General features: G+C 41.3%; 4 protein-coding genes across 4 annotated transcripts in view; 1 reads left to right on the top strand and 3 right to left on the bottom strand.

Annotated features, from left to right (window-relative positions):
* Positions 1-8223: 8223 nt before the first annotated feature.
* On the bottom strand, positions 8224-57043 carry pcloa (piccolo presynaptic cytomatrix protein a). The gene is given in 27 exon segments (XM_063218129.1): positions 8224-8789; positions 9392-9537; positions 12037-12171; positions 13061-13122; positions 14265-14406; positions 17710-17871; positions 19349-19549; positions 24213-24429; positions 24802-24873; positions 25913-26006; positions 26626-26652; positions 26938-27068; positions 27658-27708; positions 29205-29413; positions 29887-29954; positions 30044-30152; positions 31557-31682; positions 32090-32165; positions 33157-33245; positions 33508-35632; positions 36130-37668; positions 37971-42062; positions 42252-44915; positions 51420-52299; positions 52348-52562; positions 53399-54347; positions 56794-57043. Coding segments are annotated over 27 exon segments (14910 nt in total). The 5' UTR covers positions 56979-57043; the 3' UTR covers positions 8224-8645.
* An 8667-nt stretch (positions 57044-65710) lies between these two features.
* On the bottom strand, positions 65711-84988 carry cracr2ab (calcium release activated channel regulator 2Ab). The gene is made up of 16 exons (XM_063218128.1): positions 84777-84988; positions 79221-79332; positions 77976-78156; positions 76632-76778; positions 76216-76306; positions 71805-71900; positions 71079-71266; positions 70883-70954; positions 69880-69925; positions 69681-69769; positions 68708-69215; positions 68252-68384; positions 67481-67562; positions 66359-66575; positions 66007-66083; positions 65711-65802 (listed from the first exon to the last, which is right to left on the bottom strand). Exons 1-16 carry the CDS (start codon positions 84909-84911, stop codon positions 65715-65717), a joined length of 2262 nt encoding a protein of 753 aa, XP_063074198.1. The 5' UTR covers positions 84912-84988; the 3' UTR covers positions 65711-65714.
* Positions 84989-91763: 6775 nt separating this feature from the next.
* On the bottom strand, positions 91764-106941 carry ccdc59 (coiled-coil domain containing 59). Its single transcript, XM_063216790.1, has 4 exons — positions 106496-106941; positions 97662-98022; positions 94654-94738; positions 91764-92344 (listed from the first exon to the last, which is right to left on the bottom strand). Exons 1-4 carry the CDS (start codon positions 106638-106640, stop codon positions 92180-92182), a joined length of 756 nt encoding a protein of 251 aa, XP_063072860.1. The 5' UTR covers positions 106641-106941; the 3' UTR covers positions 91764-92179.
* A 40-nt stretch (positions 106942-106981) lies between these two features.
* mettl25 (methyltransferase like 25) overlaps positions 106982-121896 on the top strand; it is a 19086-nt gene continuing 4171 nt past the window's right edge. Inside the window, exons 1-8 of the mRNA XM_063216789.1 lie at positions 106982-107351; positions 109030-109203; positions 116837-116937; positions 118285-118872; positions 119233-119422; positions 119943-120037; positions 120386-120415; positions 121476-121549. Coding sequence (XP_063072859.1) covers positions 107147-107351; positions 109030-109203; positions 116837-116937; positions 118285-118872; positions 119233-119422; positions 119943-120037; positions 120386-120415; positions 121476-121549 — 1457 coding nt within the window. The 5' untranslated portion in view covers positions 106982-107146. The remainder of the gene's footprint in view (positions 107352-109029; positions 109204-116836; positions 116938-118284; positions 118873-119232; positions 119423-119942; positions 120038-120385; positions 120416-121475; positions 121550-121896) is intronic.

Below are 121896 nucleotides of genomic sequence, written 5' to 3'. Positions count from 1 at the left end.
TGGAGGACAGATGTTGAGGTTGTAAGTGGAGCCTGTTAGCCTACTAAAAAACACTGCCCAACAAAAATTGCATTCAAGCTTTATTTTTCTCTTTAACCTGACTAAAGCATATAACAACTATAAAGTCAATTTCTAGATTTGCATGTAATGATTCCAACATCTACAGCAGGGCTATTCAATTGGAGGCCGAGGGCCACATGCGGCCCAGATGCAGTCCACATGCGGCCCAGGCATGGCCCCCAAATGAAGCAGTATACATTTCAGTTTACTGTTACTGCAACACATTATTTGCTTGTGAATCTTCTGCTTGTCTTATACATTCACATTCAATGTGGTTAAGTTTTAGGTTAGAGGAACATGGACTACTGATTTTAAGTGTCATTTCAGTGGTCGTGTTGTCTGAAAATGTGTGGCCCGACTGCAGTTCTGGGTTTCGAAATGTGGCCCAGATGAAATTCTAATTGAATAGCCCTGATGTACATTATGATTACTGCAACATGAGCTCACGGAATTCTGTGGAATGGTCACAGATCTTGGGACATGAAATCTGTGTCAGTTTCACAGATTTTGCCCAAATTCTGTGCTAGAGTCACAGAAGTGTTTTCCATGATGGACTTCTGTGATGTTTTCTCTATATTCTCACAGCTGTTCCCATATCTTGTGTTCTCTCAGGATTTTTCTCATTTCAAAGATTAAGGTTAGTGATTGGCTTGGTCAGGGCACAACTTAAATTGCTATGGGATTCTTTTGTTTAGTATTAGAATTTGGTGTCAATTTTATAATGATAGGCGAGGCCTACACTTAACAGGCAAGCACTTCCGTGATTCCATCACTGAAAACACTTCCGTGACCAGCACAGAATTTTGGCAAAATCTGTGAAATTGACACAGATTTCATGTCCCACACAGGTCCATGTCAATTCCATGAAATTCTGCGAGATTAGACCGATGATTCATTACATGGAAGTAATGGGCCTTTGATGAGCTCAATGCACTGGCTGAAAAGTGGAATTTTCTTCTTCCCTCCTTGAATACTGAAAGGAGCCTATGCTGCCCAACACCACAAATACTTACGCACACTCAACATTTTCATGTAGGCTAATTTAAGACACTGATTGAACAATTGTCGTCATACTCTGCAACTTGTGAATGACATTAAAGGGACAGTTTGGTCAATTTCAACATGCAGTTGTAATGCTCACACTACCCTGGACTTGTCAGTGCCTGAGATTTTTTTTCCTTCTTCTTCAGCCGTTTCCGAGATCCTGGTCATTGTAATGGGGGCAGCTCTTTGTTTACATTTCAAAAAAACATTTTTATTTACTCCCAAAAACATCCAAAAGGTTATAAAACATCAGCAGACAACTAGCAAACAGCAGTACCTTTTGGGAAAATATTTGGAGTTGGCCTACTGTATGTTTCATTTTTAAAAAATGTAAACAAACGCTGCCCCCATTAGAATTGCTCATATCTCGGAAAGGGCTTAGCCGAAAAATGTGGCATCACCAGGTACTGACCATTCAAGGGTAGCGTGAGCAATACAACTGCATTCAACACAGCATGACCCAATCCAGTTCACAAACACACCCAGCTCTACTATGGGTCCTGCTGATAATTGCAGCTCTCCCTCTCCTGCTGTATCACTTGGGGATCAAACTACACAGGCAATAAGTAGCCCCTCTCATCACCTACAGATGGCCCTTCTTAATGTCAGATCACTTCGTTCTGCTGCTGCTTGCTCACCCTCCCATTCAAATACCTCCTCTGGCCAGCAGATGGCTCCTCGGAAATGTCAAAGCCTGCCCATCTGCAATGATATCTCCCTGCCAGAGAGACTGTCCTTCCTATTTCTTCTTCTCCTGATATCCCTCTCAATAATGGACTAAGCCCTGAAGTCATGAATGCTACATGTCCATTGGAGTCTACCCCTGACGTTGTTCGCTTGGACAATCCATGTGTTTTTAAGGACAGAAAAGGCATTGGGTTAATCCACCTCAATATCAGAAGTATATTGCAACGAGATAAAAATGGACCACCTAAATATTTTAATTGCTCAAACTAACACTTGATATCTTGGTTTTATCAGAAACTTGGCTGAAGAGTGAAATTGATGACTCTGAAGTCAACCTTTCAGGCTACAATTTATTTAGAATTGACAGGGTTGGGAGGGGTGGGGGTGTGGCTATTTTACGTGAAGTCACATTTTTCTGTCACATTTCTGTATTCCTTAAGTGAACCTAAATCCTTTGAATTTATTGCACTCAAGGTTCATTATGGCACCAATAACAACTCCTTCATAATAGTTGGGATCTATAGACCCCCGTCAGCTGATTCTAAATCCATAGATCAACTGGCAGAATTGATATCCAGATTCACTAACTCAGAAGTTCTTGTTCTAGGAGATTTTAATATTGACTGGCAAACTAATGCCTCCAACCATCTTAGAGAAGTTTTTTCTGGCCTATTTCTGGATCAACTTATTCATGAACCTATAAGGCCAAACTCTAAGAACCTTAGCAAATCATCTCTTATTGATCTACTTTTTACAAATAAGATGAACAAAATTAGCGCAAGTGGTGTTTTTGATTTAGGGGTCAGCGACCACTGTCCCATTGCCTGTATTAGGCACAGCACTCTAACCAAAGCACTGCCTCACATTTTGGTTAAAAGAACTATGAAACATTTTAATGAGCAAGCTTTTTTTAAATGATCTCTATGAAAGTGACATTCATCTAACAACTGAAATTCCTGATGCTGACTTGGCTCTACAGTTTTTTCTCAAACTCATTTATTTGCATTGTTGACAAACATGCACCTTTTAAAAAGATAAGAGTAAAAAGTAGAACAAACCCATGGTTCACCCCTGAACTCTCCTCTCTTTTTCAGTCAAGAAATAAGGCTTGGTCATTAGCAAGGAGGAGCAAGGATGCCTCCGACTGGACAAGTTTCAGGAAAATCAGGAACAGATGTACATTATCTGTAAGAAAGGCTAAATCTGACTATTACTTTAACCTTGTCTCTAGTTCGTACTCAGATCCTGCAAAATTCTGGAAGGCTGTAAATTACAAAAACAATAAATCTGTTACACCTATGCCTTCTTCAATTAAGTTTGATGATTGTCTACTACAAGACAAATCAGACATTTGCAGTGCTCTTAACAAACATTTTTCTTTAGCCAGTCAAAGTTTTGACAATAGCAATAATCATTCCTTTATACCTAGGGCTGGACATGATATGCGTATCAGAGACAATGTCAGAGACGATGATCTGGAATTCAGGCTTCATCCTGTGTCTAAGCATACAGTGCTATCTGCTTTTATTAGCAATTGATAGTCGCAATCCACTGGAGAAGACCAGCTAGATCCCCTTTTTCTTCGCACTGCGGCATATATAATAGCAGAGCCATTATTGCACATTTTCAATTTTTCTATTTCCACTGGAGTTGTCCCTACACTATGGAAATTTGCACACATTACCCCGTTGCACAAGGGGGGTGATAAGACTGACCCTAACAACTATCGACCAATATCCAAGCTACCGTGTCTCTCAAAAATACTAGAGAAGTTGGTAAATGATCAGCTCAAAGAATTTCTAAATACCAATAATATTTTGAGCCCTCTCCAATCAGGCTTTAGGCCTAAACATAGTACAGTTACTGCTGCTACTAAAGTAATGGATGATATTATCACTTCTCTTGACAAGAAAAAACATTGTGCTGCCATCTTTGTGGACTTATCCAAAGCATTTGACACCGTGGACCATTCTCTGCTTCTACAAATTCTGCCTGGTATTGGTTTTAATGCAAGTGCCTGTAAATGGTTCCAGAGCTACCTTTCAAACAGACACCATACTGTAAAATTGGGTAGGCTAATACTCAATCTGACCCCCTGCTAATAACCAAGGGGGTCCCACAAGGTTCAGTATTAGGTCCGGTACTCTTCACCATGTACATAAATAGCATACTTTCTCTCCTTTCCAACTGCTCTATTCATCTATATGCAGATGATACAATTTTGTATTGTGTTGCAGATTCTGTACAGCTAGCCTTGGAGAAATTGCAGCAGTCTTTTAATATCCTACAAAATGCCTTCATTAGTCTTAAGCTTCTACTTAATGTAAGCAAGACTAAATGTATGGTCTTTACTCGATCTAAGCATGGCATGAAAAATGATTTTAATATATCTACTTTAGATGGGTCTGTTATTGAGAGAGTATCACATTTTATTATATGGTTGTGACGTCATCTGTCGAATGCTCCATTCATTTCAACGGGGCTCCCCAACGTTCGGACGTCTGTTATTTTTCGATAACGGACGGGTTGGTCTATAACAGACCGCTGTCAATGGCAACAAGACTTTTCACTGCTAAAGCGACTTTTCAACAAGACTCTAATCAGCTGCTGTGATAGACAGCACCCCTTGTCCTGGCTACCGCTGTCAATGGCAACAAGACGTTCACTGCTAAAGCCACTGGCTTGTATACAAGTCAGTGGCTAAAGCGAATGTTTCATATCACTCCGCAGGGGGTCCGGTCTTTTGTCACTCTAGTTCTAATCAGCTGCTGCGATAGACAACACCTGTTGTCCTGGCTAGCCTACCTAGCTGTTGCCTAGCGGTGTTCCACAACGACACTGTTTTGTTTTGCGCAGCAACAATCTTAACATTAAATAGGTCTAAAGAAATGTCCCCGCATGTGTGAATCATTTAAGTATATCCATATAATAAGCGGGTTAACTTTCGGCGAGTCGGTCGCTTTGTGGAATAGCAGCACTTCAGAGAGAACAAGACCCCTCCGCTCCGCGTCGGGGTCTAAAGATTCTCTCTGTCGTGCTGCTATTCCACGGTAGCGACCTTCTCGCCGAACGTTAACCCTTACATAAGTACCTGGGAATCTGGCTAGATGACAAGTTCACATTCAAGAAACATACTGACTGTCTTGTCACTACGCTCAGACAAAAGCTATCTTTCCTGCACAGCAATAAATATCACTTTCCTGTTTTCTGCAGAAAAAAGTTAATTGAAGCTACTTTTCTGTCTTCCCTTGACTATGGTGATATTATTTACAGACATGCACCACTCTCTAATCTGAAGGCACTTGACACTGTCTATCATTCAGCTCTTCGTTTTATTACTGGGGATCCATATAGTACACATCATTGCCTGTTATATGATAAAGTTGGGTGGGCTCCACTTTCTCACAGAAGGGACATGCATTATTTTATTTTTTATTTATAAGGCCCTCACTGGTAAACTCCCATTTTATATTTCATCTCTTTTAGTTTGGCACTCCAACCCATACCAAACCCGCAGCAGCAATTTTTTACTGGAGGTCCCTTATGCCCGCACTGAACTGGGTAAAACAGCTTTTAGTGTCTGTGGACCTTCAGTTTGGAATAACTTACAACAAAGGATGGGTCTTCAAGCCTTTGTGCCATTAGAACATTTTAAAGTTACACTGGGAAGTTTTTTATCACATACTTGCACTTGTTTTTTAAACTCATAGTTTTAATTCATAGTTTGTCTTAATTCTTACCTCTTATATGATTTATGGTGTATTGTGTATGTTCGTTGTTTATATATGATTTTATATGTGCAATTGTTTGTTTTACTCGACATCATTGTAAATGAGGGCTGGGCCCTCAATGATTCTTCGAGTTTAAATAAATGAAATGCATGTTGAAATTGACCAAACTGTCCCTTTAAGTTGGATTGTGTTTTTTAGACCAAATTACAACATTCTAGGCATTACATGTACTGTGTAGCCTACTACGTTTGCAAGTTAAGAAACATTCCCAAAGATGCCATTTTAAATATATTTAATTCTGACAGCCTTTTTACAGCACAACTGCTAAATTTATCAACAACAACTTTTGTGTACAATCCCAAATCCATTACATTATCCTTTTATTCTGTTTACATATGTGGAAAACCAGACAAATTATACAAGCATATTTGTACAGTTAGCATACATCACATTTCTAAATAATGTCCTTTATTATACCTCTACTCGTTGTCTTTTAAAGTAGTACCTGGACACAAAATTAGTGTGAACAATCCACCCCACAAGACATGCAACATCCAGAGTGAGCACATTGAAATTGTCCCAAAGTTATTAGGTTTCATACAACTTCCTGTTATAGCCTACAACGTGGTTAGCACGTGGTTGTACTCACATTTCAAAATATTTGTTCAGTCTTCACAATCCCTTCTTAAACATGGGATGACACACAACGTGTCAAAATAACCTCTTTCCATAACATGCTATTTGTTGACAGGTTTACAGAAAAAAAAAATTATATACATGATAAGAAATAACTCACCATCACAACAGAGAAGTAAAAAAAAAACAGAGGAATGTCTTGACTGATGCCATGAATTTACACATGTTTGTTTCTTGATTTTTTTTTCTGTTACTGTGATAGTGTCATGTTTTTATTTGTTTGTTAGTTTCTAATTACAAACATAAGTGACATTTTCCAAATGCTGTTAAGACAACAATTGTAGAATGTTGAATAAGGAATAAGGGGGGGGGGGGGGGCTGTTAAGTTTGATTTTAAAAAATATATTGTTGACACAAAACTCATGCAGTGCATCTGGCACCAAACTCTATAATATGTACATGTGCACTGCTAATACTCTCCTACTGTAGGCTAAATGTTTATTTAGACTTCTGATAACAGGAAAATATATTTTTCAGAACTACAATGCCGAAAAAGTGAAACAAAGAGAACGTTCAAATTAATTTATTTTACTGTAGTCCATATTATATCTGATTGGTTCATTAGGTGAAAGAAATAAAAAAATCTCATAAAATGATGACAAAATGTCATGCAATGCCAGTTACAGTGTGTCAATGAGATTCTTTATATGCAATCCTAAAAGGGTTTCTGGTTGTCAATAAACACTTCAACATAAGCCCATGAATTTGGTTAGTGCTTGGTACATGTTGAAGTTCATCATCACGCCAGCCCTTGATTCTTGCCCCACTTCTGAGCTTGAAGCATATTTTGATCAGTTAGGTACTGTGCAGATGTGCCTGTATAATTCTTTCTATTAAATAAATACAAACCAAGACCAACTGTCCAGTCTGATGAGACCACACATAGTTTGAAGCACTCGATGTAAACACGTGTGAAGTTACAGGGTATGAGTAGCAGTATGGTATTCATGGAGCGCATGGGACAACAACTACTTTTCAAGATGGCATCTTTTAAAAGTTAGCAGATATCTCTTGTTTGTTAGTATATGAAGTAAAAGGATTTTCAAATGTTGCCTATAAGCTATAAAACATCCATGGAAGTGACATTTTCCTCAAGAGACTTCACATACAATAGTAATGACGGGGACCGCAAAACATAGGGATTGCAAAATGTGTATTTTTTACCAATAAATAATACCACAACCAATGATTGTCTGTGATATGCATAAAGTCAACAACACAATACCTACTTGGTACATTTAATATGGATATCTGTGTGCTAATCTAGAATCATACCATTGCATCTACTTTTCATGACATTCCCATTTCAAGTATACTGTTCTTTATATTTATCAGATTATGTTATTATTCTAGTCATAAATCTTGTAAGTGCACCCAGAAAATGAAGGAAATAGATTTAGTGATTACATTTCTATTCACAAACGTGTTTAAACCATCAGAGTTCAATTCGTGGTGAATAATAAATAAATTTTCATATATGTAAGAAAATGTATTTAAATATATTGGCATTTTCATATTATTCCTTCAAAAACAATACTGTATCTGAGGAAAATAAAATAAATAATATTTATGATAGTAACTGATTTTACCAAAAATAAAATCATATCTATTATACCTTTTACTTGCGCTACTATAACAAACATTTAATGTTTTGATCATCCATTAAACATGCCATGAATGGCATAAACTCTTCTATAAGTGATTTAAAATGGTGCAAATTAATTATATTTAATGACCCTGGTCATCACAACCCCAGTGTAACAGAGTCATAAAATATCTGTGCAAATATGACATTGTGAGTGAACCATAGTGAGAGTGAATATGGTAATGTTCACAGCTTACAGTATCTAGCCTATAATGCAATATGTTCTTTTTATCATGCATGGTTCTGGTAGTCTTGTGTTTACTTACTTTGCTCTACAGTATCCTTACAACCTTCCCAGCACCTACACGGCATACCATCTAATTAAATTGTTGGTAGTAAAATTGGTAATCATGTCTTTTTTACACAACTTAATGGATTTATCAGAAAATCAGAAAACCATTGGCCAGATCTCCAGGGGAAAAAAGTATTACAAATTCTCAGCAGGTTCAGAAAACGTGAACAATTTTACAAATACACCCGATATTTTACCAGCAGTTTCTCATACCTGAAAGAAAGTTTAAGACATGAATGGATACACAGCATTATTGGCCCCCAACTCCAACCAACATCAGCATGTACTGTATTCTTACAGATGTAATAACAACACTAGTACTGTGATATTACATAGTTGAAACCATGTCATATGATACTTTTGCCATGAATTACATCTTTAAGATTTCTACTTCCACTTCATACAACTCTGACTGTAATGGCCTCTTCTTTTTGTTTCGGTGTCTCCTCCGTTGTTTCTAAGCGCGTATCCAGTCCAGTGTGGCTGTTACTTAGGGGTGAATTTGAGCAGAGCTGGCCAGCAACTTGTGCCAACTCACCACACGTTTCCGCAGGTCCACCTTGTCCAGCCACACATATGCTTCACCTATCAGAGTCTTCTTTACAAACTTCCCTCCGTTTGACACAAGGAAAAGCTGTTGAAATAACATACATTTTAATATTTGAGTGTGTGTGTGTGTGTGTGTGTGTGTGTGTGTGTGTGTGTGTGTGTGTGTGTGTGTGTGTGTGTGTGTGTCTACTGTACAGAGTAGGGCGCATCAAGCACCCCTTGAAAAATAAAACTTTGCAAAATCCTGCTCTTCTCTTGCAGTATTTTTCCTTTGTTTTTTAGCTGATTCAATTGGCTTGGAATTTCGAATCACAGAACGGGTTTTTTTTAAAGCAAAATCAGTGGCTCTAAATTAACTTTTTTTCATCAGCAGCCAGCAGTAGCCAAGCACACACTCAGTGATGGGTCTGAGTTGCTAGTAAGTTCTCTTTTCTACTAGCCAAATTGAATTCTGACCAGCATTTGCCCGATTGGCAGGTGTTCACTTGGAGCCCTGTTCCCACATATAATAATAAAGTTACTTTTTTACTTTTGCTTGCCCAAGTCACAGGATCATTTTCTTTCAGTACAATAGCTTCCATTGAGTTACCTTTGTGCCAACATGGACCATGATTGAGACAAAAAAAAACACCATTAATAAGGGCAATGTAAAATGGATTCATAAATGATCTGACCAAAGACACTTACCTGAAGCGAGTGGCCAGTGGGGTTCATGCAGAAACGGAAAGTCTCATTGAAAGATGGTTCACGATCATGCCGACACACCCTTGTCTTCTTCTTTATGATCCTCTTTTGAGTTGCTACATTCACCACATACAGCTTCACATATAGATCTGTCATACATGGGGGGGGGGGGGGGGGGGTAGGGGGGGGGGGGGGAGAGAGACAATCAGTGATGCAAGCCATCATTAGTTGAAACATTTCCAAACAAACCCATTCGAGAGATGGAGAAACACTGAGGGTGACTAATTCAAGTGATGAGATATTGTTAAAAGCAATACCAGAGCAAAATCAAAATACCCAGCAAACATGGAAAGCAAATGTTGTGGATGACAGAAGCATTGTGTATGTGGTGAACAAAAACCTATTTCCCAAAATTTGGCCAGATGTAGAGCAGTGTCCAGGGAGGTGGATGCATGTCCAAGTCAACAATCAAGAACAAGATCAAGAACAATCAAAAACACTTCACCATAGTAAATACATAAGGTTCACTACAAGATGTAAACGATTGTTGAATATCAAAAATGGCAAAACCAGATTAGACTTTACCAAACAATGTCTAACAAGGCCGACAGGCGGACAACAGATGTGTCCCTCTATGCCAGTTCCAACTATGCCATTTTTTTCCCCAAACGCCCCCCTGGCCTCCTCCTAACCTGTCAACGCCCCCTTGAGGATGTACTTTTTGTTTATTGGTCATATTGCCCATGGAAACTCCAAGTAATGTGGCAGGCAGCGAAATGGCGAGACATGGCTTTATTTTTTGCAGTCTAGGCTATAATAAGCTTATCATTATTGGATTTGGAAAAGAACCATATGATTTCAAATTTCACATAATTTAAGTAGGCTACATTACAAATTAGGCTACCAAACATTTATTAGTATCAACCTTTAGTATCACGACATTTCAGCATCATGTGCATGTGGGAAAGAATCTAAACATAGACAAATAATAAATTAATAAAACCGTTTGGGTGAATCATGCTCTCATGGGTTCACCCTTTAGGTGAATTATGCGCTTATTTTTCAATACCAGCTTCATCATCAAGGCACAAAGCAGTGAGCTTCCGTGCCAGAGTTAACCAAATTCACACGACTGCAAAGCAATTACGAAAAACGCGTTCTCTCCCATTGCTCTCTCTGAGCGCAACGGAAGCACCTGGTACGAGCCCGCCAACGAAAGAACCTCCCTATGTACGACACACCGTGTGTCAAATGGCCCAGCTGTGTACTTATAGCAAAGAGGCTTGAGACAAGAGGGCTTACTCACGTCATAACAGCTTAGTACGAAATGATGGCGAGGGGAGTACCGAATTTTTATTCTTCTACGGTCATTAATGGAAGCATCAGGGAAGCATGCAATGACACTTCCTCGAGGGTCGGAGTGTGGAACAGGTCATAGGACAGCGTGAATGTTTGTCAGCAATTAATGCTGACCAACAGCTGCCGTTAATTTGGCCACAAATTATCCATCATGGTGTCGCCCCCACTGACCATGCGCAAGGGAGTACAGAAATTGTATCCATCGCACCCACTGACCAATGACCATGAGCAAGGGAGTTAATTTTCCATCCACTCGTGTCCTCAGGCAACGCCCCCGTACTACACCGTGGCCAATGCATTTCCCCCCGAGAGATTGTTCTTCTGTTGAGTTTCTTTGCTTATAGTTCGAGCACGATGTTTCAGTGCGCAGCGCACACTGACTATTCACTGAAAAGGCAGAAGTAAACTCGCTGGGAATATTAAAAGGGAGGCTCGAAGGCTACACACAGACGTCTGAACACGAGTTTGTGGACTGGAGAAAAGCGGAGGAAAATGTGAATGTTATGAAAGAAAAAAAAGCTAACCAAATGTTACAGGTGCGAGAAGCGGCTGTGGGTCGCGATCCCTCAGGGTTTTTATGTCAGTTTCGTCCACTTCTAATGCTATTAGCTATTCCCATAATATGGCTGGTTTAGACAGTGGCAGTCGGTGAAAACTGTCGGGGTTCCAGCTTTTCATTTTACGGCCGCAGCCGGTATAAGAACCGCGGACCATGTTTAGCCTACCTAGCCACCTGATGAAGTAGCCTGCATCCGGGTCAGACTAGTGAGTTGCAACAGTGAAACACCTCTGAAAACACTGGCCAGTGAAAGACTGTGTGGTCCGATGATCTTCTCTGTGCCTCGGTTTGATTGATGAGACCTTTGTGATGAAGTGTGTAGCGTTTTTGAGGTTGTTTATAGCGGGGAAACATTAGAAAATAATATTTACAATTGGCCCCGCCGTGATGCATTGGCTGTGTTATTCGCCAAAAAGTTTAAAATAAGCTAACTCCATAACGGCGCTGCATTTCCCGGAATGGCTCATCATTAGATACATTTTGGGGCATGGGAAATCGATGGTGAAACTTATATAGGGAACAATAATAGACGACAAATTAACATGGACATGTAACACTGATGTTCTCTACAAAAAGGGGATGCAGAGGCTATACTTCAAGCAAAAAGAGGACAGACACACCATAAAAGCCTAACAGGACCAGAAAGATCGGCTGGTTCAATACGAACAAAAACAGAAAATATTTACACAGTGCCTCTTGAGGTAAAGCTTTAAGACTTCATGTGTCATACCTGGTAGATGATCAGGAGACTTAAATCTATACGTGATGTTCCTGCACTGAAGTATCTCCAGCACCAGATATTCACCCTCACTCCTCATCTCCTTCTTCATGGCGATTTTGATCTCTCCCATAACATGGGTCTTGCCTGTGTACACAATGCCATACATTCAATTTACTATTGGTCAAAATGGGAGCTTTCTCTTTATTGTATTGCAAACACTGTGGGTATTATATTGAAGTATAGACCATGTAATAAGCAACACCTTCTGATTGTCTATGTTTCAACAAAGATTTGACATTTTCCATGTAGGCCTAAGTTACTGTGTTGTGAGTTGATAAATGTGTACACTTTTCTTTCAATTGTATATAAAAGTACAGAGTTTCTAAGGGGACACAGATTAGGGGGGAAATCAAGGTTTTCAATAAGAGCTGGCTTAGCGCAGAGTGCCCTTGATTTATTATAATGTAAAGAGAGCGTGTGGGCGTGAGTTATTGGAACTCTGAACGCACTGCTACTTAGTCATACCCATGCTTCGTATCTCATGAACACAACATTATGACATGGCTACAATTTCTGAAACGTGCTAACATTATTAAGCAACAAAATTGTCCTCACAAGGTATATAACAAAGCCATGACTAAATAGTGGTGAGCTCACGGTTTTAGTAAGTTAAGTCCACAAAATGTAGTTGCGCACACTTTAGGTGATCGTGCGGTTTTAAAAATTGAAGGCACGCTTTGCAAAGTAAGAGAGAGTTTTCTTGACACCCTCTGAAAAAGATGTCAGATCCCCGGCTCTGTGTAAAACTTTTCACGTAAATCGTCTTGTTTAGGTGGAGTTTATCTAGCCATTCTCTAATATTATGCTTATTTCAAGATTTTTTGTACAAAGAAAAAATCTTACTCCATTGGCAGAGGGTTTTTTTTGCTCGAAATACACTGTGACATTTTGAGGACTGAAAGTTTTGAGAGGGGTATTTTTTGAGTGTGGACAGGCAGGTTGATTGCATTCATCCCCAAGGACACACATTTACCTTCAGTCTCTCCATGTTCCTGTAACGATGTCATGGTATCTGTCCCATTGGTGATCTTTCCACTGTTGATTCAAACATTATACCAACATTATACAATATTTCAGGATTCATTTCCAATTGGCAATTCCAAGCCAAATGAACAAATGTCCATACTCACAAACAAAATATTCTGAAAATATTACTGGGTGTTCCTTAGATATCCAAGAGAAAGTATCGAAATCTTCTATTAAGTGAAGTGGTATACTTTCCCAGTTACATGCTGTTTTATAGGAGGAGGTGTTTTGCGGCAAAGTTCTTATACATGCTGGTACATGAATAGGTGTAGTCGAAAAAAAAATATTGTTTGCACAAGATGATCCCTCAAAGTTGATCAACATTTTATTACAGTATTTTGCTGTGCTCTGTTTAGGCCTTCAGAGGACACATTTGTACTCAACATAGGCTATTTTTGATTTTGTTCTTACTGACAATAGTAGAAACACTTTCATCTTAGTCAATCATCAGAGGTTCCATTATGGTCTGAACAGTAGATAACATGATAGATAACACACACACATGCACACACAACACATAGTTCAAACACACATTTTCTTTTTTTAACAAGGTTTTTATACTATAGGAAGCACATTTTAAAATAACATGTAATTGTATATTCTTGTATGTGATTTATATGATGCTTTATTAGAATAGGAAGCCTGACAGGGGTTGCAAATTCGCCATCTGACTATAAACCTTTCATGTATTCACATCTGCAAGTTTTGCCATGGCCTACACAGTGCACCTTTAATAAGGCCAAAACAGAGCACAGCAAAATAGTGCCATAAAATTTTGAGGGACTTCTGTGAAGATGTGGGATCATCTGGAGCAATATATATGTGCCAATATTCAAAATGCATGTATAGTAAGCCTTCTAGAGAATTATGCAGAAAAACAATGGCTGAACAAAATCCACCCCCATCCATCCCCCCATAAAATGGTCTGCAACTAGGAAAGGATACCATTCCCTTCACAGGAGATCATCTTTTGGATGTCTAAGGAACACCCAGTTATTTTTTCTGAATAGTTTGTGACTCAAGTGCATGGAAGTTTGTTCAATTGGTGTAGGACTGACCCCTATGTTGTTTTGAGAGGCAATCTGTATAAATACACAATAGGATATGACTTAAAATATGTATATGAGATACACAATAGGATAATGACTTACAATCTTGGAATCTGAAATATGGCACTATCAACAGCATTGGTCTCACTCTCCTCCTCCAATAGACTGTAGGCACTTCCACTGAGACCACTATCCAAGGAGGCAGCTGAAAGTGGCGCATCAGACCCTCTATGGCCATGTAGTACTGTTAAGACAAAAATGTACATTGTTGTTGGAAAAAGAAATATTTCCAGAAAACTTCATACTTTGAAAACTGTTGTCTGTTTCTTCGGAAAACAAACAAGGCAGTGAAAGCAGATGGTTAATTTTTCTCCTATGACGGCACTCAAAAATGATAAATAACAGTGAGTGAGAATAATCAGTGGTGGACATGGCCATACAACTATAGATGTATTACTGATTTAAATTTTTAAAATCAAAAGGATGACATTGGTACATCATTCCATGTTGTGTTTTTAATATCACACATTTGGATCCAATGCCCCAAATGTTTAAATCTTCAACAAATAGTGGATGGGAATAAATAACCTGGCTCTTGCCAGACCTGAGTAGTTCCGTTTGATTCGTTTTCAGAAGGCATGTTGTCATGTGATTTGCGATCTGCCTGCAAACCTACAAAGGGGTTAGTTAGTTCATAGATCAACACTTAAAGACCTATTTTCACCAGATAGTCTGTGATGAAATACAATAGTTAAAGATGCACTGTGTGTGATGGTGGCCAGAGTAGGTATTGCAACTATGCGGCTCATTGAAACTGTCCTGCCAATTGCCAAATTTGAGCTTTTCATGATATTTATTACTAAGTAATACACCAATATTTAGTAGTATAACCAAAATATTGCAAGTTTTGCTGATAACATTGTCTATTTCTGAAAAATTCAAAATGTTCAAAAGTTCTCTCTTAAGGAAGAAGAAATCCGCACTCACAAACTGCGTCTCATTATTTATTTATATTACCACCATGTCCAAAAAGCAAACGCGTTTCGGCTAACAAGCCTTCATCAGTGCGTGACCACGCACTGATGAAGGCTTGTTAGCCGAAACGCGTTTGCTTTTTGGACATGGTGGTAATATAAATAAATAATGAGACGCAGTTTGTGAGTGCGGATTTCTTCTTCCTTAAGTTGACGCTTTTTATCTCGCACCCAAAAGCTTTTCGGTTTTCCAAGAAGTTGAGCGCGTCCTCTGCCAATACCAAAAGTTCTCTCTTTCCATGTATGAAAAGTGCAATTTTCACACTAATAATGATACTTGGAATTTGATGGTGTGTTAAAAAGGTAACTTTACTGCATGGGCAGCATAAATTCTGGAAATAAATTATAAAAAATATCACACCTTGCACCTTTAGAATTGAAATTTGGAATGATTACTGTGGTAGTACAGCTTGCGTCCAAATTTCAAATCTAAACTTACATCATCACAAACTATCTGAAAACAGGACTAAGTGTAAAATTGTGAACTTACCATTTAAAAAGGACATTCGGTATAGGGTCAGCAGAAACAGAGGAATACCTCCCCAGAAACAGCAACCACAGCTACAAACCACGGTTATTCATTACAAACCAGGGCAACATACAATGGGCACACTCTCCCTATAGCCAATATTTTCCTTTTTGTAATGGCCGACATCGTAAGATCAAAGTACTGAATGATTGACAGGTAATAGTGTAAGTGTATCATAGCAACTGTCGGTCTCTCATTCTGAAATCGAATTTTCACATAGACGTGCATCGTTACGACCGGGCGTAGTTAAGAAGACCAGTCGTAAGTTCTACTGCTGCAATAGGCTTACGCTGGTCCTAAATTTTGGACCACTTCAGCTGTTACGTCCAGGCTTAGCAAAAGCGATTGGTGCAACCGGCTCCAGGTCTAATGGGACTGTACCCAGGTTAAGAGTAACTGCTATTTCTTAGCTACAAACCCTTTTTGTTTTGTCCTGGACAGACAGATGCTACAGATCCCTTTTCACCAAAACCACCAGACAGAGAAAGAGCTTTTTCCACATAAGGTTGGATCCCGGGCCTTTTTCGTACCACATAAGAGAGTGTTGTGTTAAGTGTCCCTGACCTGGGAAACTTTATAAAAGCACATTCTTCTTTGGTGTACCATCCCTACTCAATTTACTTCTTCGCACAACAGAAGAAGTGAAGAAGAAAACGAAGTAATTTCAAGTGTCCCTGATCTGGAAGACTCATAACCAAGGCACATCCTCTCTTGTTCAGGACAGGAAGACACCAAGAGTGCGCTGACACAAAATAGTAATAATGACATCATGTGCCTGTCACCAATGTGTGCCACAATATGACATGATGTGGTGATAATATGATGAGATGAAACCGAAGTTTCAGCATGACATTGTGTGGACATGTCGGTGAAGATTATCATTGATATACTGTACTGTAGTCATCTTAGTCAAAAGAGTTTATATGTAAACAATCAGACTTCTTTTTGGAATTTGAAAGATTGTTATTGCTAATATTATATGCAGTATAGTAATGTACTGAATATAGACACATATGCACCATATTCAGTAATTATCATCAACATCAAACATTGATAAAAAAAAACATATATTCAAACGTAACATAAACAAGCATTTTGATAGAATATTAGTAATCTGTTTGTGGGATTGAAATTGGGGATTGAGCACTGTCTTTCCCGCTATGAAATCATTAAACAACTTCATTGCCATTTAAATGATTTTGTTTTCATTCACACTTTAACAAGTGTCCCAACTCCATCGGAGTTTGTACTAACTATCCTTGAAACAATGCCACTCTGAACTGAGAATGAAATCAATAAAGGATTTGGGACATATAAACCTGGATACTGAATTAGATTATTTTATGTGACATGGGCAAAAATGCTGGACACATTTTAAATTTTAGATTTGGAATCTAAAAATGATAGTTAAAAAGTACACTGCTGGCAAAACTGACATGTAGGAGTTGGTATTGGTTAATTGTTCTGGACACAACCATGGAAGCAAATTAAAGACAAACTAAAAATAATATTACATTTGAAAGACAGCCAAACCTTAACCTTTTAAACTATAGATGTACTGAAAGTATAGGGGCCCTTTAAAAAAAATGCATTTAAAATGTAATACTGAAATGGTCATTGGGTTATTCAACTGTATCATTTTTAGATCCCAAGATATAGACTTAAATGGTCTGCCATATTATAGGGCCAGTATTTTACAGGCCACTTGGGGATTAATTCTGGCCATGAATGAATGTGGCAACTATCTATTGCTCTCCATGTGTGCGTTAGTAACTCTCTCACACACACACACACACACACACACACACACACACATACACACACACACACACACACATACACACACACACACACACACACACACACACACACACACACACACACACACACACACACACACACACACACACACACACACACACACACAGGCAGGCAGGCACACACGCACACACACACAATCTTTCTGCTGTCGTACAACTCTCACCTCTGTCCATCTGGCCCCTCTCTTCTGACATGGCTTTCCTGAGGGTCAGGTGTCTGCCATCCCTGTTCTCACTGGTTGGGAAGTCGGACAGGGGTCTCTGAATGGTGAGCACGCCCACTACGCTGTGCCTGTGGTATCTCAAGGAGAGGCGGCCGTTTTGGGCTGCGGGCATGGTCAGTGGCACATTATCAGGGCCATGGCAGGGGTGGGAAAACTGGGTAGGGCAGGGGGCGGGGGGGTGTTGGGTGGGGGACGGGGACATGGATACTCACAATGTGTGTATTCTTCACACACCAGCTTTTCCTGGTTTGTGTCACATGCAACCACAGTGCACATCCCCGGACCTCTTCTCAGAGGCCTGTGCTCAGAACATCAACTGTGGTACATTGTGGGACAGGAACTGGTGAGGGTAAGGGAGGCAGGGAGTGGCATGCACAGCCATCTCGGAGTTTGGGTTAGATACAGAAAAGCCGGCCAGATGAGGCAAAAAATGTAGGCTAACCAAAACCAACACATGTACTGGGAGTTTCAAGAAGGGGTTGTAAGCCTACAGCCATTTTATCCACTCTATGTTACATGGGCTCATAATGATTATTTTAAACAAAATAAAAACCTTGACTACCACCAAATGGTATTAGCAAGCCACCTAAGGTTTCTAGACACCTGACTCGCCATGTTTTTCATTACCTTTGGTAGTAAACTCTGCCCTTTTCAACAGAGCATCGCCCACTAGAAACGTTTGCTGTGCACCTGCCAAATAGAGTACGTTTTTTTAACTACTCACCATGCAATCAAAATCATGTTTATCCATCAAATTCATATGCGTCACTAACCATTTTGAGCTAAAAATGAACAGTTAAGCATACAAAATTAACTAAAACAATACAGATGATATAGCTTATATTTGACAGATAAACATGATAAATTGCTGACATAATGGAGACAAAGTCTTCAAGTATAAAAATACCATTAAAGGCATGCCTTTCTGCCATTTCTATACAGGTCCTCGACACAGCACATACTTATGACGTTATGGTAAGCATTAGCTGCATTAGCATTAACTCTACTAGCATTAGCTACTCTCCATAACATGCATTTGGTGCTGCGTGCATACTGCAGATGCATCTAGTGGGCGCATGCCTTAATGCAAACAGCCTTTATGTGGCTCTGCATTGAAAACTTCTACTTTATTTTGTTGAATGGTCATAATTATTATGCATGGGGAATAAAGAGTGTATTTTATGACATCTCAATTAGGATTTAATATCAAAAGCAATGTGTATGTCATTAGATTAGTATTAGAATATTTTGATTGTCTTGTCCAATGAATGCATATTTCTAGAGGCACATTTATAGATGCACTCCTTATACTGTATAAGAAACTTCTCAGAATGTTGCAAAAGCATGTGTCAAAATAATTTGAGGCATATTGCAGTGTCATTTCTACACAGGGTGAGAACACACAGGACAAGTGACATGGGTTTAGGTTAGATGGTGAAATGGACCATGGGGGGACGCAGAATAAAAATGAGAGTGGGAGAAATGGACCAAACCATAAAGGGCAAACGAAAAACAAAAATAGTGAAAAATATGGCATCAAGGCAGCCATGCGGTGGAGGCTTTTATTTGCGTCGTTTACTTGGTTGGAGGTGGTGCGGTCGCTGTTGAGGAGTTACATCACTTGCAGCTACAGAGTCCTGTTGTTGTGTTCGTGCAACGCCACTTTTGCTTGAGCTGTGAGAAGAGGATCCACGGGAGCGGCCTTGGCCCTCTGGCGAGGGGGACGGCTTGGACGTGCCCGGGCTACTGTGAGATTTCTCAATAGTAGGCATCTGTGTGTCTAGAACAACCAAAACCACAGAATTCAGCCTTGGGATAACCTAACGTTCTACAGTACCTTGGCCCCTTAGTACTCTCATAACCAGGGACCAACTTGCGATTTCTGGGATTACTAAACTGTGGGTGCAGAAATCGAAGCTCCTCAGTAAAACGATGTTCATTGTCACTTTGCTCATATAAACTGCTGACATGCAAACATTCTGGCTGTTGCCAACCTCAATACCTCTTTAAAGAAGATATGAAATGAATATTCATCTATTATTCAAATTAAATATTTAGCCTATTTCTAAAGCATCAATCCAACTTTAAATCAATTTTCTGGGCAACTTAAAACTGTGCCTTTGGTGCGATAATTTCCACAGGGCCGTGACGTCATACGGTGGACTCCCTCGTTTGCAAGTATGGCTGGCTGCGGAACATACATTTGAAAAGTAAAATGAACAAAAATTGCCAGTTGATCACGTCATCCAATGCAAAGTGAATGGGAATTATCTGTCCAAGCTTCACCCTTTCATTTATCTTATGTTTGGTGTTTTATGTTTACTTTATCATACATCTTGATTTTTGTTTCTTTGGTGTATTCTTTTAACTAGATATGCCTTCTTGGCCATGTAATATTGTGGCCTATATTTGCACATTGGGCACCTTTCAATTGTATTATCAAATTCTTGTATTATTCATTTTCATCCTTTTTGTTTTAGCTTACCACCAATTCCTGTCCAGGGACTACAGATGAAAATTAGCCGTGTGGCTATAATCTGGCTCAATTGTATATTGTGCACTCTCCCTGCTAAATAAACAATAAATGAAATGAAATGAAATACATGGGGTCCACTGCAGTGGAGGGAGGTACACTTCAACTCGATTTATAAACACATGATTTAAGTAAGCTTTATAACGCGCTCAACTCAACAAAAGTAAAAAGCAACTGGGTGCTCATTCCCTAAGAAATATTCAAACAGGACAGCAGTTCTAGCTGCTTGTACTTTTATTGCCTGTCAGACGTTTGGGTCTTGGGTATCAACTTTTTGGTCTTAACCCTCTTCAGCAGTGTTGCCAGATGTGTCTGACCAAATCCCGCCCAAAAGGTTCTCAAAAACCGCCAAAATGCGCTAAATTCCGCCCAAATTCAACAAATTACATTGACTTCTATGGGCCCAAAACGGCTTAAAAAAACGCCAAATGGCCAATTTTTCCCGTTTTTGCCCGCCGACGCTCATCCCAAGTAGCCCAATTGGGCGGGCACCCGCCCAATCTGGCAACACTGCTTTTCAGTGTCGGGCCTGTCAAGGAAGAAGGTTAAGAGCGATACATCTGATGGGCAATAAAGCCCAAGTATTTAGGAGAGCTGTCCTGACTGTCGTCTTTCTTTAAACAAATGATTTGCCATATACCCTTCAATTACCACAGCCTTAGATATTGGACCATAAATACAAGATGACAAACAACAGTAGATATACATCTGGAATATTGGCAATTTTCTTCTATTACACAAACGATCTAAACAATCTAAAATATATTTTCAGATTAAGGTCATATTTAAGGAATGTGTTTCCTTTTTTAACATAACGGTTGCTTTTAATGAGGTATGCATATGCATAATCTAACCATGACTAAAACAATTTTGAGAATTATAGGCCTACATGTAACGGAGGCTAACTAGCAGAGTTGGCGTGGAACGTTAGTAAATCTCCCTCCCGCCTCATACAGTGTTGATGTCATTGGGCTGGAGGACTGGTCCTTCACACAGCAAAACATTGCAGCCAGTTAAACATAAAAAGTAAGTTGCCCTGCTGCCTTAAGTTAGTGAGTAAACTCAACTTGAGAAACTCTCAAGTTGAGTTAAGCCTTGAGTTGAGTCAACTTACAAACTTCAGGCAGCAAGGTGCCTTCCCTTTTGACGTTTAACTGGATTACAATGATTTACAGTGTACTAGCCATGAATTTGATTTTGTTTTTTCTTCATCATGACACATCTAACCTCAGAAGAGGAAGTGCTAAAGCAAGAAGATGAATGCATAGTTTTCTACATGAAAATAAATGGAAAATATATAAACTGGGTAACTGAGCTTTTCTCAAGCTTATTACATTATTGATACATTGTTAATACATTATTGTAGTTGCAGCTGCATTTCCCCATTCACTTTGCATTGGGAGACGTCACTGCACAGGCAATATTTGGCTTGGTTATTTTTTCACATCTAAGAGCACCTTTCAAGGATGGCAACAGAATTATACTGATTAACAGCCTATCTTGGGTAAAAAAAAATTAAGCTACCACTCATTGCTCTCCTTGAACTTATAAGATTTCGGCCCCATGACATGTAGGCCTAATAGAAGGTTAAGTCTATCATTTGGTGCTAATAGAGTAGGACTATCATCTCACAACTTAGCTTGTCGCTGTTGATTGTTGTTGGAAAGATAGTGACATGTATTTGGAAAAGACCAAAATGCAAGGCCACAATGAATGACCCACAACAATGTACATGAAGTGAAATGGTGCATTGCTTAAAAAAGAAGAAATTATTGGGGGAAAAAACAGCTGTGGGCAGCAATGCATTGCTAATCACGGAAGCTGTGTAGAGTTGCCATGACAACAAGATGTAGCATAGTCATGATGTTCCTTCTTGATGTTGAGAGATGTTCCTTAGCACCCACAAAAAGTTTCAAGTAAAAGACCAGGTTGTGTATGACATCTTTACCAGGAATATGATCAGCTCTGAGGGCTGACAATAGCAGACTTTAAAAAATCTTGAATGAAAGCATTTTTTGAAAACCACCTCTGTTTTACGCTAATAAACCACAATACAGTAGTAGCCAGTAGAAAATGTGTTTGGCAACTTAATTGTTATACTGACCTCAAAAATTAGTAATGACAACGATGGGGCATCCCACACTGTGAGCCATTGGACTAAACACATCACCTTATGAGCAAACATGAATATTATTATACACCCTGTAGGGGCCAATGTGTGCAACTTTGGTGTGACGCCTTGGAGAGGGGTCAGTCATGCGACTTACTTGCCACTCGATTGGCTTTGACCAGAGACATTCTACATGAGACGAAACACTAAAGAAAACATCCATAGAAATGAACAGGGGAGATTCTTAACGCCAGTATGGTGTGTGCTTGCACATCTCCCACCTTTCTGGCAAGATGAGCCAATTGCCAACTGAGCTGCACTGTCATTGATCCAATCATCTCGTGAGCAAATGTTGCTCATGCACAGTTGAAAAATAAAAAGAAATAGCTGCCCTGAGGTATCACCAAGATGTCTGCCAAGTGGAGGCACTTATACAGACGGACTTTGCTTTGACTCCAAGATGTTTTCACCAGGGGCTTCCTTAAATTGGACGAAATTTGTGACCTATGACATTTTTAATATTTTCTGACCATGGTGGGGCAATTTCTGAAGCATAAATAACATCACGTGCTTCACTGAATTTAGCTTTCTATTCTAGGAATTCTATTGACAGCAAGGTTTGGAAAAGTGGATGTACGGATCAACGGTTATAAGCATGAGCACGCATCCAAATTTCACCTGACATATGAACTGTTTGTATGGGCTGCCATAAGGGTAGAATCAAGTGAATACAAGAAAGGCCCCAATAGTATTAGTATTAGTAATAATAATAATAATAATAATAATAATAAGAAGAAGAAGAAGAAGAAGAAGAAGAAGAAGAAGAAGAAGAAGAAGAAGAAGAAGAAGAAGAAGAAGAAGAAGAAGAAGAAGAAGCCAATCTGGGGTGCATTTCTTGAAAAATAATTTCTAGGTTAGCATTTAACCCTGTTTTGTAAAGGAAGTTTAGTACATCCATTTCTTGTAGCTTTCAAAATGCAGCTGAACTAGCATGGTTGTTACTTTCATAGTGACCAGTCATTAATCTTAGTAGGCCTACGTATTTACACTACTGTACAAAGTGTGAGACCTGAACTAGTAGCTCAAGTGAAATAAAATTGAGGGGAGACATTGAGGATTGAATTTCACTGTGTTTGAATCACAGTATTAGTAAAGGCCTGTTCACTTCTTGTTCTCGTGAAATTGTGGTTTACAGTATCATCCTAAAAGCAGAAAAGCTAAGCTTCAGACCAATGTCAATGGATTTGTTGTTGGAAAAAATGCAAGATTGATGGCAGAGTATTGAAGACATTTCACATTGACAGATGACCTGCAGAGACACCTAAAATATGATTTAGGTAAGAAAATATTTAAAATTAATTGCTAGCCTAGAAATCCAGATGTAATTCACTTTTCTGGGAACGCACCCCAAATCACTGTCATGTCATAGTTATATTGTGCAAGTTGATTGTGCAACTTTTAAAAAAAAAAAACATACAGCTGTGCTAACTTGTCGAGTGAGTTTTAAACCTGGACTGATCATGGACTTGATACAGGATTAATCCTAAATCTTAGTGACGAAGTGGTGTAACACACCCAGGGACCAAAAACTGAACTTAGATCAACAAGTCCTTAATAAGGCCTGAACCAAAATGGATTAACCAAGATTGATTTAATAATTCCTTTCTGCTGCTCACCCTTAGCCTTACGCATGCTTCGGTGTTCTTTAAAGGGAAGCATATTAGCGCAAAACGGATGCAACAGAATAAACAAAAACGGACAATATGAAGATTAAGATTTGGTGGAGGAAGATTGCCCTACCCTTGGCTGGATCTGGGAAGATACCATGGCTGCGGCTCTTGGTGACAGATGATTTTGGGGAGTCCTGTTTCTTCGGCGAGTGCTGGCTGGAATGCCCAGATGTTTTAGGGGAGTGTTGCCGACCTCGGCGGTGGTGCTCTCCGTCACTCTGTTCCTTCAGCGTAAGCCAACGTGGCACATTGTCCAGTTGTGAGGCATTTGACAAGTCGATGAGGACCTTCAAGACGAGCACACATACATGCATGTTAGATGTGCTTGTGTTTTGATTTTTATACAAATGCAAAAAACATGACTTAACTGATGGTTATTGGTTAGGCATTGTTTTGGTTTGGGCATAGTTTTAACTATTAAGTTAAACTAAAAGTAAATATTCACGAAATTATAGTGCTAAAACAATTGTTCGCTGACAGGTTAGGGTTAGGGATTGTTTTGTTCTAGGCACATTTTCACATGGACAGCACAGCGTAAATATCCACATGAAAACACACAAATGTGTTAAGTGCAACGTCAAAAGTGGTCCTTCACTCCCATTGTATTTGACGCAATTGCAGTACAGTAATTGAGTACAGACTGGTTAAAATGATCTTACCTCTCCAAGGAAATCATTGGATGAACACTTGTCATAGTCCCACACGCTCACTTCCAGGGTCTTCTTTCTGAGCTACAGTATCAAGGAAACACAAATCACTTGCTTGACATTTGTCATCATTATTGGTAGCAACAGCGGTTTATTTTAATGCAAAATGGGTTTGTCATTAAAAGTGCACTGTGTAATATTTTAGCAGTTTCTTTCCAGAAATTATTCTGCCCATTCAGAAATGTTACCTTTTTCACGAATACTTACTACCACCATCAAATTCGAAGTAGTCATTATGACTGGGAAAATTACTGCACTTTTCATGCATGAAAAAGTGGATCTTCTCCATGTCCACCATTTTGAATGTCCAGACATTTTCACCCTGTAGCTAAAAAACTTAAGGTACTATGGCCATACTAGTAAATACTAGTAAATATCCATGAAAAGATCAAACTTGGCAAAAGGCAGCACAGTTTCAATGAGCAGCATAGTTGCAATTCCTACTCTGGCCACCATCCTAAACAGTACGCCCTTAAGCCATACCGTCCCATTTCTGGAAATAAGATAATTATTGTGTTTTACCTTTCTTCGGTTCTTTCAGTCGTTCTCTTAGTCTTGTGATGTAGCTGACTGGATTCAATGATACTAGCTTGGAGGTGAAAATTGCACTGCCTGACTCAGAGAACGACTGGAAGTATAGTAGAAACGTAAAACGTTTAAATCAAGTCGAGGTGTAAAATGAGCTTATTTCCAGGAATGGTACAGTATCCCTTTAAGTGATGGATTAATGACTCAAAGAGAAAAACATCAAACCATAGCCTACCAGTTTTTTTGTGTATGATCTACAAAGCGTTATTGAACTTTTATTTCTTTTACAACAAAGGAGGTAGATTGTCTTAAAAATCAAGGCTACACATTGACCGAAAATGAATGAATGAAAATGAATGAATTTGACGGACTTTGGCTCAAATATCCCGAATTTAACATGGTGTTCCTCCACACTGCTAGATTTTGAAAACCCACAACTGACTCCTACAATTTGACCACACACAGAGAACAGAAAAACCTAAAATGTATGCATAATATACAATATACGCTATAAAATATATAACATATAATATACCTGCTCCAGCTGAATGTTCTTGTAGATGACGGTCTGGTTCCACTCTGGATTTTGGCTCCTCTGAGCATGCTTTGACCTTCTCCTGCTCTCCGCACTTCAACCAAACAGAAGGTCAACAAAATACATTTTAGTCGAATTACCTGTATACCTCTATACAAGATATTTACAGATGCACTTAAAGGCCCTATACATATGGTGTCATTTTGAAGCTGCCACTTCTCACCAATGGGGGTTACAAGTAATAAAAGGTTGATCTGAGAGGAAAGTTGTCGCTGTCCACCATCAGATTACATTTACATAGAATCAGACAAAGAATGGTTTAGCTAATGTTACTCTCATCGCAGTGTCAGATATGACAGAGTGCAGCGAGACTAGATGGATGCTATGCACATACTTTGTTGAAGACATGTTGGCTAAACAGTCTTTGTATATACACGACAAAATCACATTGCAAGAGGAACCCCCCCCCCCTAAATGAAGTGGGTTTTGTTGCTAATTTTGTCCGAGTGCTACCATGAATTTTCCATAAATTCATCAATGTTATACACATAGGCTACTTCAAATTAACTTTTTTCTGATAATAGGGGGTCCCTCTCACCTAACAAAGCCTATGTAGAAAAACAGTTTAAGTATTGACAAAAAAATAAACATGTATTATTTATTAAAACAAATTCAATGACTTGTGGCATTGACCCACAAAATCAGGCACATACCTGGCATTCTGCACAACCATGACTTGACTGAAAGTGTACAAAACAAAATAGTCAGTTTTGAGTCAGTGTGAAACAAAACAAAATAGCCAGTTTTGAGTGAGGCACTGTGTCAGTATGCGTTCTTCCTTTTTTTGTTCGTGCAAACAAACATGTAACTATTTCTTTCTAGAAACAATTATGTTTCTGTTGACTTAGATATTGGAAGCAAGATCCAATAATATACTGTAATGATATAACTCACTGATAAAAACATGTATAAAATATACTGTATATGTTATATGCACTGCATGACCTGGATTATTCATTACTAACCCACGTCCAGGGAGAAGGTAGACCTTGACAAAAGGATCAGAGTAGCCATTGACGTCACGTGGGGAGAGATTCCGCGCTTGTAGAACATGAACAATTAGGTTCCCCGGCTGTTTGTCATAGTTTATTTGAAGCTGTAATTTAAAAGGGAGACAGTTTTGAGAAATTACAAGATGGCACCACAGACAAGCAGCTTTGGGATGAACAGGTGATTAAGGCCCACTGCAGTAATAAACTGTACCATATTATGGGCATGCTTGCTCATGGGGACCCCGGTTCAAAGCCACCCTGGGTCATTTTCTTATCGGTATGCCTTATAATTTATATAAAACCTAGTATGAGCAAGCCTGTCAATTCAGTTGAAAGGTGGTGAGCGAAAAGGACAGAGGGATCCTTGGTCTGAAAAGGTCTGAGAAACACTGATTGGACCAAGTACTGTAATGCCTGGAACCTCTTTTTGGGAACAAAAATATTGAAAAGTTTCTATAACATTTTAAAAGGAAAAAAGTGAATGTGAACAAGTTCAGTAAATGGACTTTCATAGAATTTGGTGTGATACCTGCAGAATATGCTGTCAAAAATAGTCAAGTAATGTATCCTCAACCATTTAAATTATAAATGTCAATATCAAGTTAAAGTCATACCTGGTGACAATGCAAAATATTGTTTTCTCAGTAATCATACCAAGCGTTCTTAATATTTCAAATGTGCAAATATTTTCACCTGAATCTCTCCTGTCACAGGATGGGTCTGAAGTCTTGCTGTGTCTGAAGTCTGAAAAACAAGTGGGTTGTATTATTATGAATATACTGTAACTGAATTCACACACATGGTTGTACATGGATTTGTTGTACTGAATTACATGTAAACACCTGTTCCTGATTTCAGTATCTCAGATAACCCCTTATTTGGCATTTTGAGAAATCGGGATATGCTAGGTAGTGTATTCCGAAAGAAAGGATAGGATATTGATGCATGGAAACACCTTATAAGCTTCCCATAGAATGCTGTTGTTGGTATCCAGGCTACACACATTTGAAGACAATTCTATAACATCCAAGATTGCAGACCGGGATATACGCTCTGTACCCGCCTGTAAACGCCTGTAAACGCCTTATCCCGAATTTGATACTGAACTGCATATAAACACACTCATTGTCGAATGGAAACAACACCACACAAGAGGCACCAGCCCACACCCTATGTTTGAATCTTTTGCGTGTGCTTTGACAGCAGAATGGCAAAAGAATGGCTATGACTAAGGCAAAGCGGCCGTTTGATTAGTCATAGCGTCCGTCAAGGCAGTGCAGAGGCAAATAGATAGCAAAACAAAGCAAAATCATATGGTTTTGCACTACTAGTACTTGGGCCCTAAATAACAGAGTAAAAACAGTAGAGCTTTTTTCACTTCCACTGCAGGCCTCATCCTGCATCTCTGGAACTGAGGCAATAACAATCATAATATCATCATCATCATCATCATCATCATCATCATCATCATCATCATCATCACTGATACAAAGGCAACAGGGTGATAAATAGTAGGCCTATCTTAGTGAAAAGTATACAGGCATGCGTTTCCAAAAAGGAATTAAGTAATTAGCTATAAATTACTACTTTTAAACAAATAGCCAAAAGAAGCTGTGGATTTGTGTTTGATTTATAATGGCTAAGGGGGTTGGAGCATGACGCAAAGCGAAGCTCACCTTTTTTAGGATATTCAATTTGTAATATTTTTAATATTATTTCAAACTCGGATTACTGCGGTCTTCCATGCTGTTTATGTAATTTATACAGCCAGATAAGCGCTTTCAAACAACATCAAAAACATCTCTGTGTGGCTTAAATTGACATGATCAAGGATGAATATATAGTGTCCTACCCTCTTGTTTAAGATTTTCTTAGTCTCTCTCTTAGTTTCTCCCTTAAAATTGGTGCCAGATTCATGAGAATGCAGTAATGCGGTTCTACATTGCCATTAAAATGACCCACTAAGTTTAATTAAAATCTGTGTTGGTCGGGCCCCAAAGTGTCTGATTTCACTTTAAATTACCCCATTGTGTCTATACTGCCATCATTCACAGTGCTTTCATGTCACCAAAACCAAATATTATATTTGTGCAGTGTGTGTGTGTGTGTGTGTGTGTGTGTGTGTGTGTGTGTGTGTGTGTGTGTGTGTGTGTGTGTGTGTGTGTGTGTGTGTGTGTGTGTGTGTGTGTGTGTGTGTGTGTGTGTGTGTGTGTGTGTTGAACTGTGCTTCACAGACTGACCTTGCTGTGGCGCTTTTTACCAACAGATGGCGAGCTTGGCTGAGCTGGGCTGGAGCTGGTGCCTGTGACGGTGGAGGCTGTGGTAGAGGTGGTCAGGTGTCCTTTATCACCGGTGGAGACGGAGGACATCGGAGTCTGCTGCTGAGAAACCTTCTGAAGTTCCGCTGCAAGCTTCTCTGGATCCACACCAGGAGACCTCTGGTGGTCACCTGCGTATTAGTTGGGGGAAACAATGATTGTGCCTTGGGAAATGGAGGCCACTTGCGTTAACCTTCTTAGTGCTCCCAGTCCTGGGGTGAATTTCTCAAAACCAAAGTTGCTTACTACATTAGCTACTTTGTTGTTTTCAATGCATTTTCCCATTGGCAACTACCGAAGTTGCTAACAGGCTAACAACTTCTCTTTTGAGAAACTCACCCCTGGACGGAAGAGAATGGAATGCAAAGTGGTCCACTTCAGAAAGACTAGGTCAGGGACGACTGAAGTACTCAGATACTTTTTAGTCATTTTATTGTGGTGCAAGCATAATGACTGACGTTTGGATGCACTGCACGCTGTGTCGAATGATCAGTCATGTCATTGAGCAGTTGGACAGGTGTGCCTAATAAAGCATGTACTGCAGGGTCTTTTAATGGCATAAGAAGTGTGTAAATCATCAATATATGGGAGTAGAAATAAAAACCTTTAATTGGATCCCGCAGTTCCAAGCGCTGAGAACAGCTCTCTGATACTGATAGCATATTGAGGTCCCTGTTTGAACACAAAAAATATTAACTGAATAAACTTTTCACATTTGACTAACTTAAATGAGTGACAAAGAAAGTATGAAAGATACTCACAGCCGGACACATATTTCAGCCTCTTCACACGGTTGTCCTACGAGACCCTGCACCTCCTCATAGGTTTTCCCAGTGAGGACGATTCCATTCCACTCCAGCACCTGCATTCCTAAATATTTCAACACACACACACAAGCACAAACAAAGTGAGAGCTGTACTGCATGTGTAATTTCTATTTGGTCTCAGACATGGTCACTAATCCAACACAGTAAGAACAGTCCAGCACTATTTTTCCAGAGCAAAAGAAATAGAGTGGCATGCAAGGATTCAGCATGGAAAAGTTGTTTTTCAATTTTTCTTCCAGGGCATTTCACACAGCAAGCAATAAGACGTCACACTGCAAAACCAGGTCTCTGTGGGCACACAAACACTCCATAACTCACAGAGGTGGAAGCGAGCCTTCAGGTAGGCCAGGTAGGCCTTCTTTTTGTGTCGCAGAGTTCGTGCTGGTTGAAGAACACAAATATTCATCTATCTTATCCGAGAGCATCCATAATGTCAATGAGAAATCAGTGTATCGTTTTTCTTGTTAAGATAGTCAAACATAAAAGCTGAGAATGTCTCTTAACAATATATTGTATTAGAGAGTTGACTTTTGCCTCTCCTGAAATAACACACTCTGGCTTAGCATCTTCATCACAGCCCCTCCTCACATCGCAAATGTTTGTAAATGGAAAACCTATAATGTTTCTGTGCAGTGTGTTTGGCTCACCCTTAAGTGGAATAACGAGAGGAGGGGAGAGGAAAGTAAGGACAAATAGCGAGTTCGAATCTTGCTTGCTTGACTAGACTTTTTTTAGGCTAGACTTTTTTTTTTCGTCTCAAAAATTGACTTTGGGTTAAATAGTATTTTGTTCTGTTTCCATCTATTTTTTGTTGTTGAAACGGTCATGGAATGCTATTATAAAAGGGAGTATTAATGTCAAATTGCCTGTCAAAAGCATGGTGCACTGGGGCTATGGAACTACACAAGCTGTAACAACAGAACTCCAAAGGACAACCGTGTCAGTGGTGAATGAAAGAGCACCGGGCATGCCAATGCAGAGATGATCAGGGGTGCGATTCTGGAACGTTAGCATCTTTCTACAGATGTACTTTAAACGTATCTACTTACTTCAAGGCGAAATACATGCATTTCTCGAAACCTTACCATTCCCACAGTAAGCCCAAAGTAGTGTGGCTACTTTCCTGTGTCCACACCGCTACTTACTTTCTTGTCATAGCAGTGCAATTAGTCGGCTAACCCTCTACAACAGAGTGATATGGTTACTGAGTGCAGTTTGTTAGTCGTCTAACCCTCTACAACAGAGTGATATGGTTACTGAGTGCAGTTTGTTAGTCGTCTAACCCTCTACAACAGAGTGATATGGTTACTGAGTGCAGTTTGCTTATTAGTCGTCTAACCCTCTACCACAGAGTGATATGGTTACTGAGTACAGTTTGTTAGTCGCCTTACCCTCTACAATAGAGTGATATGGTTACTGAGTGCAGTTTGTTTGTTAGTCGTCTTACCCTCTACAATCTTTCCGGTCTGTTCTGCTGCTCCTCCAGGTAGAACTTTGGCAACATAAGCTCCAATATCGCCATGACTTCCAGGAACCTCCTTGCCACCAACCACACGTATACCTAACCCATTCCCTGAGGAGAAGCTTCCCGTTAACTGGATTGATCATAGTCTGACATGTCATATTAATAACGTTGTCACAGAAAAATGAATGTAATTGTAAAGAATCTGGTAATGGAGTGCCCGATCAAAAATGGGTAACACTTTATAATAATGGATGCATAGAAAACATTAGTAAATAATTTAAGTACATAGACTTAGTAAATAATTAAATAATGATGAACAAAACATTAACACATATTCGTAAATGAGTGGAAAATGTTATGTTCATATTTTTATTTATCAAAAATTTTCATTTTTAATGAATAGAAAATAGTCTGTTAAAAAGTTTGTAAAATCTTGCACATATTTTTTGTAGATACTTTATCAAGCACTAATATGGTTAGTAGATCATTTAAAAAAAATATTAATGTTTGATTACCTGACACACTATGGTCCTTTGGGTCTCTCTGGAGCTTGACACGAACGTGGGGAAATGCAAAGTGCATCGACTTCATCTAAAGATATATGACGAAACAGTATAAATATTGAAAGTGAAACAAAACAAAATTAACAACAGCATATTAACAAAATAGTATTTCTTTTAAGGTGTCTGTCAATCTAAAAGCCCAAAGGCTAAATGTGACTTTTTCTATGAAGGCTTTAAGAAAAAAGAACATTTTTAAAGCTTTTTCTTTGTGCAATGACAAATGCAAAATGTAAATATTTGATTATATTATTGGAAAAAATGTATTGCCTCAGAAATGGCATTACATTATTGTTGAGTTATTACTTTACTTAATTGCAGCTAGGTATCCAAATTATCTCTTTATTTGTAGTTATTACATTTCGGCAGAGGTGCCAAAGTAAAAGTAGTAAAAGTAAAAGCAAGCTGATTGTCAGCTGATTGTAAGACAAGTACACAGGTCTACTGGTTACTCAGTCAAGTTACAAGTGTTGGAAGGAGACTGTTTCTTTTTTTATTTTATTTTTTACTTTTTCTATTTTGACACCTCTGCATTTTGGGTTGTTACAGAGTGTGTGTGAGTGTTTGGCTGACTGTGAGCAAGAGATCATGAGCAGAGATGAGAGTATAGATCCAGTCGGCACCTCTGGGCCCACCCATGAAACTGCTTGTTTTCCCCTCCGTATGCTCCACCTGTTGTATGTAGTGGCTAATCAAACGATTCTCCTATGTCTAATGACTGGCAGTGATTGGCACTGTACGACCAACGGGTGTAACATATGGAGGGGAAAAGAAGCCGTTTCATGGGCGGGCCCAGAGGTGTCGACTGGGTCTATAGCAGCTATGGCGAGAGACTCAACTCGCCACTTTTCCGGGTGGTACTACACTCTAGGGGGATAACGGAGGAGTGCAGATTCCATTCAGAATGAATGAGCTGCTCTCTCTCGACAGCGCCCCTTGGTGAACTGCATGCATGGGTCGAATAGCGAGTGGGGAGAGTGTATGTAAACCGGCTGTGGTCTATAGTGATTGAGAAGGGTCACCTGTTTCCTGTCTGAGCTGCGCCCATTTTCATGCTGATAATCTTCAGGCTTCATAAACCAGTCTGTGTCATCCCGTTGGTGGTGGTATGCTTCAAGATGGTCAGAAAAAGAAAATAAAAAGAAAATGCAATGCTCACTGTTATGTGAATGGAAGCTGTCATGAATAATTTAGTCAACCAGTTTAAAAGTTTGATTTGTTTTAAGTGGAACGTAAATGTTTTTAAATTGTACCATTGTATCAACTTGTATGTAGTATGTATTATCAAAAGGATGTCAACCTGAATTAACCTTATTAGGTTAGTAGTTAGGCCTACCTGTAACACAATTAATTATTCTGTATGACAGGTTTACCCCGCTTTCAGTGCTCATCTTTATTTCTATCATAGTTTAAGTGTGTGTGCAAAAGAGACTTACTGTAAGTACCTTCACTTTCTGGCATATTGCATTGTAGGTCATCCATGAGTCCATAACCAGACATTCTTGCTTGCTCATCCCTCAGGTGTTGCTGCTGAGGGTCTTGCAAAGACAGACAAGATCCAAACTGGTCCCTGGAGTCAGCTGATATAGGTGGGAGAGGTCCAGCAGATGCTCTTGCCATGCCCATCGGCTGTCCCACGGGACTCAAAGGGCTTTCCTCTTCAGAGTTCTGAGCTACAATGGGAATACGTCCTCTTCCGCTGGGACCAATTGCCAGACTTGTGGGCTTCGCTCTTCCAGAAGGTGTTTGATAGGCAGAGATGTCAGTGGAGGTCTCACCTTCTGCTTTTAGTCTCAGAGAGGAACTGGAAATATCACTCTTCATCGATAGATCCAGACCATAGACTGAAGTTGGTCTAGAAGATGGGCGTGATCTACTGCCACTCGGGTAGGACGAATCCTCGCCCAAGCAGTTCCGTGAGCCCGAGAGGAGATTAAGGCTCTGACCAATGTTCAAGCCCCCATGAAGATTATTGCCCAGGAACTTCTGCTGCTCCGCTATGTTCTTGCGAAGACCAAAAGTAATCTCATCCTGCTGTAACTTGCATGGCCTGGGTGAGGCAGAGCTCGATCCAAGGTAGCTTGTGTAGTCGGTTTCCAGGGCTCTGGGGTCTTGATACGTGGAAGAGTACTTTCCCACCTTTGAGTCCATAAGAGGAGCTTTCTGTTTCTGGTAGGCGATGGAAGATGGAAGCTGTTTTGCAGCTTGCTTTTCAAGTGTAAGTCTGCTAATGCTGTACCTATCCAATTTGGACAAGGGTCTGTAAGCACTGCCAGAGACACCGGCACTAGAGGTTTGATAGTGTGACAGACCAGCTAGCTGCTCAAGGCTTTCTGTTCCTGTGTGGCTTCTCCTAAATTCCTGTTTCAGTTGTTGTTTGAGCAACTTAAGCTCATAAGGTTCCTCCATGGAATCTTCATCTTCTTGGTAATCTGTTCCCACGTCTGCAGCCGTCCTCCTCAGGAGACGCTCAGCTTTGGCCAACTCCTTCTCTGCAAGAGCATAAGACGTCTCGGGCAGCCCTGATGACCCCTTTGAAAGGTCTGCAGCATCTTCCAGAAGTAAATAGCTCCGAGGAGAGCTGTGGTGATGTTCCACATCTGCGTAAAATGAGTCGTTTGACACATTAGACATTGGAGTCCCAGCAATGCTACTGCCACGTTCTTCTAGGGAGCAAAGATCCAAATGACTGCCATACTTTCCACCCAGATAGGAGGAGGCGTCTGGTTGGCTACGAATGACATCATAGCTGGTAGCCATCTTGGTGGTATCTAGTTCTGACAGGAGAGCAGCCTGCTGCCTGGCCTTTTGTTGCAGTAAGAGCATTTGGTGGTAACTCTGTTGTTGGGAGGCTGTGAGGGAGGGGATAGAGGAGTACATAGATTGGGAGTGGTATGGCTGTGGTGACTGGTAGAGTGAATGGTACAGAGACTGTTGTGGCAACTGGTACTGATTATATTTGCTATACTGTGCCTCATGTTTGGTGTGTGGCGGGACATATTGCTGTAACTCAGACTGGGGGGCCGTGCGAGGTCTTTCTTGTCCAAGTACTGCTTCCTCTGCACTTCCCCCAAGTCTAGTTTCACGGATGTTGCTGACCTCACTGTCTGACATGTAGTCCCTGTCTTCAGCCATACTCTGCAAATATGCTCTCTCACGTTTCTCACGCTCTTTCAGAAGAGCATCCTTTCTACGATAGATTCCCATCTCCAAGTAACGAAGTTTGGCATCAATTTCTTTTTCCTCCTCATCCAATTCTGCCTGTTTTTTCCGAAGTTTTGAGGATTCACGCTCCACTAAATCCAATTCTTTATCAATGTCCTGGAGAATTTTGGCACGGGCCATATTAGTGCTCCTACAGAGGCGGCGACGGGCAGATGCAGTACTATAGGCTACAGGACCAGTGCTGGCTGTTTCCTCTTCTGAGGGTGGATTAGGAAGGGTTCTCTTTACTTTTTTGTGTGTTCCAGATTGAGCACCAGCGGGTGATGCCTTACCCTGTGAAGTAAGAAAAAAAAATGATCATTTAAAAAAAATATGCAGAGAAAATTGTTTGAAGTGAATATTTTTCACTAACATAATTGAGACGTCAACATACACTGCCTGGCCAAAAAAAAGTCCCCACCAAAGAAGGTTGCACTCTCTTATATGTTGTTGGAACACCTTTTTCCTTTGATTTGGGTGCCTACATATCATACATACTGAAGACAACATTTTAGTAACAACTGAAAGTGAGCACTACAGGTGGCTCCAAAATGTGGCTCCAAAATAAGTTGTAAAGGTAGTGTAGATGATTGTAAAATTAGTCTCTTGATTCCCATATAATTAATAATAAAAGGCTTCTGTCACAGCACTATATACAGTATATACGCTACACTTTTCACATTTTTCATTCACACACACACACACACACACACACACACACACACACACACACACACACACACACACACACACACACACACACACACACACACACACACACACACACTCACCTTTTCACCATCTGTCTGCTGGTATACATGTGTTGCTCTCTCCTCGCCAGTTGGACTCATGGGTTTGGGATCCGACAATGACCTCTGCATTACTCTTGGCGCTCTGGTGTTGGCCGACTGTGTTTTTGACAAGTCTTCAGCTGCGTGGATTGTCTGTGAATTTGCATCTCCCAAAGACACAAAGTCAAGGGATTTGCTAGGAGAGACACATGGGGATATGGGAGAATAAAGGACTTTGGGTGATTTGGGCTGGGCCACCTGAAGACAAGTGGGGTCCACTGTGAGATTCGAGGGTTGTCCTATCTCTAGGGGAGTCGGGCGCTTTTTGCTGTCTCTCTGTGGAGAGCTACTTCTCTCTGAGTCTGAGTACTGAACTCTTGCATCGAGCTGTAGTGAATGTCCCTTGACGGAACCCATTGAATCGGTTTGAACAGAAATCTCTGTGTGCGCTTGAACCGACAGCTGCCCTCCACTTTCTGCTGCGCTGTTCTTAACCCCGCGACTCCTGCTCCGTCTGGCTCGAGCTGGGGCATCCCACTCATCCTGGTCTTCGTCATCTGTTTGCACACTGCTGTCTACACTCTTTTTTACACTCCTCTTTTTTTGTCTTCCTGATGAATAAGCTTGTTCAGTATTGTCTTCCTCATCTGTTTGCACACCACTGTCCATAATCTTCCTGCTTTCTGTGACGCCCAATATGGAATCTGATGCCTCTCCAGGATACATCTGCCTGAACTTTTGTTCCTCGAGCTGCTGCCTGAGCTGTTCTTGTAAACGCTGGATCTGCTCCAGTTGCTGTTGCTGCTGTGCATAGGTCTCCTTTTGCATCATGAGATGGGCCTGCCTTTCTTCCTCTTGTTGGCAAAGGATTTGTTGCTTCATCACCTGAAGTTCCTCCAACTCTTTCTGTACGAGAAATTGTTCCTGCTCGCGGAATCGTTGTATCTCCTGACGCTCCCACTCCAACTCTTCAGCCAGCCGCTGCTGCTTCATCTTCTCCCGTTCCAATAACTCTCTCTGCTTGTGGTACTGTTCATCACCACCAGGCACCATGGGAGATGATAAAGCCTCTATGGAAGCAGCGATCGCTTCCAAAGACGAATCTGTATAGGAATCTATGTTGCCTGTTGTGGTCAAGGTGTGCGTTACATCAGAAAGTGCGGATGGCATGGTGTTCCGAGCTGCGACAATCTCTAGGTTAAGTGGCTGTGGCTCTGGCTCATCTGATGTGGGGGTAACCAATGTTGATACAAAACTCTGAGACCTGGTGATGGGTTGATACTGAAGAGATGATAATGACGGCATAGTGTCACTTGTATGCATGCCTGACAAGCTATTGTATGTTGTGCTGAAGATTGAGCCAGGCTGTGTGGTGATTGCATAGGTGGTTGGGTTTGGGGCTGCCACAGAGGAATAAACGATCCCATTGGAGGATCTCATGACACTTGTGACTACAAAGGGTGCTCCAGTGGCAGCTGTAATTCTGTTGTGGGAAAATTGTGGAATAGACATGCCAGAATATGCTCCTGTGACTCTTGTCTCACCTGTTCAAAAAATCAGAATGACATTGTTCAGTTCATAAAATACATGACTGGTCAACATTAGATTCATGCCGTCTACACACTAAAGCACAAAATAAAGGAAAATAAGAGTCTTGCCAGATTAATGATGTTGGGAAGTCAAAAGAAGAGGGTACAGCATGCAGGGACATGCATCTGTGTGTAAAAAGAAAATACTGAGCTGAAAAAAGACAATGCATGCATGAACACAAAAATGCAACACACCAAAAAAAGTTAACCGTCACATTAGAATAGATGGGATAATTCAAAAGTAGAAGCGACAAAGAGATCTGCAAAATGAGTATACTGGCCTGCTTCAGACATCTTTCCAGAGGTAAGATCAACTGCCCCATCTATGGCACTGTTGTAGTCAAAGCTGTGTTTGCTCTTGTAAGCAAAAAGTCCAGCATCAGCTAAATTTGTCTCGGACATGGAAGGCTTCATGCCAACAAAAGCTTTCATTCCGTATGGAGAGCGATCATATTGGTAATGGTCATCTCGATAGCCAAAGCGGTCTTCTGGCAGCGGGGATGGCTGCTGAGAGGTACTACAGCTTCCTCCAAATGGCAACTTGTAAACAACGTCACAGCACACAGCTCTTCTGCTGGCTGTCAGATCCACAGGTTTTCCATCCTCCTCGCTGACCACAGATGTCATGACCTCTGCTGTGGATTTGACAACAGACACCATGGTCTGAGCAGGCTTTGCTGTACTGAGATCCACTGCTCCAGATACACACATCTCTAACCGAGGGGGCACGCTTGCACCAAAACTGGATGGTGCCGTGGTCCCAGTTGGGGTTTGGGCTTTCCCTACAGTGGTAGAGAGATTAATGGGTTTCTCTGGCTGAGCATCAACTGGGCGATAGACTATCTGAGAAACGGGTTCAAATGATTTTGCTGTTGTGAGCTGAAGTGGCAATGAGGTGGCCGATGCATCGCTGGCATATGAAACAGTGGATGCGCATGTGACAATAACAGGCATGGGGGCAGGCATGGGGGCAGGCGATTCTGTGCTAAGATTTACAACAGATGGCTGAACAGCACTTGTCTGCCTTGGGGAGCAGTCGGTAGCTACAGACTGTCGTCGTAAATCAGCTGACGATAGGTCGACACCTTTCAGGGGGATTTCCGCATCCGTTTTTGGTGTGCGAAGATCAACCACCTCACCAGCATGATAAATGTGGCTATTCTGAGGTTGGGTCTTTAAGTTCTCTGGAGTGGATGATACTCCAGATGATCTCGGCATAGCCATGCCCGGTGCCCTTTCATGCACCACTGACACGGTTGTCCTTTGAAGTTCTGTTGTTACAACTTGTGTGACTCCATTGGCCAGCGGGGGCTGAGCGGATGCAGAGATGGCCTCGTACACGTGACTCATGCTTGAAACCACCTTTTCCGGCCCACATATCTCTTGACTTTCTATTGATTCGGTGATGCGTGTAAATGCAAGTGGCACTTTTGTTGTGTTGTATTGGGGTTGCGGTTGCGGTTGTGGTGGTGGTTCTTGTTGAGCATGAGCACGGCTCTGCTGCTGCTCTGTTGGGGGAAAAGATGGCTGTGGCTGGGCCGTTGGAGATGCAAAGCCAGAGCCCATTGGGGCTTGAGATTGGATGCCCTCCACTGGTGAGCTTGGTTGCGATGGCAGTGTTATAACTACGTAGGTTTCATGCACCGTTTTCGTGTGTCTGGGGGATGAGGGGGATTTGGGTGAGGTGGTCCCAGGTCTACTGTCTACAGACGGGCTCAAATTCAGAGCAATGCCTACAGGCTCAGTGATCAGGACTGTTGGTCTAGCTTGTGAGTGAATTGGTGAGGGTGGCTGAATATGAGGCTTTGGAGCTAATGGAGGCTTGACACTTTCTCCGGATCTGTTACAGAAAGTAAAACCAGCAGGTAGGGTGGATGGTTTTGGTGGAACGGGTGGTGGCATATGTGGTTTATGTGCTGGACTTCCAGGCATTGTCTGCCTGTCAAGAGGAATGGGGCCACTGGATGTACACGAGAGGACCTGAGGCGGTATGTTTCTGGGATGTACAATCGGTTTCGGTAGTACTGGAGGGGGAAAGGAAGGAGGGGTATGAATGTCTGATTTGTCCTGAGACAAACCCCTGCGTAATGCTGTTGGTTTTGGAGGGACAGGGGGTGCTGTGGATACCACGCTAGGTGCAGCAGGAATGTATTGAGGCACAGTGGGTAAAGGTGATACACTTACTACAACAGGATGTGCATGTTTTGTGCCTACACTGGGTAGAGAGGGGGAGGACGAGTTTGTTTGACTAGACAAAGACGATTTTGATAAGTCGACCACATCAACCTGGTCTGTCTTGCTGGTATGGGAATCTACGTACAAGGAGGGGGTGTCAGAATTTTCAGAAGATATTGCATTATCATTAGATGATACTTTTTCAGACAATGGGACTGAATTCATATCAATTTCTGCAACTGATACAACTGGGGCAGTTTGTTTATCTGTTGAGATAACTGGGCTTTCTTCACTTTGTGACTCAGTATTTGACTTGATTTCTGTACTGCTCTCCTCATCAGGTTCTTCCTCTCCTGAGGAGCACTGAATCACCCTGAGGTCTGGTATGGGATAAAGACGTTTAAGTGAACCTGTGTCCTGTGCACTTATGTTGTCCTGTGTTGTAAAATTTAACGCTGATGTCTCCGCTTCAGAGCATGCCTTTGTTGGACTGGTTCCTGGTGTCAATACAGCTGTCTGATGGTCAGTTTCAGCATTCAGAAGTGGCTTCCCATCATTTGAATTTATATCAGAATTGGATTCGGGTAATATAATGTCTGGTTGTTTTATGTCCTTTGGTGGCTCTGACTGTTCTTTCAGCAGCAACATCTTTTTCTGCATCATGTCTTCATAGACTTCATCAGGGGATCGCAATTGTTTTTGTATTGCTGTAACTGGCTTTTCATCTCTGTCTTGTTTTTCACATTTATCCTCAATGACAGATTCATCAGCATACGCTTCAATCAACATACTGCCATGAACAAGTTCTTTACAAGGTTGTAACTCTACTTTATCCGTCGTAGGTGATTTAGCTCTTAACATGATTTCTTCATAAGCCTCATCTGCACTTTTCAAGATTTTTCCCTCCTTAAGACCGTCAGTAATATTTTCATCTGTAGGAGAGTATAGGGATACCGATGTTGGCAGTTGATAGACCTTCTGTACTTCAACAATCTTCTCTGGGCTGACAACAAATCCTTCAGGTTCAGATTCAATACTAGGTGAGAAATCTGAACATGATGATCTTCGTATCTCCTCCATCTCTGCTTCTTGACGCAACTCTTCAGTAGGAGAGGCGTCTTCAATTGGAGAGAGATTGCTTGGCGGCGTTTTTGGATGGTCTCTTCTCCTTTGTCCTCGCATGTCTTCTTTATCTTTCCTCGACTTCTTCCCAGAACTCTTTTGCTTTTCTTGTTCTCTGAGCAGTTCTTCTTCCTCGCGAAGTTCCTCTTCCTCAGAGGAGTCCTCGATAGTTGGCAACATCTGGCCAGGCTGCCTGTGCTTTGCCTTTCTGTGCTGTTTTCCCTCCCCACTTGATCTTGTATGACTTGGACTGCTGCTATCACTGTCCTCATCTAGGGATGACAGAGACGTCGGTGAAGTCCCAGGAGTAAAGCTAGATGCGTGTAGACTAGAGGAGCCCTCACCTCTCGAGCGGTCTTCTGGAGAGTCAGTGAGACTTTCAGGCTCTCCATCGTCAGACGGTTGCCGAATAGGAGTGGTGCTGTTCAGCTCAATTGTTTTAAAGTCACGAGGAACTGTTGCAGAATTCTCAGAAGGCTGTTCCCTTAACCCTGCTACTTCCTTAACAGAGTCAAGTGGTTTAGCTGGGGAGCTGAGGTTGCTTAAATCACTATCATCCTCTGGAGTAATGCTGCTTCTCTTGAGGAGACGCCTTCCTCTACCAGACTCGCTTTTCTCCATACCCTCTTGCTCTGTTTTCTCTTCCTGATCTTTAATCTCAGTAATAGCCACTGCATCTTCATTGGCACTCATCTTAGCATTTTTGTCTTGAATCAGCTGCTCATCTGCAGCTATGAAACTGTCAGTAGCCTTTTTTTCTCCACCATCCTCAGAATTGTTCTGATTTGCATTGGAACCAACCGTCACAGTGCTAGGGACCTTCTCTTGCTTTCCTCCTTCGCCATGTTCCTCTGAGCTTGATTTTGGTAATGTTGGTGATGCTTGTAGGCAACTCCTGTTTTCTGCCAAATCATTTCCTACTGATGTATTTGTCTGGGACTCAAGAATAGGTAGAACTGTGCTTTCCAATGTAGTTATTTCTGATGGAGTTGCTTGGCTGCTGTCTGGTTTTGCCACAGGTTCAATTCCACATGTGTGTTTGTTTTCCTGCAAAAAGGTCAATAGAATTTTTACATTAGTGTTTCAGAAAACTTAGAGGTCTAATACTTTAAATACAATTTTTTGAAAAATATCAGACATTATTATTATAAATATCACACATTAACTGTTGCAACTGATTCTACAGTGTTGTAACTATAAACGACTACCAATGTAACTAGCTACTTTCTCACTTACAGTGATGGCGCCTGACATTGCCATGGACTTATTTGATTCAGGGATCACATTTTCTTCTGGTAAGTCTTTGTCCCTGATCTGAGAAGTGATTACAGGAGCAAAGGAGTCTACCTCTACATTGGGGTCATTGGGTGGAGAGACTGTACTACTTTCGGTACCAGCATTTATGACAACACGTTCTTTGTCAACATTTGATGATTGGCTAATGTCTTTTGTACTGTCAACACATGTAGAAAAATCTGAGGACTCAATCTGATGGGCATCCACAACAATTTCAGATTCTTTAGAACATGCACTGTCATCTGACAATTTAACATCCTTGTTAGTTTCATTTAAGTTTATTACATTTGCTTCCTGCTTCATAGCTGTTGGAGTTGGGCATTCCTGTTCTAAATTTTCCTGTGGCTGTTTATCTATTTTGATTTCATACAGTGCATTCTTATCTTGGGACATCTCACAGTTCTCTTGCTCTGGTTGCTTCTCTTCCTGAACTATACATTTTTCAGGTTTTTCGCTGTTCTCTGTGTCATTCCTTTCATTTTCTGCAATCTTCCTTATCTCTTCCCTAGTAATCAATGGGGATGTGTCCTCCAACACTGCTTGAGGAAGAGGGGGTGGCTCCACTGTGTCGTTTTCTGCTAAACCAGAGGATCCTGTTATATTCTCTGTGTTTTTAGTACCAACAGCTTCTGCCAACTGAGACGTGGATGAATTCGTCATTTCATCTACGGTTAACCTGATTTCATCTGAAGCACTGGCTTCAGGAGACAATTTAGCTGCTTCCTTAGTTGGATCTACACATGTTTTTTCAGCTTCTGCTTTGGTATGCTCATTTTCTATCGAGGAAATGTTAGAATTAGCCACTTCCTGTTGAGAACTACTGTCATTAGATTCTTTTGATGTTGTTTTTCCACCCTCTGGTATTGTTACTGGATTTTCTTCATTGAGACTTTCTATGTTTTGTTGAGAGTTTTTGTGAAGCGACTCAGATTGTGATTCCTGAACGTCTGTAGATGGTTTATTAGCATGCTTGTCAATTTCATCTGGAGTCTGGAGATGTACAGTTAATGTTGTGTCTGCCTCTGTTTCTGTTTCATTTTCCCTAACGATCTCCAGCTCAACAACAGGTTTTTGGTTTAACACTTCTGTTTTGGAGGCAGCACCTTGATCCTCAGCACAAGGCAGAGTGTTGGGCACTGTCCCTGTCCCAATATCTGATGTACTCTCAGGAGTGGTACAGTCTTTGTCTACAAATGCAGGCACAACAGCATCAGCATCTTCCACTTGTCTTTTATGATCAGCTGTATCGATATTGATTTCATGAGGTATAACAGCTTCAGTCAGAGTATGCTCCTGTTGAGGTCTTGCTGAGTTTAACTCGTCAACTGCAGTTTGGGCTGTACAATTTAGATCAGCAGTATCATCAGTGGTCTTTGCCAAAACTGAATTTTCAGACTGTGCCATTGATCTATCCTGTTGGATGTCATTGGTAACTGTTGAGTCTGTTTCATTAACTGGAAGGGTTGATGCTTCCTCATTGGTTGGCAAGTCTGAAATGTTTTCACTGACATTTCCAACCTGTTCATCTGTAATGGGAGTTTCAACATGTCTGTCTTGCCCACTCTCCGATACTAACTGCTCTGCACTAGGTTTGGATTCTGCTTCTGTTGCAAAACTACCACTGCCACCGGTGTCAGACACCTGCTCTGATCCAGATGCTAAGCCAACGGGTTCTAAATTCAAATCTTTTTCGTCAACAGACGTATGTTCGTTACAAGATGGACCAGAATTATTCTCATTTTTTTCTAAAAGCGTTTCAGTTTCAAGAGCTGCCCCCTGTTCCCTGCCATCACTGGTATTTTCGGGCTTATGTTCAGGAGTAGAGTTATCAACGTCTAAATTTACCTTGGTGTTTACTTGTGGCTGTGTGGATTCTTTGCTCTGTTTCACCAGTGATTCACTCTCCTCCGCTGCTCTCTGTTTTTCATCTATTTTTGTTACTTCAGGAATATGTTCATCAGAATGAGATGACTCTTCCTTTATGGTTTCTGGTTGTAAGGCTGTGCTCTCCTCCACCGGAAGTGGTGAAGCACTCTCTACAGCTGCTGTTGTTTCATTCTCACCAGAGCTTATTAAGTTTGGCTTCTGTTCAGCAGGAGGATTATCGTCTACATTTTTCTCATTTTTTGCTCCAACAGTCTCAGCCTCAGTTACACTCTCAGTAGAGCAGGCTGGTGTATCTGCTGTGTCAGAGTGTGGTGTTTGTGTAACTGCAGCGGAAGCCATCTCTGGAGTGGTGTCTGGTGCCTTATTTAGGTCAGGCTCTTCTGTTTTAACATCTGACATGGGCTCGTCTGTCACGACTGCTTCTGCCAGTGCAGATGTATTATCATCCACCGGTTTATCTGAGTTTAACTGAAGTTCTTCAGCCTGATTTTGGGAAATGCTGGGATCGTTTTCAGAGGACACTTTGGATGTAGGATCAGTGGGGGCACTGGCTACAGGGGAAGTAGGGGAAGAGAGTGGGCTAGGCGGGGGAGATGTTTCTTTAGGGGAGTGCTTCATTGGTTGCTTGTCTGGAGAGGGTTTGGGCGAGGATGGAATATCACTGAGTTGTCCTGAAAGGGCTCTTTGAGTCTGGCAATTCAAACAGACCCATTCCGTCTGCAGAGAAAGGGGCAAAGAATGAGGTGATAATGGGGCAAATAATAATGAAAATAGAACAGTGTAAATATGGACATTAGGCCCTTGATACGCTTGCTGCAGGATACACGTTGCTGTGTGTATATCATGTCAATTTTGCTCGCTTTAGATACTTCACGTAGACGTGCGCGTTCAGTGCAATCACATCAAAATTGCTGGGGGCAATCATAAGAAAAACTTAGTTCCATGTGAGTGCTTCCAGTAAAAACGGCGATGGCGGCAACTTTTCAAGAGCGTCTCATTGAGCTTGTCCAAAATTACAAACATTTGTGCGATCATACTTCCACGTTGCACTTTCATAAAGGAGCGTGCAAATGTAGGAGCAGTAACAATATCGTCTGGTTGGTCTACTGCTTCTAAAGAAAGTACATGTATGTGCAGTTGGTGTCGCGCGGTGGCGTGCATAATTTAAGGCTCACGGCAAGCGTATCAAGGGCCTAAGACAAAATATAACATGGCAAAAACAATATTTAAAAAAGTATGGTAGGCCTATTCAAACTTTTTAAAGTTTTCAAAGTGTCAAAGAACAAAAACAAATGCAAATGAAATAACAGTAATAGTAATGACAAATATTTAAATAAATGAATAAATGAATAATAGTAATAGAGTGAATTAGTGGAAGGCATCAAAAAAAGTTTGGTTTTAAAGGTGCACTGTGTAGGATTGTGGCCAGAGTAGGTATTGTAACTATGCTGCTCATTTAAACTGTGCTACCCAATTGCCAAGATATTTTCATGAAGATTTACTGATTAATAAACTAATATTTACTAGTGTGACCAAAGTACAGTTAGTTTTGCAACTAAAAATGTCTATTTCTAGAAATCCAAAATGGCAGACATGGAGAAGAGCCACCTTTTCGTGTATGAAAAATGCACTTTTTTTCCAGTCATAGACAAATTGACAGTGGTGGTCAGTATTTGTGAAAAATGTAACATTTGTGAATGAGCAGCATGAATTCTGGAAAACACTACTAAAAATATTACACAATGCAACTTGCATTTAAAAATGGATGAAGTGGGTGCAGTGGGTTTTATGTGTATGGGAAGGAGGTCCCCAAGGCTGACAGCATAACACCTAAATACTGCCTCTCCTCTTAAGTTTTAACAGTAGGTTGAACCAGTTTATATAATTCTTCAGCTCTACGGGATCTGGTTGGAAAGTAATTTTGGAGCATGTCTGTGAGGTAGGTGGGTAATTGGCCATTAAGTGTTTTAAAGACAAGCAATAAGGCTTTAAAATCAAGTCTGTGACACGCTGGTAGTGTAGGAACTGGTGCAATGTGATCTATTTTCTTTCTGCATTTTGAATCATTTGGAGAGATGTAGCCCCTTAATGTGCGTCCTACCTCCAGTGGCACGCTGTAATAGTTATTGAAAAGTTAACTACCATAGTGCTACAATACTATGACATAACACAAGGCCTTTAGCAATGCACTACGACTTGGTCATTGCCGTTCTGGTAACAGTACATTTATAACGCTGTGTCTTAATGGGTTAATTGTTTTTTGGTTAGGCGTAGGCCAGTAAAGAGGCCATTACAGTAACCCACACTACTGGTGATGGAAGCATGATTCAGGTTTTCTATATCTCCAGGTTTTTTTAAATCTAGCAATACTTTTGAGATGGTAGAATGCAGATTTTGTGAAAGATATTATATGACAGTTAACCCCTTAATGGCACGCTGTAATAGTCATTGAAATGTAACTACCATAGCACTATAATACTATGACACAACACAGGCCCTTTAGTAATGCACCACGACTTGGTCATTACCATACTGGTAACAACAAATGTATAAAGCCGCATCTTAAGGGGTTAAAGCTTAAGTCACTATTAAGGATGACTCCTACTTCCTTAAATCCATTTGTGTCAATGGAAGCAAATAGGCAAGTTTGGAATTATGGAAGCCTCTAAACAAAGTAATTTGTATGTCGGAGGAGGTCAGTAAAAGAAAATGGGACTGTGATAGACCAAAAATGTCGAGCTGGAGTAAATATTCGATTAGCAGGCTATATGATCCGAACATTGGCAACTACCGAAGTTGCTAACAGGCTAAAACCTTCTCTTTTGAGAAATACACCCCAGCTTTGCCCACTAATTCCAGTGATAATAATGTTGAAATTCAGTCACAAAGCACTGTCACCTCTCATGCAATTTTATCTGAAATCTGGATGTAAACCTACCAAAATGCCAGTCCAAATGGGTGTGTAGGTTCCCAAATAATTATCCACAGCAGCAAGGAGTGGAACTCGAACACCGATAGCCAATGCAATCATAACATATTACTGTATACAAGTGCTAAAAGTGGACCGAAAAAGTTTTGCACTTGTGGGTATTACTTTTAGCACTTGTATCACAGTATAGAAGAATACAATAAACACTGATCTAAGATCTGAGTTGACATCCCTGACCTCGAAGATTGTTTCAAAGCATAACAGCACAGAAGGCAAGACTGCTTCACCAAAGGTAAGGCCTCAATGTTACTAATATTTCTCCTGTGATCTTAGAGACCTTATTGATACATACTGTTGTTGGGTATTCCATTTCATTTCCTGAGGTCATCACCTACAACATCCCACCAGAACATCCACCTCTGACTACAGCAGGAGGCACTGTGCTGAAAGAAGTCAACGACTTCAAACACTTGGGCTCATGGGTCAACTCAACTGAGCAAGCTCTAAAAGTGAGGAAGGCACTTGCATGAGAGGCCCTGAATGGTATGAAACTCTGTAGCGAAGGGGAGTAGACTTGCCCAGCTGGGACTTGAACCCAGATCTTCTGGGGTAGTAAACTGGGGCTCTGACCGTGACACCAAAGAGCCAGGCTCGTTGGCGTGACAGTCAGAATACACCCACAACCCTAGTGATGGTCACTCCATCACAAACTCCAATCTCCCCTGTCAAATCAAACTCAGCTTCTTCTACGCGACAGTAGAGTCCGTTCTCCTCTACGGCAGTGAATGCTGGGCCCTGAGACTAACCCTAGAGAAGTCCCTTGATGGGTGCAGTTCTTAACATCAGTAAGAGTGCACATGTAACCCAACAAAATCCTATATGAGGGAATACCAAGGGTGAGTGAGAAAATTGCTGTAAGGAGAATGAGACTTGCAGGACATTGCCAAAGACACCCAGAACTGCCAGCCAGCAAACTGGTGCAATGGAAACCATCACGAGGGAGCCGGTTAAGAGGACGTCCCACACTAACATATGTGGACATACTCAAGAAGGACGCAGGAGCCCAGAGTACCAGCGAACTGAAAAGACATATGGAGAATCGGTATGACTGAAAGGAACGATGGAAGGCTCGTCTGAGGACGACCTAGAGATTTCCCATCCCATTCCTTAAACAAAGCCATTATTTGATTAATGTTTAACTCAGTGGCAGTCTGGGAGATCCCTTTGCTGACCTCCTTTCATTCTCCCCCTCAACCTGTTTTGTGTGCTTGGGTTTCCTCTCTTTAGCCTCCCTCAGTACAGCCTAAAAGGTAACTTTACACTGAGTAGCTGAGTTTAAACGTGTGTCACCCGTGCCAGAGCCAGAGGAAGTAGGTCTACAAGCTGTACAAAGACAAAGTGGCTGTCCAGGCCAGGGCCTCGCTGACAAGACCACAAAGGCAAACTGCAGTAACTACGCCAATATTGAAACTAAGAAATAAGCCTTCAAAGCCTTGGTATAATTCGATATTGTAGCTACCACAAGTTTGACATAACAATAGCTCTAAAACGGGACACATTTGGAGCATGAGGCTTTGTAACAAGATAGAGGTATAATGAAGACCACTTTCAGTGCAAACTCAATTCTTTCAGTGAGCAGTAGTTACAGCACTTTGCCTTTGTAGGGCATTACAGACAGTAATAACTTTAAAATTCAGCAATCAGTAACTAAAGGAATTGCCCGGATTGCACTAAATAGTCATTTAAAATTTGCCAAGAAAGTTAACACTTTAGGTCAAGAATACAGCAATTTGATCAAATCTCATTCCCACATATGCATTACACAATAAGCATTTCGTGGCATGCAGTAACGTCCGTTTTGCAGTGTCTACAAATAAATCCCTTCATATGCATTGCTTTTAAATTCAAATGTATTGTGTTAGCTGCTTAAATTTGGGAATTCATAACTGTTTCCCCCCCAAAAAAATATGTCACTGTCACAAGTGATCCTTCTTCCAATATCCCACACAACATAACACTTTTGCTACTTTTTCACAGTCACAGTCATACACTTGCACTTGTTCGCAGCCATACACTCACACTCCTACTGTAGTGCCATCCTGGCTATTAGTGTGTACAGGAATTATAAATATGCATATATAAACATTTTGAAAAAGAATATAGAGTTTTTTCCTAATTACACCAACCCAAAGGCTATATTTCCTGCGGACTCTAAAGAAGGCCCAGCTACTACAAGATCTGCTCACTAACTTCTACAGGTGTACAATTGAATCAGTGATTACATACAGCATTACATCTTGGTACACCAGCTGCACACACGACAACAAGAAGATGTTACAGCGCATTATTAAAAAGCAGAGAGAATCATTGGTTGCCAACTACCCACACTTGAGGAGATCCACCATACACGCTGCACCAACAGAGCATTAAACATCCTTAAAGACCACACACATCCTGGTCACAGGCTCTTCACCATGCTACCATCTGGCAGGCGCTTTAGGACTCTGCGTGCCCGCACTACAAGAATGAAGGACAGTTTCTATCCTACTGCCATTAGACTTCTGAACTCAATACGCCACCTGCCCCCCCTCAATACTTCAGGGCTCTCTATACTGAGATGCATATGGACTTTTATATTTTATTTTATTTATTATACTATTAATATATCTTTTTATTTTGTGGGCACTTGTGGGTTGCTTCCAAACAGAATCTCACTGTATTTATATAGTGACAATAAAAGCACTCTACTCTACTCTGACAACCTTTACATGTAGGATCAGCACACACAATACAGTTTCATGAACAATATATGCCAAATGAGCACGCTGTAATTTTTGAATCCTTGGATTTGCTACAATACCAAAGACTACAGATGACTGACTACAGCGACTGATGTTTGAAAAGTAGATTGTAGACATATGTGTTTAATCCCAACAAGGCATGCTACATATCCACTCTTGTCAGCCATAATCTGAAAATAAGGCAGATAACCAAATGGAATCCCCTTAAAGGATAATCCTTTAATCTTCAGAACTATGGAAATAAAAGGCATTAAAAAGGGGGCACTTCCCTGTGTTATACTCCATGTTTATTGCCTCTATGGCCAGTACCTCTCCACTGGTGTGAAGGTATGCTACGTAAGGCTTTGCCGGACGTGATCTGTGTAATCCCTTCATTTAACCCAAAATAGACCTCAGGGATTAGGCTGCTTGTGCTTAAGCGTAAAGGTGGCCCCAGATGAGTTAGCCTGCTCTGTTACTTAAGAAAACCTGCTCGAATTGGAAAAAAACGGGGCAGCCATGGCCTAACAGTTAAGGAGAAGGGCTTTAGATCAGAGGGTTGCATGTTCAAATTCCATCATTCCACTCCCTACAGCGCTCCATGGCTGGGGTGTCCTTAGGCAAGGCACCTAACCACATACTGCTTCAGGGACTGTAACCGATATCCTGTAAGTAACTGCTAATCGCTTCAGATTAAAGTGTCAAATAAGTGTAACGTAATGTAAAAAAACCCCACTCCACTCCAAAAGTCCTCGCATGCAATAATGATTAGATCTTTATGCCACATTAAGAACTAGTTGGCAAAAAAATATTGAATGCAAGAAGAAATTCTGCATTGTGTGTGGTGTGAGCAATTTCAGCATTTAAAAATATGTACTATCATTTTAAAAAGTGTAAACAATCACCAAGTTGCAGTGTGATTCCATTGCTAAAAAATCATCGGTAACACTTTATAATAATGTTCCTTAGTAAAGACTCAGTAAATAATGAACTAATGATGAATAAAACATTAACTAATGTTTTTATTATTAACTAAGCTTTATTAATGCTTTATAAAATATCTACAAATGATATATTCAAGATTTTACACACCTTATAACAGATTATTTTATTCATTTACAAGCAACTTGTAAATGTTTGATAAATATGAAATATTAACATAACATTTCCTAGTCATTTACAAGCATTTGTTTACATTTCCTAATCATTTACAAACGTTTGTTAATGTTTTGTTCATCAATAGTTAATTATTTATTAAGTCTTTATAATGCTTTTTTGCATCCATTATTCTAAAGTGTTACCAAATCATCTGCTCAGGACATCTACTAAAATGAATTGCAATGGTTGGCTGGACAGTTTATAGACACACGTGTAAACCGAGATGTGCTTTTGCAACGAACTGTAGTTGAGTGGGAAAAACCGAATGTAAAAAAGGGTTTTAAGATTTTATGCTTACAGTAGTTTGCCGATGCAAGAGTGTATTGTTTGAAGTGTAAAAGGAAAACAACTCACCTCTCCCAGATGGGGTGCTGGGTTGAAACCACATGCACTGCAGACAGTCTTCTGGCATTCAGTACACGTGCTGTAATTGGGTGTATTCATATTCAACTCTGTTTTGCATAGAGGGCAGCTGGACGGTGCCTCTGGTGTAGGAGTGGATGACACTGATGGAGCGTCCTTCACTGTCGGAGTCCCACCACCAGGTGATTCAGGGATCTTTTCACTCAAATCTGCTCCCTTGGATGTTGCAGGTGGGGTGTCAGGGGGTGACTCCGAACCCGGGGAGTCCGGGGGAGACCCGGGCGGAGAATCTGCTCCGGAGTCTGGAGGAGACCCAGGTGGAGACTCTGCACCCGAGTCTATGGGGGAATCTGGCGGCGAACCTGGTGGCGAGTCTGCATCTTCGCTCTCTTGGTTGGAGGAAATCAGATTGGTGGCTGAGCTCAAGAAGGAAGAGCCAAAGCCAAACATTTTACCGGACACAGCTTCGGCTGCAGCTGCTGGGGGCTTGTTTCCCTCTCCTCCTGCAAGGCCGCCTAAACCACCAAAGAATTTCCCTGTTACTGACTCGGTGGCCTGAGAGGGAGAGGCCGGGGTCTTGGTGGTGGTGGTGGTGCCACCCCCAAAGCCACTGAACAGCTTTCCTGTGACCGATTCTGCAGCCTGGCTGGTTGCAGCAGGGGGCTTTGCCATATCAGTTAACCCTCCGAATCCAAAACCTCCAAAAAAGCCTGTGTCTTGTTTAGGTTGGGAAGCGGCCGATTTGCCAGGAGACCCTGGTGGCGGTAGGGGGCGGCCAGTTTTTGGGTCTATGTTTGGTGATCCGGCTTTAGGCCCTGGGGATCCTGGCTGGGAGCCCGGCTGTGATCCTGGCCCTAATGAACCTTTAGGGCTAAGGGGAACGTTTGGACTAAGTGGACCGGGAGATTTTAGATTGGGCGTAATCGGTGGCGTTCCCATTTTCCCTGAATCGATTATGCTCTTCTGTTTTTGCAGCATTGGAGGTCTTTTGGAGTCACCCTTAGTCATAGGTGGTCCCCCTCGCTGTGGAGAGGGTGGAGCAGAGCCCTGGGGTGTCCTCATGGGGGGGCCAGGGGGCTCGGCACCCCCAAGGGCTCGCTGCATCTGACAGTTGAGACAGAGCCACTCCTTACCCTGAAAACACAAGACCAAAAACACACACATTTCATTTTTAACACAATACAAACTTAATATAGAGTACAGCCCCTTTTATACATTTGCATACAGTAGTAAGCATACAAAGCTAGGAAAGGGAACCAAAAGGGACATTTTTTAGATAAATGTACTGTATGTAGGCTATGTAACATGTTTTATTTCGTTTCTCATCACTTTCTAGCCATTCACAGAATATGTATTTGGCATCATCACAAACTCAACAAATCTACACAAGCACACGCAAAAACATACAAAAGTAAACCGCCATGGAAAGCACTAAGCCACATCTACTGTGTGTGCTGTCATCGCATCCACGTCGCCATGGTAACACCCCAGACCACAAACTGAACTGTTTGATCTGTTGCTATCCAGTATACAGATACACATAAACCAGGACAACCAGACTATAAAGTGTTACTTTTTACCCAACAGCTTCATGAAATTATGTTCCTAAATTAGAGTTTCACACCTATGAATGTGTGCAGTTGGAGTCTGGGCCACTGACTGGGCCCGGAACAAAATAATCTGAGAGACCCTTTAAAAGGGTTAACTTCATGTCTTTCATTGCAAGAGAAACTTTCAGAGCTGATTTCTCTGTTTTCGTGAACACATTCAAAAGGGCATACATTCATCAGCTATTACCAGACTTACTTGAATCACGTTGTCTTGTGCCTAGTCACATTTTTAACTTGAAAGACGACAGACTGCGTGTGTGTGCGTGTGTGTGTGTGTGTGTGTGTGGGGGGAGGGGGGTATGCCATAATGTATTAGCCTACGTGCTCAGTGTACATTTGTGGCAGCAAACTCTTCCTTACCTCAGAATCTGGGGGGCTAAAACCACACAAACTGCACACCTGCTGTTTGCATTGTGTGCAGGTGTTGTAGTTGGGAGGCTGGTCTTTGGCCTGGACATTTAGCTCCGTTGCCTTGCAGAGAGGACACATGGGACTGGCAGCCTTCTGTTGTTGGGGCCCGGGCCCAGGGGCTTGCTTCGCAGGTCCAGGGCCAGTGGGTTGGCCAGGGCCCTGTGGCTGGTTTCCCTGTCGTGGCTGAGGGGCTCCCTGGCCTTTGGGTGGCCCCTGTGGAGGACCCCCCTGGCCTTTGGATGGTCCCTGTGGAGGACCCCCCTGGCCTTTGGGTGGTCCTTGCTGAGGAGGGGCCCCCTGGCCTTTGGGTGGTCCTTGCTGAGGAGGGCCCTGGCCTTTGGGTGGGCCCTGTGGAGGCCCCCCCTGGCCTTTAGGTGGTCCTTGCTGAGGAGGGCCCTGGCCTTTGGGTGGGCCCCCCTGTGGAGGCCCCCCCTGGCCTTTAGGTGGTCCTTGCTGAGGTGGTCCCTGGCCTTTGGGTGGGCCCTGTGGAGGGGCTCCCTGACTTTTAGGAGGCCCTTGTCCTTGAGGTTGCTGTGGGCCTTTTCTTTGTCCAGCAGGGCCTGCTGGACCTTTACCCTGTGGTTTGGCATCTTGCTCCTTTTCATCGTCTCCAAACAGATTAAAATTTGAGATGTTAGTAGCTGATGAGGACACTGCTGACGACACAGCACTTAAAGGGTTGGCTCCGCTGAGAAAACCAGAGCCGAACATGCTGGACTTGGGCTCCAACGATGGGGCTTTTCCCTCCTGCCTGCTGAATCGGGACTCAAAGAGACTGAGAGATGACGGACTGCGTCCAGGTTTTGGCTTTAAAGGTGGGCCTTCAGAGAAAGCATCAATTGTACGGCTCTTGCTGAGACCAGTGGGGGCTTTACCAGTCCCAGCAACTGCAGAGGCCCTGCAAAAAAGCATAAAAACACACAACTTTAGGGACAAAATTGAGAAAAAAAATCCCCAAGTGACAAACAGGGCTACAAGTGTAACTGAGGTGTTCCTGCACAGTCCGCCACTCGGGCCTTGAACCCGCCAGCTCCTAGTCAACACACCAGTTCGGGCATGGAAGACCAGTTCGAACCCCCCCTCCCATCCCCCACCCCTACTCGGATCTCCCAACTACGTTGCATACCCACTGTGACTGGAAGGCCATTTCATCCCCCTCACTAAACTAAGCCTTTGAAATAAAATAGTAAAGGTTTGCCTGTTGAAGTAAGGAAATTAAAAATGGTTGTTGCTGTTGTCAGCCTTGAAACCAATGAATAAAATATGTCTAAATTCAAACATGTGAAGTGTGCTCGTGTATTTGGGGGACATTGGAGTAGGGAGCCAAATGAAGTCCACTTTCGGGGGAAAAAGATCCCCCCCTACCACAATGCTGGCTACGGGCCTGGAGACACAGCTAGTTCGCTTTCCTTACACAAGCATAGGTGTAATTTTAGGTGTGGATGGTGGGAACATACCACTTTTGAGATTAACCTAGCTTGTCCCCACCACTTTTTCACAAATACAATACATGTTGAACCGGATCCCACCGCACTCTTGATTAAAAGGTGCCAAACATAAACAAAAACTGTGTAAAATTGAAAGAAAAATGTCTGCACACTTAAATCCCCTTTGAAGTTTGTTTGTATGTTCCATTTGTAACTGAGCCCTGAGGAAGGTCAGTAGACCAAAAGCTTGGCCTATCATTAAAAAGAACACAAAGGGGATTTAAGTGTGCAGACATTTTTCTTTCAATTTTTCACAAATAACTAACCCAGACAATTTGCCATTGTAATGTCGCTACCACTTTCCAAGCCAAACCTAGACCTTTGGATACAATAAACATTGCTATGAATATGGCCTGGTTAAATTGGGATATCTGTTTAATTGACTGAGAAAATGTAGTTGTGTATGTAGACAATGTAGACAAATGTAGACAACCATGTCTTGTAATGAATTCACGAATTGAACACTGGATTAAGTTCAATCCCCAGTAGAAGTAGAAGGCTACAGATTACAGCACTAGTAGTATGAAGTTACATAGTTGACAGCATATAATATCATACCACTTGTGTCGTGATTAGCCTTCATTTGTAATAGTTCTTCCACTTCTACTTTATACAAGTCTGGTAATAACTGTAGGTTATCTATCGTATGACCAGCTGGAATACGGTTCAGCAGTAAACCTACATCAAAACAGAGTGTCATTAGCATACGGAGAAAGTATACACAGATGTGAAGCCTTTAGTATATTGAGAACATCTTTTGACATTAATCCGTGAACCTCCGGACTTAATTTCACAAGACGCAGAGGCTTCATCGTGTTCAGCACCTTGGACAGCGACTGAAACTAAACGCTTCATACAGTGCCAAGATAGCCACTTTAGCAACGAAAAAAAACTGTCCGTTAGCAGCAACAATCATAACCACATCACCAGCTCCTATAAATAGTCATCATGAAATGTCTCTCCCCCCACCCCTCCCCCTGTGCTTGTTGTGACTACATAAGAGTCGTGATACAGGCGAGACACGGTCTACTTAGACTATCAATTATATCCAAAATTGGGGGGCGATGTAAGAAATCAAGATAAGGTAGGCTACCTTGAAAGCCTCCAGTGCAAACGACTTCCTGGGCTAGGCTACTCGTAATTCCAAAACACACTCCCCAGGAAAAATGGCGATGAGAAAAGCCCGAAGAGGGAATCTTGCTTCTTGAGCCATCGACATTCTATTATCATCATTATCTGGCCATATTATTATTAGCATGCTTTATTGTGGTAAGATAGGACAGCGGGAAAAATATTCGTAGGCCCATTAGTAGGGAAATGAGTGTGTAGTATGTCTATACTTGTGTCTAATAGGCTACATCGGTTGCTCCATTTTCAACATAACGCTACTTCTGACAGCCTTATGTTATAGGCCTATGACTGGCAATATGATATAGCCTATAGGCTAACCTACTGTAAACAATAAAAACCTAACACTTTGTCAATGGAATTCTTCGTTTTAAATGACATTTGTCCACCTGGTAGCCCTGGACTTATTCTATGATTGAACGGTGGGCGATGTTGTGAAAATTACGCAGTCTATAATCGTGTTACATTATCACTTAATGAATCAGTAACAATAAACTTCATAACCTACAACAGTAGGCCTACTGATATAAAGATATAGGCCTATATTTTAAACATGGCATGTTCTGCTTTTTGCGTTTTCCTATGCGCAGCATAGCCCACTGCACACACACACACACACACTATAAAATAACATCAACAGATCCCTTCCCCTCCAGTGCACGCAAGTGAGCATTATAACGCAGCGAAAGCGCCTGCCTGAGAGTCGCAGCATCCCTTGAAGATCCAGGCGGAATGCCTGTTCCTTTTGACACAGATGCCGTGAGTTTAATCCTCTCTTCTTCGCTGAGATGTGACAGGTCCACTTTCTCCCCGGTGGATATTTGGACGAAGCCTCCTTTCCCGTCAGATGACAGGCCCTCCGCTAATTCCGAGAGCGACCCTTCACCACCCTCAAGGCTCGCCTCGTTCCCCATGATGGAATTACTCCTCACCAGCAGAAAAACACTAGCCTATAATGCCTGTTTAATGTCCAGAAAACGTGGAAAGACTTTGGTCGTTGTATATCGCATATTACACGCCCAAATTTCACATGTTTGTTTTCGTTTAGTTTCAGTGTTGATGAGCCAGATCTCAGTGGTCGCATTTCGCCATGTCTTTTCCTCGTTCACTCCCTCTACCCTGCTGCTTCGAGTGCGCATGTCCTTTTTCTGACAGGTATCACACGATATCAGTGGTTGAAAAACCGAAGATAGAGGGAACTTATTTATGGTTTTAATTGTGGACTCTTATCTTCTGCATTTTTTTTTCTATCAACATTGCCTGGTAAATTGGAAAATGTAGCCTAATCGCCTACTCTTTGAGCTTTCTCCAAGTTATGTGGCATTATCCTAGTCATAGGTAGCCTATTCCCAAATGTAGGTTTCTTTTCTTTTTTATGTCAATGTGTCTTTATTGAATTCTCTAACTGCACCCAAAGTAATCAACATCAAGGACCACATAAAAAAACAATCAAGGAAAAATAAAAGAAAAGCCCAAAAGAGTAGCCACCCGCATGTAGCTTAAAAGCAAGTGCATCAGGATAGAGCTGGGGTGTCAAACTCAAATTGACCAAAGGCCAAACTCAAAATACGGAATATATGTAGGGGCCAAACTCAATATAAAAAAACAGACTAAAAGTGTGCATAAACACACTTAATACTTAACAAACAGATTCCCATCTGTAACTGAAGTGTTTCTGCACAGTTCGTCACTTGGGGCACAAACCCGCCACCTCTTAGTCAACGCCCCAGTTCGGTTATGGGTGGCACAGCACGATACCGCTGAGCCAAAGGACCAGTCCGATAGTTCAGTGCTACCGATAATGTATGAGGCTTCGGGATGGAGGTTTACTAAGGTTCCACGCCACACTCTGCTAGTTGGCCTCCCATCCGGGTCACGGCACCAGTGTAACTGAGGTGTTCCTGCACAGCCTGTCACTCAGGACTCGAACCCGCCACCTCCTAGTCAGTTTGGGTATGGGAGGCACAGCAAGATAATGCTGAGCTAATGGGCCTGAGTTTGACATCCGTGGTATAAAGCTAGTGCATTATCAAAAAGTAACACTTGTCCTTTGATCAATTCAATGTATATCTAACCTTTTCTACCTTGAGGGAAAAAAACATCACAGATTCATCAACCAAGGAGTCAGTGAGATTTGTAGTCTCCAATTCAAAAGAATGAGTCGACGAGCTAAAAGTGAAGAGTAAGCAATGCAACTTAACTGGGGCATTTGTAGGGGAATATTTTGTGAGGGTACACGAAAAAGTCTATAAATCACCTGCATAGTCACCTGCAATTGCTGAATATGCTTCAAATATACCTATTGAGGCCCAGAATGATGTGAGACTGGAGCAGGCAGGGAAGCCGGGAAGGCGGGGGGGATCAGAGGGGTCAGCTGTATGGGGCTCAGGTGGAGGAGAGGCCCAAATTGGCTGTTAGCGGCCCTGAGAGCAGGACCTAAATGTATGGAGAAGAGAAGCTGGGGCTTGCTTACATCTCTCACATGGACAGTCATGGGTAAGCAGTTAGGGCGTCAGACTTGTAGCCCAAAGGTTGACAGTGGGTGGGGGGAGTAATCAACCAGTGCTCTCCCTCATCCTCTTCCATGACTGACGTATGCTGAGCATGGTATCGTCCCGCCACACTGCTCCATAGGGGCGTCATTGAGGGCTGCACCCTTGCACAGGTGAGGCATAAATGCAATTTCGTTGTGTGCAGTGTTCACTGGAGTGCCACAAGTGTCACAATGACAATGGGAGTTGGAGTTTCCCAATGGGCTTTCACACTTCACAAATAAGGTTTACCTCTCAAAAGAAGTTGGACAACTTAGCTTTCATTGCGCTACATTTAGTGCAACTGAGGTGTTCCTGCGCAGTCCGCCACTCAGGGCTCGAACTCGCCTTCTTCCAGTCAACACTGTAGTTTGTGCATGGGAGGCACAGCACAATACCGCTGAGCTAATGGCCCAGTCCGATTTCTCAGCATTATTGATACTGTATGAGTCTTCAGGAGGGAGGTTTACTAACATTCCAAAACACACTCTGCTAGTGGCCGTTACAGTAGCAAAAATACAAGTGGAGTGGATTCTGTAAAGTATATTAGCCCATTGCTCATCTGTAATGTGCACAGGCATATCCTTCTCCCAGTATATTTTGCATATCACCTAGACATTCCCTCTTTCTATCCCTCTTCTCAAGTACTGCTCAGCTGGATAGCTCAACTTTTGACCTCCTTTGTCTTCGTTATGTCTTCTATCTCAATTTAGCTTGCTCAGGTACCTTTAGGGGAAGTAATTAAGAAACAATTGATCACAGAACAGTATGAATACGAGAAGCTCAGAGACCAGATTGAACGAAGAATGAAGCAGAACTGGGTTCTGACATGTCTGGGGCATTATAGCTAAATAAAAAAGTAAAAAATTGCAACCTTGAGTGCCTCAGCATTTGTCTACCTGGACCAAGTTTGAGAGCCCCTACACTGATGAGCACCAAGGGAAAAAGGTGAAGACCCAGAAGCACTCAAAATACCAACTTGTGTCTGAGAGAGAGTTGTAAAAAGTAGAAGTAGCCTACTCTTATAGATATAATTATAGCACTCGTATTATGACGTTACAAAGTTGAAACCATGTTATATCATACCACTAGTGTCGTAATTACATTTATAAGAGTAGGCCATACTTCTTCTACACTATACAACTCTGGTCTTATCTGAAGGACAAACTAAGGCCTTCTGTTTCTGGAAGAGAAATACGATCCTCCAATACAAATATACTGTTCTGTGTCATTTTTCCTCAGCGGTGAAATAATCTCCCAGAGGCAGCGAGACAAGACCTTCAAGAGGCAAGTAAAGACCCTTCTCTTTCGGCATTATCCACTACTCTAATGCTTGAGCTGCCACAGTCCCAGGCCAGACTCTATGGCATGATGTGTATGCGTGTGTGTACTCTACTTAACTCTGCACAAATGTAAAATGTAATGTAATGTAAAAATGTTTTTTTTTTAAAAACTAATCCTACTTAGCATCTGCTCTTGTTCTGTATATTTCTGTATAGTGCATCTTGTATCTGCTAGTGATGTTGGCTATGATTACGTCCTCAATTGTAAGTGGCTTTTGTTAAAAAGCAACTGCCAAATGCAATCAATATGAAGGAATTGATGAGCATAAAAGAGCTGAGAGTGGGACCAGGCTGCAAGAGCTAGATTCAATGTATATCCAGTCTGGACCATCAATATGGGAGGAGTCCCATGACCAATACAAAAGACCTGCTAGAGAGAGAGAGAGAGAGAGAGAGAGAGAGAGAGAGAGAGAGAGAGAGAGAGAGAGAGAGAGTGCACACAGTTGCAAGTCTTCTTTTCACTAGATGTTGGCAGGGTAACAGCGGTAAACGATAAATAGAATGTCTTTTGTCTTAAACTGGTCTCTAGGGCCTACAGTACAACCTGTTTTGGTACTACATCCTTGACTCAGTCTACTGTAGTAGAGTATGTTGAGGACCAATGGGCCACTGCCTCGAAACCGTGGGTCAGTCCCAAACATACCTGTCAACCATCCCTAACGTTCCTAATTTCGACTCATTTCCCGATTTCTTCCCGATTTGAAAATGTTCCCGGATTTTTCACATTATCAAAAAACACTGACGGTCCAGTAGGCTAATTATACCCACGGCGCTGTCCGATGAGCCACACCCCCTCTTGAAGAGAGATACAGAGGGTCTTGCTTATCAAGCTACCTGCCAGAAGATTGTATGCCAGATATGACACCAAGAATTGAAGTTCCTTGAAAATACGAGCTGGCGCCCTTGAGCTCCGTAGCGCTTGTGCGCCCACTCTTTTCCTCAGAAACCGTCAGTTCATGCAACGCATAGGCCTATAACAGCCTCGGAACAGCGAATCATGCGATTAACCTAATCACAACCTGTACCAGCACAAAGTTTTGCACGAACAGACAACTTGTGCGACAGAACAAGCTGTAAAAATTGTGTAAAACGTGTGCTGAGGGATTTTAGACAGTCTTTGCACGCACGCTGTTGTGAAAAGCAGAGTAGAACGCACCGTCCGATCTGTCTCTGTCATCCCGTTCACTGTCAGAATTTGGCCTTTAGAACATTTCCCGGATTTTGGCTTAAAATATGGGAATTTTCCCGGATTTTGGGAGCTCAAAGTTGACAGCTGTGGTCCCTAAGAAGAAAACAACAGCATTGGTCCCTGGGGTCTCTAGCCCCACCGGGAAGATGCCCTGTATGTCAGATTACCAGTCCAGCCCTGCTGTCAAAAGCAATTGACAGTACTGGGAAAGCTTTTCATCTTTTGCTGTTTGGTTTTTAAGAATATGCTTTTAGGTCAAGTGACTTGCAAGGCAAAAAAAAAGTGTTAGAGTAAATGTTATGTGTTTTTCGTATCCAGTATCGTGCATGGTAGCCTCGTAGCTGCCCTAAAATGACTTGTACCATGCGAGTGGTATAAGTACAGTATCTGTCACCGTATATGTGCATCGGAATTTGACCTGTGCCCCTCCTCCTTGTTGTTACAGTAAGGACACTTTTGAGAACTGATGATGGTAGCCCATAATGTATGTGTACTGTGTACAGTTCCACAAGTACAACACTGTAATATTCACTGAAAAAACACTAATCATTTTACCACATGATTGTATAGTTCAACAAAGACACTTTTGCACACCTCTGTAGTCTATAGTCTTTACCTGAAGAAGGTTGGATGACCGAAACGTTGTATTAAAGTTTGTTGGTGGAATGAACAGTGTGCGGGATTTCTTTGCACTTGACCACACGATTTTATGCCATTCTGGTAATAGCAGATGTACTGTATAATAGGGGCTAGGTCTTAACACATTAAAGACAAAGAAAAAATAGACTAGAGATAATTAAAGGCACAGAGTATGGCGGTAAAACAATTGTTTCTAAAATTCAACATATATCCTGATGAAAAAGGACAGTCCTGTACCCTACTTGAGGTTATCTGTGCATGCAGGTAACATGTGATGTCACTAACTGGCTTATCTACCCAAGGGCTGAAGATGAGCTGGTTTACATTCTAAACAAAAAATGTGGGGTTGGTCTTTGAGAACTTTGCTCTCAAGGTGCATGAATATTTGAACGTTTACAGAACTCATAGCTTGAGCCAATTCCTGTATGAGGATTGATCAGTGAATCATTTTGCAATGGGGAGTGGCATTCCAAGACGGAAGTATACATTCTAGCTGGAACATTCTTATAGCTATTAAAACCCTGTGGAAGTATTAAAAAAAATGTTTGCTTGCACATGTCCTTAATTTTAGTACCACTGTCAAATTGCACTAATATCAATACTCTTTGTTTAGTGGAACAGTTGCGTGTTCCCAACAAACAATTGCATTGAGCTTGCATGTACTTTGTGTTGTTTTTGCTTCCAATCTGTCTGCTGCATGTGTGTGTGTGTGTGTGTGTGTGTGTGTGTGTGTGTGTGTGTGTGTGTGTGTGTGTGTGTGTGTGTGTGTGTGTGTGTGTGTGTGTGTGTGTGTGTGTGTGTGTGTGTGTGTGTGTGTGTGTGTGTGTGTGTGTGTGTGTGTGTGTGTGTGTGTGTAGCTGCTGAACATGACCTGCGTGTAACTGAGCCGTGTAACCTGATGACACAAACCAAGCAGCTTTCATTAAAATTAAATATGCAGCTGAATGAGGCAAGGCACAATAAAATGGTGAATGGGGAAAATGGTATACTATAAGGAAGCTTCAACAAGACAGAATGAAAATGAAATGAGCATTTAAAAAAACTTCATCTTTAACCAATACTTTATAAATAAAGTATATATATATTTTTTATATATTCCCCAAAGTTCTTGTAAGAAAGGGCAGGAACACTCAAGAATGAAATAAGTTATAATGTACCCAGCACACGCTCACTGCATGAAAAGCTTAGAAAGGTCCCCCCAGCACATTAACAAAGCCATGACTTACCATCAGATAGAGGCTATCACGCAGGATCTGTTTTCCATGAGATAGGAGGTTAGCTAAAGGTAAGGGTGTCCATGAGTGTTCAACAGATTCTCTCCTATTTGTCTGACCAGTTATATCTTGTGTGGAATAATGTCCATCTAATGTCTTCCATCAATGTATCCAAGCCCAGCATTTTCAATCTTCAGTTTTCGTGCCTTTCCAATGCCTTGAAAAAATCTTAAACGATTGCCGTCTTTGATGGACCTCTCATCTACTTTCTCACACTTCATGGTAGAATTATCAAAGACACGCCTCCCTTGACACAAACACATCGCTAAGCTCCTTTATGAAGGCAATCCTCTCAGGGGAAACAAAGCGGAGAGTCAAATATGCTCGCATCAATGAATATTTGATCAAAACACTACACGTGGAGGGACAAACAGAGCCATCGAAATGGTGCAACTGAAAATCTACTTTGTTGTGGAAAATAAGGCAAACTTCTGCTGCTATGGCTGGGTCCATTGATTTGAATTTTAAGTAGGCCTACTATTTTACTTCATGACTGGATAAAGTTGTCAGCATATATTTAAGTGATTGTTTTCCATATTCATTATAAAAGTATATATAGTTTTTTTTCTCAGGCATGTAAAACTCATTTGTTGTAGTGATGACCTTACCCTTGCCATAGTTTAATATTGAGTCTGAGTGGACGGTGGTAGTAATGGTGAAGGACACAGAGCTTTGGCAGTTTCCTGTCTCTAATTGGATCTACAGGTCACTGTTGTGTCTGAGCTCCTGAAGCCCCGCCCACCTGTCAATCATGCAGCTTCAGGAATCTGATTGGATCTCCAGGTTCCTGTTGAGTCTGAGCTCCAGAAGAAGTCCCACCCCCTCTCCTCAGAGGCTTAATGAGATTAGAGCAACGGTCCACCTGCCAATCATGCAATGCCATAAAACTAAAAACACACACGCATACAGAAAGAGAAAGGGGAGGCTTGGTGTTGCGGACTTTATTTTTTGTTGCATCAATGCCGTAAGTTGAGAATAGTTTTTAAACTGAAGCCTATTCACAGACTTCTGCAGCAAGACAAAAACATTTTCTGGATCATTCTGTCCTTTCATCGCATAATCATTTCCTATTCATTAGCATCATGTAGTTACGGGACGTAACTGAGGGGACACTATCAAATTATATCAAACGTTTTTTGGGGGTAAACTTTAAATATGGCATTACTACACATGGTGAACTCAATGCTGGCTGGCAGGTTTGACAGTCTGTTTGAAATTACGGTCCACAACAGAAAGCAGACATTTACCTTTGTGTTTCCGACTGAAAAATCAATAGTTTAATGATAATGATGATAGCCATCCTACAAACATGCATTGGAAAAAAGGATTCGGGCTCATACACCGTTCAGTCGGCTGTGACTTCACTCAAAGATATGTGTCATTTTGAAGTGTAATGCCTGTAGTTTGGACCTTTGGACATCAGACCTCATTTCCAATTTAGAAGTTGGTGTTAATTGCCCTGCTATTAAAAAACAATCTAACCCACTTCATGGAAAACCAATCGCAGTGTACGCACCATCACATGTTTTATCAGAAGTAGCAACATTTCACCTTTAATTTAGTCAGTTGTGAAGTAACCCATGATGTTTAACTCCCATGATGCGTCATAGACAAGAGACATGAATTTTTCTTCAAATCTCTTTTTTGTTCACCTGCCTTTTTTCCCCTAAGGAAGGCTTTTTTTCTAGCCTTTTCCTAGGTTTTTTTCCAAAAACTTTTGAAAAAAAATCACTTAATTTCATTCATGAATATATGACCATAAAACTTTTTACATTTCTAAAAATAATGATCTATCCACACAGACATTTACATCGATTAGTCTGACATTAGCCTATAATCGACTGGCCTGGGTTGCACTGTGGAGTTGGTAAGACTGATAAAATGGTTGGCAAATTAGAAACTCTGACCTAGCCTGGCATCACCAGCAAACACTGCAACTACTGTAGAAGGAACAAGATTTGTTAAAAAAAAAAAAAAAAAAAAAAAAAAGTCTCAGCTGGTCTCTGGCTAACTCAGAAATGAGGTCATATGTTCAAATTTATGAACAATCCCTTAAAAAGGTACACATTGATGGCTAAATTTTAGTATAAAATCACACCAAGAAAAATGATTGTAATTGTGTCGTCAAATCAATTTAAAAATTGCGATTGAAAGTTGAGTCAAAGTATTATATTTTTTGTGTAGGAAAATCACGTCAGTTCTAAAAAAGCACTAACACATCATCCTCCTCCTTCCAGGTGTTCATTATAAAAAAAAAAACAGTGACCCATTCACCAACTTATCTCTCATGACATTTCAAGGACTATTAGCTTCATATTTCATATTTGTATAAATAAAAGGTGGTTCAAATGTTTGTATCCTTATTCTCACTTAAATACTAAACCTAATAAGGTAACCATACATGTTATGAATTTCTTGTTATTTCTTGTTTTCATTCGCTATGACATCAGCTCACAGCAGCTATGTTGTCACTTCTGGGACCTGCCAAGTTTGATGAAGGAAAGTTAAAAAATCTTGCACCTTCAACTGAAACTGTTGGTGGAACTCAAAAGCACCCGTTTTGTCTTGTGTTTTGTTTATGTTAAAACTGTGTTATCGTTTTATATAATCTATGCTTATTAGCCAGACCTCGTTTTCTTGCCCAAGAAGAGTGTTATACCACACTTGATAGTAGTTACTTGCAGCATGATCTCTTCTTTACTGGCTGGACTGTCAACTGAACGGTCATGTCTTTCTCACGGTCCTCTGTCTCTCTCAGCACTCTGAAATACAAGTACAATGTATCAGATTGGACTCGTAGTGGCCATGTTTGATGAGTGAGACGTGTTCATATGCATTCATATATGTACCATTTAAAGGGCTGTAAAGCTGATCAGTGATCTTACTTCAATGATCAAAATGAGCTACATACAGCCCGTTATTTTTTGCCAATGTCTCTTTCTAGTGGGCAAGCCAGTATCACTCACCTGGCCAGATGAATCAGCGCATTCATGATGTTATATCCAGAAAAGGCACTGACTTCATAAAACATCATGCAGCCTTCCTGTCAGACGAAAAAAACAAACAATCAGATTTGCGCTGATCTACAGTATAATGGGTTGTGTATACACATGCTTACCAGAGGCGCATCTTGTCACCAGGCTAGGCAGGAAGCCGCTTGGGGCCCCCAAGCCACAACATGGTGAAAAACAGCTAAACTTTAAACTGCAATAGCGCCGATTTGTTTCTAATGTTCATTCTTTTGGGTTTTTGCTTGGGGCCCCCACTGACACTAAAATCGCCTCTGACGCTTACGGTATGCATTGTTTGGAGTCAAACCTGTGCCAATCTCTTGCCCTGCTTTAGTGAAACGGCTCTGTCATTCTCCAAGTCCATTTTGTTCCCGAGGACCATTATGGGGATATCGTTTCCCACTGCTTCATGTATATTGGCAATCCATGGCCCCACGGCTTCGAATGACTCCTCCACTGTGATGTCGTAAATGATTACAACGCCATCAACTCTTCGGAAAAACTGCTTTGTGATGCTGCGGTATCTGTGGTACAAAAGAACATCACCACTCTTTGGATTTGCAGTCAATGTATTAGAAATATACATTTCTGTACATGTAGGCCCTACACCGAAATGCTTCCATGCATTGCTTAAATACCTATTTTGAACAGTCAATTTCACAAAATGTACTGTATACTGTATACCTTTTGTCAGTTTTCAAACCAATTCTATTTACAATATTACCATAAACATGGCCAAATAAGAAGAACCCATCAGTTTATAAGACAAACTGCCAGACAAGTGGAATAAAAAATGATCCAAACAATGATCAACGGGTGGAACTTGACAACAGTGTCTACTCTTGCCTCCTCGGCCATGGGCCTCCAAAACTTAATCAAACAAAAGATCATTTCATTGAGCTTTGAGGCAGTAAAGAAAAAAATAAATTAAGTAAATAAAGAAAGGATGAAATAATTAAAACAAAGAATGTTTAACTATTAATTACGGTAGCCTAGTAAACTTGACAAACTTGTTTTGTAGCCAAAAATATTTCTGCCTGGCAAAAGTATTTTCGTCTGGTCCGGGTCCATCAATCACAACACAAGAATGGCTACAGCTATCGAAAAGCGGTCGCTTGATTGGTCAGCGGTTTGGTCCGACCCACAGTTCAAGGTTATCTAAATGGAACAATTCTAGACTAATATTTCATGTTGTCTGGCTCTGCAGACTATATTATTGGGGTATTTTCCCTACAGTTTTGTCTACAGTTTTGTCAGTGAAATGCAAGCACAATCACATCCAGTTCAGGTGACTGACTTGGCCAAAGCGTAACATTTCACTTTTTTTTGTCTAAAACGTTTTTGGTGTCTTAGAAAAAAAGATGATCTTTGGTGGCTTTTAGTAAATACATGACATTTGACCAAAAGGTCAGAAGGCTTTTCTCTTTACCTTTCTTGTCCTGCTGAATCCCACAGCTGTAAAGCCACGTTTATGTCTCCAAGATTAAGAGTCCGGACACTGTAGTCAACCCCTTTCAGACAGAAGACAGTCAAAAGTGAAGAAGTGTGTGTATGAAATCTAACTTCACAGAGTCCATCAAGGCACACACAGTTTACACTCGACTGAAAATAGGGATCTGGCAAAGGAATAGTTACTGTGAAGGAATCGTTTGTGTAATATGAAAATTGACATGTTTAAAAGGCATTTCAAGTTTGTGTGTTTATGGAGTTTGTTGAGCACATTTCATGACTAAAGTATTCTTTTATCAAGCTTAATATCATGCCCATGGCAATGGCTCTCGACCACCATGGCAGTGCTTTTGATCTACCATGTCCAAAAAATAAGTTTAGGATGGCTCGCTCCTCACTAAACATAGACTCATACATACATACTGCCAATTGTCATTTTACACCAAATTATTTCTTGACAAATCGAATGCCTATCTGAGCTTACATCTACTGTTCTTTAAGCCTGTAGTTACTGTGTGTACTGTAAGGGTTGCCAGATGTGTCTGATAATAATGCCAAAATAATGCCCAAAATTGTCCAAAAACCTTCTGGAGCAACTTGATCCCGCCCAATTTGAACCAAATTGTATCGTCGTCTATATGGCAATAAATCTTCATTGCTCGTTTTTTTCCTGCAGATGGCCATCCTAAGCAGCCCAATTGGGCGGGAAATTGTCCAATCTGGCAATGCTATGCACTATAACTATACTCACCCACAGTGGCAGGGGTGTTCCGGTGGAAACGGTCTTCACAAAAGCGGCGAAGTAAGGCAGTCTTGCCAACACAAGAATTACCCACCAGGATGACTTTAAACAGACGGTCAGGGACTACTACAGTTCCCTCCACCTGAGGAATATAAGAAAAGTTCCGTCCACAAAGTGTTTTTTTTTAAACAAAAGACAACTCGGTGCCTATATGGCAGCCCATTTTACATGATCAATAAAATCTGACTCAATAAAAATCAGTGGTGTCTGGGTGCTATATGTTCATTGTCTGATTTCATTTCATCTGCTTTCAATTTTTTTCCCAAATTGTAACCCTACTTACCTGAATTTCCCTCATTGGTTTTTAACCCAGTACACTTAAAAAGCTTGAAGTCACATCATACATTTTTTTCCAGAGAGCCATGTTACAACAAAAAACACCCAAATATTGGAAAATGATAAAACCTGTTGGTGTGTCTCCTTCCCAACTGGCTGGCCACGGAGACTTGAGGGTGTGCCTGGCCTTCTTGCTGCTTTCCTGCTGCCCTTCCGTGGTGACACATTGGCCACGACAGGCTGTGACTGGGACTCTTGGACCGCGAGAGTCGAATCAACGCTGCTCAACTCAAAGACCGTGTTTCCCTCCTCTTCGCTGCTCTTCATCGGCTGCACTTCATCCTCCTCCTCTTCCTCGCTGAGCTGGTGCAGCAGAGGTGGTGGCTCACCCTGCAGCAGGTGAGGAAGGTGGTCCTCCTCGATGGAGATCACTCTGCGCAAAGGCCATCCCGCCTGCGGAGTGTTCAGGTTCTCTGCTGCTGTGGTATCAGGGCGCACAGTTGATTGCGTTTCGGAATAAGGCGTCCCACCACTATGTGCCTCCTTTTCACTTGTATCCATTTTGAGAACTCGCGTGGTGGCCGTGTAACTCAGGGAATGGACGTGCTGTACCGCCTCTTGGTCTGTCGCACCCTCACTGCAACATCAATAAAACTCAAAAGATTAGAACATGAAAAGAGTGCTGTTATGAGAAACTCTGTCAGAAATGAGCAATCCATCGGTTTTATGTTAGGATTATGTACCTAAATCCTGGTATTCGATCACAGACTTGCAAGTTGCTGCAGCAATACTGGCGTTTATGTAGAGTTGAAAGCATAACTGGGAAAGCTGTAATTTAACCTAGTATAGCCAGTGTCAGTATATAGCAGAGTGCACCCTGATTATATTGCTTTAATACATGCGTTTGGGATTTTTGAAAGGATACATCTCTGGGAAAGACTGTGGAAGATATTTGCCGTATCCCTTGATTCCAATATCCCCTAAAGCCAAGAAATAAGCTATACTGTGTTTTCCAGAAATACCTCCCTCTCAAAAAGACTGCCCATGTACTCTTAAAGGTGCAATGTGTAGGATTATAAGTGTATAACTATGAAAAAAATACCTCTTAACAGAATTATTTCTGTCTTTTCGCTTGAGTGAAGGGATTCTGGTTGGTCTTCTAGATGACCTCTGAGGAGTTGATTTTGGTTTCTATGGAAAATAATTAAAGTGACTTCTGAATTGTTATAGTATGTACAGTACATATACAGTGAATAAAGATTCATTCATCTGCGAAATAATCTGAAATGGATGCTACTTACCAAGAAAGTGATATCTCTCTCATCTCTTAAATGTTTATTCATCTCTCTAATTGGGGAATGAATAAAAACCATCAAATGATATAATGCTTTACCAGCAAAACCCTAAAACTGAGAGAGAGAGACTGTTCAATAAAGCTTTCATATAATGCAATGGATTTTTAATGCCATTGTCTTAAATTCTATTAAATTAAATTACACAGCAAAATATAATATAATAATAATCATTATAATTGGTATGGCATGACAGTGCCATAGCAGTGTCGTAACGCATTATGGATGTGTCATAAACATTATGTCCATGTCATAAACATTTTATGACTGCTATTATGTGACAATTGGTTTTGGTAAAAACAGCCCAAACAATGTCCATTTTTCATGACCATAATGCATTTATGACATTGTCATAATGTTTAGGACTCATCCATGTCTGTGCCATGTCACTGTTTTGACAGTTATGACACTGTCATGGTAGGCGTATGATGTCGGCATGAAGTTAAGTGTAACTGAAAATTATATGAGGTGTTCGAGACTTTACTGGGAGCCAGTGAACCTGCATTAGTGTGGATGTAATGTGTTGCCACAAGATAAAGGAGATGTTATGAAGACCATTTTCAGTCTAAACTCAATTTGGACAAAAAGTAACTTTGCACTTTGTCTTTGTAGGGCAGATTACAGTACTCTTTGCAGTAGTCCAGAAAGGAGGTGATGAATGCATCACTGAGGGTTTCAGTCACAGTCACAGACTGAAGGACCGGTGTCTGGAGATGATTTTGAAGTGGAAGAAAGCAGATTTGATCATGTATTTTGATGTGAGATTTGAGTCCATAATGATACATAGGTGGCGTTCTTCTTATGATGGCCTGATGGTACAGCAATTAACATGCAGTAGGAGACCGCCAACCTACTACAGCCACGATGAACTCTGTTTTGTTGTTGTTTATGTACTGTAGTTTGAGTAGGCTGGCGGTGTCAGTGTACAAGAGTAAATCAGTAATAGCGTTACCTCAAAAGATCTAGCTGTTTCATCAGACTTTGCTTTTCTCTCTGCAGTCCTTCCGTGACACGATACATCTCCCTGTGACAGATTATTTACAGATTTACAGATTATTTACTTTACATGAAACTGCACTTGATAAGCCAGCATGACAAACCGGACAAGATGACCATGTACTGTATGTCACAATGAAAGAATGCCTTACATCTCTCTCTCTTGCTGTAGTCTGGAGGCCTCCTCCTGTAGGATTGCCAACTGTTCCTGGGCCCTGGTGAGCTCGTGCGACGTGTGACTCAGCTCGCGTAAAAGCTCCTCATTTGTAATCTTGAGTTTCACACTCTCCACGCGGCTCATCTGCCGCTCACTGAACAGCTCTTGACACTGGCGCTCCAACTGACACAGTTACACAAGTTTGTTATTTTAAATCATCAGTCGAACATCAGAATGTCTCGGTAACTGTTTAAAATAATGTGTACACATACAGTATAGAGCAGCCTGACATTACGAATGATCCTCTCACTGACAAAATGCATTAGTCAATTGCGTGAAATGACAAAGTCTGTTTCAACTTCCACTCATGATAATAATCTTTTTGGATTACCCCCAAGTGCAAACTGGCGCTTGTGAGGGTACATTGCAGCTTCTTACATGCCTACTGTAAATGTATTTTGTATGCACAGCATGTACTTTACTTTTGGTGTCAATTCAATATGCACTTTATTATCCAATTTAATATGGCATTTTTTGATTGAGCATTAATGTCTCTTGTCCAATGACGTATGGGTACCCTCTACTGTTTACTGTCTGTCCATATTCATGGGCTCTGCTGTTGTGTGTTTCTGTCCATTATATGTATTTGATGTTATGAAAGTGCCAAAACAAACGCCGGTCAACTGTGTTGACAAAACATATTGAATATTGGCTCACTAACCCTTCTCTGTTTCTGGAAAAGCTGATCCAGCTCCTGCTCTTTGCTGCTTAGCTGTTCTTGTAGGTCCTTGCTCTTCAAAAGAAGGCGCTCCGAGTCCTAAAAGACATGGGCTGCATATTCTTTCAACAGCAAACTCACACTTTATTAAAGGTAGAAAGTAATTTTCTAGTTTCTACTTCATTTCCAGAATGTAAGCTGCCCACTTACAAATGTAATATTTTTCATGAATATTTACTACCACCACTTAAGTTTTCATTATGGTGTGGACATTTACACCTTTCATACCTGAATAAATAATAAACCAATCTTTAGTAGTATGACCAAAGGACAGTAAGTTTTGCAGCTTACCTTTCAGGAAATTCAAAATGGCGGACATGGAGAAGATCCACCTTTTCATGTATTAAAAATGCAATTTGAAGTGCAAACAATGTGAAGTGCTAAATGAATAAAAAGGGGTCATTTCACGTGAAATCAGACACTTTGGGACCCGACCGACCCGAATTTCAATCATACTTGGTGTGCCTTTTTAGTAGCAAGGTAGCACCCCAGAACTGCATTGGTTTGAATCTGACACTAATATTAAGGGAGAAACAGACTAGGAAAGGTTCACATGTGAGGGTAGGACACTATACATTCAGCCTTGAATATATCAGTCAGTGTTGGTCACAAAAAGATGCCTGTGGTGTTGTTTGAAAGCTCTTTTCTGGCTCTACATATTACACAATCAGCTTGGAATGCAACAACTCTCAGAATGAATCATGATAAATTGAAAAATTAAAAATTGAATATCTAAAAAAGCTATATTTTAAAATGGCCAGCTCCTTGTCCAAACGTAGCCGGCAATGTCATGAGTAACACCTCAAATGCTGGTGTTTGGTTCGTTATTCATTTCAGAGAGAATTTGACTCACAAATATGGCATCATACAGACCACTTACTAATAATATGGTAATACCATAGTTGCATCACATGACAAAACAAAAACAAAACAAAAATGGTCAGTGTCCATGGTCCCAGGTTTCAGAAACTAAGGCAGATGTCCATGTATACACACCAAATGATGATATGTGAATGTTTGAACATTCCTTCTCTGTGTACCTGTGCCATCTTCCCTTTACCGTACTTTAAAGAGATAATCAATGGCTACACTCTCATTTTGTACTCTACCAGTGCATTTGAAGCAGCAGCTGTGTCTTTTGTAGATAATGTATAAGTACGTCCCGTTGCAGTTACAGGTTCCACTACCAGAAGCACATCCTGATGATCCATGACAAGTCTATCTGGTCTGAAGGGAAAAGCGAAGGATGGAGATGGTCCTTGAGGATGCAGGAAGTTCAGTTTCACCTCTCCAGTGCTCGGCATACATTCCTCAACACATGCTAGCCACCAGTTGCCATCATATACAGCTACAACATACCCTTTGATGCTTGAAAATGTAACACATTCCTTTACTGAGCTCACTCTTTCAACTCTACCTTCTCTGAATGCTGAAAATGGCCTAACTTCCACTGTGTCCATTGACAATGGGCAGAAGCTGTGTATTTTTTGAGTACCTGGAATAGTTCTTGCAGATTCAAACCTTTTCAACAGGTTCTCAGCTTCATGATGGTACATCTCTGTTGTGGCAAACTGGCAATGGATGTTCTTGACATTATCCTTGACTGACTCCCATTGATTATCTCTTTAAAGTACGGTAAAGGGAAGATGACACAGGTACACAGAGAAGGAATGTTCAAACATTCACATATCAGCATTTGGTGTGTATACATGGACATCTGCCTTAGTTTCTGAAACCTGGGATCATGGACACTGACCATTTTTGTTTTGTTTTTGTTTTGTCATGTGATGCAACTATGGTATTACCATATTATTAACGCGATCCCCACATATCTGCTAAAAAACATACTTGGTTGCTTAGCAGCACCTTTACTGCAAATTGTTAACACCTCTATGCTTACAGGCATTTTTCCAAGCTCATTCAAAACAGCCATGGTAAAGCCACTCCTAAAAAAGACAAATTTAGATCAGAATTCTTTAAACAACTACAGACCTATATCAAACCTCCCCTTTATAAGCAAGGTACTAGAAAAAGTTGTATTTAAACAGCTTAATCAACATCTGGCTGGGAATGATATCTTGGAAAAATTCCAATCAGGCTTTAGAGCCAACCATAGCACCGAAACAGCACTAACCAAAATAATAAGTGATCTTAGGCTCAGCACTGCCGCAAACAAAGTTTCAGCACTTATCCTCCTCGACCTCAGTGCCGCCTTTGACACGATAGACCACAACATACTAATTGACCGCCTTGAATCTTGGGTAGGCTTGTCCGGTCACGTCTTAGAGTGGTTCAAAACATATATTACAGGAAGGCAGTTTTTTTGTCACCATCGGAGAATACGTCTCCAACAAGTATGATGTGCCTTTTGGAGTTGCTCAGGGTAGTTGCTTGGGCCCTCTCCTCTTCTCTCTCTATATGTTGCCCCTGGGCTCCATCATCAGAGAGCACAATGTTGATTTTCATAGCTATGCCGATGACACTCAACTATATATCTCTGTAGAGCCTAGCCAAACCACTGCCATTCACTTGACTAAATGCATGTCTGCCATCACAGATTGGATGAACAGTAACTTCCTAAAATTAAATGAGGATAAAATTGAAGTGTTGCTCATTTGGCCTAAGAAAAAACGTGCAAAACTCCACTCAAGCCTAGGTGACCTAAGCATGCACATTAAAGATAAGGTTACTACCTAGGTGTGTGGTCATAGACTCGGATATGAGCTTTGAGTCTCACATAAACAAGATAACAAAATCTGTTCTTAGAACTTAGAATCCATCTTAGAAATGTCAACAAAGTGCGCGGCTTGGCCCCCCGACAAGACGCTGAGAAACTTATTCATGCCTTTGTCACCAGTAGGATAGACTACTGCAATGCTCTCTTCTCTGGTCTCCCAAAAAAATTAATTGACAAATTGCAACTCATTCAAAATTCTGCGGCAAGAATCCTAACAAGAACCAGAATGGGAGAGCACATCTCTCCTGTCTTGGCAGACCTGCACTGGTTACCTGTCTCATACAGAATCGACTTTAAGATTCTGCTCACAGTATTTAAAGCATTAAATGGACTTGCCCCTAGCTATATCTCAGACATGCTCTCTTTTTATGCCCCTGCTCGAGCTCTCAGGTCCACTGATGCCAAGCTGCTAAGGACCCCCCCACCCCCCCGCAGAAGAAGATCGGCGACGCCGCGTTTGCCTGCTATGCGCCCAAGAGATGGAACGCCCTCCCCATCGAGATCCGATCAGCCACCTCCGTCGACGCCTTCAAGAAGCAGCTGAAGACCCACCTCTTCATCCTTGCCAACTCCTAGCTGCCAAGGCGTCATAGTGTCCCAGCTGCCGCAGCGCCCTTACTACTCGCAACCAGCCCTGGCAGGGGGCTCCCCTAGGTGGCCGCTGGTCTCTGCCTGAGGTTTCTTCCTGACTATAGGGGGTCTTTTTCTCAGACCTCACTGAGCTTTTTTTTCCCCCTTACAAACTATGAATCAAGCGAAAGGGAGTTTTTCCTCACCCCTGATGCCACCAGAGGCCGCACCTGAGCGCCCAATCTCTGTGTGACTATCTATGACTTATGATAGGCCCAGCCACTATGGACCTTACACATCTAAGAATCCTGGTCCTAACCTACGTTGACCTTATGACTCTACATTCTCTGTCTATCTCTTCTTCCTCTGCCTTCCTGCTTTTCTGCCTCTCCTCTATACCTCTCCTTTTAAATCTATCTCTAACAATGTTTCTTTTTCCCATTTGTTAAGCACTTTGAGTTACATGCCTTGTATGACACAGTGCTATACAAATACAATTATTATTATTATTATTATTATATTATTATTATTATTAGTAAGTGGTCTGTATGATGCCATATTTGTGAGTCAAATTCTCTCTGAAGTGAATAACGAACCAACCACCAGCATTTGAGGTGTTGCTCATGACATTGCCGGCTACGTTTGGACAAGGAACTGGCCATTTTAAAATATAGCTTTTTTAGATATTCAATTTTTAATTTTTCAATTTATCATAATTCATATTCTGAGAGTTGTTGTATTCCAAGCTGATTGTGTGATATGTAGAGCCAGAAAAGAGCTTTCAAACAACACCACAGACATATCTTTGTGACTAACATTGACTGATATATTCAAGGCTGAATGTATAGTGTCCTACCCTCACATGTGAACCTTTCCTAGTCTGTTTCTCCCTTAATATTAGTGTCAGATTCAAACCAATGCAGTTCTGGGGTGCTACCTTGCTACTAAAAAGGCACACCAAGTATGATTGAAATCCGGGTCGGTCGGGTCCCAAAGTATCTGATTTCACGTGAAATGACCCAAAGGTCAAAAAGGTCAAAGTTGTACCTTTAAGATAATTCCATCTTTTTCAATCTTAATCTGCTGCTCCATTTCTTCATACAAACGTCGGATTTCACTGTCGTGCACAGCAGCATTCCTGAGAAAGATTCAAGATTTAAGAATTTTATCATCATTGTCATTGAAGTGAACAAAATAAGGTATGGAGCAACAACACTGCATAGTTTCAAGTAGTAGCCTATGTACATGGAGTCAAAATGAATAATAATGTTTTTTTTTTTATTTATTTAAGCCGGGCATACACTGTGCAATATTTTTAGTTGCAGGTGTTCAGCTCCTGCTCACACTGTACGAGTGAATCGCAAAGTTTAAAAGTTCACATCTCAGGACTCATGTCCTCACACTATATGACCTGATGGTCGAATGCGACCCAAGTTTTCACATTTACAAAAAGTAACCCTTACCTCCGAAGGGCATTCTCCATCTCTTCCTTTTCTTGTTGTGCTTCCTTGATCTGGTATGTGACCCGAGCCAAAAATTCCTCAAAGTTGTAAAGGAGGTGCGGTTCATCATTTCGGAGTTGTGTCCAAAGACTCCGCACCTCTCCTGGCCTGATAAGTAAAGAGAGGCAATGTAAACATTGCCCTTTTAGAATATATAGGTCATCCTACCGCTTGACCTGTATGTCTGTGAAGTTTAACTTTTCGGTAACACTTGACGCCGGTGTCATAAGCATGTCATTACAGTGTCATAACAGTGTCATGACACGGTCATAGATAAGTCATAAACATTATGTCCATGTCATAAACATTTTTTGGCTGTTGGCCTTAAAGGATAGTTCCGGCGTAAAATGAAAGTTTCACCATCGCTTTCCCATGCCACATAATGTATCTAATGATGAGCCATTCCGGGCAATGCCGCGCCGTTATGGAGTTAGCTCATTTTAAGCTTTTTGGTGAAAAACGCAGCCAATGCATCACGGCGGGGCCAATTATAAGCCTATTATTTTCTGATGTTTCCCCGCTATAAACAACTTCAAAAACGCTACACACTTCATCACAAAGGTCTCGTCAATCAAACCGAGGCACAGAGAATGTCATCGGACCACACAGTCTTTCACTGGCCAGTGTTTTCAGAGGTGTCTCACTGTTGCAACTCTATGACCCGGATGCAGGCTACTCAATCAGGTGGCTAGGTAGGCTAAACATGGTCCGCGGTTCTTACACCGGCTGCGACCGTAAAATGAAAAGCTGGAACCCCGACCGTTTTCACCGACTGCCACTGTCTAAACCAGCCATATTACGGGAATGGCTAATAGCATTAGAAGTGGACGAAACTGACGTAACGGACATTCGGTTATGGCAAAGACAACTTAATGTCACTTAAGGCTAACAGTCATAACATGTTTATGACATGGACATAATGTTTATGACACATGCATAACACTATTATGACACTGTAATGACATGCTTATGACACCGGTGTCAAGTGAAGTGTTACCAACTTTTCTTTTATCAAATATATATTATGTATACTTTAAGTAAGCTCTCCAATTTTACCCACTGGATCAAACATGAAAGATAGAGAAGCTAGCCTTGACCATAGCCCAAGGGAGAGCACCCAACCCTGCACAGCTACAGACAATGAAGAAAATCATCTCCTTTGCTACTTTCCTTTAAATTCATTTTTGTAATTTGTGATTTCTTTCCGCACATATGAATTCACTGTCATTCCACTGCAAGCTAGGCTACAAGATTAGGGTTGTATGTGACAAATACATTACTCTTACATGACAAACGAAAACCTACTCTTCAAAAACATTGGTAGCTCCAAGGCCCTCGAGCAGCATGACAAACTGTTTGTCTTCCTCCTGCATGCTCCTCATCATCGCACCTTCCCACTGGTTCTGGTACACAGCTTCTGAGCTCTTCAGTGGATTGGTGGCTTGATCCTCTGCCTTCAAGATCTTCCGGCTATGCAAGAAATCGCCTGAGATATGACCAGTACAATTAGTACATCATATTGGCATTTGAAGAACTCAAATGGAAGTAACCCATGTTCAAAGATTCTGTGCATTCATTGCTTTTCGATCTTCAGCTTCTCAAGCTATTTGACACTACGTATATCAGACTAAATGGATCAGAAATTATGTCTCAATGATATATAATTTCTTAACATTCATTATGACCTTGTTTTATAACCAAGTTTGTTTCATAACCAAGTTGACCATTTTTAATAACAAAATACTGACAGGGCTATATGAATACATAAGCAGGGTGTCAAACTCAAATCGGCAGAAGGCCAAAATCAAAATCTGGAGCGAAGTCGCGGGCCAAACTCAATATTTTTTTACCAAAATGGACTGAAATCGCTCATTACACAGATTCCCATCATCGTTCAAGTGTGCCTACACATATTCTATTGCATTGGAGTGTGAGCTGTTTCAATGGCCTAGACCCATTCATATTGTTGTGATATACGCATTTTCATGTTCAAATCTTAATACTATACAGTTATGGTGTATGTGGGCCAACTGTAATACACATTTGAAATAAAATAAAAATACAAATAAAATAATATGGCTCTGAGGGCCAAATTCAGCCCCCGGGCCTGAGTTTGACATCCCTGCGTAAAGCTTGAGAATGATGCCGTTTTAAACTATTGTTAACCCTTACACACCCTTCAAATCTCATGGCCTTACCTGTGCAAAGTACCATGTCAAGAAGGGTCTAGACCAAATTATGAACCTAAATGTGTATGTGAAAATATGAACTCTAAATTTGACATTCACTTTACCACTTCGTGCGGAGCCTCTGCTATAACCTTACTGTTGCCAAAATAGTAATGGATGGATCTGTTACTGAAGAGATTTGGTGATGTAAGAATGTAAAAAGTAATTGTACGTTCATGCTTGGATTTCATGATAAAAAGCAGAAAGCAACAGCAGCACCATTTTCCCAGCTATCTTCACAAAACATGGCTGCATAATAGCATTAACCTAACTGTAAAATGAGATATTTAATTGGTAATTTATTTTTATGAGTAGCACTTACTAAAACCAGAGGAAAATTCTCCAAGAGTGAGGTACCCATTCCTGTCCAGATCCAGTGAATCAAAGACGTTCTCTAGTTCCTCTTCACTTAGAGGTAGCTCCTTATGAAGCCTCTAATAAAGAAAAGAGCAAAAGGTTACATTACACTTACATTGCATTACACTTACAGGTATAACAGGGTATTGGGTTCAGTCCCTGGAGCAATGTGGGGTTAGGTCACTGCCACTGGCTCAAGGCCACCTCAGCCATGGATGGAGGTGTAGGGGGAGGTAAGGGTGGGATTCAAACCTGCAACCCTCTGATCTACACTCCAACTCCTTAGGTCCCAACCATGACACCTCGGCCTCCCCCTATATAGTTAAAGAACCTGCCTGTGAGTAGATTCAAAGGCATTGTCTTAAACTAATATAATAACTTGTGCTTTGGGGTACTTTTAAGACCCGCATTGGGACACTGACCCTTTTTACCTCCGCCAAGGAGGTAATGTTTTCGGCCGTGTTGGTTTGTCTGTTTGTTCGTTTGTTTGTCAGCAGCAGCATAACTCAAAAACTATTGAACGGATATGGACGAAACTTTGTGGGGGTGTTGGTAATGACCCAAGAAACAAGTGATTAAATTGGTGATCCGGAACACGAGCCGAAACCAGGATGTTTTTTAAGATTCTACACCATTGCCGGCCTATACATCTAGACGCCCCTAGTGACCGCAAATTGAATTGCAAAATTCCAGTTTCTAACTCTACAAAAACAAGACAGAAAGACAGGGTGTAACATAGTCAAATGTTTTATCAAGCAGCTTCCTTGGCGGAGGTCTGCTCTCTCTGAGTGCTTCTAGTTATATACTGTATGTTTGTTGAAATATAATAATCATATTTCAACATACATATGTAAAAAGGGTCAGTGCTACACAAAACAAATGTAAATTGTCTCAATAAGCGTTCACTGTTCCACTGATGATGGCAAGCTAACCAGGCCCTGAAGCACAAAGCTACTCCCATATAATGATGCTACCGCCAACATACTTAAAAGTGGGGAGGCAGTTTTGATGAAGTCCAATTTTTCTACATGCATGACATTGTGTTCTCAACTTTTGTTTCGACTTAAGTCCTCAGAATATTTAACCTGTAACTCTGTGAATCATATACAGTAAAAGTTTTTTGCAAACTTTTTTTGCAATCTTCAAAAGTACAGCACACTTTCTCTAACGATGCATTTGTCATGTATGCAAGTCAATATTTTTACAGATGGCTTTGTAACCTTTTAGAGCTTTATACAGATCAATCTCTTATTCATAGTTCTTCAGAGAAAAAATGTTGCATGATGCATATAAGACATTGACTCCCCATCAAGACATACTGTAGTTCTTAACTGGTGTGTGGTTTCCACTGGGCAGGGCAGCTTTAAGCGACACCTGAGCTATGGAATTTGAAATCCCTTAAACTGTGTAATACTGTAATCTTATATGTCTGAAATTCTCGAATTAACTCCTGACAGATCCTTAGCCAAAGGGGGTACTTACTTACTCCTCCCTCTCTTGAGAAATGTTCTTATGGTCAATAAAATATGATAACATTGCTTGGATGGTATTCGTTAAAACAGTTGCTGTTTGTTCCAGTGGTGTAGTCTACTTTTTATGGTGGGTATACTGTATATTTGAGCATTTTTTTGAAGTGGGTATACTGTATATTTGTGCTATTCAAAACAATAGATCAATCAATTTTAAGTGGGTATACTGAAATCCCTGAAATTTAGAAGTGGGTATACTCCGTATACCCGCGTTCTACGTAGACTACACCACTGGTTTGTTCCGTCCCAGGTGAAAAAGTGGTTCAATTTAGTACAATAAAAGCATGACTGAAGTGTACTTAGCATGTTAAAAGTGCACTCGTGCTTTTTGTGCTAAGAAAAAGTATGTTTACAATATGCTTATTTAAAGTGTACTTAAAATTAGATGTAATTAAGTTGCTCTCAAAGAAAGTACACTTAGCGAACCATACTTCAAGTGGACTTCGAAGATGTTTGGCTAAAGTGTATTTAGAGGAATATACTAATAGTGTTCTAATAGTGAACTTACTAAAAGTGTATTTTTTAATAACATATTGCAATTGTACTTTTTTAAAGTGCAATATGATTACACTTCACCCAAATGTCTTTGAAGTGTGATTTTCTACAGTGCGCTTTAAAGTAAATCGTTTTAACATATTGCAAGTACACTTTTTCTAAGTGCACCATGATTGTACTTCACCCAAATATCTTCAAAGTGTGCTTATGTCACAGGTGGGGCGCGCGTTTGCTGGCCGCGCCCACTTTGATACTACTACCCTGGGAGTTCACTGCACAACACCAAAAACCAAGACACAAGTTCCAGTTTTCGTTATTTATTTACCACCACTGGATTAAAAGTCAAAGGGGTAGGCCTAGTTGTCTCTGTCCATGACCCTTGAGGGAACCCACCCGCGCCCAAGTCTGAAGTCCACAATGGCATGCTTGGACAGTCCAGCCACCAAGTCCATCAGTGTAGGGGTTGCGACTTGCGAGGTGAATTTCACTGCAACGGGGGCATGGCACACACGTTCAATCGGGAGCAGCTGGCGGTGGTGAGAAGCGATGGGAGTTCTTCTGCGTAGGCCCGGAAGAGGTGGTTGGTCTTCAGCCGTCTTGGGTGAGAGCGAGAGGAAAAGAGAGCGAGAGAGAGAGAGAGAGAGAGAGAGAGAGAGAGAGCACTCACGGGGCGCAGTACCCAGACAAATACAAGTAACTCATCTTCACGGTGGGGTGCATGTCCGTCTCACCCATTTCCATCGAGGCAGGTTCACCTGGCCGTCACTCTGATTGCGGACTCCTTCTGGGCACTATGCCAGTCGCGCTCTCCTCCGAGCTGCCAGTTTGCCTTCTGATCCATAGGATCGCGTCCACTTCTCATCTAACTTCTCGTCCCTTTCGCCTGGCTCTGTCCGTACTGGTGTCCGACGTCTCCCATCTTGCCGCTCCACTTTCGCCTCTCTCTCCCCTCAGGATGGCATTCTCGCAGTCATCTCTCCTTGCGGCTTCCTCCTCACAGTCTAGTTTCTTGCTGTTTAAAACTCTGCTCACCAACCCACGTGCACCAATCACCTCCATCCTCCTCACCTGCGCTCCATTATCCTAATCATGCTCCAGGTGCATTACATTGGGAATGAATGACATCTAGTTTTCGGTTCACTTGGGCCTCAATTGTCACCCCGTGACAATTAAACAAAGTTAATTTAAACATAATGCACCATCATGCATGTCCCATCATAAAATGCACTTCTTGGAGGTAAATTTCTCAAACAGAAAGCCATTCATCCTGAAGGAATATTTTTGGTTTGCATGAAAATATTACTCATTGTTATATTCTGTGTTTATTGTAGGGGGTTTTAAAAGTTAAAGTGGTACACAAAAAATTACCATGTACCCACCGTCATTATGATGGTCACGTATATGTTCTGGTATATATACGCTCACACTTCCCACAGTATCATACTTGGAGGTAAGTTGGAACTGATTGTTCAAACAATGCATATGGTATCATCATTAATCCTAATTCCAAGTGATCAATTGCAGGAAGGGGGTGTAAGCTTGAAAGAAAGTGAAATGTGAAACTGAAATATCTGTAACAATGCAATGATTGTCAGTCGTGCTAGGCTTGCATACTGTATCACTACTGTGACATGTGGCAGAATGTAATGTAGAAGTTCTGGGGACCAGCATGGATTGTAATGTTACATTTATATTATTTCATGTACTTGGGAGTGTACTTAAAATGTACTGTAAATATACTTCAAGCATACCTGTTATATATTTACGATACTTAATATGACATACTTTTTACAGACTTAAAATGTTCCAATGTAGTCCAAAGAAGCATGAAGTTGATATACTTTTATTGAACTTCTAATAACAATAAAATGTTATAGAAGTGTACTCAAGCACACTCTTAATGCCATATGAATGCATGAAAAGCGTGTTTGGAGCATACTTTCAAAAGTATGCTTGTAGTGCACTTAAAGTTGTCCAAAAGCGGTGCCAATTTAGCATCCTCAGTGTGCTGCAAGTGTGCTGAAGTACTGCTTTAGTAGTGCTTCAGCGCACTAATAGTGCAATGAAGCGCACTTTAAATCGCCGAAAATAGTACACTTTGTACTTAGTACGGTCAAAAAAAGTACACTTTAAGTATATGGGTTTTTCACCTGGGGTCTTGTGATTTTTTTAAAAGAGCAGACCATATTTCATGACCAACAGCTGAAATGTAAAACATTTCAATGTACTATCGTTTCCTCTCACTGTATATGAAAGACCAATGAGATTGGTAGCGTTTTAGTGGTTACCCATAGAAAATGCCATTGTAATGTAGGTTTTTTGCATAGCCTCTTACTGTAGCAGGGGTCGCTGGCGACCCTATTCACTTGCTGAAAATGCTTAACTACATCACAACAACATTGCTATGACATTACAGAGAGCCATAGTGCTGCGCTAAGGGGTTAATTCATTTAATTCAATGTGGAATAAGAGATATCAATTTATTGTTTTGTCATCCACTTTCAAAAGCTACATTCAATTTCAGTGTACTGTTTCAGGTCTCGTAAAGCAGACTTCAGTCATCAAGTGGAGACAAATAATTTAAATGTCTGATGTCTGGAATTCTATTGCACTTTGAAAATCACATGATTTTTAATAAATACCCACTTTACATAGATTTAAAGTGTGTATACCTTATGGGACGCCCTGTTTTAACGTACAAACCATGCAAAATAATTCATATGGACTATACAATTCCTATACGACACATACCACAAAAGTGGCCCATTCATTATTTTTCAGTAAGACACATACACACACACACGATGTGATGCAACATCTAAACATTGTACATGGAATGTGAACGAGAGTTAACTAAAATCAATTTAAATCATTTTAAAGAGTTTATCCTATGTTTTATCACATTGTTGGCCATGCTACAGTATGTAGTTCAATTGAGAACAGTGAACTGTGGTTGGTACTGTAATCCGGTCTGGCTCCTGGATTACTTGTAACCAGAGTTGTATAAATTAGAAGTAGAAGTAAAGGGGTAGTTCCACACACTTCTGTATTGTCGTCTGGTGCATCGACTGGAGACAGATAATCTTAACTGGAGAGAAGTCACTGGAGCAGCAGATGCGATTCTTTTATTCTTTTAATTAAGTGCACAACATAAAGACTATGTTGTGCACTTACAATACAATGCAATACAATACAAAATGTATTTAGCCTATATATCGAAGTAAAAGAAGAAAATAATCTCATCTGCTGCTCCAGTGTCTTCTCTCCAGTAGAAGTAGAAGTACTCTACATATGGCTTCAACTTTCTAATATCATACTGTGCTGAAATTCCATCTTCAAGAGTAGGCCTTCCTCTACAAGAGACGGTCCATTATGAAGAGGTTAGAATTAAAAGAATCTTTGCCTCTACTTCTGCTTTAAACAACTTTGCTTACGCACATAGACCAGTGGGTACTTAATTGGCGAGTTGGTGTGTGGAACATGTTCTCAGTACTCACTCTCATGTCTGTACGCGTCACATATCCTTTGCCTTCAAGGTCACAAGCCTGAAAGAACTCCCGAGTCTTGTCCAAGGAGGAGATGCCGGACTTGCTTTTATGCTCTCGAGCTTGACTCCCTGGCTGTCCTTCCATTTTCTCCAAATCTCTACCACAAGGAAATACATAAACATAGGCTATCTTGAGGATTAAGAAGCTCAGCCAGAATCCATTTGTACACTTACTGGCCAATTTATTAAGCACGCCAGTTCAACTGTTCATGGCAACAAATGTCTAATTAGGCAATCATGTGGTGGCAACTCAATGCATTTGGGCATGTAGACATGATCAAGATGATCTGCTGTAGTTCAAACCGAGCATCAGAATGAGGGAGATAAGTGATTAAGTGACTTTGAACATCATGGCATGGTTGTTAGGTTGTTATTTGACAGACTGGTTTGACTATTTCAGAAAGTGCTGATCTATTGGGATTCAAGCACAACTATTTCTAGGGTTAACAGAGAATAGCCAGAAAAAAAAGAAGATATCCACTAAGCGGTGTCACTAGATGCCACTTCTGTCAGCTAATAAGAAAAGGAATCTGAGCCTACAATTTGCACAGACCTGCAGTCTCGATTTCTGCTGAAACACTCAAATTGTAGGATCAGAATATGGCCTCAGCAAGATGAAATCAAGAACCTGCTGGGGTGCATTTCTCGAAAACATAGTTGATAACTATGTTAGCTACTTTGTTGTTTGCAATGCAATTTCCCAATGGCAACTGCCCAAGTTGCTAACTGGCTAACTACGCTTTCAAGAAACCCGCTCCTGTCTTGTATTGGTGGTGGATCAGGCTGGAGGTGTGATGTGGGAGATACTGTATTGGCGTGGCATACTTGGGCCCCTTGGTACACAAGTTAGCCTCATTGCAATGCCACAGCCTACCTGAATATTGCAGAGCTGATGGCAAGGGCACCGGAATGAGTTTTAAAGTGGTAGTGATTGTTTTTCTTGATTCTATATTTCTTATTCTTAACCCTGTGAAACCTGAACCATGAAAGCAATGAGAGAAAATTCTATTTTTTTGGAATTTGCTTCAATATTGGTCCCTTATAAGAAATGTAAAAAAAAAATTCAAAATTTTGTTAAGGTCGCTGAGATATTTAACGCATCATATATGATGCATCAGGCTTTTAATGAATGAAAATTCCAATTTCATGACCATTGAAAAATGACTTTTAATGCATTTACAACTTTTTTTTAATTTAAAAAAGTTGTCAGACAATTTAATTTGAGGATTATCTTTAAATATTTAGTGAGATCCTGCCATTTTTTTAAGCCTATCCTTGTTTTAGCAGGACCATATTTTACATTTCCCACAGCCTGGTTGGGTAATTTTTTAAAATCTATGTAAAAACATAGCTGATCGAATGCTCAACAACCTATTTATGAGTGTAATATAGATCATTATTCATTTTTGATGTGTAATTTGAATATATGGGTCCATTACTACAATTGGACCATTTCTCCATTCACTTCAATGCATTTTTTACGAGATCATAATTTCAATATTTTGCATTACATTTTCAAAATTGCAAGTAAAACCTGTTTCTTAAGGCAATATCTTTGTCTTGAAGTAAAACAACTTGTGTGTTTTGTTAAACGATCGTCGTGGTGTGCTTTGTAAGTTTCCCTATGGAGCAAATGCATTGATGGCTGACTTCCTGCCACCGCCGGATGGTGCTTATATGTCTCATCAGTTTTAGCACGATCTCTCTGCAACACGGTGTAAAAATATAAACTCTTCCTTGCTTAATTGCACAAAGCAAGTGTTCAAATTAAAGGATGTAGAGTTATATTTCGGAAATTTGTACACAAACCTTATGCAATTTGACGAAATCTCAGCGTTGGTCAGGGAAACCGCTTCTACCCCATTTTCCTGTTTTTCGCCGAGCTGTGGTCAACTTGTTGTCGACCGCTGCTCTCTTGTGGCGGTTTCCGCGTACTGCAGGACGTTTGGAAATGACACGCAGGATGTTTTTCAGATCGATTTTTTTTTGTGTCAGCGTGGAGAGGGCTTTGAATTTGATGAGACATATATGATGCATCCGGCGCGATAGGGTTAACAATGTTACTTCTGCTGCACTCCACTCATTTGTCTGCCTTAAACGTTGAGGAAGCCTCATTTAGGGAGCCCAATGCTCCACTGCATCCCCCTTTCCGGCACCTATGGCTGGTGGTTGCAATGGGAACCCACAGACTACTCTCATTTTTAAAAAAGCATCGAGCTGCTGATGGTGCAGCTGTCTACCATTCCTTCATGCCAGCACTACAAGAGACCCTCAAGTTTGATGCACATTGAATAAAAGCTACTTAGAGACTGCATAAACGTATGGACTGCCAACAACATTTAGCAGCGGTCCGATATTGTATCCCGTATTATATGGCAATGTGTTTGTGTTCCTTGTAGGTGGCACACACAGTAAACTGGGGACCAGCCAGTTCAGGCTAAATCCCCTCCTAAGTCTCTCTCACACACACCCCCCACATACTTTCCCAAGGATTTGCATACAATGTCACTCTCTCTAGAAAAGTTGTTTTCCAACTTTGAGCATTTATGGCAAAGGAATAGAGTAAGGGAAAGGCTGCAAACAACAAAGTTAACAAACATGAAATGTTTGATTTGCAAATATGCTTTATCAAAATAAGTCTCCATTAAAAGTTGATTTCAAACGTAGATATAGGTTTTTTGAATAAGCAAGTTTACATTTGAAAATATACACATTTACACTATTCTATATTGAATCATACTTTGTAAATCCCATGAGAATTGGGGCGCATTGAAGCCTACCTGAACAACGGACGGGTCCAATCATCAGAGGTGAGCAGAACGTGTTCAATGTAATGTGTTGAACTCTAGAACAGAGGACTTGAAGTGACATGAAAACAGCTCCTTTGTGAAGTCATGTATTTGGCATGTGATCCCATGAGGCGGTCGCCTGAGCAGGCTTTTAATCCGCTTCAACATTTTTTTTCTTCTCAAGTTTCCAAGTGGGCCGGTGAATGTACAGCCATGGCTATTGTCCCTGGACAGAGTCAGCCAAAGATGAAGTGAAACCTCCATAACAGAAGTAAAATCGGTCAATTCATGCCAATTGAAATTTGTCTTGATAACCAAGTCCACAACACTATTTGTTTTTGGTATGATGTTGAAGTTAATATTGAGCTCTTCTCTGTTTCTTGGAGGTCTATGCTGTAATTGTCAGACTGAGTGTAATCTGCAAAGTCCAAATGTGTTTTTGGTGTACCAGGCACATGTGCAGTGCATGATTTAGAGATGCAAAGAAAGGTGGATAAAAACCCTTCTAATATACTATGCACAAACATTGTGATCAACTAAAAGAAACGTCTGACCTTAGTGTAAAAAAAAAACAAGGGGCATTGCCACCAAGTACTTCGTCTTCTTTGGCAAAAGGGGTCACTTCCTTCCCTCAATGAAATACTGAATAAAAATATATTTGAATGAAAATATATTATTTTCCAGATTTAATTTGTGATATTCTGTCTCGTTAGAATAAACGTTATAATAAACCTACTGCACCATGTCTTTGTTAGTGGTAATCAGCAAGAGATCAAATATGTATTATTCTCACTGTACAATGGTGTTCTCCTCTGGTAAAATAACAGGGTAATCCGTAAAAGAAAGGGGATTCCTTCACTGAGATGTGACTAGTCACTGTTGATGCAAACTGTCCGTAGGGAGGAATCCGCTCCCCTTTGGTCTACCCCCTCTATCTCTGCCTTCATATTCAGGCCATTTGTCTTTTTTTGACACTGTGCAACACTTATATCAGTATCATTAAAGGTGCACTGGGTAGGATGTGGCCAGAATGGATACTGCAACTATGCTGCTCATTGAAACTGTGCTGCCTATTGCCAAATTGGATCTTTTCATGGATATTTACTAAATAATAAACCAATATTTAGAGTAGAGTAGAGTAGAGTAGAGTAGACTTTATTGTCACTACTATAAATATAGCGAGATTATGTTTAGTAGCAACCCACATATTTACTAGAATAACCAAAGTTCAGTAAGTTTTGCAGCTAAAAATGTGTATTTCTGGAAATTAAAAATGGCCGACCATGGAGAAGATCCCCCTTTTCATGTATGAAAAATGCAAATTTGGTGGTGGTGGTAAGTATTCATGAAAAATGTAGCACTTGTGAATGAGCAGCATGAATTTTGGAAATTAACTACTAAAATATTACACAGTGCACCTTTAAGGAAGTTTTAGGCAATTTATAAACAGCATAACATGGACCAATTATTGCACTAACATTAGATGAAAACATTTTTTTAAATCAGCAAGCACTCACTTAAAGCTAGCATTGCTACCTTTGGCAGGATTTTTGCGGTTCGCAAAATTATAAGAATCTGTAACCAATGAGTGTCTAAAGTTGTCGGAGTGGTACTGCAACTGGAAGTACTGCTGGTATTGTGCATCATTTTGTTGTCCCAAAATATGAATACTACAGTCAATCCGGAAAGTATTCACAGCGCTTCACTTTTTTCACATTTTATTATCTTACAGCCTTATTCCAAATGCTACAAATGAATCTCTGTTGTCAAAATCCTACACAAATTATTACATTATGATCATTTGAAAAACAAGTTGTCTTGACAGTTTTGAAAATGTATAAAAAATAATTCAATTTAAATCATTTTTATAAACGTATTCACAGCCTTTGCTTAATACATTGCAGAACCACCTTTGGCAGCAACTACATTCATTTTTTCATTTCGAAATGAAAAAGGATTAAAAGGGAGGTCATCGATGTGTGTTTCAACCTTTCAGTACATTCAAATTGTACATTTTGAGTCTGCACCTGACTAAAATAGATGGGTGTGAGTTTTGAATGAAATCCTATGGAGAGTATCATGATCTGCTTCTGTAGTCACAGTGCATGTTGACATGCATCCTTCTTTAGATGTAATTCAGCTTTCCAATGTTGACAGCATTCCTACATCCCCAAACGATGTCAGTCCCACTACCATGCTTGACTAGCCAGATGATGCACTTTTTTGGTAAAATTCACTTGTTTACCACCACACATGCTTGACACCATCTAAAGCAAATTTGTTTATCTTGGGTCTCATCAGACCACACGACATGGTTGCAGTGATCCATATCCTTGGTCTGTTCATCTCTCTTGAGAACAAGATAAACAAATTTGCTTTACATGGCGTCAAGCATGTGTGGTGGTAAACAAGTGAGTTTTACACAAAAAGTGTATCATCATCAGATCAGATCATGATACTCTCCATAGGATTTCATTCAAAACTCACACATCAATTTTAGCCAGATGCAGACTCAAAATGTACAATTTCAATGTACTGAAAGGTTGAAACACACACCAATGACCTCCCTTTTAATTCCTTTTCATTTTGAAATGAAAAAAAATAATGTAGTTGCTGCCAAAGGTGGTTCTACAATGTATTAAGCAAAGGCTGTGAATACTTTTGTAAAAATTATTTCTTTGTTTTTTATTTTTATAAACTTTCAAAACTGTCAAGACAACTTGTTTTTCACACGGTCATAATGGAATAATTTGTGTAGGATTTTGACCACAGAGATTCATTTGTAGGATTTGGAATAAGGCTGTAAGATAATAAAATGAGAAAAAAGTGAGGCGCTGTGAATACTTTCCGGATTGACTGTACATTTCAAAGTAGTCATAAAAAAACCTAATTTGACCTATAATTATGTTTATGCGCCTGTAGGTTGATATATAATGAGTTTGCAAGCTGTATGCCAAATCCATATACATTACCAGCTTGCTAGGCTGGATTGTCCATAAGGGCCAGCAGCACAACATCCAGGGGCACCAACCATTTTTGACCAATGAGGAGGCACTACAAGACACAAACTAAAGAAATATTGTTAATAAAGGGGGCACAACATTGGTTTAATACAGTCCTGATGCTAGCCAGTACAGGTCAAAATCTTCTGCTCTGGGGGGGAAATCGATAACAAAACACCCAAAGAACTTGATATACCAGTAGGTTGTCAACGGGGGCCACCTACCCAATGTGTGCTCTTTGCACACTGCACATGCACATATGTTTTAAGTGTTTATTTTGCAGCCGCATGAACATTAACACATAGGGAGAGGTTATATACTTATTTTGTACCTTACTTTATATCGTTGTTTCTTTTACATCAAATGTAGTATGTCGTTGTAAATAGTGTGATATTGTGCTCTGAATTGTGAGTTGGTTAGTTGACAAGTTGGAGACCTTATTTAGTGTTTCTGTGACGGTTCTGTGTTTCATATAAAACAGAGTTTAAACACAAATTGCCTCGGGTGGGTGCCTGCAAAATAAACACTCTAAACGTGAAAGTCAATAGTAAAACAAGTGCTTCTGTTAAACGCTGTCCCCAAAAACACACATCAGGGTACAGATCAGGCAATTTCTGGTGAGTCACAATGCGCATGTGCAGTGTGCAAAGAACCCATATCGGGTAGGCGGTCCGTGTTGGGCACCGACAATACCCCTCTTATAGCAGGAAAGCTGAGCTATCGCCATCCATTTTTGCACTATTTTGCATGAATTGCTCATTTTTGTCTGTGCCATAGGAATCAATGGGAGTGACACTTCTCATAATTAGACCTTCTGTTATGACCAGAGATGCATATTGTGACTTGGACTTGAGTCACAAAGTGATGACTTGAGACTTGACTTGGCAATATTAGGTATGACTTGTGACTTGACTCAGACTTGTATGCTATTGACTTGAACTTGAGTTTTAGGTTGCAATGACGTGTCAACCCTAAATGTACTCCATTTTCTGTATTTGGACATGGTCACTTGTTAAAGACTTAGTAAAAAATGAGACTTGGACTTGACTCGGCTTTGGTACAACTTGGACTTGGTCAAATGTGTCTTAACTTGTGACTTGACTCGGATTTGATTCGCTTTGAATAACTTATTGGTGGAAAAAAATCTCAGAATAATAAAATGTTTCTTTATTTTAATATTGAACTTTTGACAAGAAACACCTGCAGGTGCATATATGAAAAATCACTATGGATACATTCCATTCCAAAGTCCAATCCTTAAGAGAAAGTAGTTCCCACCAAAAATTTTGCATTTTTCCAACAACTGAAACAAAACCTTTTGGATCAGTCACATGCTTATGTTTTTGACCTGCACTGACATTTAGTCGGTTGGTTTCATAACACCTTGGTGTCACATCAATGTAGTGCACAAGTGTCCGCCCCTTTCCGGACAGTTCATGGGGCCCGAGAAGTCAACAAAAATTGACTGTGCTCTAATGGACTGATCAAACCTATTACCCGATCCACTTTGCCTTTCCCCTTAGCCACCCTTGTGGACAATAAGGTAGATAACTCAATCCTCCTTATTGTTTGGACTGTTGGATCTTCTGAAGCAGTAACTCCATCTGTGCATTCAAGTTGGGCTGGCCCTTCTTGGTTTTCCTTTTCAGGAGGTTGTACGTTGCCATCTTCTTTTCTTTGTACATCTGGACTGCCTGTTCCCGATCAGCTGTGTATTTCAGGTATGCCTGCGAAAACACACATTTCAGGAAAATGTTTAAAAAGGTCAAATAGCAGGACACAGTGTTGCAGATAGCCTCCAAAATCGCCTCCTTCTATTTGTGTTAACAGTGGTGGAAGCTATGCTGTCCTAAAACGCCAACAACATTGGACATATACAGGTATTTAACCATCATCAATCATCAGCAGTCCCAGTCTATCCCATAGCATTCCTATACCACAGGGTAAGTGCACAATCAACAAGGGGTAAAATCAATAAATACATGGCAGATAAAAATGATCAATAAATACATGGCAGATAAAAGCTACACAAATGCAATCCCTGCTCAGGCCTGCTGGGATTGCACTTGTGTAGCTTTTATCTGCCATGTATTTATTTTGCTTCTTGCTAACAAAATTGCTTTAGGGTCATTTCACGTGAAATCAGACACTTTGGGACCCGACCGACACAGATTTCAATCATACTTGCTGTGCCTGTTTAGTAGCAAGGTAGCACCCCAGAACTGCCTTTGTGTGAATTTGACACCAATATTAAGGGAGAAATAGACTAGCAAAGGTTTAAATATGCGGGTAGGACACTATGCATTCAGCCTTGATTATATCAGTCAGTGTAAGTCACAAAAATATGTCCGTGGTGTTATTTGAAAGCTCTTTTCTGGCTCTACAAATTACACAAACAGCATGGAACACAACAACCCTCAGAAAATGAATTATCATAAATTGAAAAATTAAAAATTGAATATCAAAAAAATATATATTTTAAAATGGCCAGTTCCTTGTCTAAACATAGCCTGCAATGTCATGAACAACACCTGAAATGCAGGTTTTTGGTTCTTTATTCATTTCAGAGACTATGGGACTCAAAAATATGGCATCATACAAATCACCTAGTAATAATATGGTGATACCATAGTAATATCTCATGACAGCATGTCTACCGGAATGTGAAGGATGGAGATGGTCCATGAGGATGCAGGAAGTTCAGTTTCACCTCTCCAGTGCTCGGCATACATTCCTCAACACATGCTAGACACTAGTTGCCATCATACACAGCTACAACATAGCCTATGATGCTTGAACATTTTAATGTTAAATTAATTTAAAATGCCCGTTATGCCAGATGGCCAGTCCAGCCCTGTCCCTGAGACTACTCTATTACTACTTAATTACAACTCATTTCAACCTTTATGTCCCATTATCTCTGAAATGAATAAAGAACCAAACACCCCATTTTCAGGTGTTGTTTATAACCTTGCAGGCTATGTTTAGACAAGAAACCAGCCATTTTAAAATATACGTTTTTTATATTATTTTTTTAATTTTTCAATGCATCATAATTCATATTCTGAAGGTTGTTGTATTCCATGCTGTTGAGTCATTTGTAGAGCCAGAAATGAGCTTTCAAACAATACCTCAGACATCCTTGTGTGGCTTACACTGACTGATATAATCAAGGCTGAATGCATAGTGTCCTACCCTTACATGTAAACCTTTGCTAGTCTGTTTCTCCCTTAATATTGGTGTCAGATTCACAAAAATGCAGTTCTGGGGTGCTACCTTGCTACTAAACAGGCACAACAAGTATGATTGAAATTCGTGTCGGTCGGGTCCCAAAGTGTCTGATTTCACGTTATATGACCCTTTACGGCAGACGTGATGACAGCAACGCAGCCGGTCTACCAATCCAACCCGCAGAGTGTGAAATCACTAGTGATGCAATATTGACAAATAAAGGCGTATTTTATGAAGATCAAGCGAATTCAAACTTAGTGCTGTTTGGAAGGACAATTTATCCTGCCTTTGGGACAATTAAAATGAAAGCTGTCCAAAGCAACGGTTGCATCTATTGTGGAGCTCCATAATGACATAGTTTTGGGTAGGGTGCGCACATCCATCCAACACTTGTTGCAGGTGCCAGACAAAAAAGTCAGACAGTTGAAAAAGGTAGGTCTGAACACTGCCGATAAGCTCCAAAAAATAATAATATGCCTGATCGAAACGTTACTTTTTAAATAATAAAGTTTATTTTTTGGAGCTTATTGGCAGTGTGCAGACCTACCTTTTTCGTCGAGCTCCATAATGACCCCATTCATTCTGTCTGGGCTCTGTGCTCCTCCGTTGGCGCCCCATAGAGTGCAGTGCCACCTGGAAAATGTTGCGAGTTTGCTCTCTCGTCATACTCATAAAACCTCTCTGAACCGACCCTTTTCCTCGAGATTTGAAATAATCTAATCCCATTGCAGACCTGTGCAGCAAACTACAGTCAGTTCAATAGAGATGTGTCTAAAAAAGTGCCAACACTGCTCTGCATTCTCACCTCTTTCTTTTCTTTACGCTCCTCTTGTTGTTTCTTGTACTGCTCCTTTGTTCTGTTGTACGATGTGGTTTTCTTTCCCGTTTTCCTAAGGGACCAAAACATGAAGCAATTCAGTGATGTCAAAATAATCGGGTATTCACTTTATGTTTTGAGGACATCCATCAGGCCTCAAGGGGCCCGTATGAACAAAAAGGGACGGCTGGTATAAGACTAAGAGGGTACAGACCTTTTTAGCCCTCCAAACTTAAAGTGATACTGTCCCATTTTTGGAAATAAGCTTATTTTACACCTCCCTTTGAGTTAAATAATAGGGTTTTACCGTTCTCCTGTACTTTCAACCGTTCTCTGGGTATGGCAGTGCAAATTTTACCTCCATGCTAGCAGTTAACATTGAGTCCTATGAGACCAGCTGGCGGCTAACTGGTCTCATAGGACTCAATGTTAACTGCTAGCTTGGAGGTAAACTTTGCACTGCCATACCTAGAGAACGGTTGAAAGTACAGGAGAACGCTAAAACCCTATTATTTAACTCAAAGGGAGGTGTAAAATAAGCTTATTTCCAAAAATGGTACAGTATCACTTTAACTTTGTAAATATTTCTGCCGCCCCCACGTTGACATGAAGTTGGCACCTATGTGTAACACAAATCATCCTTCAAACACTTACATCTGAGTCAAACATCTGTAATTACATCTTGGACAAATTGTCTATATTGTGTAAATAAAAGGTATTATTCTAACTGTTTTACAGTAGAAGCACATTTGAATCATCATCATGGCTCATTTAAGAACAAGACACAGATTTTTGCCATGACCAAAGGATGATCCCTTTGAATAAGATGTTTTATGAAATGAGACTCACTTATTGCACCAAAGTGGCTTAAAAGGAGGGTGTATAATGCATCATTATCACACAAGGCCAGACCTCAAACCCATTGAAAATCTTTGGAATGTGCTGGAGAAAGCTTTGCACACTGTTCAGAACCCATCTTTTTTCAACAATGTAGTGCCGTCACCTGTCCTGACTACCTAGTCTTTGAGAAAGTGCCAGATAATCACTTCCCTTTTTTAATCACTGCGTTTATTTCATAACATACGGCTTTAAACCTTATTATTTAGCCACTGCAATGTGAAAGTCAAAAGTCTTTTTTGAAATATCGCCCGCAAATGTTATGTTGACGATTGTATTTGACTGTTGACCTCTTCATGAGGGGACACACAACATATGCTGCAGTTTGCGGGCTCAAGAACTTTGGAAAAATATCAGAAATTGGCCAGTTTCACACCATAGCATAGCGTGGCGGCAGCGAAAAGATGACGGTCTTTCTGCCGAGTCTCGGCCGGTGTGTTCCACTCAGCCTTTCACACTGACCGCGTCTGCATGCTTCGCCAGTCCTGTTCAAAATCCCAACTTTGCCATTCATTTCAACACGACACCGCCTTCCACCGCTGCTAAAATTCGGCTCGAGTTGGATTTTCCAAATGCAGTGCGGCACCGTGGACGGCGGCCGTTCTGGTGTGAAAAGGCCCAGAGCCAAAAGACAGCCATCTACGGCACACTCCTTGAGCTGCAGACGCTTTGACATGGCATGATGCCTTCACTGCTGTCTTTTCTCTCTCTCTCTCCTTGCTATCAATACAACTAACAGAAATGAAAGTAAAGCACAAGTTGTTACTATGCCTTTCATTACAGTGCCCCTTTTTCGGCACACGTCGCACGCCACATGTCACTTTGTAGAACAAAGGTGCTGATTACACTCGTGCGGATATTTGAAAATGCCCTTTCCCCCTGTTTACCTGTAAACATGAAATGTGGATAAAGATAAAAACTTCATTGTTACAGGTGCGTTTTAGCAACGTGATTTTTTAAACCACAGTTTTGAAATGTGCATTCTCAAACTCTGTTTATGTGTTAAACCAGAGGCCAAAACCAATGCATTTTCAAAAATATCCATATACATAAACAGCTTCTAAACTTGGTTTCATGCAAGTGGTCATATAAGTGTATGTAAGGAGGGAAAGCGTGGAAAAGTTTGGATGCATTGAACTTCAGCCCCCCAAAATTACCAGTGGCCATGCTGAGGTACAATGCTAACAGGAGTAACAGCACGTCTGACTGACTGGGAGCACACACAAAGCTCAGACAGGTATGGATTAGCTCATCTTAATTGAGAGAACACATTTTATTATAGACGTATGGTGGACCGATCTTTTAGGGAACAAATGATTATTTTTCAAAATCATTTTAGATGTGTATGTGTGTGTGTGTGAGAGATATTGGTTGTCTTCAGGGCTCTAAATTAACACATGGCCAAATGCTGATGAAACTGAAAGTTTGGCTGATAGAACTGAAAACTTACTAGCCACTTTGACTGGTAGCGAGTGTATGATTGGCTAGTAAAATGGAACTATTAGTCAAATTGGCTAGTGATGAAAAAAGTTAATTTCCAGCCCAGAGGCTCATGTACAAAACTTGCTTGAGCACATAAAAGCTCTTTAAGTAATGGGTTTATTTGCAAAACGGTGTATCTCCATTTTGTAGAATGTTGGGAAATTGACATTTTTGTATTGGGCATTCCATTGAATTGCATTGCAAACTGCATTTTATATAGGTTAAAAAGGTATGTTATCAAAATATTTGAATGGTAAGAATTCACACATAGGTGATGGGACCTCTGAACAGTCGTTTCCAATAATACAATGCAAAAGTAAAAAAATGGAGATACACCGTTTTGCAAATACACCCTTCGTATCTTTTCACATACATTTTCATATGTACTAATACTGACTTAACATGAAAAAGTGCATGTGTACAAACTTTCATGTGAAATCAGACATACCACAAAAATCAGCATGAAAACCTGTTTATGCATGGACTGATGAAATTTTAAATGCAAATGTATCGTTTTCAAATTTTCCCTTAGAAAAAGATTCAGCAAGAAATCTGAGGAGGTCTTTGTGGATGAGGCCCCTGGTTGTATGAATGTTGAGTAACCGCCGTTGCCTCACCTGTCTTGTTGCGGAGATGATGCGGGTGTGGCCTGTGTACAGAGCTCTTTGGTCTGTCCAGAGGAACAGTCTGTGGGTTGGGGTTGAGGCACTGCATTCATCCTGACCCCAGCAGCAGGGGCCTCGTGCTTTTGGCTGCTCTCCTCTTTCCTTGGCGGAGGAGCAATTCTTTCAGTACTGCGTTGTCTTTTCCGCTGTTCATTTCTCTCTCTTTGCTCCTCGGCCAAATATAGGTGCTGAAGATGATCTGGATACTCTGATTTCAATTCGGATTTCTGGCCCTTGCTTTTCCACTGCCTTCGAAGCAATTTTCTGTACTCGTGTTTGACTTTCTCCTTCCTTTTGAGAGCAAATCCTTGGCCTACATGAGAAAGAAGAGAAAAAAAAACAGCAGCACAGTTTTAATATCCATTAAATTAAAAAAAGAACAAACTTGTTGAAATTCCTTAATAGCCTATAAACAAGAGTCGCAAATTAGTAGTATTCAAAATGTTGATTTTTCAAGCGTTTGATGTGACCTCAGTGTTTCCCACAGAAATTTTGGAAACTATGGGGGCAGCTGGGGCAGCGGCATTTCACACGGGCCAATGGGGTTGGTGGCATTCACGCTGCGACCTTGCCTCCTCCACTTGCGCTTGTTTCCTCGTCCCGCCTCCTGGCCCCTCCTCCGTGGAGAAAACGATAAAGTTTCCCAGCTGTCAGCCTAGCCACAACAACTTTTGAGGGACTGTTTTTCATTCACCATCCCAATTGCAAATGAGAAAAAGACTCTACAATTGAGCTTTTGCAAGATATTGAAATAGTAGGTGCGATCCAGATGTCGTCAACGCATAGGCTACATGTGCATGTAGACATCAATGCACCCTGGATGAAAATGCTGCATGACGGTTAGATTTCCTGTCAAACTTCGAAATTTCGTCGATGTTGCGTTGACGAGGTGACATGTCACATGGTGTCAAACTATCGCGGGATGCATGCGACTGCAGTCAGATCTTGCAACCTCTGCAGTTGCTTATCCTCTTCAACGCTCGTCTGCGGACTGCCTCCGAGGTCACGCGCCCATGAACTGGTTGGTCAACAACTCACTCACGTGTGTATCTACGGCGGAGCATTAGTCTCAATAGGAGAGATATATTTTGCAAATCTCTGAGAAAGGACCTCAGTTCTCAATTTTTGAGAAAAAAGTCAAAATTTGCGAAAAAATAAAGACAAAAGTTTTGAGAAAAAAGTCGAAAATTTAAAAGTCGAAACTTTCGAGAAATAAAGTCGAAAGTTTTGAGATGCAAAGTCAAAAGTTTTGACATACAAAGTCGAAAATTTCGAGAAAAAAGTCAGAAATATGAAGAAGGCGGTCCTCGGAAGTGACATTCACTGGCGGTCAGTGGACATGAATGAGACCAGGCAGTCAGATTGCCTGGGGCAGACGCAGATACATTCGTCTCGCATTGTCCTCGGCGGTTCAGCAGGACACCGGAGTCATATCTGTGGCAGGTGTACAAGTTTATGCCACATTATGTGATATTCAGGTATATGTGTCGAGTAGGACTGTGGTTGGTAATGCAACAGTGTTGCCGCGGATGTTCTCCGGCTGTTAGCCCCAAGTATTCGGCTAGTGTAGCTAGTGGCTCATGCTTTGTGGTTAGCTTATTAGAACTAGCCACTAACTAGCCCTTGAATGTGAGCTTCGCTGAGTTCAACCCAGGCACGTGCACTCCAATACGGCAAGGGAGGCACGGCCTCACCAGCTCCACATGAGAATGATGAGATGCAGTAAATGTGAATAATAGTAACAATAACAGCTATTGTTTTCGAGTATCTGCACCATAACTACCATTTGAGCAGTATTTAAACAGTTTCACTCATTTTCAATCATTTTCGTGGCCAAAGTCGTAATATTTGCCCATTTCATGTCAAATTGCTCCGAATACGCTGAATTTGGGGCAACTCTGAACTGGCCTCACCCCGGATTGCGCAATCCCTCGTTAACAAGCTTGAGCGCATGCGCCATTTTGCTCGTTCTGTGAATGCAACCTGGTAATATTGTATTAAACGTTTTTATACACTTAATAGAAGTATGTATGGTGTGCCCTCATTTCCTGATATTTTTTTTACTATTTTCTACGTGTGATTATCATTTCTTTACTCTGAACGCTTTGGCATAACGCCCACTGAAAGATACAGAGGTGAGGCCAGCAGTAGCCTGGCCGCGGGCTCGTTCTGGCGTTGAGAGTCTTGCTGGCCAGTTACGTCATAGCGAATCTGAAGTTCACAATACAGTCAGTCGGTGTTGTTGGCTAGCTTGTTCACTTTGACTGCTACAAGTGGATTTCATAACGAAACTAAGAGCATTCTCAAAGTTGGATTTCCAAGGGGAATATATGTGATAAAGAATGGAGGACCGACAGAGCTGAAGGGTTTGCTACTGCAGGTGACCGGTCAGAAGATTAGAACTACCCGATCATTTCAAAGTGAGTGGTAGGCCTACAACAGAAAATATTTTTTGTTTCCCCTGTGTCTTGTTTGCAACCGGCGAGAATGTGTGGAAGACCATACGCATGGGATTTTACGACTTAACAATTCACTAAGGAGCCTCACGAAACACAAATTCTCGCGGCTACTCATATTCAATGCCAAATTGCTTTGGAGACGTTTGGGGCGTCTCGAATAGATGTGGTTTTGGATGAACAGCACCGGCTAAACTAACGTTAGCATGCACAACGCCAAAGTGATGGAGAACCGTGAAAGAGCTGCGCATGGACCCGATTTACGAGTTACGGTAAGACCAGTGTTTCCTATGTGTGTGAAGCCTGTGTTTGTGAGACCCGTGGGGAGAGAGAGAATCCGCCGTGATTCTGTCCGGTGTGGTAGCTTTTGTGATAGGCACCGGATTCTCATGTGCCCTGTAACTGTTTGTAAAGTTGAGTACAGGGTACCGTTGAGGTAAATCAAATATACCCGTGTAACTACAAGACTCTGATTTAATTCCAAAGTGTAGCCATAACAGAAATGACTGTCCCATAATATTTGGTGACCATATCGAAGCTTGTGTAATATCTGTTTATGTTGACATTCGCTTCCTGCCACACCTTTGTCCCACATCGCTTGCCATAGCCTCGTACAAGTAGATGTACAGTAGGCCTACATTTGCACAAGAATCCGGTGCGCATCACAAAAGCTACACCGGTTTGTTCGCCGTGGTGCTCGGCGGTCTATATGACACCATGTTTTGAATCCTGTGTGTCTTTCATTGAGCATCCGCCGTGATGCTCAGTCCACATTGGTGCTGCTGTGTGGTTTATGTGAGATCACTGTTTGAATCCTGTGTGTGTGTGTGAGAGCAGTGGTCTGTGAAGGAGCTTACACTCTCCCCTCCTCTTCTCTCCTCTCCCCTCCTCTCCTTTCCTTTCCTTTCCTTTCCTCTCCTCTCTTCTCTCCTTTCCTCTCCCCCTCTCCTCTCTTTTCCCATCTCCTCTCCTCTCTTTTCCCATCTCCTCTCCTCTTCTCTCTTCTCCTCTCCCTCTCCTTGAGCTCCTCTCCACTCCTCCTTTCTCCTCTCCTCTCCTCTCCTCCTCTCTCATCTCATCTCCCCTCCCCTTCTCTCCTCTCCTCTCTTCTCCACTACTCTCCTCTCCTCTGCTGTCCACATTGGTGCTGTGTGGTTTATGTGAGACCACTGTTTGAATCCTGTGTGTGTGTGAGAGAGAGAGAGAGAGAGAGAGAGAGAGAGAGAGAGAGAGAGAGAGAGAGAGAGAGAGAGAGAGAGAGAGAGATCTAATAGCATTTTCTCTGCGGAAATGCAGTATGTCAAAATATGTGGGTAGATGACGTGACGTGTAAATTTTGCTGTCGCAGGCTCTTAAAATGAAGTAAATTCATGCTTTCAAAATTGTCAATGCTTTAAATGATTAAACTAATGTCGTTGTTGTGAAAAAGTAATGTGTAATAAATACAGAGCTTAAATAAGTATACTTAATTTTGAGTAAAATGTCACATTTGTCCTATGGTGTGACTGAGGCAAGCCTGGTTCTCCATATTAAAACATTTTTAAATAAATAATCAAAACTCAGTCATTTGTCTAAACAACCCTGGCATGTTTTTCAAGGTGTCTATTTTAGCAAGTGGCAATGCCTAATTTTTTCCGTTTTTCTGAGACAGTATGGACTTGTGAAATTTTGTCACAGAAAACTATGTCCTGTGGTGTGACGTCATATTTTTGGTTAATTCTGTGGATAATTATCTATTGTTGAAGCACATAAATTGTGACTTTAGACCCTTAAGAAGCCAATGGCAAGGGTGGATTTTAGATTTTTCTCTCAGAGTTCTTCAGTCAATCAATTATGTTTTGCTACCACAAGATGTATTAGTTTTGTAGTCCTTTGGTGTGACAGCCATAAAATACATTTTGACAATAGTGTATATTTTTCATATTTTTTTCTTATGTAGATGTATGAAAATGCATCTTACTAAAGGTGAAATTGTATTTCAGTTGGCAACGACATGGCTTTAAATTAACTCAAAAGCTCAAAAGTCCTACGGTGTGATGGTAAAAGTCCTATGGTGTGATGGTAAAAGTCCTATGGTGTGACACTTTGGAGTATCACACCAAAGACAAACAGGTCACACCAATGGACTAGATATTTGAGAAATAGCTTTTAAAACAACTGGTAGTACATTTTTTTGTTTTGTTGTTTGACTAGATAAATATTGTGTATTCAAATTACTTATTCCTTTATTGGCCTTTGGGATTTATACTTTGATGCATTGTTGATGAATATTTGCTGTTGATTTTAGATACTGTCAAATGATATAAAATGTCATTAATGGTGCTTTGAAACCATAAAATATAACGGTAACAGTGAAGGAAAGATCAGTGAGAGAGTATATAGAGGAGTATAGATGAATAAAGTATGCTGTGGAGAGCTCAATATAGGCCTAAAGCATAAATGTGCTGTCCAGCTTGAGATACCAAACAGGCACTGGCCACTACACACCACAGGTTCAATGGTGTGACAGTCATAGCATACCTTCAAAAGTGTGATGATCATGCCAAGGTCACACTTCAGTATGAGTCTTATGAGCTCTGCAGGTTACATTTAATGACCGCATGGCTGTTATTAAAAGTTACGATAGGCTGACAATCGACGATTCAAAGACTTATAAGTGTAAAGTGTAGGTCCATATTGACTACAACATTATATTATGATCAAAAGACAAAATAATCATGTTGATATATTTGTTTCTGGCTCAGTTTTGCATTTATGTCCTTTGGCGTGACATGAATGTCCTACGGTGTGACATGTTTTAAACGCTCAAATATTTGTTTGAGCTAAACAATATGTTTGATAAACACTGAATATTGCATTAGGGAAGAACAAATTATCGTCCCTGAAAAGTTAGTATAAATTCGGACAATTTTGAACATTTAAAAGAAAGATATCCCTGTTTTTCCTCGAAGGTTTCTAATAATCTCACATCTAATGAGAAAAAAAATACTTAAATGGTAATTTCTCATTAAATTAAGACTTTAAAAAATTGCAATAAATATGAAGAGTGTAACAATGTTCATAAAACTCCATCAAGCCATTTCTACATTACTTAATATATTTATTTCTTAACGTCACACCAAAGGACATATTTTCAGCAAATTGCTTTATCAACGTAAATAAATAATCAATGAATAGACCAACATTGTGACCACTTGGATTTTTTGAAAGATTAATTGCTGCACTACGTAGACATATACTTTTTTCCCTCATAAACAATGTTTTGTGAAAAAAATGTTTTTTGCTGCCTATCCGTCATCTACCCATGTAGGCCTACCTTATGTTAAGAAAGCTGCTATGACATAATGGAACTTGTCGGTAGGCCTATTTGGCAATTATTTATTTGAAAATCTGATATTGAAAAAGTTACTGCCTCACCAGCCATAAATCCCACCGCACGTCACTGGTTCAACCAGACAACTTGGCAGCAATAGGCAACCTCCGAGGCAAACACCTGTTAGCAACCACACTCCCTCTCGACACATACGGTATACTACCTCCTGAATATCACATCATGCAGCATAACCTATAGCTCCTGCAGCCATGGATCCGCGGTCTCCTGCCGAACCGTCAAGAAGAGTGTGGATGTCATGTGAATGTTTGACTTGACTTGACTTCATGTTGCTGCTCTTGGAACAATCTGCCCGACCACATCCAGAATAGGCTACCCCTTCACTGGCCATGTTTAAGCAACATCTCTCACATCTCTTCCTCCTGGAGGCTTATGGCTGCGTTCCACAAGCACATTCACTTGCACCAGAGATTTTATTAACAGGAAGAACTTTGCTTGCGCTCACGCCCTGACGCGCGCAGACACACTTAGCTACACGATAGCCTACCCTGGGAAGCGACCTTGGGTGTTTTGGAAGGCGCTATAAAACGAAAGTATTATTATTATCATTGTTATTATTATTGACTTGACTTCAGTCGACTGTCTCCCTCCCAGTCCCAGCCAGTCTCACTGGTCTCAGCCATAAGTCCACCGCCAGTGAATGTCACCTCCGTGGAGGACCGCCTTCTTCATATTTCTGACCTTTTTCTCTCGAAATTTTCGACTCTGTATGTCAAAACTTTTGACTTTGCATCTCAAAACGACTTTATTTCTCGAAAGTTTCGACTTTTAGATTTTCGACTTTTTTCTCAAGACTTTTGAATTTATTTCTCGAAAATTTTGACTTTTTTCTCGAAAATTCTGAATTCCTTTCTCAGAGATTTGCAAAATATATGCCTCCTATTGAGCCTAATGCTCTTCCGTATGTATCTTGTCTCACCTCTACACAAGTTTGCGCAGGTCCCCACTTCAGCTCCTCCTCACTGCCTGCCCCCCCACTCCTCACACGTGGTGTGTTAGTAGAGCAAACCAGTGCGAGCTCATCGTCTCGTTCATATTTGTGGCCGACTGTAAATGCGCTGTATTTAATAACACCCACATCGTGACAACAAGTTCTCGCTCACGTGCCTTTCGCAACATCGACGCTCGCAACAAACTCGTACGCGCCTACTCAGTGATGTCATCATGACGAGAAGCAAGTGGAGGAGGCAAGGTCGCATATTAATACCTCGTTCAAAAAGTCGAGAATCCCAAGAAAGCCGACCTAAAACCTCGGGAAAGTGGGCGTGAAGATTTGGTGACGCAATGTCAGATCGATAATTATCGAGGTTGATCTCAGGCGGAAGTGTAGAACAACGAGTTCCCGAGCTTGTGTTTTGTATGACGACACACGCATCATCAACATGGCGCCCATGCATGGAACTAGCATGTAAACAGTATCATAAATGCTAAAATATCATCTTGTAATCACTTATCAACAACACCAGTTGATGTCATTCAATTGCAGTTGTACATATGTCAGTACTGTTGGTATCTGACTGTTTGATTTAGTCTACTTAAGCTAAAATGATATGTCGTGGGTGTGGAGGCTCAAGGTGAGGTGAAAAAAAGAAAAGAGAACCAAAACAAAACACGCATGAATCCCGAATGTTCCGGCATCAGTGGCGTTCTTGCACCAAACTCCAGAACTCGATTGTCATGTGAGCAGTGTCGTCAGCTGTCTCGAGAGGTCCCGAGCTGGTGAATGCAACATAAGTACATTCGACATGACATCAACGCAGACATGGTCTCGTTCATATTTGTGGCCGACTTTAAATGCGCAGTATTTAATAACACCAAAGAAAATGGAATCTTGTACAAGAACGACAACTAGCTGGTGTGGCCAGGAGTGGCACTGCAGCTATGTTATCGCAGCCAAGTAAATAATGAATGGGTGCCAATGGGGCTGTACGCTTCTCTTAGAACTATCTGCCCGTGTGATTTTTTCCCTGGAAACAATGAAGTCGCGTTCGATAGATATGAGTAAGTGAAAGCATTTGCCGACACGTTTGCATCTTGTCAAGTGTTAGATTCGTGAAAATGACCCTTATTTCAACTATAGCAATGACATAACACGTGACAATCGACTTTACGGCACTACGCCATTTGTTTTGTAGTTTTAAGTCTGACTTCAGATGTCGATGTGTTTAAAGTTATGTTAGGATTGTTGCGGACACCTGTTATTTATTGCATTTAAGGTGGTGGAAAAGAGGCATGTGTACATGGGGTAAAGGAAATGACTGCGCTCTTGGGCACCTTCAATTAACATGTTGGACGGTGGTGGGGGTTGAGGTGTGTGACCGTAGATGTCTCTGCTAGGAGGATCAGTCAGAGTACGTCTCTCGTCAGCTCTGGTCGTGAATAGTCGCAGAGATTCCTCAGCCAGCAGGTATTAGCCGAATGCTAGCGTGTTGCAGGACAAAACTAACACGTCTTTGGGAGAACAAAGCCATGTCAGGAACCTTTAACTTCACTTCTAATACAACTTCCATGATAAGGTACAGAATGTGCACACATCTTTACAAACCAGAGAACAGAATCGTCACAAATCCCTGCTGAGCCATTTAGCCCAATAGGCTCCCATTCATCTTTTACTTGGCTGCGTGCGCCAACGGGGCTATAATGGGAGCCAATGACAGACGCCTATCTCATAGCTTAGAACATTTCTGATAACACCCACATCGTAACAACAAGTTTTCGCTCACGTGATTCGTCAATGTTGGTCGACAGCAACAAAGTCGTACGGGGCTAATGTTGCGACACGAGCGGAAAGTGACGGCGCAATTACAGGATCAGTGTATAATATCCTTCCGTTTAAATGACTAATCTCAAGACAACCACACGTGTTTTGACACCAAAGACAACCACAACATCTGTCATTTGTTCATTTAGTCAGTAAATCTCAGAGCGTTTAAACTTACCCTCGTGTAAACTCCCATGTGTTTGGTTGTGTTCGGAAACCCACTTCCGCTTGTTTTTATGTTCCGATCGCTGTACTTTAGAATTGTTTGGTCTGTACCCAGTGGATTCTCCGTTTCTGTTCGTGTGTTTTTTTCCTGGTGCCATTTTGGTAATTAATAATAACAGTTTAATACATCTGCGGCAGCGTTAGCGTACCATATCACCGAAATTCTGTGACCATAATCTAAAAGCGGCTACAGCCATAGACGTGTATGGCTACAGCAGCGACAACAGGTTAACTTCCTGTCACAATTCCCGTTCTTCAAAATAAAAGTTGTGTTGGTTAAGCCAACTGCCCGGGTAATAATAAGCGTTCCAAAAATATTTACCAAACAAGAATCCTTTTACTTTGAAAGAAAAAAATGTACGTGGACTCCGTGGAGTCCACCAGGGAATTTGCCTGTTGTTGTCGCTGACCACGGAATGCGGTGCCTTTTGAGAACTTCAACTTTAGGTCTTGACCATGCAGTCACAGACTTTTTGAAACACACCCCTGGTTCCCTGTGGGATTTGTTTTCCCCTTTTGACTTCTATTGTCTGTAGGCTACTTTTCCTAAATTGCCTGTGCGTTTGCCCTTCCTTTTAGCCAACTCGGACTCTTTAACAGCGATATGGAACACCAGGTGTCACTCCACACCATACGAAAGAAAATAGATGATGTGCAGCGTTTCCTCGCCATCACGCTTCAAATCGCGAATGCTCATACCGTTGACTTCTACACGGGCGACATATGGGACACGTTTATGGCTGTGTCACCGGAGGACGTGCTTTCACAGTTTAGTGCTAGTGCTGCCGCTCCCGGGACACTTCAAATTGGTAAGTTAGCTATCTGCCAAAGCTATCCAATGCTGGAATTCCGAAGCCGCTGCTGTCTTTACGGTGTCCATACAGAGACGACCTAACAACCCTTAGCAACAGTAGCTGTGCTCTCAAACCGTATCTCGGTCATTTCGTGAAGTTTTCACGAAAAAAATGGGGAAATTAACTTTAAACTTCGTGGTGCATTCACGTTATTGCCCGTTTTTCGTGGTTGGGCAACGCTTCCGCTGCCTATTCATTTGAATTGCCCGACTGCTCCGACTGGTCTGATGGACTGTTGCAGGTCCGAGTCCCACTCTGCCTCTTCCCATGCCTCCACATCCATTCCCATCCCTCCACTGCTCCAGGGACTGTAAACGATGTCCTTTGCCTTTGGATAGAAGTGTCAGCCCCTTTGCATTGGGTAGGCAGGGTTTGATTGATCTTACTCTAGGCCTACTAGAAAATCTTTGGTTTAACTGCTCCTCATCCTCAGAGTAGTTGTAGTCACTGGAAACGTTTGACAACAATGACCCATGCAAATTTGAATGTGGTGCTGGTCTGGCACACTGCATGGTTTCCAAAGATATAAACTTGCATCAAAACTTGCATCTGGCCTGGGTCATTTCCTATCCGGCCTCCAATTTTAGGTCCAAACACAAGTCCAGTTACGTACAATTAAACCTTTAGCCTACCTACATGAATGATAATCTTCACAAACTGTTCAGTATTCAAACATGGGGCCAACAACCAACAACCACATGCACAGCCCAGTCTCATGCCATTTCGTAGTACGGTCACGAAAAAAACATCTATAATAGTCGTGATACCATGGTTGACATTAGAGGATGACATTTTTCAGGAATTCCCGTGGGTCCTGCGTGTCCTGCGGGATTCCCGCGGGGTGGGAGTCAAAATTTTAAAGATGAACGGGAGCGGGCAGGAGCGGGAATAAGGATGAACGGGAGCGGGCAGGAGCGGGAATAAAAATGAATGAGAGCGGGAATGCTTGCTTATTTTTTCATTAAAAAAGCCAATGAAATGGGAGTGGGATTGATTTTGAGTGGGAGTGGGCAGGATTGGGAGATTCTTTTCAGGACGGGACAGGATGGGATTTGTTTCTTTTACTCCAATCCGGGACGGGACGGGATGGGATTTTTTTCTGGGACCGGGATGGGACGGGAGTGAAAATCCACTCCCGTGTCATGCTCTAGTTGACATGCAACAGTTTAACCTAGGCTACTACATTGTACAGGTCTTCAACTGCAGACTGTTACATGGTATGGAACACCGAAAGTCACACTGAACACTGAATGAATGATGGAAAGATTTGAGAGTATTGCTTTACTGACAGCATGGACTCTAAATTAGAACTGACAGTCTCATGGCCAATCAACACTACCATCATGTTGTGTTATTTAAAGATGTGAGTGACAGGCCAATTCCAGTCTAAGATACTTGCCACACCCAGTCCACAACCTGTTTCAACTCCTGCCATCTGGCAGTAGATACAGGTCCATGAAAACCGGGACTGAAAAACAGCTTTCACCCATCAAGCACAGTTTAATACAATTACTTTTCTATTTTTTATTTTGATGATGTATTTCAATCAACAAGGAATGCTGAATTTTGTTGTTCTCGTTACAGTGACAAATAATATTCTATTCTATTTTATTCTATTCTATTATTTTTGTAGGAACATTGGAAACCAACTTTGGCTTCTGCCATGAAACTGGGAAACTGGTGGACATCGGAGCTTTCCTACAAGCTGCAGAGCATCACTCTCTCCCTCAGCTGGGGGTCGCTATGACAACCGAAATGTTAATGAAGATGTTATCCGAAATGGATGAACACCTCAAGTGTAATACAGGTACTCTTTTTGCCTTTCTTTTTATTTATGTCAGGGGTCATTCCACATGAATCCCTTCAGTTAAGTGTATTTTTGTCCTGGTTTAATTGTAATGGTTTATGGGTCATTTCACATGAAATTAGACACATTTGGACCTCAATGATATTAAAAGTGCACTGTGTAATGTTCTAAGCAGTTTCTTTCCATAGTTCACTTGCTGCCCATTCACAAATGATACCTTTTTCACAACGTACTCGCCACCAACATCAAATTCTATGTATTCATTATTCAAATTCATCATTCAAATGTGCACTTTTCATACATGAAAAGGTGGATCTTCTCTGTTTCTGACATGTTTAGCTGTAGAATGCACTGCACTTTGGTCATGTAAATATTAGTTTATTAGTAGTAAATATTAGTGGTGTCAACAATAATCGATTCGGCAATGCAATGCTATGCGGGGCATGGACAATTCAGCAGCAAGTTCCAGAATTGATGCGGCAATTTTTTTAAGTTTCAATTATTTTCAAGGATATGTCAGGAGCAATTGAATGTTAAATTAAATAAAAGCACTTCAAAGCATTGAAAACTGCAAGACTGATACAGAAAACAGCCCATAAAATGTTGCTCAGTATCTGACTACTTGTTTTGACTGATGAAACATTTGCTTTGCTTTCAGTAGAAATGTAATGCATTGCAATGCATTGTAGAATTGAATCAAATCGGATCGCTATCTCCCAAATCGTAATCGAATCGTGATGGCAGTGCCAATGCACACCACTAAATATTATTGAAAAGATCAAATTTGGCAACAGGCAGCACAGTTTTAATGAGCTGCATAGTTGCTAAACCTAACTCTGGCCACCATCCTACTCAGTGCACCTTTAAACTATGGTACTACTGACTTCACCCTGTAAGCCATCTCTGCAATGACTCAAGAACCAAAGATCCAATTTTCGAGAGATGTTAATGATATGTGACAATGATATGTGGGTGGTTGACTTTTAAGGGCGTAACACAATTAAAAAAAAAGTTATTCCAATTCCTGAAAAAAACATGGGAAAAAAATGGAAAAAAATAAAGCACAGTGGTCCGTGGAATTTCGCCTAATTTTTGCCATTTTTGGGAAAATGTAGAGTAGAGTAGAGAAACTTTATTGATCCCCAGGGGCAAATTCAGGTGTCAAGTAGCTACATAAATAAACACACAGACACACAGACACACACGCCAAGAGGTTTCCCGATCTGGGCCAGCTCAGGCAGTCCAATCCCCAATAAAGATGTCCTTCTTAGTGTCCTTCTGTATACTGTTAAACAGTTGAATGGCCCATGGGACAAAGGACCTCCTTAGCCTGTCTGTCCTGCAAGTGAGAGCACGGAGTCTGTGGCTGAACAGACTCAGCTGGTTACTGAAGGTGGTGTGAAGGGGGTGTAGCTGATTATCCATAATACAGTCCAGTCTGTTCAGGGCTCTGCTCTCAGCTGTTGAGGTGAGAGTCTCCAGCTCCATGCCCACCACTGACCCTGCCTTCCTCACCAGTCTGTCAAGGCGTCCCGCGTCTCTCTTTCTAATGCTTCCACCCCAGCAAGTCAAAGCATAGAAGAGCACGCTGGCCATGACAGACTGGTAGAACATAAGCTGAAGTTGGCTGGAGACATTAAAGGACCTCAGCCTTCTGAGGAAATAGAGCCTGCTTTGGCCTTTCCTGTAAAATGCATCTGAATTTGTGGACCAGTCCAGTTTATTGTCGAGGTGCACTCCTAAGTACTTGTACAGACAGTCTCCACATTCTCTCCCCCAATAGAAACAGGCACCAAGGGCGGGGTGGAGCGCCTGAAATCAAACACCATTTTCTTGGTTTTGGTGGTGTTGATTGTTTTGGCACCATCCTACAAAGTCGTCCACCAGTCCCCTATACTCCTCTTCCTGGCCGTCTCTTATACACCCCACAATTGTAGTGTCGTCTGAGAACTTCTGCCTGTGGCATGTCCCAGAATTGTAGCTGAAGTTGGTTGTATACAGGGTGAACAGGACCCGTGAGAGCACCGTTCCGTGTGGCGCTCCTGTACTGCTAATCACTGTCTCAGATGTAATGTCACCCATCCTTACAAACTGTGGCCGCTCTGTGAGGTAATCAGTGATCCAGGTTACCAGGCTAGGCTGCACTCCAATCTGCACCAATTTATCTCTCAGCAGCAGTGGTTGTATGGTGTTGAATGCGCTGGAGAAGTAAAAAAACATGATTCTCACAGCACAGCCACCCTTATCCAAGTGAGTGTGTACCCTGTGAAGAAGATACGTTCTCTTGATAGGCGAACTGCAGAGGATCCAGTGCGTGGTGTACCTGGGGTTTGAGAAAGATGCGCAGCAGCACTCGTTCAAAAGTTTTCTTTAGGTGTGAGGTGAGGGCAACCGGTCTGTAATCATTAAGTTCTTTGGGGTGGGTTTTTTTGGAACAGGTACCAGGCATGACGTTTTCCACAAGATAGGGACCTTGCCTTCTTGTAGACTCCTATTAAGAAGTCCTGCATCAACACATTTCATAGGCATGTCACGCCGCAGGAAAATGAAGTCACACCACAGGAAATTCACTGCATTTTGGCCATTTTAATCCTTTTGTATACATCACTGACATCTGAGCTCATGCTAACTTGATAATTATATTGTGTTTAATCTTAATATGTGTTTTCATTCATAAAACAGTTTTTTTCATTCTATAAGAGCAGTCTCACCACAGGACACTATAAAATGAACCTAAGCATTGCGTGACAGAAACATTGCAATATGAAGATTAAGAGGTTAATAGTGACCTTAAACTTCCACAGCAATCTCCAATAACTGAGGTACTGACTGGTTAGGAGCCAGTCTGCAGCTGCCCGTTCACCAACATTGACATACATGTCACCCCACAGGATGCAATTTGTGTTACGAAATTGAACTTGTAGTTAATATTACTGGCTTGAGTTTTTTCACATTCACATATCTTAATATGAAGTTTATATTCATGCAATCATGCCAAATGTTTCATACATCATTCAAAATGTTGTTGGTTAGTTTATACAAACCCCAACTCCGATGAAGTTGGGACGTTTGGTAAACTGTGAATAAAATCAGAATGCTATCATTTTCAAAACATTCAATGCATTCATTAGATGGAGAATAGTGCAAAGACGATATATTAATTGTTAGGGCAGTCATGGGTGAGCGGTTAGGGCGTCAGACTTGCATCCCAGAGGTTGCCGGTTCGACTCCCGACCCGCCAGGTTGGTGGGGGCAGTAATCAACCAGTGCTCTCCCCCATCCTCCTCCATAACTGAGGTACCCTGAGCATGGTACCGTCCCACCGCACTGCTCCCCATGGGGCGCCACTGAGGGCTGCCCCCTTGCACAGGTGAGGCATAAAATGCAATTTCGTTGTGTGCAGTGTGCAGTGCTCACTTGTGTGCTGTGGAGTGCTGTGTCACAATGACAATGGGAGTTGGAGTTTCCCAATGGGCTTTCACTTCACTTTCACTTCACTTTAATACCGAGAAAAAATATTGTTTTGGGGGACATATGTACTCATTTCTAATTTGATAACTGCAACACGTCTCAAAGAAGTTGGGACGGGGATCAGTGAAATGAAATAAACATCCAAATAAGATAAAACAACGAAGAATGATGAATGATATACATGGGTTTTAAACAGCATGAAAAGGCACTCATGCATTATATTTTGAAGGGAGATCTTCAATTACTGCCACATAGTAAGGACAAATTGCATTCTCTACTATGTTTTAACAGTTTACTTCCATCATAAGGACCAGCAGGTGATAAAATGGCGGGCTTTTGATCAAGACCTGTCACACTTAAAGCACTACAGAACGGAAAACATTGCAAAACATGACCAGGAATACACCCACCATTTAAGCTGGTGAAATCATGTCCAAGATTGGAATTAACACTGCTTTTTATATAAAACCATCTCATCGGTTAATGTATTAAAGTGTTAAGTGTTGTCTTTTGCTTTGTTTTTAGTCTTCCTCGACATTTGCTGCCTTTTATTGTCCACGTCCCAACTCTTTTGAGACATGTTGTTTTTACATATTCATGAATATCCCCCAAAACAATAATTTTAATCAGTTTTGATGGCTGATATGTTTTCTTTGTGCCGTTCTCCATCTAATGTAAGAATCAAGGGTTTTGCAAATGGCCGTATTTTGTTATTATTCACGATTTACCTTGTGTCCCAACTCCTATGGAGTCGGGGTTTGTATATATATTATATTCCAGGTTTCATTAATGTTACAGTCACACCGCAGGATATTTGACATGTAAACCTTTACATAAATCTTAACAAAAATGTTTCTTCTCATCTAAGACTAATATGAAATATAATTTACCACATCTTCTTTCATTGACATTTGTTTTTTGAACTAAAAATAACAGTTTTGTAGGTTTTTAACCAGTGTTACGAAAAAACAACGCCTCACGTCAACCACCCATGTACAAATTTAGCTTTTTGAGATTCTAATATATTATACTTTGTGATTGGTTGACTAGTGTAACACAGGCTAACTAGCAGAGTTGGCGTGGAATGTTGGTAAACCTCCATCCCGAAAGTCTCATACGGTGTCGATGCCATTGGGCCGGGAGACTAGTCTCTTCGTCCAGCGGTATCGTACTGTGTCTCCCATTGCCAGACTGTTGTAGTTGGCAAGGTCGCATGTTCGATCCCTGAGGGGGGTGAACAGGTACAAGATGACCTCCGTCACACTACCTTTCTATTTAAGTACTACATGCTCTACTGTAAATTATAGAAATGGAAAAAAACTTTGAGTGAGCACAAGTCAACCATCATATTTGCTTGGCAACGAGTATGTTGACCCCAGCATCCAGAAGGGCGGAGTTCCGGGGTACTCTGGATGTCTCGAGCATACGGCAGCGATCAGCCAGATAATCAAGGAGGCAAAGAGCGGAAACAACACTCTGTCGGTCGTCTGGCTGGATCTAGCTAAAGCCTACCCAAGTGTACCTCACCAGCTCATCCAAAAGGCACTGGAGCACTACCTAGTACCACCAGAGGTGGTGCACCTAGTAATGGCACACATGGATAGGATGAGTATGAGATCTCACAGTGGGGAACTTTACCACCAAGTGGCAAAGACTCGAGAAGGGCATCATGGCAGGATGCACTATTTCAGTGGTCCTGTTCGTGGCTGCAATGAACCTACTGCTGGAGGCAGGAGGGACGCAGTGTAAAGGTCCTAAAGCTGTCGATGGCACAAGACACCCTGCCTGTCGAGCTTTCATGGACGACGTGACCGTGATGACCCCCTCGATCCAGGGAACACAGTGGATCCTGAGTGCACTGGAGAAGATGGCGACTTGGGCAAGAATGCAGTTTAAGCCCTGGGAATCAAGGAGCCTCTGTATCCTGAAGGGGAAACTGACAAGAAACACCTTTAACATCCAAGGGTCAGAGATCCCCACAATCCAAGACCGAGAGATCCGATGTCTTGGCAAGAACTATGACAGCTCTCTTAAGGACACAGGCAACCTCAGTGACACCAAAAGCCAACTGAAACACCTGGCTCAGAGCAATCGACAACAGCACAACTCCTGGGCCGGTTTAAGGTATGGTGTTTTCAGTACGGCATTATACCCAGACTGCAGTGGCCATTCCTGCTATACAACTTCCCCATGTCCGCAGTGGAAAGCAATGGAGAGGCTGTGCAGCAAGTTCCTGCGGAAATGGCTGGGTGTTTCCTCCCTCCTTTAGCTCTGTAAACCTATACAGCAAAACATCAAAGCTCCGCCTACCTGTGTCATCTGTGGTCGAGGAATTCAAAGCCACCAAGGCAAGAGCAGTCAGCACGCTGCGATTTTCCAAAGACCAAACAGTCCATCACACCGGCAACTCAATCAGGTGTGGCAGGAAGTGGAAGCCTCAAGTCGCTGTAGCGGAAGCAGAAGCCTATTGGAAGCACCAGGAGATCGTAGGCATCGTCTGCCAGGGTCGCTTGGGCCTGGGAAACTACAGCACAAAGCAGTGGAGCAAGGTTAACTTGGAGAAGGGAACTTCTGGTGCAAAGAGTGCGAGAGGCAGCAGAGGAGACAGACGAGTGAAAAACAGTGGGGCTTGCCTCCCAGGGACAGTGGATGAAGTGGGATGAAGCGCTGGACCGACCGCTGTCCTGGAAGGAGCTGTGGAGCACTGATCAAGGCAAGCTTACATTTCTGCTGCGGAGCTGTTGCTGACCTCTTGCCAACCCCTAGCAACTTAAAGATCTGGGGAAAGGAGGAAACATCATTGTGTGCTCAGTGCGGTTCAGAACATTGCACACTACACCACATCCTGTCTGGCTGTCCAAAGGCGCTGGGAGAGGGCCGATACAGATGGAGGCACGACAAGGTCCTAACAGAAGTTGCCAAGTGGGTGGAGTTCCAGAGAGGCAGGGCCAATGAGAACCAAACGACTGTCCCTGTCGTCACCCATTTCCACCTCCAAGGTGACCAGGCCCCCAGGCCGAAGACGGGCAAGAAACATCCGCGTTCCCTCCTACAGCACGCCTCAGACTGGGAGTTAAGAGTGGATCTGAAGAGGAAATTAGTATTTCCCCAAGAGATCGCAGTGACCTCGCTCCGCCCTGATATGGTCCTGATGTCTAGGAGCACCAGGACCGTATTAGTAGCGGAGCTCACTGTGTCCTGGGAGGACAGGCTTGCCATCTCGCACCAACAGAAGGACCTGATGGACGAGGCAGTCCTCAAAGGATGGCACGCCAGTATGTTTCCTATTGAAGTAGGATGCAGAGGCTTCCCAGCTACATCAGTGCGATACTTCTTCCAGAAGCTCGGCCTGGAACAAAAACACCTGAAGAAGGCCATTAGGGAAATAGGTCAGGTAGCCGAGGCTAGCTCGAGATGGCTGTGGTTAAGGAGATCCCACAGTTGGAACCCTTCTGCAGGCGAAGGCTAACCACCATTGCTGCCCCACTCAGGTGAAGCGTACAGGTTAAGGGGCGAAACGCTAGTGACCTTGAGCAACCTGCTGACGATGCAGGAGGGTTCTCAACATGGTGGGATCGCAGACCATCCTCATTAGTAAACACCAGCATAGGAATCCCCAGCATCATCCTTCTTGTAGCCCAAGCAGTTCCTGCTTGTAGCAGAAGCATCTCTGATGTTTATCTCACCAGTGATTTGCATGAAAGGGAAGGCAAGGTAACAAAAGTCTCATTGTTTTTGAATAATTTCAAACTTTCCAAGTCTTTATTTATGGATGCAATAGTCGTGCTAGATCGCCATGCTGAGTTTTAGAATTCTATTCCAATCCGTGCAGATGGCATCCCGCAGTGTCTTATTTCATGTGGAATGACTCCTTGTCCTACATCATGAATACTGGTTTTGTAGTTAACATGTTATTTCATTCATGTTAATTCAAATATAAATTATATTTCAGATTTTTTTTGAAAAGTATATAACAATTTCTTCTGAAAGTATTCATGCATGCTGTATGTTGTAGAAGATTTGAATTGATGTAACTCATACTGTTGGCACACACATCTTTTAATCATGTACAAATCGTGCACAACATTGTCAATTACAAGTAGGCTACTGGATTTACTTTCCCCAATAAGAACTGATTGAAGATTATTGGTTTTTTTTTCAGCCCCAGAACCTGATGATTTCATGAACTCTAAGAAGGCACATGAGGTCCACGCCATGTCTTATCTAGTTGCTTTTCTAGCGCAGCACTGCAGAGTGAAACAGGTAAAACAGCAAAAGACAATTTCTAGTTCCATGTATGATTGGTGATGTGGTCATCAAGCTTGACATGCCTGATGAAGACCCTGTCGGGTAGGAACATTGTATGACCTGAATACATTTTCAAAGCGGAGCCACAGTGTGCGGACGTCTACTCTTTTCCACTGATTGGTGATCTGGGACAGTGGCGTTCATAATCATCATGTGTCTTCGTCAGAAACATTGGTAACGCTTTACTTTATGGTACAGCTACCATACGTAATTACTGTGTCCTTTCTGGGTAACAACAGGGTAACAGAAAAGTTACATGATATCTACTGGGTAAAAAGGGTGTAATTACAAACTAAATACCATTAAGGATTAGATGGTTAGAAAATATGCAGTAATCTAATGGTGATTATTGAGAAGAGATATGTGTATTACATGGTATTTACTTTGTCATTACCCCTTTTTACCCATCAGATGCCATGTAACTTCTCTATGTTACCCTGTTATGCAGAAAATACACAGTGATTACTGTACCGTTGCATGTTCACAAATGTTCCCTTTTTTAAGGTAATGTATGTATGTAACTAGTGGTTTAACTTCCATATTCATGCCTCCACAAACTACTTAGTGTAACCAGTGATAACCTGATACATCTTATTTCTTTTGGCATGAAAGCCATCTTACCTCACAGCATTAGCATTTGTTTACTCAGTATAAGGATTTTACTCCTTTGAGTCCACCAATTTGTTGCTGCTGTTTGTATTGACATCTGCAATTGCTTAACCATATACAGACTACCTTATGCTGCTCTTCTGGTTGGCACTCTGATTGGCTCTCTGATTGACCCCTGTCTTCCTGGCCCAGGCGACCAGTTTGCTTTAAGGGGTTAGGTGATTTAGTGACATGGTAATTTGATCCAGTCGAAATGATGAAATATTCGCTTTGTTGATGAAAAACAAATGCGGCTGTCACAACTCTGAATTCATTGGCTCTGGAGCTGCCTATTTTGAGCACCAATTACAGGTGTGATGGATGAATTCTGTTCCTCTCCTATGTATTCAAAGAATCTCTGAATCAGACCAAAATCAAAAAAATATATGATGTCAAACATGAGTGGCAGTAACCAAGAGAGTTGTTTCAAATGCATGTCAACATGTACTGGGACTAAGCAGATCATGACCCTCTCATAGGGTTGTACTCTCTTTTGTTGTCTGAAGCTGAGACATTAATGGCATTAAGAATTGGTCATTATGATTTTGCAGTCAATAAGGTCATATGATGTAAATGCTCAACTTGAGTTCTGAATGACACGTAATGACACATTTTTGTACAACTCTTGTATCTGTATTTCTGTCTGTCTCAAAGGTCATAGATGTGGGGTCTGGAAAAGGATATTTAAGCTCACATCTCTCCATGCAGTACGGCCTGCAAGTGTTTGGTCTCGACTCCTCCAGTAACAACACGCACGGAGCACAAGAGAGAAACCGTAAGCTGAAACGATACTCCCGGGCAAACAGGAGGAGCAACAGGACGAGACAAGGTCAAGAAAACTTCAGCCCTAGTGAAGGAGAACAATTGCCTGGAGTTGAGAAAGAGCCAAGGGAAGGCTGGGAAGGCATGGCAACTGAAAATGTTGCACCACTACCAGGCACACAAATGAATGATCAGGTATCCATGGATGGGAACTGTCTAGAGCCTGTGGCGTGCACTGTTGAGAATGAATGCCTCACTGACCCTTTTTTAAGCGCCCTGTCTCTCTATGTTGAGGAACCGGTCTGCACACGGGTCCCTCCAAGTCAGCTAAGCAAGGAGGAGAAGGAGCAGAGGATGAGGGAAAATTTGGAGAGAAAGCTAAAGAAAGGTAGAAAGAGTAGCAGCAGCAACCTGTTTTTACCCCTCACCTCATATGTCACTGCGGAAACTGAACTCAAAGAGATCATCCCTGAATTGAAGGTGAAGATTTAACAGCTCTTATATAAACTGATTCATTAATAAACACCCAACCTGCACAGCATTGTTGTCAGAGTGGTGCACCGGTTTCGCCATCTGTCAGTTGATTAAAACATGTCCATTCTGTATATTTTTATTGGACACATTTGATTTATATTTGGTATGTTTATGTTAAAAAATGAACGTTCATGCTATGACAGAATCTTGTGTGTGTATTGCATCTGTCAAGTAGGCCTAAATATAGACTGTTGGTTTTTAAAGTCCACGTTTTTTGTCTACTGTATATTCTGCATGTGGGGATTTGTTGTTCCATGATATGATTTTCAATCAATCAGCCACTGTAATTTGTGTTTTTTTTTCCAGAATGCAGTCACAGTCGGTCTACACACTTGTGGAGACTTGGCTCCAAGTACGCTGCGCATGTTTGTCACCAGACAGGAGATACAGGCCACTTGCAGTGTTGGATGTTGCTACCACCTGCTTACAGAAGAATTTGACCAGAGACGATGGGATCAAGCTCTGACAACGGGACAAATGGAGATTGTGGCAAGTGGCAAGTGGCAATGTTGTTATTTTCAGGATATGTATTGTGTTTGGTTGCTCAAGTGAATGATACAAATACCAACGAGGGAAGATGTGTATGTACAGCAATAATCTGGGTTGGATTAATGCGCAGCCGGCTAGATATGGCTGCAACCTAGGGTCCCCCATCTGGTAGAGGCCCCTCATTTGAAGAAGGCCAGCCGGCCAAAAAGGTCACTTGTACATTAAAACGGGGAGCAGAGTGTGCGGCTTTCTATGTGTTTCTATATATGCACAAGAAGCCAGCACCTCAAGAAAGACTTCATTGCTGTGCAATACCTCTTTTTTTCTAAGAGGCCCCTAATTACCCAGAAGTGAAAAATTGCGACAAAGAATTTGTGACATGATGCAACATTGAAAATGTAATTTGTCATATGAAGTACAGTTGGTAGACATGTTATCCTTAATTCGTAGTAATTATGATGATTATTATGTAAATTTGCTAAAACTGAATAATCTGATTAATTGTTTTCCTTTCCCTGATTGAACAGATGTGGGTACTGAAGTGTTTGGTTTCCCCATGAGCCAATATCTGAGGGAACAGATGTACGTTTGTGGCAGGAATGCTAGGATGTCTGCTTGCCTGGTGGGTCCTGCACAGATGTACTGTAAATATTGTGAAGAAAAATACATTTGTTAATGTCATACCTACTCATTGGCCACCTTTCAAAGACATGTTTTGTTTTTAATCCTTAAATACCGGTAGGTCGTCTGTGTGAGTTAAAGTGTTAAAGGTTCTATGTAAAGAGTTGCACTTACTTGTTCAGCCTTTTTCAACCCTGATGAGTTTGCAATTATGTAATTTGCTTTGTGGTATTTGATATGCACTCTGCTCTTACCTGAGTGGTTTGCACTTTGGAAGTCTTAAATATGGGAGAAAGGGGCCATTGTTTTCTCAATATTCTTGCATAATTTGATTTTTGCTTTTTTTCAGGCCTTGGAGAGAGTGACAGCTGGTGGTGGGGTAAGTCAATAACCATGTTAAAATGATCTATTCTAATAAAACATAATTGATAATTGTCCTTATTAAAAAAGAGCGATCAGCCGATCAGCCTCGACCAGTAGCAAACCGAGGGAGGCGGATTAACCATGCCGTTTTGGAAATGTTATTCCTAATCATTTTTGGTCAGGCCAAGTCTAGGTATGATAATCAAGCAACTTTCCATCATCCCCCTTTTTTTTTTACAACTACACCGTGTCCCAAAAGTTAATGCTCCCCCATGGACAATATTGTTGTCTGTTTTTCTCCAAAATGGGTTTCAACAGATCAGAAAAATGTTTAAACATTTAATCTACAGTAGTACTGTATATATGATGGGTCTGTTTCTTGGTTTGATCATGAAACATGTGACAGAACCTTATTTGGATGTGGTGCCACGATGGCAAAACCAAAATATGGAAAAGCTGCACTTTCATAGCCTCAAGTCCGTGCTCAAGCCATTTCCTTGCAGAGGAAAGCTCAGGGTCTTGGCAGAAGCATACGATGGTTGAAAAAGTGGTGGCAAAGGTACCATAATTGTGACTTCCTGAAAGACATGCCTTGTGCAGATCCCCTCTTGCTCTTCTGTCACGAATGTCATCCACAAGTCCAAGGGAAACCAGACAGAAGAAATGAGGGTCTATAGCAGCTAGGAAGATGTTTAACAGGTCTGCGGAATTGGTGTCCACCATGTCTGCTTCTATCGCTTCTTGGGAAATAGCACAATGTGCATGAGGTGGTGTGTTGTGGAATTCAATTAAATTCAATAAAATGTTGTTACGTGCAGGAGACATTACATAAAATATCCAATTGTCATATGTCAAACACCGTCCCCAGCCAGGGGAGGGCAGGGAAGGGGGACATTTCAGCGTCTTTAGGACCGGGCTATTCAAATATGAAGAGCAGTGCAAGCTGTACAGTATTTCCACCTTTTCACATTGGTTCACCTTGAGCAAACTAAAATAGATTGCATCTTTAAATAGTTAAGATGCACTCAATTCACCGTTACGATCATTTTAACAAAATGGTCCGTCTTCTTTTCCAGCTTCCTGTGGAGTCCCTGTTTTACCGAGCTGTCCTACACGTCATATTAAAGGACTACTACAATGCACACAAGAGGTATGAGGAGCATACGGGTCAGGAAATAGCTATTCCAGACAATACATGTCAGGGATGATTCGGTGTGTCAAAGCCAGAGAGCAGTATCAGGGTACTTTGATGCAATTCACCCAGTCAACTCCTCTGGCCCGCCCATTAAACTGCATTGTTTTCCCCTCCGAATGCTTGTGCGGTCCAATCACTGCCAGTCATTTGGCATATTGATTAACCAACGTGGAGAAAAAAAGCAATTTTATGGGCGTTCCCAGAATTGCCGACTGCTTCTATGCCATAACACTGATGTGTTAGTTAATCATATTTACCGGTATGTGAGTTCAGCCAGTCCAGTTAGAAAGCAACACCGTGAA

Source organism: Engraulis encrasicolus, chromosome 15 (assembly GCF_034702125.1).
Source record: "Engraulis encrasicolus isolate BLACKSEA-1 chromosome 15, IST_EnEncr_1.0, whole genome shotgun sequence".
In the NCBI taxonomy this organism is placed as follows: domain Eukaryota; kingdom Metazoa; phylum Chordata; class Actinopteri; order Clupeiformes; family Engraulidae; genus Engraulis; species Engraulis encrasicolus.
The sequence above is the reverse complement of the archived record's forward strand: the minus strand, read 5'-3'. Positions and strand labels throughout refer to the sequence as shown.

Excerpts from the sequence above, each read along its gene's own strand:
- cracr2ab (XM_063218128.1), bottom strand. The coding sequence starts at position 84,911 with ATGGAAGGACAGCCAGGGAGTCAAGCTCGAGAGCATAAAAGCAAGTCC. Across the intron at positions 78,157-79,220 it reads AGAATTTTCCTCTGGTTTTA|GCGATTTCTTGCATAGCCGG; the intron begins GTAAGTGCTACT and ends GTCATATCTCAG. Across the intron at positions 68,385-68,707 it reads GGAAGGAGACACACCAACAG|GTGGAGGGAACTGTAGTAGT; the intron begins GTTTTATCATTT and ends TATATTCCTCAG.
- ccdc59 (XM_063216790.1), bottom strand. The coding sequence starts at position 106,640 with ATGGCACCAGGAAAAAAACACACGAACAGAAACGGAGAATCCACTGGG. Across the intron at positions 98,023-106,495 it reads ACATGGGAGTTTACACGAGG|GCCAAGGATTTGCTCTCAAA; the intron begins GTAAGTTTAAAC and ends TTTCTCATGTAG. Across the intron at positions 94,739-97,661 it reads TCATCTCCGCAACAAGACAG|GAAAACGGGAAAGAAAACCA; the intron begins GTGAGGCAACGG and ends TTGGTCCCTTAG.